This window comes from Salmo trutta, chromosome 26 (assembly GCF_901001165.1).
Source record: "Salmo trutta chromosome 26, fSalTru1.1, whole genome shotgun sequence".
Lineage (NCBI taxonomy): Eukaryota > Metazoa > Chordata > Actinopteri > Salmoniformes > Salmonidae > Salmo > Salmo trutta.
This window is the reverse complement of record NC_042982.1, coordinates 4,442,520-4,586,698: the sequence shown is the minus strand read 5'-3', so window position 1 is coordinate 4,586,698 and position 144,179 is coordinate 4,442,520. Positions and strand designations below refer to the sequence as shown.

Genomic DNA, 144,179 nt, shown 5'->3' with positions numbered 1-144,179 from the left:
CGGCGGATTGTCTGATTCCAGACTTACACTTACACTAAATCGATTCATGTTGAGATTGAGTATTTGGTAGTTTTGGCTTCAAGAGCCAATTCACCTTTAAACAGAGCATGTGATGTCCTTGGACTACAAGGAGTAACGTTAACATGATATAACCTCTCAGCCTTCTACTTGTCTATCAGACAATATTGACAAAACTTCAATATCAGTTTGGATTGATGCAGAGACCATCAGTGATGTACTGTACATTGCACCATATGTCATGTCCATAGGTGAAATCCCTATGGTTACATTCTGCCTTACTGTTTATTCAACAAAGGCAGTGTAATAAACCTAGAAGTGGAATGTCAGAACTAGCCAACCCAGCAACTGTTGGCATCTTTCACCCATAGTAGAACCAGGGTCGGCCCCAGGCATAAGTGATATAAGCGGTCGTTTAGGGCCCCCGGCCATTTATTTTATAATATGTTTTTGATGAACTCAGTTGGGGTCTCAACTTACTGTTGAGAGTAAAAATAGTAGAATTCACAAAGGGTAAGTTTGAAATGTAGTTTTGCATTAGCAGGAAATTCGCTTTAAAACTGAACAAATGTCTCTCTGCCCCATGTCAAAATGAGTACAATTGCAGAAAATGAACTTTAAAACCTTTTCTCTCCACCGTCGAGAGAGGGGGGGGGGGGGGTCTGCAACCAATTCTTACTTAGGGCCCCCAAAAGGCTAGAGCCAGCCCTGAGTAGAACTCTCACAGGGTCCCTGTATTCAAACTCCTCTGTAGTAGGCCATCAAAGCCTGGAGGGCTGAGACACACAATCAGACTCTATCTGACTGACTCTGTCTTCTTGAGCCCTGGGTAAAAGCACCCCTCTCTCTCCCTCTCATCTTCTAACGGTTCCGAAATCAAGGGAAACACTTGCTGTCAATATATAACAGAGAGTATGAGGGGCAATCTTCTGTCACACACGATATCAGAGAGAAGTCACACAGCAGGTCTCTGTCGACCAGACTATAGTTAAGTCACAGACTGGACGTGGACATGGAATCCTTTTCAAAGGCTGATATGTTGCCCAATTTTGCCAAACGAGCTGATCTGTTTGGGCAAAAGACCGATTAGTGGAAAAAGATGAGAATTAGGCTGCCTGTGTACATGCAGCTTCATACATGCAGTGTGTATGACTCTTGTGATGACAGCAAGGAAGAACTTTAGCCCAATGGTACATGGTAGAGCTAGTGTGTCCCTTTTCGGTATGGGCTGAGCGATCCAGTAATCAGTGAAATTCATATTGTGTTCAATCGCACCCCCAATGACCCACAGTTTGGGATAACCTAGAAATCTAGCGCCGTATGCACCAAGCATCTCAGAGTAGGAATGCTGATCTAGGATCAGTTTAGCCTTTTAGATCATAATGAATAAGATTACATGGGCAGGAGGGACCTGATCCTAGTTCAGCCCTCTTACTCTGAGACGCTTTATAAATACGAGCCCTGTCCTTGAAGAGTGAGGTCGTAGACATGATGATGATGATGATGATGATGACCGTGATGACCAATAGTGCCCCCTGCTGTTGAGTTTGACTTACTTCCACCACTAATTGCTGCCCAGGAGAACACAGCGATTTCACTGACAAGCTGTGAGGGAACCAAGCGAGCGAATCAATCCAGATTAACATTTTAAAAATAGACTATCAGACTTTAATTTGACACCCAGACTGATTGTTTTCCTCCACAACATTAACCAGCCCTTAAAGGACTCAACACAACCACATATGTTTAAAAATATATATTTTACATTCAAAATGAGATCCAAATAGATGCCAAATTTCAGATATTGCATTCTGTCTCAGCTGAAGTATTTTATTTCTGGAACAGTTTGTCTGCATTGAAAAACATTGATTAACACATTGTTGTATTTGGATGCTGTTAATCTTTCCATGGCGAAATTACACAACATAACTAAGAGATTTTGAACTCTTTTGGACAAAGCTGTCCATCAAACTCTTTTTAGAAATTAATTTATAGTTCCCTGTGGCTGAAGTGCTGTTTGGAGGTGTCTGTCTGGCGTATTGATTCTACAGTCAGTGTCATTAGGCAGCTGTGTCTGGACACCTGTGGGAACTCTGGGAGAGGTGGTGAGGCGCCGTGTCAAGCTGAGAAACTAGTGCTGTCTTCTGTGGCTTCGTGTTGCCATGGAAAACCAGCGGAACGTCTCTTTAATGCCTTATCATTCAGCAGCCGGTGACAGAACCCATTCGGAGGGGGGAGAGAGATTCCTTCGGTGCCTCTGTGTGGCTGGGCTGAGCTAAGATGTGTGTGGGAGTGAGCGTGGGTGAGCTGTGAGTGAGTCTTATGCTTCCTCCTTCCATATCTCAACCCTGCTCTTTTCTCATATGGAGAGAGAAGGCAACAGAAAGAACACCTCAGCCAATGAAACAACACTGACTATGAATGTAACTTTTTCGACTAAAGGAGTATCCAGATTCACTTTAAAGAACATCGCTGACACAACCTGTCATTTGTTGCTTTGAGATTGTTATGAAAAGCGCTATAGAAATGTAATCAATTATGTAATGTAATCTATTATTATTAATTATTACTATTATTTGTAAGATGATAAGATATTTGACAGCAGTCTAACAGGTGATGCACCTGTTGAAATGTGAGACACAATGAAAATGTTTTTCAGAGGAAAATAATGATATGTATTATATTCAAAGCTGCAACATGAATGGAAACTGGGGAAAGATGAGATTCTGTTCAACCAACCAAACAATCAAGCAAGTCTCCTACTTGTCATGTGATGTGAGTTATTCCTGGCGTTCCCCTACAGAGAAAGCTTTTCACGGAAGACCAGTTTACCATTTCTTTCAGTTTAGTGGTGGGAAGACTTTCCAATTAACAGCTATGCTTATGCAGCATTACGGTTCAGTGAAAAAACAACAGGTTGAGTGAAAAAAAAACTGTTCTGTCTTGAGATTGCGTTCCCTACGTTACTTTTGGAATCCATTTAACTCTTAAAGGGGAAGTTCAGATTACAATTTTTCCTGGACCATAGACTACTTTCAGGGTGAGTAACCATCTAACATCAAGTTGTAAAATCCTGAACGTTCCCTTTAAAACTAGGGTTGATGCATTCTATGAAACACCATTCAATATCGGGTGATAGATCATGTTCTGTTATAATTTGTTGTCAGCGTGTTCATGTTTACTTGAAGACTCTGCTGTTATTATTGATTCGTTCCATAATCCTAGCTCAATAACCTTGGATACAGTCATTTACGGGTCAAGCGTTAATGACTGCTTCTACATATAAATTACTCATCTTTTTCAAACACTCATCACCATATCCATGAGTGGGTAAGGATCAGGGTCAAGACTTGTTTTTGTTATGAATTATATATGGTGCTCTGAACAGCTGAAAATGATTTCCTACACAAACATTTGATATGGATTTATTGATTTACAACTGTTATTCCTTTACAATTATTTAATTCAATCTGTTCATGAAGCTGATAATCAGGGGTTGGAACCGGTTCAGGGAACAGAACCGAAAACCAGAAAATAACCCAACAATTGGAGGAACAGAATCAGAACTGTGAAAGAAAGTGATCTATACCGTTCTGGAACAGGACAGTTAATTTAAAAGCATGGTGACCGGTTAATAACGTTATTTTACATTCCAGGCATTTTTTTCAGTCCCATAAAAAAATGCAACAATGTGCCTTTGCAAAGCCCTCACTCCGTCACTCAAAAACTTATTCCAGTGTCTGCCTGCCAGCTGAAAATCTTTGCCAGTGTGTCTGCATGTGTAGGCAACCTGCCCCTCTCCCTCCAAAGCTTAGTCTACTGTAGCCTACTGACGCTAAAACAACTATAGCTTGCCCGCTCCATAGCAAGCTGCTCTATCCGCACTAATTGGTGAAGTAATTTAATGTTGAGCTAATGTAAAAAAATATATATATTTCAGAGGTTTATAAAAGAACAGAAATGAAAGTTATATACTTGTAATTTTTTGGGGTAAGAACCGGTTCAGAACTTCATTTTGCAGGTCGGAACAGTGGAATGGAAATAAAAAAAAATGATGGTTCTGTTCAGAACGAAACGATTGGAAAATAATTTGGGTTCCAACCCCTGATAATAATACCACCTGATTTAGGTCAATAGTTTAGCAATTTCTCTAAGGATAAAGCTTAACGTGAGTACTACTATCTGCAAATAAACTATAGTACATAGTACTGCATGCTTACTGTGTTGGAAGATCTGATGTGGAGAAAATGGTGACGCTGACCAATATGTGAAAGTGATTCCATTTTTCATTATGGTGCACAACACTTAAAGACTACAAATCTAAATAACAATACATTAATTATCAACTTAAATATTATGCCTTCCAATAACCAATAAGGGTCTCTACCTCCCTTTTAGCGATATTGTGTACACCAGAAATAATGAAATAGTAATTATACAAGCACCTGAAGCAACATAGAAACAAGCATTCCAGCGGTTGACGTGCGTTCATAATGCATAATTGTACACAAACTTTATATTCGACTCAAATTAGCCCTGTTTAGCATGAGAAAACAAGTATTATCAGCCTCACATATCTTCTTCTAGACTAGCACACTACCAGAAGTTTCACAAGTACATGCAGTGAGAGATGCAAATTTGGGTCAAAGACCATCCACGCAGATTGGGCCTGGAAGCAGGAGTGTTAAAGAGTTCACAAATCAGATGACACATCCCAAAATCTGGATAATACACTTCTTTTTTTGTGTTACATAGAAAGTTGCTCCCCTCGGAAAAAAAAGGTACAGCCACAGCCATGCCTCTTAATCTTCTTCTCTTCATCTTCATCGAGGTCAGAGGCTTCACTGTTCCGGCACAGATGTGTCATCTCTCTCTACTCCCTCTGATCCTCCTGATACTAAAACAGACCGAAGAAGAAGCTGATTTTAGCACTGCAGATGGAATGATGAATTCATTTAGCCATTACTCACTCGCACTCCATAATAAAGTGTCGACCCCAAACAGCAGCAAGGCTATAATGACATGCGCAAGATTGAGGCGTCTCACAAAAGGTGGTGATAAGCACAATAGTACTAAAAACATACTGCAACCATTCAATTGGTATTACCGATCCTGGTGAAACACTTCCTATGAATACCCTCCTTATAATGCATTATGCATAGCTCATGTGTTATTAATGAGTTTATAATGCATTATAAAAGACTGTATTCATTGGAAGTGTTACCAATAACCCAAGTGAAAAGCAGAGGCTACTCCAAGAGGGAGAGATTTAGCTGGCCCATGCCTCTACGACAAGGAACATTAATTCTACTGTGTCTCAGAGGTATAAGGCACCTGGTGTTAAAAATAATACTGCTACATAAAGATGCTTGGCAACCAAGATCTGGGTTGGGGGTTGGTGACGTTCAGAGAAGGCTTGAATTGGAAAGTTGTTTGTTGGTCTTTCTCAAGGACGGGGCTAAACCCAATTCAAGTACTGTAAAGGTGAAACAACTGGACCTGGAACATACTCTAACCCCTGTCCCATGTTTTCATATACTCAACACAAAAATGAACACCAACAAATAGAACAGACACATTAAACACTGTAAACGCCACAAAATGTCCTGTCCCATTTTTTGTTAAACAAAGGACGAACCAGGGAAGTGGTGGTTGCCTGTTTGCATAATATGTGCTGTTGCTGTACGATACAATGAATACGTCAAATGCATTTTGCATTTGGGATGGGTAACACACTAATATAGTATACTCTGCCCCTGGAATCAAAACTTGTGAAATAAGCTGCAATGTACACTTTTTGATTCCTGGAAGTATTCTCGAGGCTTTAAGTCACCCACCAAAAAAACGTACACTTCAGTAGCTGATATGTTTAAACAGAAACTGACCAAAAAATGTACTGGAGCTCAACTATGAAAATACTGTGGCAAACCACTTTCAACATTTATTTGTGCAAACTGTACAGTTTTGCCCTGAATATATTTTCACCACAAAACGTGTTGATTAGATAGAAAGGCATGTCATTCACTTTATATTTGAACACTATCGCAGAATATCTAGATAAGATTTGCCATGGTTCTGGGCACCGACACCCTATCACGCATCTGAGTTGTGATCAACATTTCTCATTCGAATGCATCCATCAATTTGAAAATATAACTAATGGAGTATTCATTAATAATCACCTCATAAAGACATTCATTGTAGATTTCAATCAGGCACTGCAGCCTTTATGGAGTGATTAAAGATTTGGATGGAGCGTGTCACATTGCTTACATTGAAATAACTCATTAAAGACCTTTATTAGACCTCGTTAATAATGCATGGCTTTTAAATTGGTTTCAAGCTGTGTTAAATGGTGGACCTTCACATGTGTCCCTGAATTATGCATACAATGTATGCATTTGATGTTGAAAACAGATCAATAAATGCATTTAATATTGTTATGCACACAAAATGGTCATCCTGTTACTTCGCTAATAGTGTGAAAATCGGGATGTACAAGATGTAGGGGATGTCAGGGACACAAGCATCAGATCCATAACTGGTTTGTCAGCCAATGTCTAAAGTGAAAGTTACTAGCTGAAAATACACTGCAATAATTTGTGTATAACTGTTATTGATGACATAGGCCTACACCAGACTAGTCCTGATAGTCCTGAGGGGGATATCAAGGATCAAGGCTAATACCTGTCTAAACCGGTTTGGGTCTACGTGTGTGTGTGTGTGTGTGTGTGTGTGTGTGTGTGTGTGTGTGTGTGTGTGTCAGGGGACACTAGTGTCACTGACCTGTGTCCCCCTGGTTTCCGTTGAGGGCCTCACCACTGCTGCTCACTTCCTCATCCTCCTCCTCCCCCTCAGGCTTGTCAGCAGGCTTAATCTTCTTCCTGGTCATGTGACCACGGAAGCCAGCCTGGATCTTGGCAGCTGCCTTGTTGGCCTCGGGGTCATCCAGAGGTATGTCCATGATGTCCTCCTCCTCCTGGGGTTGGCTGCATTCTTCCTATAGGAGGACAAGTATATCTGAGAAATTAGGTGATTTAGAGGGGGCTTGGTTGGGGTAATGTAGCATGAGTAGGGGCCCCAGATTAAGTTTTGCCTAGGAGCCCAAAATGACTAAATCCGCCTGAGGACAACACCAGTGGATATCAGGCTGTCTATGGTTGTCAATGATATTGAAATATCCTCCTCAATTGCATCCTCTGGGTCCTAAAGGGTCCAAGGGCTTAAGTCTAGAAGGCCCTTAAATCACACTGTAACTCTATGGACAGAAGCTCTATCTTCTCTGTTGTTTTTCCTCACACCTATTGCCTTAACTTCTGCCATTGCTAAACTGGAACAGGGTAACTGCTATGTAAACAATGTTCCCAAACTGCTTAACCTGACACACAACACTATGCACAGAAAGGAAATACGTTTCTCTGCTTCAAAGTGATCCCCAATTTCAAAAGTTGCCAGTCAGCCAGACTGTCCATCAAGAGTGAGAAGAACATAAAGGGAATTCAACTTTAGATCTCTCAGACTCTCTCTCTCTCTGACACACTCATAACACAAAGACAGCACCATTGTATACCATGTAGCTTATTACTGGCAGAATACACAAAGCTGGGTTGGTGAGTGGTGGGTGGGAGAGACAAGTCTCCTTATTCACAAGTGGTTACAGAACAGTGACATGGTTGTCAGCAATCATCCAAACGCGTCCGCTGCACCCCACCAGTTGCTCATCCCCTCTTAAAAAATGTGGTGCATAGGCAAAACAAAGAAAGCCCACTGCACTGTAAGTAGATGCATTTGAGAGTGTCCTCAGTGAAACCCCTTAGTGTGGGAGTGTGACCACCCACTATTACAGATAGCATTCATTAGTTTTAGGTCTAACGGCTGAGTAGGATGCCAACATTCGCATATCTTACAGCAGCAGAAAGACAGGAGGGTTTTTCATTCCACCGTGAGGTTTCTCTAACGCTTCAAGGGGTTAATCTACAGTATGCTCCAAATGTGTCGTCTCAATGAGCTCAAATGACAAAGAAACATACTCATACTTTTAACAACCTATACTCATTCTGGCTATCAATATCATTCTGCAATAGATATTCATAAAGTATTCATTTAAAGCATTTCAACCAATCCATATGCAAATAATATAGGACCAATTTGGCAGAAAGTTGCCTTGTGAAGAAAGCTGAAGCAGGTGCAGTGGACACCTGGTAGATCAGAGCTGGAGTTTCCAGGGCTGATAAAACAAGCAAGCCAAAAGACCATAACAAGGAAACAAATGATTTTCTGACGGTTCCTAAAATATAAAGCTCTTTCAACACATATATAAAAGCCTTCTAATAAATCCATTACCCAATTAGAATGCTATAAAAAAAGCTGTAATGCTGTTAAAAAGCTGTAACGAAGGAATAGTTTTGTATAATTACTTGTTAGATATTAGTTCAGTATATTAAGCAATACAAATCATTTCAAGCATGTACTCACAATGTGGCAGTCCATGATGAGCAATCTTCGGATGAACTGACCTAAAATGCCTTTTGCCTGTACACTCAGTGTTGACCGAGAAAGATGTATCTCGTGTCTCCACTAGAGACGTCTCGTTCCCACTAACAGACACTCCCTAGTATACGCTTGCATAGAGTGTGTGAGAGAGAGGGTGGGAGAGAGAAAGAGAGAGTGCGAAACAACCCCCTGTAAGCACACAAACCATGTGGTCTATCTTCCCAGTCTCATTAAGGTTGACAACCTGCTGTGCCCCCACAGACCTACTGTACCCCTCACTTCAAATACTTACCTGACCTCAAAGTACAGTATAGGACAAAGTCATCAACTAAGGGTCTCACACATTGCAAAAATCTTTTAAGTGATAATTCTAAGTTATGTCCACTTTAACAGATGGTGTCTGGCCATTTGGCACATGCCACATACTGTACCATTTGACACACGCCAAGTAAAGTGTAACCGGAAAACCCAAGAGAAACCACGCACACAATGTACAGACATGTACAGTACATGTAGTACTGGTTTTGTTGCTCAGTTGTACACACTTAGAGGGAGAACTAAAAACCCTTTCCATCGTTCAGATCCCAGCTGCCACCACCGCCCTCGCTCATTGCCTCTGAGACAGGGAGGAGAGCGGCAAACACATCCATTTGTCCGTGTTCCTCTCTTACATGACTGCCTCCCCTGTTTCATCCCATTATGTCAATATATTATCTTTCCAAAATCCACCTGGTCACGCTTTGTTTCAGCTTTGAGTTAAAGGTCTGAAACGTACAATCAATATATTTTCTTACGGTCTGTTCCCCTCACCAGATGTATGTTGGAAATGTACGATTCTGTTTGGTTTGGGTTGTGACGTGTGTGTGTGTGTTTGTGTGATATGCGTGTGTGTGTGTGACATGTGATGTGTATGTGTGAGTCATTAATAGTCATCTTGTTAATCTATCAAAGCCAACTTAAGGATGAGTACAGTACAGTGACTAAACTGCCCTTTGCCTACAGATAAAGATCAGTCATAATGTCCCTGAGAATATAGAAGAGCAATAAAAGTGGACAAAGTCACTGGACAAGACATGTGGTATAGGTCAGAGTAGATGGCCTACATTTAAACGTGAGAAATAGAGAAGGGATGGATATGCTGCAGAAGTTAAGTTGCAAAATACAGTGATCCTGTGAATACAAACTAACCGATCTCCCTTTTCTCAGTTTATTTTCCACAAGCCATATGCACAAATTCGCATTGTCTAGCAAACTATCTACTGGTAGTTCATCATGTGCATCTCCATCTTCCAGACCTTCCCTGATAAGACTAAGAGGGGGAAAGGATGGTGCAAGTTTCCATGGTAACATCCCTCTAAATTCTACTCTCCCTACCTCCCAGCCTAAGACCACATCGGCTTAAAGATATCAAATGGGTTATTGGTGACAACCCACTCGGAACACATAGGTTGAATCCACGTTGTTTCCATGTCATTTCAATGAAATTTCATTGAACCAAATTGGAATAGACGTTGAATTGACGTCTGTGCCAAGTGGGAATAGTCTAAATCATGCAATTCATATTAGCTCAGAAATCTTGTTTAGGGCTCATTGATCATTTAGACTGGAATAACCAAGAACAAACAGAAAATGGCACTGAAAATGCAGATCCAATATATTAGGCTATGCACAAACAAACACACGCACTAAGGTTGGACGATGTCCAACCACCGTTGGTCTATAGAAAGAAATCGCATGCTATAACTGGACGAATCATGACAAAAGGTATTGTTGAAAGTCTGGGTTGAGGCTAAGTGCATGCAAATCTTTTCTAATATTCCTTTCTGGTGAAGCTTCAGCAAGGAACAGGTTTGTGTGTGTGTCTGTGTGGCGCCCACATGACTGAGCAAAGTGACAGCTGCAACTGATGAGGAATGGGCTGTCTTCCTGTTAGGTTATAAATCATGAGCTGGATAGAAGCAAAGTCTACATTCTTCAGAACTGGATAATAATTGTTTTATTTGGCTCATCTTCCTCTCTTAATGTTGTTTGTTCAATCTGTCATAAAGCTGTGACGGAGAATTGTCTATGTCTAGGCCTATAGACTCCCACTTTCATTCTTGTTCTTTCTGAAAGTGGCAACTTTAGGACAACACCTTCTTAGGCTATTATAATATTTGGAAAATAAGCTACTGTTCATAATTTTAACTGTCATAAAGCTTTTATGATCGGCCTAGTAGGAGGATACTTTAGTGGCAATTTGTTTTTCAACCTCGTATGATGGGATTTGTCCACACCGCAAGGATAATTTCTTTCTTAATAAGCTTAAACTTGATTAAACTTGCCATTAGATGTTTCTATAGGCTAATGATATTGTTTGTTCTCTCTCATTATTAGTCGCCTGGGTACCTTATGTTTTTTTTTAGACGGAACTCCGTTAGATGAATTTGTTGTTTGATCTGGAGAAAGCCAAACATGCAACAATGATGAAAGCGTAGTCTAGCCCAAATTCATACTCATAGCCTATCAAATGGAAAGAGAAAGGAATATAGCCTGTTTTTAAAAAAAAGCTAGACACAAGATAGTTAAGGCGTGTCCGTGATATACACAGAGTGTACAAACATTAGGAACACCTACTCTTTCCAGGACATCAGCCTGGTCTCCTACACGACGTAAGATAATACATGTAAATCAGGGTAACTCAAATGAGTATGATATGTTACGTTTGGTATGGTTACATAAGACAGATGGTTACTTAAGGCAAAAACGAAAGTAGGGTGGTTGGTCGGGGTGGATGGTATAAGGCGAACGTCTAGCAACCCAAAGTTGCGGGTTCGAATCTGATCACAGACAGACATTTTAGCTAATTAACAGCTTTTCAACTACTTACTACTTTTTAGCTACTTTGCAACTACTTAGCATGTTAGCTAACCCTTCCCCTAACCGTAACCCTTTTAGCAAACCTTTCCCCTAACCCTAACCCTAATCTTAACCCTTTAACCTACCTCCTAAACTTAAACTTAACCCTAACCTTAACCTCTAACCCCTAGCCTAGCTAACGTTAGCCATATTGTACGTTTTGCAAAACATATCATACGAAATGGGTGATGGACATCCTAAATACATAGCAAACGAAATGTAACGCATCATACTAAATGGAGTGTCTCGGATTTATGTACAGAATAAAATGAAATGCTCTGAGACCAGGTTGATGACATAGACTGACCAGGTGAACCCAGGTGAAAGTTATGATCTCTTATAGATGTCACTTGTTAAATCCACTTCAATCAGTGTAGATGAAGGGGGGGGGGACAGGATAAAGAAGGATTTTTAAGCCTTGAGACAATTAGGACACGGATTGTGTATGTGTGCCATTCAGGGGGTGAATGGGCAAGACTAAAGATTTAAGTGCCTTTGAATGGTGTATGGTAGTAGGTGCCAGGCGCACCAGTTTGAGTATGTCAAGAACTGCAACGCCGCTGGGTTTTTCACACTCAACAGTTTCCCGTGTGTATCAAGAATGGTCCAGCGCCCAAAGGACATTCAGCCAACTTGACACAACTGTGGGAAGCATTGGAGTCAACATCCCTGTGGAACGCTTTTGACACCTTGTTGAGTCCATGCCCCAACACATGGAGGCTGTTCTGAGGGCAAAAGGGGGTGCAAAAAAGACTGCTACTTGAAATGTGTCTGCTTAAGGCGAATGGATGACATTCAATGTCCCTACATGTCATCATGAGGAAGCGGAACTATTTTTGGGGCATTTTCAATCACCTCTCACTGGAGACCCCGTGTGGAGAGGTACAGAGCGATGTTGTTGATCAGAGATGTCCTTGAAGGGTTCATTTTTAATACAGCTACTTAGGACAGGAATGGGAGCAGTCTGCAAAGGACACATTTCATTAGAGTCTCTGAACCAGGTGAATAGTCTGCATAAGCTGCTACTGCTAGCATACTGCCTGCCTATACTGTCTGTTAGGGAAGATGTTTCCATTAAAAGTGTGGTTACACTGCAGACCAAACTTATACGTACACTGTATAACCAAAGTGGTATATTATACAACAATAAAATGTCTGCTTGTGTCACGCTCGTCGGAAAGGACGGACCAAGGCGCAGCGTGATTGGAGTTCCACATCTTTATTTTAGTGAAACTTAAACAAACCAAGAAACAAACAACGACCGTGAAGTACCGTAGTGCTACATCCACTCACTCAAAACAATATCCCACAAAACACAGGTGGGAAAAAGGCTACCTAAATATGATCCCCATTTAGAGGCAACGATTACCAGCTGCCTCTAATTGGGGACCATACAACTCACCAACATAGAAATACAATGACTAGAACACCCCCCTAGTCATGCTCTGACCTAAACACCATGGAGAACCAAGGGCTGTCTATGGTCAGGGCGTGACAGCTTGCTACATGGATTTTCCCAACGACAATCTAGCCGTTATGACCAATCCAAACTGACCTGTGTCAATATATAAAACCTGCAATGGATAAATGAAATACTGAATGACAGTGGGTAAATGACTGTACTGTACATAAAAATTCCCCCCCAAAATCAACAAAACATTTAACTTTACCTGGTCATAAGTCTTGTCCACGCTGTCCTTTATTTGTCCTTCTGGCATGTGCATCAGCTTGGTCTGTATCCTTAGTTCAGTTTCCCTGTACTCCACTGCGTCCTCCTGTTGCTCAGTTGTGTCCCCTGTCTCGTTCTCATCGTCCTCTTGCTGCAGCTCTATAGGTCTAACCTTGTTCTCCTGACCAGCTTCTCCTTGTATCTTTGAAGGATCTTATCAATATGTGTTTAAAATGTATTTTTCATCCATTTCATCATCATTGGTGTGAGGATCATCATTCTCTTGCTTATTTTCTATCTTTGTAGAATCCTGTTGCGATATGTCTCCACTGATTTCCTTCTTATTTAGATCTTTGTTCTCATGATCAGTGTCATCCTCTTGTTTCTGCTCTATTTCAGAGGCCTGCTGATTAGGAGTGCTGACGTTCACCATACTCAGTTTCTCCTCATCCTCGTGACTTGAATCAGATTTGTTATCTTGTTCCATGTCTATATCAGCAGCCTCCTATTACATTTCCTTAATCTGAGCATCAGCCTCACAGTGACTGCCTCTGCTTCCCCTTTGATGTCAGTGTTAGATTCAACAGGGTCTTGAGTATCATCTCCAACAAGGCCTGTTTCTTCCTCAGCATCCTCAGACACAACATCTGGTCGTTTTGATTCACTTTGTGAAGCCTCGACAGAACCTTCCTCCTCTGGCTGTTGTTTATACATTTTGACCTCAAGGGTTTTAGGCAGCTCCTCAGTGCTGATCTGAACAAGACTTTCCTCCTTTTGCTCTTTATCATCACCTAAAACACTTCCATTATCTGACAAGATTCTGGAGGCATCATCAATGGAGGGTGCAACTTCATGCGTTTCCCCAGTATATGTTGTGGAAACAATTAGATTCTCTATTCCTTCCTCTTCTGGAACACCCCCTGAATTGTCAGTTGTTTCCTGCAGAATAGGGTAAGGGGATTCAGTTTGGGGTGGTGATAATCGTCCACTGAGTTCAACCTTGAGCGATATTGAACTCTCCTGAGCATCAGCAAGATCTTTGAAGACTTCACTGAGGCCATCCTCTGCAGTGCCTTGTTCCTCACACTCTTTTGTCCCTCTCAGTTCTTCAGCACATACAGTGACTTGCGAAAGTATTCACCCCCTTGGCATTTTTCCCATTTCGTTGCCTTACAACCTGAAATTAACCTCTCTAGGGGGTGTGGGACGCTACCATCCCACCTGGCCAACATCCGATGAAATTGCAGAGCACCAAATTCAAATTAAATTACTATAAATATTTAACTTTCATGAAATCACAAGTGTAATACATCAAAATAAAGTTTAACTTGTTGTTAATCCAGCCGCCGTGGCAGATTTCAAACAGGCTTTATGGCGAAAGCAAACCATACAATTATCTGACGACAGCGCTCAGCACACAAAACATTACAAACAGTTACCAGCCAAGTAGTCACGAAAGTCAGAAATAGCAATAAAATGAATCACTTACCTTTGATGATCTTCATATGGTTGCACTCACAAGACTCCCAGTTACACAATATATGTTCGCTTTGTTTGATAAAGTCCCTCTTTATATCCAAAAACCTCCATTTTGTTGGCGCGTTTTGTTCAGTAATCCAATGGCTCCCTCCCACGGCCTCCCTGTGGCTCAGTTGGTAGAGCATGGTGTTTGCAATGGTGTTTGCAACGCCAGGGTTGTGGGTTCGATTCCCACGGGGGGCCAGTACGAGAAAAAAAAAATGTATGAAATTAATTGAAATGTATGTATTCACTACTGTAAGTCGCTCTGGATAAGAGTGTCTGCTAAATGACTAAACTGTATATGTAAAAATGGCTCGAATGTGGTCACAACAGGCAGACAAAAATTCCAGATAGTACCGGTAAAGTTTGTAGAAACATGTCAAATGATGTTTATAATCAATCCTCAGGTTGTAATAAAGACTGTTCACAACTAGTGGAAGCCATAGGGAATGGAATCTGGGTCCTATCCCTTTAAATGGTGGATAGGCTTTCATTGGAAAAACAGCCATTTCAAAATAATGGCACTTCCTGGATCGATTTTCCTCAGGTTTTCGCCTGCCATTTCAGTTCTGTTATACTCACAGACATTATTTTAACAGTTTTAGAAATGTTGGAGTGTTTTCTATCCAGATCTACTAATTATATGTATATCCTAGCTTCTGGCCCTGAGTAGCAGGCAGTTTACTTTGGGCACGCTTTTCATCCGGAGGTGAAAATAGTGCCCCCTACCCTAGTGAGGTTAAAATCAATTTTTTGGGGTTTGTATCATTTGATTTAAACAACATGTTGATTTACACAACATGCCTACCACTTTGAAGATGCAAAATAGTTTTTTATAGTGAAAAAAACAAGAAATAACAAGAAATAAGACAAAACCTGAAAACTTGAGCGTGCATAACAGAGCCACCTTTTGCAGCAATTACAGCTGCAAGTCTCTTGGGGTATGTCTCTATAAGCTTGGCACATCTAGACACTAGAATTTTTGCCCATTCTTCAAGGCAAAACTGCTCCAGCTCCTTCAAGATGGATGGGTTCCGCTGTTGTACAGCAATCTTTAAGTCATACCACAGATTCTCAATCGGATTGAGGTCTGGGCTTTGACTAGGCCATTCCAAAACATTTAAATGTTTCCCCTTAAACCACTCGAGTGTTGCTTTAGCAGTATGCTTAGGGTCATTGTCCTGCTGGAAGGTGAACCTCCGTCCCAGTCTCAAATCTCTGGAAGACTGAAACAGGTTTCCATCAAGAAATCCCCTGTATTTAGCGCCAACCATCATTCCTTCATTTCTGACCAGTTTCCCAGTCCCTGCCAATGAAAACATCCCCAGAGCATGATGCTGCCACCACCATGCTTCACTGTGGGGATGGTGTTCTCGGGGCGATGAGAGGTGTTGGGTTTGCACCAGACATAGCGTTATTTGTTTATGGACAAAAATCTAAATTTAGTCTCATCTGACCAGAGTCTCCCACATGCCTTTTGGCGAACACAATGTTTGCTAATTTTTCCTTTAATAAGCAATGGCTTTTTTCTGACCACTCTTCCGTAAAGCCCAGCTCTATGGAGTGTACGGCTTAAAGTGGTCCTATGGACAGATACTCCAATCTCCGCTGTGGAGCTTTGCAGCTCCTTCAGGGTTATCTTTGGTCTCTTTGTTGCCTCTCTGATTAATGCCCTCCTTGCGTGGTCTGTGAGTTTTGGTGTGCGGCCCTCTCTTGGCAGGTTTGTTGTGAGGCCATATTCTTTCCATTTGGAAAGAATGGATTTAATGGTGCTCCGTGGGATGTTCAAAGTTTCTGATATTTTTTTTATAACCCAACCCTGATCTGTACTTCTCCACAACTTTGTCCCTGACCTGTTTGGAGAGCTCCCTGGTCTTCATGTTGCCGCTTGCTTGGTGGTGCCCCTTGCTTAGGGGTGTTGCAGACTCTGGGGTCTTTCAGAACATGTGTATATATACTGAGATCATATGACAGATCATGTGACACTTAGATTGCACACAGGTGGTCTTTATTTAACTAATTATGTGACTTCTGAAAGTAATTGGTTGCACCAGATCTAATTTAGGGGCTTCACAGCAAAGGGGATGAATACATATGCAAAACCACCTTTCCGTTTTAACTTTTTTGAAACAAGTAATTTTTTTCATTTCACTTCACCAATTTGGACTATTTTGTGTATGTCCATTACATGAAATCCAAATAAAAATCAATTTAAATTACAGGTTGTAATGCAACAAAATAGAAAAAATGCCAAGGGGGATGAAAACTTTTGCAAGGCACTGTACATCTACATTGGAACGTTCAGTGAATGAGACTTCCTGAGTAAGTTCAAATTCACTACTGTGGTTCTCTTTTTTTGAGCTTCCAAAAATTGCACCATCACCAGGGCTGATTTCCTCCTAAGTTTGTTATTCTCCCTCTTCAGTCTTTCTCAGTTCTTCAGCACTTACATCCACATTTGAAAGTCCACCGAGTGAAACCTCCTCACTGGGCTCAAATTTGTCAATTTACAGATAAAATCAGATTTGCTTACCACTTTGTCAGCTCTTTTGTCTCTTTCTTTACTTCCTCTTTCTTACTCTGTTCTTCAGTGTCTGCATCCATATCTGTGAGTTTATTGTCTAACACCTCTGAGGAGGGATCTATTTGCATCGAAATTACATCTTTATCTGTGACATTGTCCATTTAGTCTTTTCCTTGACTTTCAGTTCCCTGCACATCTTCAGAGACATCAAGGTTTGAGTTTGTGGGAGATGGAATCCCAACTGGCTCAATATTACCAGTTTCATCTTTTGTTTGAGATTCAGTCAGCTCACCCTTTTTTTTCCTGAGAATTCATAAATAATGATACAAATTATGGGTATAATAAAATAAGTATTCAAATGTACTGAATGTCAATGTTCTCTCTAATAATCTCCCTCTCGGTCCGCATACATCCTGACTACTTTGACAATGGTCTCCTCATCATCTTCTGACTCAGACTGGTGTCTTACTGCGGATGTGCACATTGTGGCTCCCTGACTCATTTAGTAGAATATCAGGGTGCTTGCCTATCTCATAAAAACCCAGACCTTTTCCAGACTTTTCCCAAAGCTAATGAATGTACCTCAACCTTTCTCATTTGCAGAAAATACTGTGGGTAGGTGACTTATGTAGTTCTTGGGAGTGATGATTTAATGTCAGTCTTTTCCTTTCAGGAATTGAGAGGCTTATTTTAGGCCTATGACATTTGTGTCGTTCCACCAATTTGGTGCCTTTTGGAGAAGTGTAACTTGGCCCCCAAAAACTTTGATTTCCCCTAAATGTAACATTCTGTCATAAAGAGAACATATTCAATATCATAAAAAACATGTTTTCCCATCTCAAGAGTTTAAATAAAAAAAGGACTATAGTAAGTGCCAATTAAGTGCCAAAAGAAGTAACAGGGTTGACCGTAACAGGGTTGACCGTAACAGGGTTGACCGTAACAGGGTTGACGATTTCATCTTAAATCAGATGAAATCCCCTTGCGACAGGGGGAAAGAAACTTGTGTGCAACAGCGACTAGCAATTGAATGCAAGCTTTACAAAAACATTTTCAATTTCAAAACATTTCTTACCTGTCGATCTGTGTTATGCTCGACCCGCTCAGTTTTGAACCACAAAACACCACAAAACGCCCCCCCAAAAAGTAGAACCAGCACACCTGCTTTTGCACTATGATTACACTCATGTTTAATGTTTCTTTCAAAAATATATTTTAAAAGGAATGATTTCACCAAGAGTTCAGTTCACATAACAGGGTTGACCTTAAAAGTAGGGACAGATGTAAACGAATCATTAATCACATGAAAGAAATAATAATCTTCAGAAATGACTGTCAAAGCAACACAATAACCTGGGATTTACAATGATGGTGACAACTTGGTAACATTTTGGGGTTAAAACTTCCTATAAGTGACACAGGGTTGACACAGTTTTCAAAGTGCTGAATTTTGCCTCTTTAGCAAGGATTTATTCATATAAAAAAAAGTGATTTATTGAATTCTCCACGTGTTCTATATTAAAGGGAACTTAATTTAATACTGTATAACAGGCTTTTAAAATTAAATATTGGTGCACAATTTCTATTTCTACTTTTGTGTGTCTTTGCTAACCAAAAGCAACGTCTGAACCTGTTCATTCATCATGAAAAACAAATGTCACTATGGCGAATACACTGGAATAATCATTCACAATGAGCAATAAAACAACACGGCAATTGAGCCACATTTATTTGGTCTCTCTTGTCCTTTTCTTTCAATTAAATAGGTGGAGAAAAAAAGCGGTCTGATGCTGTCCCTCTCCTTGGGTGTAAATAATCTACTGAGATGAGACTCACTCATCTTCAGAGATGCATCAGCTGGATTGGTGTTGACTTGATTCGGTGAGTTCTGTTTTGAGCAAAATATAGCATGATATATTGAGATTGCAAGAAAATATTTAACATTCAAGGCCCGTCAGTATCATATTTAGGTATACTTGCAACGCAAAGAACAACTCTAGATATATTACATACTCATATTATTATTTGATTGATTTAGCCTGCTCAAGAGCTTAAACGATTTAAGCTATTAACACAAAACCAACTTCCAAATATCCAGACTGCCCCAAATTGGATTGCTTGAGATAATATTTTTTTAGCACTTATACTTTTTGAACTACAACAATATTTAAATGAGCACCCAATGTATTTTAATGGCAGAATATCTGCATTACTTGCTTTGATATTACTTTTAAAATGTATTTATTTTGTCAACTTTATCCCGGCAATTACTAACTAATGTTGTGAGATTAACGTTAGCTAACGTTCTGAAGTGTAACATTGGATGCAATGCTAGCAAGAGGCTGCTGCATGGAGAAATAAAGATATCATTGAACATGACATTACCTTTAGCTAATGTTTTTGGCCGCAAACAGTTTCGCAAAACGTTTGTTTTGCATCAGCAACAGTTGATGCCACAATGTTGGTGCTTGTTGCTAGGAAACAAGGCTCTAACTACGGCAACGAAAGAGGTTCAAACTGAGTGAGATACCAAATGACACATGAAACCACATCATGACACAAAAGTATGACTTTATTGGATGATACTCACAGTTAATTGTTTTATAAAGTTATAGAAACAACTTGCTACAGTTAAAAACATGCAAACAAAACAGCCAAGTATTAATAATATGAGTACAGTGACAGTCATTTCTCACTTGCTCTCTCTTATTCCCTCTTTTATCATCTCCAGCCCCACTGGTTAAGAGTAGGTGATGACAGCGTACTCAGAGTTTGTGCTCATCTTCCTGGAGACCTCTCGGGGCTGGACATGCAGTCTATCAGCTGAGCGGGAGGCCTGCAGGTGGGACCTAGCTTCAGGGCCTGCCTCTTCTCTCCACCTCTGCAGGGGAGACATGAAACGCACAGGATTCCATTTCAGGTGAGATTCAAATAAAGTCTCAACCTGTGACTGTGGCTGCATTAGCCAATAATAGCCATTACACAACCTCCACTGACGTATTACGTTGAATATGGTGAATGTCAGTAATATGGTCACATATGGTGATGTATGGTGGTGTTGATGTAAAATAATGTGGTGTGGTGTTGTAGAAGTTATAATAATAATAATAATAGATCATATATTTTATTTGTAGAGCGCTTTCCATTTCACACAGAACTCACAAAGCGATAGTTTCCAATCCTCACCTCTCTATGGTCCCCCGGTGCCAGGTAGGAGATCTGTGTGAGTTCAGGTGTGCTGGCCCCTCGCATAGTAATCATGATGTCAGCATAAGGAACCTCATGATCACTCTGGCAATCTGGGTCAAAACAGGAAATGCAATCTTTTGTACAGTAGATTTTCTTAGAATACACCCAGCTTGGCAACTGAAATGAATGGTACATTCCATTAGCTTACCAGCTGGAGTTATTCTCAGTGCCACCCTCTCACAATTAGTTACGCATGCACCTATAAGATAAGTAAGTATCTTATATTATATTAAGTAACCTATTAGAATTATGACATTGAGTGATCTGGTTGTTTCAGAAATTTCGTAATATTAAACAAATATTTACCTGTTGTCAGCCTTCCAACACCAGATCCTTCTCTTGATGTTGTGCTGATAAAAGACCAATGAACAAATTCCACATAGGAAGTCCACATAATAATTGCCAATGAAAAGTGTGTTAAAATGCCTTAGCAAACATGCCATATTGTATGAAGAAAACATACCCTGTAAAGATAACAGCAGGTTTTCCTGAAATACACAAGAAATCGCATTAATTAAATATACTGTAGTTATTAATGAATAACAACTTTGGAAAGTAGTAATCATATTTTGCGACATTCAGATTCAGAAACTGGGCGTTCATAATTGGATTTACAACGTGTATACGCACCTTTGCAATATCGATTGCGGCTCATACATAAGTAGACAGCCACGGCTGCCAACACAGCAGCCACAATAACTGTCACTGTTGCCAACACTTTGACTACTGGGAATTCCTCTGTATTGAAGACAGCACAGAGACAATATTATTATTGAATCTCAGTTTGCAACTCATTCGTCATTGCCTCAAACAGGGGGTTACTTTTGTTGTTTGCAACACATTTAAACATGTTTCACAATTTCTTTTTAAGGAGTAGAATAGCAGCATTTTGTCTCACCATTATCTATTATTGAGTCTTCGTGGTTACTCAACGCTGTCACCGATACGTCTAAAACACAGAAAATGGTAGACATCAGGATCAAGTAAGCTAGTGAAATTTGATGGGTATATATTATTTTGTGCCTATGTCATTCAACAGCCTCAGAGCAATTCAATTAGACTATTACAGAAAATGAGATTTAGGTTGAGTCTCAAATGGCACCCTATTCCCTATATAGTGAACTTCTTTTGACCAGAGCCTTATAAAGTCTAAGTAGCAGATTCTCCAGTGAGACTTACCAGTAGTGACCGTTGTGGCCGGGGCACTACGTCGACCTGGCAAAAGAAAAGACAATATAATTTAAAACAATTATCCAGTAATTACTGATGTATAAATGTATTCACTTTTTAACAGAATTAAGATCATTCATTTGAACACAATTTGTTTTTAGAGGTAAAATGCACATGCTGTAAGAACTACAGTGTACAGTAGGTCATTTCAACCAGTTTTTGCCTACCTTGTGCCTGCAGTGATACCAAAACCTCTATCTTGCGTGAGAAATGTTTGCTTTCGTGATCTTCAGAAAAGCAGGTATAGTTGTACCGAAAATCTTCCGTGGACAGATGTGGAAAATACAATGGTAGTGTGCAGAGGTCACCATTCTTTGTGACATTTTTTGTTTCCCTTGGCCTAGGACAATGAGGACAGTCTGAGACTTTGATCCAGTGCCCACGGACAAATCCAGATGAGCAGTTGTAGGTGCAGTTCAATACTAGAGGTTCTCCAACTACTGCATAGATGACTTCATGCTGTTTCTCCAGGTCGATACAGGTAACTGAATCTGTAATGAAAAAGGCATAAATTGAGGCGACGATTCTTCAGTCAGTAGGCCTTGGATATAAATATATAGCTTGAGGACATTTGATTATCATCCTTGTACCAGAAACCGAAAACACATAAAGTAAAAAGTAGAGGAATTTATTTTACCTTGGTTTCCCAAAAGAAGCAGCAATGGCAAATGGGCTAAAATTAGCATCCTGTCCAAATTTGGCCAGATCCCCTATGTTTCAACTATATGAATAGGTTAGCTCTCGGAATTTGCTTGATTAATAAAGACACTTGCACCACTGGTGTCACATTGGGTTGTGCCATCATAGTGCAGCATGCACCAGGTAGGTACAGGAAGTGGTGTTCAACAGGATGCCTGATAAAAGTGTTCTTAACTTTCCATTCAAACATCTGCTTTTGTAGATTTGGGTAATGGAAAGATCCATAGGAAACATGAAACAAAATGGCATTTTAAAATGCATACTGAAATGCAATTGCATTCGTGTGGTGTTTGAGTATACCCATGTTTTTTACATTTATTTTAATGGTAATTCGTTGCTAGAGATCTTTTACAACTTTTTCTTGGAGTAAAGTACTTATTAATGTAATGTTAATGTATACATTCCACATTATATCCAATTACAGTTTTGTTTGGATACTTTATGTACTGTATGTAGCTGTCAACACAAATAATTAAATGTAAAGTACATGTACAAAATGGTTAAATATCTAAAGTATTTTTGTGAGCTTTAATACCACCTAAAATATGACAAAACTAGACCATTTTTTAAAATCTTTAATGTAGCCCTGTAGTACTGTGACTTACAATGTCTACTTCTTGATACTAACAAACAATAGTAGGCTTTGTGTTAACGCCTGCATTGCACAACTGCAGCTATAGATTTGCACAGCAATTCACCCTCTGCTGAGGAGTGAGAGACAAACAGGAAACATCCTACATTCATTTACCACAAGAAAAAGAAGAATGCTTCGTCACAAAAAATGTTGAATAATTATATTTTGTCAGTCTAACGTTGTCGTCTTCTGACTTAATGTTTGGTACTTTGCACATATTGTAAGTTATACAGTATACTGTAAACCTATGAGTGGTATTTAGGGTTGTTCTGTTGTACACAAACTCAACTCAAATCACCTATCAAAGGTACACCAGCATTATATCAAAAAGATCAAACCCATGCATAGAGTATTTTAACAGTGTTTTATTGAGTGTGTCAGGGACAAAATACAAAAACTCTAGACACACTACATTTGCTGCTGCATTAGGCTGATAGTAACACTCAAATGTCTGTTTACATTTTCAGCCCACAACTGAATCAATCCTTTCATTTAAGTGTTGCTGTGTAGGTTGTATTTTGGCTGTCTGTTTGTTGTGCTGTTGGAAAGTAGGGATAGTGAAAACAAGGCTTTTCGAAGCACCATAACAAATGAAACATTGTGCCCAAGTCGCCCGGCTTGGTGCATCAACTATTGATAAACCTATTGCAGTTTTGTCACTGCATTTGTTCCAAAGCCTGGTGAGGAAGAGGGTGATTGCATGTATGATTCTGACCTGCATTAATAAACAGTAATTCATTACCCACTTTTTCACCTCACCTTTACACTTAAGCTGTGGTTCATTTTTAGGAACGTCCTGGGTGTGTAGGTTACCGAGGTGTCACGGATGATATTCCACACTGTGAGAGGTGTTGTATAATATCAGAAAGAAACCTGTGCATACAGAACTTAATTTGATTGATTATTGGCATCAACTTTCTTGAAACAGCTTTTTTAGTTTTCATATACTGTCATCAGGAATCCTTGATTCCCTCCTCAAGAAGAATCGGTCCAGATCGAAAAAGAGGCCTTGACTGGCATAGCTTTCTAGATGCATTGCATTCACTTTGAAAGTGCAAGGTAACAGGAGAGCACATTGAATACCATTATATGACTGACCAGGAGGCTTCTTGGAATCAGGTTGCATCATGGTTCACATTTCACTTTCAATGACTGAGGTCTCAGTTTCATCCTTTGGATCAAACGGCCTCATACCCTTTGACTACACTGGGCAAACAGAGATACAGGTTAACGGGATAATGTGGAATTTATTTGACATTTTCTAAGAATGTATAAGTGGTATAGTGTTGGATCTCTTCTGTTCGGTCTCTCAGCATTATGGATCAATCCTCTACTGAAACAACCTGCCCTTGCTTCAGGTATTTTCTCAAGTTGTTTTATACATTGTAGTACTTTACATGAAATACTTGTGTTCACTAAAAAGCTCCCTCACTTGACACACCGAGTACTGTGCAATACATTTATTACTTAAAAATAATAATACAGTAACATAACTTTGTAAAGAGACAAACTTATGAGTGAATTATGTTTGACCTCTTTTTGTCCCTGACATTCATTCATGTAGGTCTCGTGGAAGTGAATCCTGATCTGGGCCTCAGTGTAGAGCAACACCGTAGCCCATGTCCTGAGGGAACCTACTTTTCAGCAGAATTCTGTGTGGAGTGTCCCTCAGGATATTTGTGAGTACCAGACAATCTTTATTCTTTCAGTAGCTCAATGTGTCAGCTTCAATTGTACTGTTCTGTTCATAAGACATAAGCAGATATTTATTATTTAAGTGTCAAAAAAGTCAATAAGTTAAGTAAAAGGTTAGAAAATGCTATATGATTTTCGTTATAGCTGTCTTGGAAATGTGTCTGCACCAAGGAGATGCCCGGCAGGACATTACAACCACTACACAGGAAGAAGTAGCATTGAAGACTGCAAGGTATTATATGAATTTGTGCTATTCAGCCATCATATGTAATATGCACTGTACAAATACTCATACTATATCTATGATATTTCTCTGTCTGCTGTAGACCTGTTTGCTAGGTTTAGTTAGCACAGAGGACAGAGTAGACTGCAGACTTTGTCCTGTCGGGTTCCGTTGTGATCCAGCCACTGGGACGCTAGAACCATGCCCACCAGGACAGCACTCTCCAGAGGGACTTCTTCGGTGCCTGCCCTGTCCCTTTGGGTCTGTCTGCCCCAATGGATACCCTCAAAAGGTATAGGTTGTGGTATTTTGTTTTTCACTGCAATTGAGAATCTAACCATCACTTACAGTATATATATGTGTGTGTTTTCGAAATAATTTATATATATTATAAATGAAGATATTCATAGTTTGATCAGTGTGATGCAATCTTTAATGCACAAGGATGAGTAGGGTAAAGAGAAATCTGTGATTCTGTTTTCGTACCACTTTAGTGTGGATCTGGAGAGGAGCCCAACCCAAGCCAGACGGAATGCACACACTGCCCAGCAGGATTCTTCTCCACTCTGTGCATTGCCCAGTGTCATCCGTGTCCAGCAGGCAAGTCACCAAGACTGTCCGTTATGGAAAAATAATTCAGTTATAAGTAGAAGCACAGAGTTTTCCCTGGTCAGGTCAGGAAAAACTCCTGGCCCTGTTCAAAAGTGTATACTGGTGCAATCCTCTGCCTTTCCATCAATAAAACGGTTTCAATACAGACACCAAGATTAGAGATCCAGTTATTACCTTCTGGGCTAAGTTTTTCAAAAGACTTAATCCAGATGTGGTCCCTCCTTTCTAAATGAAGGGGGAACATATTCAGATTGGGTGGAACAGGATTCAGACAACACAGGATCACTTTGATCTGGATCAACAACAAAAAATAATTAAACGGCCCCATATATTTTAATGGAAGGATTGTACAAAGCCGGATGGAACATTTTATACTAAATCAACTGAAAGTCATTTCTCCCCACTCCAGGGACCTACTGCCCACAGAAAAGGACCTCCCAACCTTTGGCCTGTCTCCTTGGACAGTACTCCATGCCTGGCCAAACACAGTGCAGGAGCTGCAATGGGACCTCTCTATGTGGAGGCACCGTGGTACCTCGCTGGAGTAGGACAGGGGCAGAGCTAACTCAGCGGTCAAGACAGCCCTGCCCTCCTGGGACACACAGGGACAGTGAGGGAGCAGCCTGCATCGTTTGTCCTTTAGGTGACGTCATTAGATTTCCGTAAAATTCTGTAATAAAATACATACATTTACATTTTAGTCATTTAGCAGACGCTCTTATCCAGAGTGACTTACAGTAGTGAATGCATACATTTCAATTCATTTCATACATTTTTTTTTTTTTTTTTTCTCGTACTGGCCCCCGTGGGAATCGAACCCACGACCCTGGCGTTGCAAACACCATCGCAAACACAATGCACTATCAACTGAGCCACATTACAGTTAGACTCCACTAATACTCTTTGATTTTAACATTTTGATTGACAGTGAACGGTATAAATGTAAATCTATGAATTGTATTCTGACAGGTCATTACTGTGTTGGAGGTGTTGCTATGCCATGCCCAGCAGGAACCTATGGACCCAAAGAGGGCCTACAGAGGGTGAGGGACTGCCCCCCTTGTCCAGCAGGTAATCAGACCATCCTCAGGTCATCTTCACAGTGGGGATTCAGTAAAGTTACGATACCAACATAAATGTATAGTTAATGAATATAAAAGTAGTACCAGAGGCTGACTTAAAAAAAATACACATGTAGAACATACAGTTGCAAAATGTATATGTTTCCTGCTTCTTGTTTGATCTGCAGATATCTGCAGCGTTTGTGGTTTATGTTATCTTATGTGATGTTATGCCAGTGGTATGGTATGTTTTGTGATGTTATGTGTGCTGTGCTCTGCTCTGCTTTGTTATGTCATGTCATCTTATGTTATTTCTATCGGTTTGAATGGATGAGTAATTGTAACACTTATAATAATACTCTTTATCAGGGTTTTACTGTCTGGAAGGCAGCTCACGGAGACCGGGCTCCCTATTCATGTGTCCACAAGGGTATTACTGTGAGGAGGGCACAGAGACACCCCACAGGTCACCTTGCCCTGCTGGCACTGCCGGAGAACAACTGGGCCAGACAAGTAGGACAGCCTGCCGGAGATGTTCAGAGGGACGATTCTGCCCTGCAGGTAAGGCACAGTACAAACACACTGCACTTAGCTACTGGAATGGACCATTAAATACAGCACCAGTCAAAGGTTTGGACACACCTAATCATTCAAGGGAACTTCGGTATTTTTAATATTTTATACATTGTAGAATAACCCTGGTTTGAATCCAGTCTGGATCACAACCGGCCGTGATTGGGAGTCCCATAGGACATTGCACAATTGGCCCAGCGTCGTCCAGGTTTGGTCGGTGTAGGCCGTCATTGTAAATAAGAATTTGTTAACTGACTTGCCTGCTTAAGTAAATTAACTAAATTAAGAAAAATAAAAAACTATATGGAATCATGTAGTAACCAAAAAAGGGTTAAACAAATCAAATATATTTAATATTTTTCAAAGTAGCCACCCTTTTCCTTGATGACAGCTTTGCACACTCTTGGCATTCTCTCAACCAGCTTCATGAGGAATGCTTTTCCAACAGTCTTGAAGGAGTCCCCACATATGCTGAGCACTTGTTGGCTGCTTTTCCTTCACTCTGCGGTCCAACTCATCCCAAAACCATCTACATTTGGTTAAGGTCGGGCAATTCTGGAGGCCATTTCATCTGATGCAACACTCCATCACTCTCCTTGGTCAAATAGCCCTTACAGGGAAAGGGAGATACCTAGTCAGTTGTACAACTGAATGCATTCAAATGAAAGTGTCTTCCGCATTTAACCTGAATCAGAGAGGTGCAGGGGGCTGCCATAATCAACATCCACTTCTTCTGCGCCCGGGGAACAGTGGGTTAACTGCTTTGCTCATGGGCAGAATGACAGATTTTTACCTTGTCAGCTCAGGGAATCGATCTAGCAAACTTTCAGTTACTGGCCCAATGCTCTAACCACTAGGCTACAGCCTAGAGGTGTGTTTTGGGCCATTGTCCAGTTGAAAAACAAATGATAGTCACTGCAAAGCACAACCCAGAGGGTATGACGTATCGCTGAAAAAGGGGGTTGTAGCCATGCAAAACCAACCCACACCATCACACCTCCTCCTCCACACATGCAGAGATCATCTGTTCACCTACTCTGCGTCTTACAAAGACAGATTAGAACCAAAAATCTCAAATTTGGATTCATCAAACCAAAGGACAGATTTCCACCGGTCTAATGTCCATTGCTCGTGTTTCTTGGCCCAAGCAAGTCTCTTATTATTATTGGTGTCCACTAGGCGTGGTTTCTTTGCAGCAATTCGACCATGAAGGCCTCCTCTGAACAGTTGAACAGTTGATGTTGAGATGTGTCTGTTACTTGAACTCTGTGAAGCATTTATTTGGGCTACAATCTGAGGTGCAGTTAACTCTAATGAACCTATCCTCTGCAGCAGAGGTAAATTTGGGTATTCCTTTCCTGTGGCTGTCCTCATGAGAGCCAGTTTCATCATAGCATTTGGTTTTTGCGACTGCAATTGAAGAAACTTTGTTCTTGAAATGTTCTGTATTGACTGACCTTCATGTCTTAAAGTAATGATGGACTGTCGTTTCTCTTCTTGCCATAATATGGACTTTGTATTTTACCAAATAGGGCTATTTTCTGTATACCACCCCTACCTTGTCAAAACACAACTGATTGGCTCAAACACATTAAGAAGGAAAGATATTCCACAAATTAACTTTTAACAAGGCACACCTGTTAATTGAATAGTAAAGAATAGTAAAGCCCCCTTTACTGACTCAAATAGCCGACCAATCAGCCTGTTACCAACCCTTAGTAAACTTCTGGAAAAAATGGTGTTTGACCAGATACAATGCTATTTTACAGTAAGAAATTGACAACAGAATTTCAGCATGCTTATAGGGAAGGACACTCTACAAGCACAGCGCTTACACAAATGACTGATGATTGGCTGAGATAAAAAATAAATGTAAAAAATTCCCCTTTATTTAACCAGGTAGGCAAGTTGAGAACAAGTTCTCATTTACAATTGTGACCTGGCCAAGATAAAGCAAAGCAGTTTGACACAAACAACAACAAAGTGTAAAACAAACAAACATACAGTCAATAATACAGTAGAAAAATAAGTTTATATACAATGTGAGCAAATGAGGTGAAATAAGGGAGGTAAAGGCAAAAAAAGGCCATGGTGGCGAAGTACATACAATATAGCAAGTAAAACACTGGAATGGTAGATTTGCAGTGGAAGAAAGTGCAAAGTAGCAATAGAAATAATGGGGTACAAAGGAGCAAAATAAATAAATAAATACAGTAGGGGAAGGGGTAGTTGTTTGGGCTAAATTAGAGATGGGCTATGTACAGGTGCAGTAATCTGTGAGCTGCTCTGACAGCTGGTGCTTAAAGCTAGTGAGGGAGATAAGTGTTTCCAGTTTCAGAGAGGAATTGGCTTTGGGGGTGACCAGTGAGATATACCTGCTGGAGCGTGTGCTACAGGTGGGTGCTGCTATGGTGACCAGCGAGCTGAGATAAGGAGGGACTTTACCTAGCAGGGTCTTGTAGATGACCTGGAGCCAGTGGGTTTGGCGACGAGTATGAAGCGAGGGCCAGCCAACGAGAGCATACATTGAAAATAGATGATAAAATGATTGTGAAGACTGTCTTGTTAAACTTCAGTGCAGCTTTTGACATAATTGATCATAGTCTGCTGCTGGACAAACGTATGTGTTATGGCTTTACACCCCCTGCTATAATGTGGATAAAGAGTTACTTGTCTCACAGAACAGAGAGTGTGCTTTAATGGAAGCCTATCAAATATAATCCAGTTAGAATCAGGAATTCCCCAGGGTAGCTGTTTAGGCCCCTTACTTTTTTCAATTTTTAATAACGACATGCCACTGACTTTGAGTAAAGCCAGAGTTTCTATGTATGCGGATGACTCAACACTATGCACGTCAGCTACTACAGCGACTGAAATGACTGCAACACTCAACAAAGAGCTGCAGTTAGTTTCAGAGTGGGTGGCAAGGAATAAGTTAGCCCTAAATACTTCTATTTGGAACAAAACACTCACTAAATCCTAAACCTCAACTAAATCTTGTAATTAATTATGTGGAAATTGAGCAATTTGAGATGACTAAACTGCTTGGAGAAACACCAGATTGTACACTGTCATGGTCAATACATATTGTTGCAGTAGTAGCTAAGATGGGGAGAAGTCTGTCTATAATAAGGGATGCTCTGCCTTCTTAACAATACTATCAACAAGGTAGGTCCTACAGGCCTTAGTTTTGTCGCAGCTTGACTACTGTTCAGTCGTGTGGTCAGGTGCCACAAAAAAGGGCTAAGGAAAATTGCAATTGGCTCAGAACTGGGCAGCACGGCTGGCACTTGGATATAAACAGAGAGCTAATATTAATAATATGCATGTCAATCTCTCCTGGCTGAAAGTGGAGGAGATATTGACTTCATCACTACTTTTATTTATGAGAGGTATTGACATGTTGAATGCACTGAGCTGTCTGTCTAAACTACTGGCACACAGCCCGGACACCCATTCATACCCCACAAGACATGCCACAAGAGGTCTCTTCACATTCCCCAAGTCCAGAACAGACTATGTGAGGCACACAGTACTACATAGAGCCATGACTACATGAAACTCTATTCCCCAACAAGTAACTGACGCAAGCAGTAAAATTAGATTTAAAAAACAGATAAAAAAACACCTTATGGAACAGCGGGGACTGTGAAGCAACACAAACATTGGCACAGACACATGCATACACACACACACACGCATACGATACATACATACTTACACTTGATTTAATACTGTAGATATTTGGTAGTGGTGGAGTAAAATATAAACTGCCTTAATTTTGCTGGACCCCAGGAAGAGTAGCTGCTGCTTTGGCAGCAGCTAATGGTGATCCATAATAAATACAAATACAAATTGAAATACATTCCAGGTGACTACCTCATGAAGCTGGAAGGCAAAGGGTGGCTACTTTGAAAAATCTAAAATATACTTTTTTGTTTACTACATGATTCCATATGTGTTATTTCATAGTGTTGATGTCTTTACTATTATTCCACAATGTAGAAAATAGTACAAATAAAGAAAAACCCTGGAATGAGTAGGTATGTCCAAACTTTTGACTGGTACTGTATATTGCAGAAATATATCTGTATCTATTACAAATATATTTGAGATGTTCAAACAAATTATAAAATGTAGTGTGCTGTACTGAAGTCTGAGAGTTGTTTTACTTAAACAGTACATAAAACTATGTTGTCGGCTGTTCTTTGAAGGGTTGTTATGATCCTTTTGTTTTGTGGCAGGCTCAGCAGGCCAAGGCTTGCCCTGTGCCCGTGGGAGGTTCTGCCCAGCTGGCACACTGGAGGAAGTGATATGCCCAAGGGGTACCTTTACTCCTCACCAAGGGGCTCTAAGTAAGGCATCACTTGCTTCATCTCTTTAACTATACTGAACAAAAAAAATGACGCACCATGTAAAGTGTTGTTCCCATGTTTCAGAAATGTTCCATTCCCACAAAAAACATATTTCTCGCAAATTTTGTGCACAAATTAGTTTACATCCCTGTTAGTGAGCATTTCTCCTTTGCCAGTATAATCCATCCACCTGACAGGTGTGGCATATCAAGAAGCTAAACAGCATGATCATTACACAGGTGCACCTTGTGCTGGGGACAATAAAAGACCACTCTAAAATGTGCAGTTTTGTCACACAACGCCACAGATTTCTCAAATTTTGAGGGAGCGTGCAATTGGCATGCTGACTGCAGGAACATCCACCAGAGCTTTTGCCAGAGAATAAAATATCATAAATATCTAAAATATCAAAATACCATAAGCCGCCTCCAACGTCGTATTAGAGAATTTGCCAGTACGTCCAACCGGCCTTACAACCGCAGACCACGTGTCACCACGTCAGCCAATTTCTGCACAAACTGTCAGTAACCGTCTCAGGGAAGCTCATCGGCATGGTCTTCGTCCTCACCAGGGTCTTGACCTGACTGCAGTTTGGCGTTGTAACCGACTTCAGTGGGCAAATGCTCACCTTCGATGGCCACTGGTACGCTGGAGAAGTGTGCTCTTCATGGATGAATCCCGCTTTCAACTGTACCAGTCAGATGGCAGACAGCTTGTATGGCATCGTGTGGGAGAGTGGTTTGTCAATGTTGTGAACTGAGTGCCCCATGGTGGCGGTGGGGTTATGGTATGGGCAAGCTTACGCTACGGACAACGAACGTTGCATTTTATCGATGGCAATTATGAATGCCAGAGATACCGAGACGAGATCCTGAGGTCAATTGTCGTGCCATTCATCCACCACCATCACCTCATGTTTCAGCATGATAATTTATGGCCCCATGTCTCAAGGATCTGTACACAATTCCTGGATGCTGAAAATGTCACAGTTCTTCCATGGCCTGCATACTCACCAGACATGTCACCCATTGAGCATGTTTGGGATGGTCTGGGTCGACGTGTACGACAGTGTGTTCCAGTTCCCGCCAATATCCAGCAACTTCGCACAGCCATTGAAGAGGAGTGGGACAACATTCCACAGGCCACAATCAACAGCCTGATCAACTCTATGAGAAGGAGATGTGTCGCCCTGCATGAGTTAAATGGTCGAGTGATTTTCTGATCCACGCCCTTACCTTTTTAAAGGTATCTGTGACCAACAGATGCATATCTGTATTCACAGTCATGTGACATCCATAGATTAGGGCAGAATTAATTTATTTCAATTGACTGATTTCCTTATGAACTGTAACTGTAACTGAAATTGTTGCATGTTGTGTTCATATTTTTGTTCAGTATATAACTACAACACAATTATAGATGATAACAGGTATTTATTATGATTCCTCAAAAAATGATGTGATGCCTTCCTCATGACAACATGATCAGGAAAAACTCAGGTCCCTAGAACAACAAGTCTTTAACATCTTTAGGTGTGAAGGACTGTTTAAGATGCCCAGCTGGCTTCTACTGCCCAGAGGGTACCCGTGACCCCATGCCTTGTCAGCCGGGCACATTTAACCCCCTGGAAGGACAGGATGAGGCTACTGACTGCAGGGAGTGCTACCCGGGAAAGGCCTGCACACAAGTAGCCCTGAAGGCTCCGGATGTAGACTGCATGCAAGGGTAACTCTTTCTGACAGACTCTTACAGGTTGAAAATGTAATGTTGTCTAGCAGCTATACTTCTGACAATACTGTACATGTGTTCTTACTTAGGTTCTGTTTGTTATCTTTTTGCAATCCTGGTAGATTTGTTTTAGGAATGTGAATCCCTTGAATTGTATAAAATAATAATATGGCTATAATATATTATAATTCTCAACATACAAGCCCAACTTACTTTTTTGTCTCTTTTAGATTTGTCTGTCCTCCTGGATCTTCCAGACCCAATGCTCTGACAAATGCCTGTCCACCTGGGACCCTTAGCAACCGCACTGACCTAACTGACCCTGCTCAGTGCCAGCGCTGCCCTGCGCGATATGCCTGTCTACGAGGTGCAACTCTATCTGCTAGTCAATTAGCTAGCTTGTTAGCTTGCATATTTATTTGCTCCAGCTTCATATATGTTATGCTAATTACAGTGCATTGACCCATGGCTACATTTGACATTACAAAATGTGTCACCAGCTGCATACTTTTGTATTGTCCTACACAGGTACAGGAGGTTCTCAGAGGCCTCCTCTCTCCTGCTTTCCCGGGCATTACTGCCCACCTGGAACCATGTTTCCTACCCAGCACAAGTGCCCAGTGGGCACGTGGAGTGAGCGCAGTGGGCTGGAGGCAGAGGGTGAGTGCCGCCCATGTCCACGTGGCTGGTACTGCCTGGCGGGGGTGTGGGGGCCGACTGGGAGGTGCAGCTCTGGACATTACTGCCCTGAAGGTAAGGACTGAAACACATCCATAGGAGAAAAGAGTAGAATTTAGTAGAATAGAAGCCCCTATTCTGAGTAGATATTTTGAATAGAAATATACAGTATATATCGATAATGAGGAAGCCATGTCTTTTATATATACTGTATATATATATACATATATACAGTACCAGTCAAAAGTTTGAACACACCTACTCTACATTGTAGAATAATAGTGAAGACATCACAACTATGTAATAGCACATGGAATAATGTAGTAACCAAAAAAGTGTTAAACAAATCAAAATATGTTTTATATTTGAGATTCTTTGCATGTTGTGTTCATATTTTTGTTCAGTATATGACTACAACACAATTATAGATGATAACAGGTATTTATTATGATTCCTCAAAAAATGATGTGATGCCATACTCATGACAACATGATCAGGAAAAACTCAGGTCCCTGATGACAGCTTTGCACACTCTTGGCATTTTCTCAACCAGCTTCAACTGGAATGCTTTTCCAACAGTCTTGAAGGACTTCCCACATATGCTGAGCACTTGTTGGCTGCTTTTCCTTTGCTCTGCGGTCTATCTTATCCCAAACCATCTCAATTGGTTTGAGGTCGGGTGATTGTGGAGGCCAGATTATCTGATGCAGCACTCCATGACTCTCTTTCTTGGTAAAATAGCCCTTACACAGCCTGGAGGTGTGTTGGGTCATTGTCCTGTTGAAAAGCAAATGATAGTCCCACTAAGCGCAAACCAGATGTGATGATGTATCGCTGCAGACTGCTGTGGTAGCCATGCTGGTTAAGTGTGCCTTGACTTCTAAATAAATCACAGACAATGTCACCAGCAAAGCACCATCACACCTCCTCCTCCATGCTTCATGGTGGGAACCACGCATGCAGAGATCATCCGTTCACCTACTCTCCGTCTCACAAAGACACAATGGCTGGAACCAAAAATCTAAAATCTGGACTCATCAGACCAAAACACAGATTTCCACCTGTCTAATGTCCATTGCTCGTGTTTCTTGGCCCAAGCAAGTCTCTTCTTCTTATTGGTGTCCTTAAGTAGTGGTTTCTTTGCAGAAATTCGACCATAAAGGCCTGATTCACACAGTCTTCTCTGAACAGCTGATGTTGAGATGTGTCTGTTACTTGAACTCTGTGAAACATTTATTTGGGCTTCAATTTCTGAGGCTGGTAACTCTAATGAGCTTATCATCTGCAGCAGAGGTAACTCTGGGTCTTCCATTCCTGTGGCGGTCCTCATGAGAGCCAGTTTCATCATAGCGCTTGATTGTTTTTGCAACTGCACTTGAAGAAACTTTCAGTTCTTGAAATGTTCTGTATTGACTGACCTTCATGTCTTAAAGTAATGATGGACTGTCGTTTCTCTTTGCTTATTTGAGCTGTTCTTGCCATAGTATGGACTTGGTCTTTTACCAAATAGGGCTATATTCTGTATTTATTTTTTAAATGTTTTATTTCACCTTTATTTAACCAGGTAGGCTAGTTGAGAACATGTTCTCATTTACAACTGCGACCTGGCCAAGATAAAGCATAGCAATTCGACACATACAACAATACAGAGTTATACATGGAATAAACAAAACATACAGTCAATAATACAGTAGAACAAAAGAAAACAAATCTATATACAGTACAGTGAGTGCAAATGAGGTAAGTTAAGGCAATAAATATGCCATGGTGGCGAAGTTATTACAATATAGCAATTAAACACTGGAATGGTAGATGTGCAGAAGATGAATGTGCAAGTAGAGATACTGGGGTGCAAAGGAACAAGATAAATAAATAAATACAGTATGGGGATGAGGTAGGTAGATAGATGGGCTGTTTACAGATGGGCTATATACAGGTGCAGTGATCTGTGAGCTGCTCTGACAGCTGGTGCTTAAAGCTAGTGAGGGAGATATGAGTCTCCAGCTTCAGAGATTTTTGCAGTTTGTTCCAGTCATTGGCAGCAGAGAACTGGAAGGAAAGGCGGCCAAAGGAGGAATTGGCTTTGGGGATGTCCAGTGAGATATACTTGCTGGAGCGCGTGCTACGGGTGGGTGCTGCTATGGTGACCAGTGAGCTGAGATAAGGCGGGGCTTTACCTCGCAGAGACTTGTAGATAACCTGTAGCCAGTGGGTTTGGCGACGAGTATGAAGCCAGGGCCAACTAACGATTGCATACAGGTCGCAATGGTGGGTAGTGTATGGTGCTTTGGTGACAAAATGGATGGCACTGTGATAGACTGCATCCAGTTTGTTGAGTAGAGTGTTGGAGGCTATTTTATAGATGTATACCACCCCTACCTTGTCATAACACAACTGATTGGCTCAATCCCATTAAGAAGGACATATATTTCACAAATTAACTTTTATTAAGAAGGCACACCTGTTAATTGAAATGCATTCCAGGTGATTACCTCATGATGCTGGTTGAGAGAATGCCAAGAGTGTGCAAAGCTGTCATCAAGGCAAAGGGTGGCTATTTGAAGAATTTGAAATATAAAATATATATTCATTTGTTTAACACTTTTTTGGTTACTACATGACTCCATATGTATTATTTCATAGTTTGATGTCTTCACTACAATGTTGGAAATAGTTCAAATAAAAAAAAGCATGAGAATGAGTAGGTGTTCTAAAACATTTGACCGGTAGTGTATATCTAAATTATTTGATGGTCTGACCGCATTCTGTTCCCTATCAACACTTTTTAAGCTTTTGGTGGCAGCGAGAATTACATAAGAATGTAGTGAAGACGACTAGCTTGATTGAGCCTCCATTCATTTATATCTCACTAGGTCAGGATTTTTTACTCTCCATATATCCACTAGTTCCAATATATCCATGATATTCGTTATTTCCTTAAGTGCATGAGGGTGATAGTTTGTAGTGTGATTTCCTTTACGGGTCATTGAATTATTTAAAACCGTATTATAATCTCCCACCATAATAGAGTCTTGTATTGCTTGTAGTCTTGACTAATTATGATATATATTTTCAAAGAAGTGTGGTATAGATTAATGATCCAAATCTGTTTATGGTCCAATAACATTTTTAAATGAATCCAGCTACCTTGTGGATCTGTTGATTAATATCATTACCCCTTTTGAGTTCCTTTTCCCACACAATTTCATCTTAAATTTTAAATGAGTTTCCTGTACACAATAGATATTATATTGATAGTCTTTTGATAGTCTTTTCTTATTATCTGGTAAGCCATTACAATTATACAATACCTTGCAAGAGTATTCATCCCCCTTGGCGTTTTTCCTATTTTGTTGCATTACAACCTGTAATTTAAATTGATTTTATTTGGATTTCATGTAATGGACATACACAAAATAGTCCAAATTGGTGAAGTGAAATGAAAAAAATTACTTGTTTCAAAAACTTCTAAAAAAAAGTTAAAACGAAAAAGTGGTGCGTGCATATTCACCCCCTTTGCTGTGAGGCCCCTAAATAAGATCTGGTGCAACCAATTACCTTCAGAAGTCACATAATTAGTTAAATAAAGTCCATCTGTGTGCAATCTAAGTGTCACATGATCTGTCATATGATCTCAGTATACATACACATGTTCTGAAAGAACACCCCTAAGCAAGGGGCACCACCAAGCAAGCGGCACCATGAAGACCAAGGAGCTCACCAAGCAGGTCAGGGACAAAGTTGCGAAGAAGTACAGATCAGGGTTGGGTTATAAAATAATATCAGAAACTTTGAACATCCCACGGAGCACCATTAAATCCATTAATAAAAAAATGGAAGGAATATGGCACCACAACAAACCTGCCAAGAGAGGGCTGCCCACCAAAACTCACAGACCAGGCAAGAGGCAACAAAGAGACCCAAGATAACCCTGAAGGAGCTGCAAAGCTCCACGGTGGAGATTGGAGTATCCGTCCATAGGACCACTTTAAGCCGTACACTCCACAGAGCTGGGCTTTACGGAAGAGTGGCCAGAAAAAAGCCATTGCTTAAATAGAAAAAAATTGCCAACACGTTTGGTGTTTGCCAAAAGGCATGTGGGAGACTCCCAAAACATATGGAAGAAGCTACTCTGGTCAGATGAGACTATAATTGAGCTTTTTGGCCATCAAGTAAAACGCTATGTCTTGCGCAAACCCAATACTTCTCATCACCCTGGGAATACAATCCCCACAGTGAAGCATGGTGGTGGCAGCATCATGCTGTGGGGATGTTTTTCATCAGCAGGAACTGGGAAACTGGTCAGAATTGAAGGAATGATGGATGGCGCTAAATACAGGGAAATTCTTGAGGGAAACCTGTTTCAGTCTTCCAGAGATTTGAGACTGGGACGGAGGTTCACCTTCCAGCAGGATAATGACCCTAAGCATACTGATAAAGCAACACTCGAGTGGTTTAAGGGGAAAACATTTACATGTCTTGGAATGGCCTTGTCAATGCCCAGACCTCAATCAAATGAGAATCTGTGGTATGACTTAAAGATTGCTGTACACCAGCGGATCCCATCCATTTTGAAGGAGCTGGAGCAGTTTTGCCTTGAAGAACGGGCAAAAATCCCAGTGGCTAAATGTGCCAAGCTTATAGAGACATACCCCAAGAGACTTGCAGCTGTATTTGCTGCCAAAGGTGGATTTACAAAGTATTGACTTTTTTTTGGGGGGGGGGGGAATGAATAGTTGTGCACGCTGAAGGGTTCTGTTCTTTTTGTCTTATTTCTTGTTTGTTTCACAATAAAACATATTTTGCGTCTTCATGTTGATTAAATGAAATGATACAAACCCCCCAAAAATCTATTTTAATTCCAGGTTGTAAGGCAAGAAAATAGGAACAATGCCAAGGGGGGGTGAAAACTTTCGCAAGCCACTGTAACTGGCTATACTTATTACACTATTTACCATAATGATATACAACATTCAATTATATTTATCATAATATACTGTATGTTTTGTAAACTTAGCATTAAAAATACCCATAATGAATGAGTGTTCATATAGCTGTACCTGTCACGACCGTGTGGATTGACGGACCAAGGCGCAGCGTGATTGGAGTTCCACATCTTTATTTTAGTGAAACTTAAAACAAACCAAGAAACAAACAACGACCGTGAGGTACTGAGGTGCTACATGCACTCACTCAAAAACAATATCCCACAAAACACAGGTGGGGAAATAGCTACCTAAATATGATCCCCAATCAGAGGCAACGATAAACAACTGCCTCTAATTGGGAACCATATTAGCACCAACATAGAATTGATAAACTAGAACACCCCCTAGTCAAGCCCTGACCTACTACACCATAGAGAACCAAGGGCTCTCTATGGTCAGGGCGTGACAGTTCCATGATATTTGCACTTACTAAGTTAACCTCCAATTGTTCTCCACTATTCCACCCGCTAAAACCTGCCCCCATCCCAAGTTGGGTTGTCGTCCAAGTGACTGGCATACCATCCCAGTCCCCCTGGATTCTAGGGCCTTTGAGAGATTGGGACCCATCCTTGAAAAAGAGCACACACAATGCCACCCACAGAACTGAAGCAGATTAACTGCCAAAAGCATTTGCATTGCCATCACCTCAATTGTGTTGTTTACATTTATTAAAAAAATATCTATATATTAAAAAATCTTGCATATCTTTATTTATTTTCACAATTAACAAATAATATGTGAATAATGTAGGCACTTCATATGAAGGATTGTTACCTATGACCAGGATTGCCATTACAAGAATTTTATTTTTGGCAAGCAATTATTATTTTGGCAAACAATTATTGTGATTCATCCTAGATTGTCCCGAACATCATTACCCCATAGCAACAGATGAATACACCCACCCACACACACACACACACACACACACACACACACACACACACACACACACACACACACACACACACACACACATTCCCCACCCTTCCCCCACAAACAACCACAAGGTCAGATGTTCAACAGTTGTTGCATCCCCAAGCCCAACTCAAGAGAAGATTTAATGTGCGAATGCATATACAGTTGTAGCTGTTTGAGAAGGCATGCAAAATTTAGCAAGAATGGTGAGATTTGATTAACCAATGTCAAGTCTTAGCTGATGGAGCTCAGATACACCCCTTTCCCCTGAAACACACACACGCTGGTCCCCCTTTGTGACAATTTTCCCAAGCATCTCTGTGCAGTCAGAACTTTTGATTATTTTGCGCCACCAGGGTCACGATAATTTGATTATCCGAGTGTGATCCCCTCCCCATGGGTTAGAGCAGCTAGCGTTGGAAGCCATGTCTTGCATCTGTACTCTTGTCCCCAGGAACAACGTATGGCACACAGTTTCCCTGCCCCCCTGGCACCTACAGCACCAAGATGGGCAACGGACAAAGAGAGGACTGCCGCTTCTGTCCTGGAGGGTCGTACTGTCCGGAGGGCACCTCCAAGCCTACACCCTGCCCACCGTAAGAGATGATGATGATGAATACATGATGGTGAAGATGAATGATTTGAAGGACAAGAAGGAAGATAATGGGGATGATGCTACAAGTCATTTACTGCTGTTTCCGGTCTCTTCTAGCTCTACATTTCGCAGTCTGAAAGGAGGGCAGAGCCTGGAGTATTGCTCTGTGTGCCCAGCAGGCTATTTTTGTCCCCTCCCAGCCACCGTCAGCCCCAGAGTGTGTGGAGCTGGCAGTTACTCTGTAAGGCCCAGTTCACAACATGACGTCCACTTTGAGTGGTGGACTGACTGCAAGACAAACAGAAATATAAATGTTTTTCAGGCTTTATCTCATAAACCACTCTGATTGCCCTATTTCAATACAAAGGTCAACATGTTCCTTTTCTAATCGCTTGGGCACCAAGTATCTTAAAAAGTAGCTCTTATCAGTAAAACAATATATTTTTACGTTTTGGTTCATTCTTAAGGGCAAGCGATATCTGATCTTTCACTTTCATTAACTCATTAAGGTTTGTGTGTGAATTCTATGATCCAAGGTTACAAAATGTGTATAACCCTAGAGTACTGTACCTACTGCCACCCAGACTCAACCCTGAATATATTTAACGTATACATTTCCCCTTTTCTTTTCTCGCTCTCTTTTCTTTCTTTTCTTTTATTCAGGACGAGGGCTCGGTGGAGTGCTTCCCCTGTCTGCAGGGCCACTACTGCAGTAACGAGACGACCAGCGAGGAGGCCATGCTGAGTGTCATGGTCTGCCCTCCAGGCTTCCTGTGTTCACAGGGCCTGGCCAGAGAGCCCCAGAGATCTGCCATCCTCTGCCCCCGAGGCTTCTACTGCCCGGGGGGAGGCATCGTGAGTCGGTCTCTGTCAGATTCAGGTTTAGAAGATCTTTATTGCCACATTAATGGGCAATTTGGTTACAACAGAATAAAAACATCTAACATAATTAAAAACAGCAAACAGAGAAAACATAACACATCAATACAGATAAAACTAAAAAAGGTGCAAAAGTGCTTAAGGCAAGTCAAAAGTGTGAGTCAATTAAAGTGTTTTTACAGGTAGAATACAGGGTCATGGTCATTCAACGGTTTGTTCAGATTTTGACGTTTGCCCTCTGTGTTATTGAAGGACCCAAACCCCATTCCGTGTCCAAACGGAACATTCAGCAGGGAGCCTGGGCTGCGTGACCTCACAGAGTGCACAGGGTGTCCCGTGGGAAGATACTGCTACACCCAGCAGCCAAAGGAGCAGCCTATAATTGAGCCAGTAAGTATTTGTTATGTCCAAATACAATTTTTTCCCTTATTAGCCCGCTCTCTCACATTGCCCATCTCTTGTTGAGACTTGTACTGTTCCCCAAGGCACCAAAAGGAAAAAGTATAAGTAATTCTTCACTTCTTCTTGATGTATTTTTTATTTTTTTATTTAATGTTTTTGTCTTTTTCCTGGTCTTTTTTGCCACCCTTTCATTGAACATGGTTGTGTTTCAGACAGGGAGCTGCCCTAACGGCCATTACTGCCCTCTGGGTACTGGGTATCCATACACGTCCCCCTGCCAGTCTGGCTTCTACAGGAACAACTCTCACGGTCACCATGGGGACGTGTGTGTACCATGTCCAGCCAGGTACTACTGTGCCAGTCCAGGAACATCCACACCCACTGTCTGCCCTCAGGTAGGACTACGACTCACTATTTTCATTCATAATTTAATCCAAACACTTTTTAGATTGACAGAACTGGCAACATTGACAGTGACACATATACTTCATTGTAAGACGTCATTGTAAAGAAGAATTTGTTCTTAACTGACTTGCCTATTTAATTAAATAAAGATTTAAAAAAAAATAATAATAATTGTACAATATGTTCTATTTCTACATTTTATATGACAAAATGTAAAATGTATATTTTGATATTTTATATTATTATAGGGTTTCTATTGTTCTGAGGGAAGCACTGTTCCAGAGCCTTGTGAAAAGGGCACGTACAGTTCCCGTCCTGCCCTCAGTGATGTGTCAGAGTGCGCTCCCTGTGGCGGGGGCCGGTACTGCACTGGAGTAGGAAGGACTGAGCCCTCAGGAGACTGTGGAGAGGGCTTCTACTGCAGGGAGAGAGCCACGTCAGCAGTAAGAAAATGTTTTCTATCATTATCGTGGCTTCACTGGCCTTACACGTAACTCGTCCTACTGTAAAGAGAAGGATCTAAAGATGAAGAAATCCTTAAAAAAAGAACATTATGAAAATATCCTTTACAGGAAATGATGCATTTAGAAGATGTAAGTTAAATGATCTTCTGTGTCTTGCTGTGTTTTCTGTCTTCCGCAGACCCCAACTGATGGGCCAACTGGAGGCTTGTGTCCGGCAGGAAGTTACTGCCCCCCAGGCTCTCCCTACGCCTCCCCCTGCCCTGCTGGCACCTTTAGCAACAGCACAGGTCTCCGCAACTCCCAGCAGTGTGTTGACTGCCCACCTGGGTAAGAACTCATAGTTAGGGACTGGAGTTTTTCCCAGTCAGGTCACATGGTCAGAAAAACTCCTAGCCCCATCTATTATCGAGATCTGATTCAGCTGTACTTTTTAATGTTGTCATATGAAATGTGTAGAAAAACACCCACTGTCTATATCACCATTAATGTGCTTCTTTGTGTTAGGTCCTATTGTTTAGGTTCAAATAACACCTCTCCAACTGGCCTGTGCTCTGCTGGTTACTACTGTACGGGTGGCTCTGCATCGCCTGCTCAGAATGAGGTTGAGGAGGGTCACTATACCCTGGAGGGGGCCGTGAGACCTGAGCCCTGTCCCCTTGGCACCTTCCAACCGGTACAGTACATATAAAACCATGTATTGCACGATGTAGGGAATGCATGCTCTTTAGGATGCCACGCAGTCTACTGACAAAGAAGGAAATGTACTATTTCGTATGTACAGTATTTCCATGTTTTTTTCTCCTTCAGGGTAGAGGCTATTCATCATGTTTGGAGTGCCAGAGAGGCAAGCTGTGTAACCAGACAGGCATGTCCCAGCCTGGACTCTGTCCCACAGGACACTACTGTCCCCCTGGATCTGCTGGGGCTCACCCCTGTCCTCCAGTGAGTAGCCTAGGACTGGACCTCTGGTGCTGCTACCATGTTGTTGTCATGTTGTGTTGCAACCATGCTGTGTTGTCATGTGTTGCTGCCTTGCTATGTTGTTGTCTCTCTTGTCGTGATGTGTGTTTTGTCCTATATTAATATATATATATATATATTAATTAATCCCAGCCCCCGTCCCCGCAGGAGGCCTTTTGGTAGGCCATAATTGTAAATAAGAATTTGTTCTTAAAACCTCAAACATCTAGATGTTCCGCTAGCGGAACACCGCTCCAATATCCAATGATAGGGCGTGGTGCGAATTGCAAATTCCTCGAAAATCCGAAAACTTCAATTTCTCAAACATATGACTATTTTACACCATTTTAAAGACAAGACTCTCCTTTATCTAACCCCACTGTCCGATTTCAAAAAGGCTTTACAACGAAAGCAAAACATTAGATTATGTCATGTCAGGAGAGTATCCAGCCAGAAATAATCAGACACCCATTTTTCAAGCTAGCATATAATGTCACAAAAACCTAAACCACAGCTAAATGCAGCACTAACCTTTGATGATCTTCATCAGATGACACTCCTAGGACATTATGTTATACAATACATGCATGTTTTGTTCAATCAAGTTCATATTTATATCAAAAAACAGCTTTTTACATTAGCATGTGACGTTCAGAACTAGCATTCCCACCGAACACTTCCGGTGAATTTACTAAATTACTCACGATAAACGTTCACAAAAAACATAACAATTATTTTAAGACTGAAAATGTAAAATGGACTCTTCATGTGCACGCGCACACCCGTCTCATTGTTCTCAGATCGACCACTATCCAAATGCGCTACTGTTTTTCAGCCAGGGACTGCAAAGTCATCATTCAACATTCTGGCGCCTTCTGAGAGCCTATGGGAGCCTTAGAAAGTGTCACGTTACAGCAGAGATCCTCTGTTTTCAATAAAGAGGCTAAATAAGGCCAAGAAATGGTCAGAGAGGGCACTTCCTGTTTGGAATCTTCTCAGGTTTTGGCCTGCCATATGAGTTCTGTTATACTCACAGACACCATTCAAACAGTTTTAGAAACTTTAGGGTGTTTTCTATCCAAATCACACAATTATATACATATTCTAGTTTCTGGGCAGGAGTAATAAACAGATTAAATCGGGTACGTTTTTTATCCGGCCGTGAAAATACTGCCCCCTATCCATAACAGGTTAACTGACTTGCCTAGTTAAATAAAGGTTTAATAAAAATAAAAATAAAAATGTTAATCCGTTTTAATAGATTTTATTTTGGTGTGTGTGTATTTGCGTATGTGTGTGTATACAATCGTGTATGTGTGGTGTGCGTGTGTGTGTAGGGCTCCTATGCAGATCAACCAGGTAGAGAGGAGGTGCAGCACTGCAGCCCCTGTGATGCAGGCTGGTTCTGCAGGAGGACTGGTCTCTCTGCCCCTCAGGGTCTCTGTGATCCTGGTTTCTACTGTACCTCAGGGGCCACCACCTCCACCCCGGTAACTAGTATACATATCTAATACACATCACCCAGTTGGATGTCGTTTGAATGTCGTCAACAGTTCAGACGGCTTTTCATAGCCAAGCATTCAGGGGTCGAGACAGCAAGTGCGGTACAGAAAGAGAGAGAGATAAGGGGGGGGGGGCACCTCTCTTAGGAACGGCATGGCGTGACGCACCCCTCCTAGGAACGGCATGGAAGAGCACTAGTAAGCAAGTGACTCAGACCCCGTAATAGGGTCAGATGCAGAGAATCGCAGTGGAGTGAGGGGAGCCGGCCAGGCAGAGACAGCGAGGGTGGTTCGTCACTTAAGTGCCTTTCCGTTCATCTTCGCACCCCTGGGCCAGACTGCACTTAATCATAGGACCTACTGATGAGATGAGTCTTCATTAAAGACTTAAAAGCCGAGACCGAGTCTGCGTCTCTCACATTGATAATCAGACCATTCCATAAAAATTGAGCTCTATAAGAGAAAGCCCTGTCTCCAGCTGTTTGCTTATAACTTCCTAGCGACAACAAGGAGGCCTGCGTCTTGTGACCGTATCGTACGTGTAGGTATGTATGGCAGGACCAAATTGGAAAGATGGGTAGGAGCAAGTCCATGTAATGCTTTGTAGGTTAGCAGTAAAACCTTGAAATCAGCCCTAGACTTAACAGGAAGCCAATGTAGGGAGGCTAGCACTGGAGTAATATGATCGAATTTGGTTCTAGTCAAGATTGTAGCAGCCGTATTTAGCACTAACTGAAGTATATTTAGTGCTTTATCCGGGTAGCCAGAGTGTAGAGCAATGCAGTAGTTTAATCTAGAAGTAACAAAAGCATGGATTAGATTTTCTGCTTTTTTTTTGGACCAAAAGTTTAACATTTTTGCAATGTTATGAAGATGGAAAAAGCTGCCCTTGAAATATTCTTGACATGTTTAGCAAAAGAGAGATCAGGGTCCAGAGTAAGGCTGAGGTCCTTCACAGTTTTATTTTAAATGACTGTACAACCATCAATATTAATTGTCAGATAAAACAACAGATCTATTTGTTTCTTGGGACCTAGAATAAGCATCTCTTTTTATCTGAGTTTAAAAGTAACATGTGCCGCCATCCACTTCCTTGTGTCTGAAACACAGGCTTCCAGGGTAGGCAATTTTGGGGCCTCACCATGTTTCATCGAAATGTATAGCAGTGACATTATGTTTCCGAATGACATCACCAAGAGGTAGAAAATATGGTGAAAACAATAGGGGTCCTAAAACGGAAGCTTGAGGAACACTATAACGTACAATTGATTTGTCAGAGGACAAATCTACAGAGAGAAACATATATTTTTCCGACAGATAACACCTAAACCAGGCAAGAACTTATCTGTGTATAACAATTGGGGTTTCCAATCTCTCCAAAAGAATGTGGTTATTGATGGTGTCAAAAGCAGCACTAAGGTCTAGGAGCATGAGAACAGATGCAGAGCCTTGGTCTGACTCCATTAAAAGGTAATTTACCATCTTCACAGGTGCAGTCTAAAACCACATTGGAGAGTTTCGTATACATAATTTGTCTTCAGGAAGGCAGTGTGTTGCTGTGCAACAGATTTAAATTTTTTGAGAGGAATGGGAGATTTGATATAGGCTGATAGTTTTTTTAATTTTCCATGTTTGGCTTTTTCAGGAGAGGCTTTATTACTGCCATTTTTGGTGAGTTTGGTACACACCCAGAGGATAGGGAGCCGTTTATTATGTTTAACATAGGAGGGCCAAGCACGGGAAGTAGCTCTTTCAGTAGTTTAGTTGGAATAGGGTCCAGTAGGCAGCTGGAAGGTTTAGAGGCCATGATTATTTTCGTGAATGTGTCGAGAGATACAGGGTTAAAATACTTGAGTGTCCTGGTAGTTCTGTTCAGACTGAGTTTTGGCGAAATAGGCAGATTCAAAAAGGAGTCCGTAAATTTGCTTTCTAATGATCTTGATCTTTTTGTCGAAGAAGTTTAAGAATTCATCACTGCTGAAGTGAAGGCCATCCTCTCTTGGGGAATGCTGCTTTTTAGTTAGCTTTACATCAGTATCATTTTGAAATTATTATTATTATCACAATATCTTTCAATAATGACAGGAATGGAGGAGGTCTTTATTCCAGTGAGATTGCTTAGGTGAACACCGACATGTTTAGTAATGCCTGACTTATATCGAGGCACTGACACTGTCTCAATGTGGGAAACTGAGCTGACTACACTGACTGTGCTATTGGCAGACTCCACTAAGCTGGCAGGCTGGCTAACAGCCTGCTGCCCGGCCTACACCCTATCTCATTGTGGAGCTGGAGGAGTTCGAGCCCTGTCTATGTTGATAGATAAGATGAGGCCACCCCTTCAGCTAGGATGGAGTCCGTCACTCCTCAGCAAGCCAGACTTGGTTTTGTTTGTGGGGGAGTTCCAGAAAGAAGGCCAGTTACTGTATCTACAAATTCCATGTTTTGGGAGGTGCAGAAAACTGTTTTTAACCAGTGATTGAGTTGTGTGAGTCTGCTGTAGAGCTCATCACTCCCCCTAACTGGGAGGGGGCCAAAAACAATTACTAGATGCCAACACATCTTTCTAGCTTGGTTACACGCTTAAGTTATGTTGCGCTTGGTGACCTCTGACAGTTTCATCCTAACATCGTTGGTGCCGACGTGGATAACAATATCTCCATACCATCTACACTCACCGGTTTTAGCCTCAGTCAGCACCATCTTCAAATTAGCCTTAACGTCGGTAGCCCTGCCCCCTGTTAAACAATGTATGATCACTGCATGATTCTTTTTAAGTCTAATATTGTGAGTAAATGAGTCGCCAATCACTAGGGTTTTCAATCTGTCAGAGCTAATGGTGGGAGGCTTCAGTTGCTCAGACCCCGTAACGGGTGGAGGAGAGACCTGAGAAGGCTCTGACTCCGACTCGTTGCTTAGTGGGGTAAACCGGTTGAAATTTTATATCGGCTGAATGAGTGACACCAGTTGAGCATGCCAAAAGCATTTCTTTCCAGAAGCCATGAGAAAATTGTCTGGCTGCGGGGACTGTGCAGGGGGATTAACACTACAACCTGTACTTACTGGTAGCACAGACGCTGTTTCATCCGTTCCTACACTAAAATTGCCCTTGCATAACGATTTCGTCTGAAGCCAAGCTTGCAACTCGGCTATCCTCACCATAAAGCGATAGTTCTCCTGTATATTAAGAGTACAGCGACTACAATGAGAAGGCATGATGTGACTTAGCATATTGTTTTAGGCCAGAGGATGTCATGCAGATCAACAGTTGAAGTCAGATGTTTACATACACTTAAGTTGGAGTCATTAAAAGTCGTTTTTTCAACCACTCCACAAATTTCTTGTTAACAAATTATAGTTTTTGCAAGTCGGTTAGGACCTCTACTTTGTGCATGCCACAAGTCATTTTTCCAACAATTGTTTACAGACAGATTATTTCACTGTATCACAATTCCAGTGGGTCAGAAGTTTACATACACTAAGTTGACTGTGCTTTTAAACAGCTTGGAAAATTCCAGAAAATGATGTCATGGCTTTAGAAGCTTCTGATTGACATCATTTGAGTCAATTGGAGGTGTACCTGTGGAGGTATTTCAAGGCCTACTTACAAACTCTGTGCCTCTTTGCTTAACATGGAAAATGAAAAGAAATCAGCCAAGACCTCAGAAAAACAATTGTACACCTCCACAAGTCTGGTTGATCCTTGGGAGCAATTTCCAAACGCCTGAAGGTACCACGCTCATCTGTACAAACAATAGTACGCAAGTATAAACACCATGGGACCACGCAGCCATCATACCGCTCAGGAAGGAGACGCGTTCTGTCTCCTAGAGATGAACGTACTTTGGTGCGAAAAGTGCAAATCAATCCCAGAACAACAGCAAAGGACCTTGTGAAGATGCTGGAGGAAACAGGTACAAAAGTATCTATATCCACAGTTAAACGAGTCCTATATCGACATAACCTGAAAGGTCCCTCAGCAAGGAAGAAGCCACTGCTCCAAAACCGCCATAAAAAAAGCCAGACTACGGTATGCAACTGCACATGGGGACAAAGATCGTACTTTTTGGAGAAATGTCCTCTGGTCTGATGAATGAAAAATAGCCATAATGACCATTGTTATGTTTGGAGGAAAAAGGGGGAGGCTTGCAAGCCGAAGAACACCATCCCAACCGTGAAGCACGGATGTCACGTTCTGACCAGTAAAAGGGGTTATTTGTTATTGTAGTTTGGTCAGGACGTGGCAGGGGTGTGTTTGTTTTGTGTTGTCGTTTTTTTGGGGTATTGTTTTATGTTTTGTATTTCTATGTTCGTATTTGTAGTATTTGTATTTCTATGTTCGTTTTGGGAACGACCTCCAATTAGAAGCAGCTGGTTGTCATTGCTTCTAATTGGAGGCCATATTTATACGGGTTTATTTTATCTTGTGTTTGTGGATGATTGTTCCATGAATAGGCAAGGTTACCTTACAGGACTGTCGTGCGTGTTCTTGTTTTGTTTCAGTGTTCACGTATGAATAAAAATATAAGTATGGACACTTACCACGCTGCGTATTGGTCTAATATTTCTTACTCTTCATCAGAAGACGAAACGTATGACAACGGAGGTGGCAGCATCATGTTGTGGGGGTGCTTTGCTGCAGGAGGGACTGGTGCACTTCACAAAATAGATTGCATCACGAGGAAGGAAAATTGCGTGGATATATTGAAGCAACAACTCAAGACATCAGTCAGGAAGTTAAAGCTTGGTTGCAAATGGGTCTTCCAAATGGACAATGACCCCAAACATACTTCCAAAGTTGTGGCAAAATGGCTTAAGGACAACAAAGTCAAGGTATTGGAGTGGCATTTACAAAGCCCTGACCTCAATCCCATAGAACATTTGTGAGCAGAATTGAAAAGGCGTGTGCGAGCAAGGAGGCCTACAAACCTGACTCAGTTACACCAGCTCTGTCAGAAGGAATGGGCCAAAATTCACCCAACTTACCAAATACTAATTGAGTGTATGTAAACTTCTGACCCACTGGGAATGTGATGAAAGAAATAAAAGCTGAAATAAATAATTCTCTCTACTATTATTCTGACATTTCACATTCTTACAATAAAGTGGTGATCCTAACTGGCCTAAGACATGGACTTTTTACTCTGATTAAATGTCAGGAATTGTGAAAAACTGAGTTTAAATGTATTTGACTAAGGTGTATGTAAACTTCCGACTTCAACTGTATGTCCAGATAAAGCATCCGGGGTGAGAACTTGGTAAACTTGTTAAATACATAGTTTGATTAAATAGTTATTAAGTGTAAAAGCAAAAAAGTTTGACAGGTAGCCAAGTAGCGCGCGCGCGCACACACACACACACACACACACACACACACACACACACACACACACACACACACACACACACACACACACACACACACACACACACACACACACACACACACACATAATTTGAAATCATAGTCTGACATAATGAATGGTTGTTATTTGAACAGATTGCGTTAGGTAAACGTGTTATGTAAATGTAAATGTTAATGTGTATTATCTGATCTCTCCAGGTGGGTGTAGACTCTGGTGATGTGTGTCCAGTGGGCTATGTCTGCCCACTAGGCACCAGGTTTCACCATGAACACCCATGTCCAGCTGGGACCTGGAGCAATGCAGTGGGGGCCCGGGACCTGTCCTCCTGCTGGCCCTGTCCTCCAGGTCTCTACTGTAACATCACAGCCCTCACTCAGCCCTCTGGGATTTGTGCTGCAGGTATATATTTTTATGATGTTATTAAATGGACATTTAGAGCAATGTCGTGGGACGTGATTTTATCGCGTCATTAGAGTACTTTAGAGGTCTGAAATATCGGACAAATGTTTATTTACAGATGAAATGTCCATTTAACCAATGTCTTAACTGCACTGTATTTAGTATGTTTATAGAATACAGTATGTTTTTAGCTATCAGTGTTCCATGAGCTATACCAATCTGTGAATTACAGGGTTTTACTGTTCAGGTGCAGCAAAATCCCCAAAGCCGATAGATGGAGTGACAGGGGACACGTGTCCTATTGGATATTACTGTCCTAAGGGCTCAACGTCCCCCTCACACTGCCCCGATGGTACATACTCAAACACTACAGGTATAGTATTTTTCACATTTCATGGCATCCCTTCCATACTGTACTCATACATGATCTTGACCCTTTTTTCTGTTTCTGTTTTAATCTGAACAATGTCTGTCACCCTACCAAACCTCCACCTTGTGATGTCAATACAGAAGACTAGTGTATTTGAGGATTTCTTCCCCTTTTGAAGGTGCTACAGAATGTCTCGAGTGCCCTCCTGGGAGATACTGCCTAGAGGGGAAAGGTGTTCAGCTCTGCCCCAAGGGTTACTACTGTCTTGGGGGCACGGTGGAGGACATAGTGCCCTGTCCACCAGGCACATACAGCCAACAACCAGGACAGAGCCAACTGGAGCAGTGCCTGCTTTGCCCAGCAGGTGAGAGCATTGTCTATTGAATTCAATGGAAACCCTTCCTCAGCTACAGTCACTATTTCTACTGCAGTTCCTCCTTCCGCTGTCACTTTCCCACTAACGGCTACTATCCCACAAACTAGTTATAATACAGTCACTACTTCTACTACTACACTAGCCTCTAAAACACTTCTAAACTTCTTCCACAACCATAAAAATTATCTCAAGGCCAATCTCGTGTCGTATGCCACTTCTCGCTTCATGTTTGTTTCTCTCCGCTACAGGAATGTACTGTGAGGACTGGGGGTTGGCTGAGCCAACTGGGCCTTGTCAGGCCGGTTACTTCTGTTTAGCAGGTAACGTACCCTACCGCTAGCACCGCTACAGTGCAAGGTATCTCTTTATTAAGGACAGCGTACCGTGTATTGTTTTAATACGTTTCAATAATACATTTAACGGTGTAACACGTTTCACTCGGTACTCATGAAAACAACGTGTCCCCAAGGTCTAAACTTCAGGAACCCAGATGGGAACATCAGTACAGGAGTGGGTGGAGCCTGTCCAAAGGGTCGTTACTGCCCAGAGGGCACCAGTCTACCTCTACCCTGCCCTCTGGGTACCTATTCTAACAGGTCATTCAAACCGTTTATTTATGAGATTTGGATAGGGACATATTGGCATATTGAGTAAACAATTACCAGATGTGTTGTACCGTAATGTTAATTGTTTATGCTAATTTCCAACATGCCTAGTTGAGCTTGAACGCTACATAAACCATTTGTATAACGATAATGAATATTAATGAATAGATAGACGTATGTGACTAGGGTTTAATCCAGCGTGTGCGCGTACGCACGTTTGTGTGTGTGTGTGTGTGTGTGTGTGTGTGTGTGTGTGTGTGTGTGTGTGTGTGTGTGTGTGTGTGTGTGTGTGTGTGTGTGTAATTGACTGAATTGAACATGGAGAACAGCTTGGAGCTTACACATTAACTCCAGCTGTCTACAGTTGATAAGCATTGCTCAGTAGAGGAGATTTAGAATTCCTCAGTAAATAGTCCATGTGTGTGTGTGTCTGTGTTTAGTCTCCATGTGACAGAGGTCTCAGGCTGCAGCCCGTGTCCTCCTGGACAGTTCTGTGGCTCTGAGGGGCTAACCCGTCCATCTGGAGCCTGCCAGGAGGGATTCTACTGCCCAGGCGGGGACCGCTTGGCCACGGGTACATTATAATCAGAGCACATTCATTATCATAGGCCATGCGATACACTAGCGTCCTATCCAGGTGGTCTACGTAGGCGTCAAGCTGCCTCACTCTACAGAATCAGGAGATAGACTCCTGCCCTATGGGCCATTCTGGTTCAGACAAGGCTGACTTGTCCTAAGGCTTACTTACTTACACTCATTATCCGGTTCATTATCATAGTATTAAGAATTCAATCGAGTCTCTTCCCACAGCCTCTGTATCTAGACCCAAAAGTTTGGCAAAGCGAGACTACAGTCTACGATATAGTCAGATCAGTTAGGGTTTTAGATGATAGTCAATTAATATATCACAATTACACATTTGTTTGATCAGTATTAGAAGCTCTAATCACTGTTTGTAATCGATATCGCTTGTGCAGGGTTTGAGGGAAGAGGAGGAAGAGAGGGAGGAGGAAGATGGGGGGGGCTCTGCCCCCCAGCCCATTACTGCTCCCCTGGCAGTGCCATCCCAGTGCCCTGCCCAGCTGGCACGTATGCCAGCCTGACAGGCCAGACACAGTGCCCCCGCTGCCACGCTGGTTACTACTGCCCTGAGAGGACCAGTAACTACACCCAGTTTCCCTGCCCCCCTGGCTTCTACTGTCCTGATGGTAGGAAACCATCCTCATGTCTTATTAAGGTTTTCCAGCACATGGTTGGTTGAAAAGGTTTGAGTCCTAAGCAATTTGACCAATGGGTGAGTCCATGTTGTTTGAAGTGACTACTGACCCAGTAACAGTACAGTACTTTCTATTTGCATGAGGGACTGACAAGCTACACTACGTGACCAAAAGTATGTGGACACCTGCTCGTCGAACATCTCATTCCAAAATCATGGGCATTAATATGGAATTGGTCCCCCCTTTACTACTATAACGGCCTCCACTCTTCTGGGAAGGTTTTCTACTAAATGTTGGAACATTGCTGCGGGGACTTGCTTCCATTCAGCCACAAGAGCATTAGTGAGGTCGGGTATTGATGTTGGGCGATTAGGCCTGGCTGGCAGTCGGTGTTCCAATGGCAATGTGATGGTCTGGGGTGCTTTGGTGGTGGTAAAGTGGGGATTTGTACAGGGTAAAAGGGATCTTGAAAAAGGAAGGCTATCACTACATTTTGCAATGCCTGTGGGCGGCGTTTAATTGGAGCCAATTTCCTCCTACAACAGGATAATGACCCAAAGCACAGCTCCGAACTATGCAAGATCTATTTAGGGAAGAAGCAGTCAGCTGGTATTCTGTCTATAATGGAGTCAGCCAGCACAGTCACCGGATCTCAACCCTATTGAGATGTTGTGGGAGCAGCTTGACCGTATGGTACGTAAGAAGTGCCCATCAAGCCAATCCAATTTGTGGGAGGTGCTTCAGGAAGCATGGGGTGAAATCTCTTCAGATTACCTCAACAAATTGACAACTAGAATGCCAAAGGTCTGCAAGGCTGTAATTGCTGCAAATGGAGGATTTTTTGACGAAAGCAAAGTTTGAAGGACACAATTATTATTTCAATTAAAAATAATTATTTATAACCTTGTCATCGTCTTGACTATATTTCCTATTCATTTTGCAACTCATTTCATGTATGTTTTCATGGAAAACAAGGACATTTCTAAGTGACCCCAAACTTTTGAACGGTAGTGGGTAGTTAGGACAGGATTAAGGTTGTGGTGCTTATTTGGGGGATTTCAATACATAACTGCAAAATCTGTCTATTCCACACAGTATGGTCATTCTCAGTGGTGTTGTGTGTTTTCCAGGCACGCGGCATGCCACACAGTTCCCCTGTCCCCGTGGCTACTACAACCCTGAGCCCATGACCCAGAGCCTGGACAGCTGTCTGCCCTGTCCCCCTGGACACTACTGTGAGAAGGAGAGACTGACCGCTGTCTCAGGGAAATGCAAAGCCGGTCAGTTGATAGGCCTCTATTATCTGAAAAACTCTCTCTAGGGCCATGAGTTCTCCCATACCATGTGATCTGACCAGGAATAACTCACAGCTATATTTGTAAATATAACTAGGGCTAAACCTGCTGGCCTTATGCCCTTCATATGAGTGATTCAGGATACTGTGTCTTGTATGGTCATAAGGAGCATTCTCTCTCTCTCTCTCTCTCTCTCTCTCTCTCTCTCTCTCTCTCTCTCTCTCTCTCTCTCTCTCCTGCCCCTTTCTCCATCTCTCCCAGGTTGGTTCTGTGTGTCTGCTGCCTGGAACTCCCAGCCCTTTGACCTGGACAACTACACTAACGCCAACTGTCTGTGTCCTGCCACCTCCACCGGGGGCCGCTGTCAAGAGGGCTTCTACTGCCCCCAAGGAAGCTCTGAGCCTCTGCCCTGCCCTCCCGGGGCCTTCTGCAACATATCTGGTACTGTGTGTGTCACACCCTATTGTGTCACCCCAATCAAGACTCCTTTTTCAGCTTGTTGCTCATTAGCGTGCAACACCACCCACAGGCCGTATGTTTGACACCCCGCGGATGGTACGAGTACATTTTATTCCGAGAGAAAAGATCTCAATCGACATTGATATTACTAAAACCAAATTGAAACTGTGTAGAAATGATAATGGACCTACATTTGTAGTCTCTTCACTGTCCAGCTTGGTAACAGTCATCAAAACGAATGCTAGAGAGTCAGTAAGCATTGAAAATTCCAAAAGCGATAGAGGACGTTTCCTTTGCTAATTTTGACAGCAGGAAATATAACAAATAGTTTGACACCGCTGGCGTAGAATTTAAAATACCGTACTGTAGCAGGGTTGGGGTCAATCTCATTTCAATTGACTGAATTGAAATGGAATTGACCCCAACCCTGGGGAGTCAATTTGGAGCTGAAACAGTAACTCAGTATACGATTCTTCAGTAAATATGGATGATTTTAATCTGAGGAAGCAAAGCTTTCAATTGCATACACGCTCATACAGTTAATTATATACTCATTCCTAAACATGTTGTCCAATAGGTCTGGCCCTGCCCATGGGACCCTGCTCCCCTGGCTTCTACTGCACAGAGGGAGCCTCTCTGGCCAAACCCACTGACGGAGAGACTGGCAACATCTGCCCTCCTGGAACCTACTGTGGTACTTGATACAGCAGCACTCACCCTGGTTCTTAATTAGTCTAAACAAATCTGGGTTCTTACTGGACACTTTAAGGTAGTAACCCCACATTTCACGTTTTCCCCCTACTGACGTGTGGTGAGCTTGATGTGTGGTGAGCTTTCTGGCACAAAATGTCTGCTATGCGTTGGCAATGGAAGAATTCTGTCTCTCTCCCAACCATATGTAACAGTATAGCTTCCGTCCCTCTCCTCGCCACAACCTGGGCTTGAACCAGGGACCCTCTGCACACATCAACAACTGTCACCCACGAAGCATCGTTACCCATCGCGCCACAAAAGCCACGGCCCTTGCAGAGCAAGGGGAACAACTACTTCAGGTCTCAGAGCGAGTGACGTCACTCAATTGAAATGCTATTAGCGTGCACCACCGCTAACTAACTAGCCATTTCACATCAGTTACACTCACCCCCTTTTGACCTCCTCCTTTTCCGCAGCAACCAGTGATCTGGGTCACGGCACCAATGTAACAGTATAGCTTCTGTCCCTCTCCTCGCCCCAACCTGGGCTTGAACCAGGGACCCTCTGCACACATCAACAACTGACACCAACGAAGCATCGTTACCCATCGCACCACAAAAGCCACTGCCCTTGCAGAGCAAGGGGAACAACTACTTCAGGTTTCAGAGCGAGTGACGTCACTCAATTGAAATGCTATTAGCATGCACCACCGCTAACTAACTAGCCATTTCACATCAGTTACACTCACCCCCCCTTTGACCTCCTCCTTTTCCGCAGCAACCAGTGATCCGGGTCACGGCACCAATGTAACAGTATAGCTTCTGTCCCTCTCCTCGCCCCAACCTGGGCTTGAACCAGGGACCCTCTGCACACATCAACAACTGACACCCACGAAGCATCGTTACCCATCGCGCCACAAAAGCCGCCCGCGGCCCTTGCAGAGCAAGGGGAACAACTACTTCAGGTCTCAGAGCGAGTGACGTCACCCGATTGAAACGCTATTAGCACGCACCACCGCTAACTAACTAGCCATTTCATATCGGTTACACATACACTGCAAAGGGCTTTGAACACCTGGAAAAGTTCTTTACAAATCAGATCTGTTATCATTTTTTCATTGCCTCAGTCCACTCCGACTGTCTCCGTCTTGATGACAACTGTGAATTGTGCTGATAGCCATTATTCGTCTTTGCTAGCAGTGGAGTAAAGTTGTCTTTTCCTCTCAGGTGAAGGCTCTGGGGAGCCAGAGCTGTGTCCCGCTGGTACTTTCTCCCCAGCCTCAGGCCTCTCCAATGTGTCTCAGTGTCAGGCTTGCACTGCAGGGTTTTACTGCGCTGCTGCAGGCCTGAGGGAAGCTACTGGGCTATGTAGCGAGGGTGAGTTCATTTTGGCTTAATCGTAAATCGCTCCAATTGCTCATTGATAGGCCAGGTGGAAGTTTAATCTCACGGCTCTCCACAAGTGCATGTGGTCTAGGGGTACATTTGGAATTGGGCCATAAACTGTACTTGTGGGTTAACTCTGTCCTCCTAGCTAGACGTGCCTTCAGGTCTCCCATCAATGTTAGAAATGCTTTCACGCTACTTCCTATTGTTACGTTATATTTTATTGATCTTTTATACCAGCTTATTCTCATGCCTTGTTGCTTAATTATTTATCCATGTGAGTTCATTGAGATGGTTACAGTATCTCTAGCCAAGAGGTAGTGTCACAATACAAAGGCGATCACTGTAACCAGAGGAAAGAGAGACTGTCGGTATTGTAACTCTGTCTCTATCGCGGTGTTCTAGGTTACTGGTGCCCTCCAGGTCAGAGGGTGGCCACAGCCCTGGCTTGCCCAGCAGCCCACTACTGTCCCCAGGGAAGTGCAGTTCCTGAGCCCTGCCCCTCTGGAACCTTACAGGACAGAGAGAAACAGGCCACCTGCCATATCTGTGAAGCGGGTAGGTACTGTAATTGTATGCTCTCTCTCTCTCTCTCTGTGTTAACAGTACACTGTTCTGTGTTCTGGATCATTCCACATACTTAGGGTATTGTAATTGTATGAGCTCTCTCGCTCTCTCTGTTAACAGTACACTGTTCTGTGTTCTGGATCATTCCACATACTTAGGGTACTGTAATTGTATGCGCTCTCTCGCTCTCTCTGTTAACTGTTCTGTGTTCTGGAACATTCCACATACTTAGGGTACTGTAATTGTATGAGATCTCTCTCTCTCTGTTAACAGTACACTGTTCTGTGTTCTGGATCATTCCACATACTTAGGGCCCAGAGTTTTTCCTTACTATGTGATCTGACCAGGAAAAACTCTGGACCCTAGTTATAACCTATACAACTCTGGACCCTAGTTATAGCCAATTACAAGGACCCACAGTCAGGTCACATGGTCAGAAATGATCCAGGACAGATATTGGCGAGCTAATTATTGATCAATGTTGTGTACTAAAATACATAAACAACACACTGTATTTTTCCTTCTAGGTTATTACTGTGACCTGAGGTTGGGCCTGGCGAATGCCTCGGTGCTTCGGCCCTGCCCTAAAGGACATTACTGCCCCCCAGGCACCGTCTTGGCCACCCAGAACCCCTGCCCCCCAGGCTCATTCAACCCCAGAGAGCGAATAGACCGCTTGACAGGCTGCATGCTCTGTCCACCAGGACAGTTCTGTCCTACCATGGGACTCGCTGAACCTGCAGGTGAGATAGATCTTCTTTCTCCTGAAGCGTGCACTCGTTCACTACTTCCCACAAATCTAAAAGCACTGGATTGGTGGAGCCATGGTCTAGTGGGAGTTTTCACTACATTTCCAATACCAGTCATTTCCTGGTATAATCAGTAAAGGGAAGTGGACATGTGCACATTTTGGGAGGAAGGAGAGATAATTGGGAAATGGGTTATTGATGTATCACCTATTTTTGTGACACTTCTCTTTTTCTCACCCAGTTTCACATCAACTATACAGTCACCCTTGATAATGATTAGCAAAAAAGACTATATAAAATAAATAATACAAATACTGAGCTATATTGTATGCTCAAAATAGAATAAAATATATCTATATTATTTTATGGGAGCTATATATACAGTATATATATATTGGAAGTTACGTTAACTCATCGTGACATAACCAGAGCTTGGTTCCTATGCTTGGTAATGCAATGCAGTGTGACAGGTACTGAACAGCAGGAAGAAGCAAACATTGATGATTTGTATGTAGGTTACTGCAACGCTGGCTTCTGGTGCAGGGAGGGGGCGTACTCCCCCAGTCCTGTGGACGGCCTCTCAGGCTTTCTGTGTCCTGCTGGACAATACTGCCCCTCAGGTAGCTCTCTGTTCCTACTCCTACTGCGTAGCTCTCAAATACTTGTTATTTTACATTAAGTAGCCTAGAGATTATGCATCATATACTCAGTATTAATACTGCATCTGACCAGTTTGATCATTACAGTACTGTTATAAACTGACTGGAGGTTTCGGGCAAGTAATCTCGCTGCGTAGTGTATACTGCTGCATCCGTCAATAGCTTTGTGTATACAGTTTATGATGTGATTCTACAACACATCAGTTGCTAGGCATTGAGATTTCTCTGGATCTGCTCTGCAGGTACCCCTGCCCCTTTGCCCTGTGCTTTGGGTACCTGGTCTAACAGTACTGGCCTGGCGAACCAGGAAGAGTGCCGACCCTGCCCTGGAGGACTCTACTGTGACTCTATCAGCCTCACCGCTCCCACTGGGTCTTGCACTGGAGGGTATACACCCAACACTGTCTCACTTATACACAGGCTGAGTTCCAATTCCCTACCCCTTTCCCCTGAAGTGGGACTTTTCTTACTCCCCCACGTGGATTTAAAAGGATAGTTCACCAAAACATAGTTATACTTTATACTATATAACTACACCAAGCATTTGATTGATGTAAGAAGGGGAGTCGTATTTCTTACACCGTCGTTAGATGGGGAGTAAACAACGGCACACTCAGGGAAAAAGGGTAGATAATCGGACAAAAGATAGACTATTAGTTTTTTTATTCAGTAGTTCAGTTAACATGTGTTCTTCCTTTTCTGTGCAGATATTATTGTCTTGAGAGAGCAGTGACACCCACTCCCACTGATGGCCCTACAGGCGGACCCTGTCTAGAGGGTCACTATTGTCCCGTAGGAACCACTCAGCCGTTGTCCTGTGATCCAGGGACGTATATGATTGTAACACATGCAACTCAATGTGAGCCCTGTACCCCTGGCTGGTATTGTGTGTCAGGCACCCTGCAACTGTGTCCTGCAGGTCAGTAAAGCAATTATTATATTTTCAAACATAAGTTGAAAAACTAATAGAAGATATCATTGATTAAAAACCCTCGACACCAGCAATTCTAGGTCTCTCAAACAACAATACGGTGTCCCTCATTACTTAATAAACCTTTTTAGGGTATCTGTACTTTAATTTACTTTTTACTCCATACATTTTCCCTGACACCCAGAAGTACTCATTTTGAACTGCTTAGCAGGACATGAAAATTGTCCAATTCATGCGCTCATCAAGAGAACATCCCTGGTCATATCTACTGCCTCTGATCTGGCGGACTCACTAAACACAAATGCTTTGTTTATAAATGATGTCTGAGTGTTGGAGTGTGTCCCTGGCCATCTGTAATTTGCAAAAACAAGAACACTGTGCAATCTGGTTTGCTTAAAGATTCACTATGCAGAAATTGCTCCTCCATTTCCTGGTTCCTAAAATACTAATAGTTCGCCTAATTTTAGTTTATGTGACAAAACAAGCAAGTATAGTGTAGAGAATCATTGTGCCATCTAAACCACTGTGAAATATATTTTCTATAACCAAAACTATTGTATTTTCAGCTATTTGAAGCTGGTGTACAAATCCGAATGTAAAAGAAGCAAAAGTGTAACTTAAGAACGGGAAGCATAGAAATAGCAGACATATAACAGCTCTACCGATTCTTAGACTTGCTTATGATGGGAATGACAGATCTATAAGACACTTTTCTATGTGAATTTGGTCAGCTTGGCCAAAAAGTTACATATTGCAGCTTTTATTATAAGGAATTTGAAATTATTTATACTTTTACATGTACTTTTGATAATCAAGTATATTTAACACCAAATACTTTTAGACTTTAACTCTAGTAGTATTTTACTTGATATCTTTCACTTTTACTTAAGTGATTTAAGGCATCTTTACTTTTACTCAAGTATGACAATTGGGTACTTTTTCCACCACTGCTCATTACGAGACTACATTGATAAGGATATGAAAATCGGCATCTATCTATACTGTATTATCACAGCACCCCACAGTGAGAAAAAGTGGAACTTTTGATTGAGTGGCACATTGGTTCGTACTCTTGCACCAAGAAAAGTCCAATCTTTTTTTTCTTCTTTGCCCTCTAGGTTTTTACTGTCCCGAGGGAACAGGATATGACTTGAGAGCTTGTCCAGAGGGCACATACAGCCCTGAGCTGGGCTTGACATCCATCAGCCAGTGCAGACAGTGTGACGGTGGCCATTACTGTCCACTTAGGAATGGCACCTCAGTCACAGGACAGTGCCTGGAGGGGTATTACTGCTCCTACGGAAACACCTCTCCACAGCCTTCCTTTCACTCTGCAGGTGATGCACCATTCATGTTGGACAGTCTCTATCTAATAATGGCTCTGGTCGCACTTTAAATTGACTACAACTTATAAAGAATTCATAGAATGTTCATAATGTCTTCATGAGAACTATATATATGCTTCGTAAATATTTTATGAGCAAAGGTCTTCACATCTGGTGATATGCCAAATGTGGCATAACCCTTTTGTCATCCATTATAATGAAATTAGCCTATGAATGGTTTCTAAAGCATCTAAGGCCTTATAAATGATCTATGAAGGGTACATAAAGATTTTAAAGTTACAGTTTGTTTAAAGTGGGACTGTGGCTCCTTGTATTACAACTCACATGCACATTGGATCTGTTTGATGAGACACTGTACTGTCTTTCCTTCAGGTGGAGGACCATGCCCTGCAGGTCACTACTGCCCTAGAGGCACCATCGATCCTCAACCTTGCCCCATTGGCACATTCAGCAACCTGACCAAACTAGTCTCCCAGGTATATTAGTTTCTCAAGGCTCAATACGCTCAATATTCCTGACATTTCCTCCCAAGACCAGAGCACAGTGACTGCAGCCTGAGCTGTTGTTGCTATGCTCGACCTTCTCCCATAGAACGGCTGCCGGCCCTGCTCCCCAGGTTATTACTGTGACGCGCCTCGGCTAACAGCGCCTACAGGGGAATGCTGGGAAGGTTTTTATTGTCGCCGTGGAGCAGTTTTCCCCAACAGCCCTATCAGAGACAGCCGAGGAGGGCCGTGTCCACGAGGTAACTCACCAATCCACACCTCCCCTGGCTTCGCAAATTTAAAGGACTCCCCAGAATACGGTCTCCATCTCTCTTCTCTTTTCTCTCTTTCTCTCTCTCTCTCCGTTTTCCTCAATCTTCTTTCTCCCCAAAGTGCTGTCTCTGTTGCCCCTATTGTCTCTGTCTCTCTCTATCTCTGTGTGTCTTTCTCTACTTCTCTCTCTCTGTTTTTCTCTCTCCACTCATTGTTACCTATTTCTCACACGCAGGTTATTTTTGCTCTAAGGGTTCGTCAGCTCCGCGAGAGTGTCCCCAGGGAGCCGTCAGTTTAGAGGAGGGTCGATCCAGCTGCAGCCCCTGTCCTCAGGGGTACGGTTACACACACACACACTGCTCCCTCAGAGCTACTTCTCTCTAATACTGCTCTAACAAAGTCACGCACACACATGCCCATAGGCTCCATGGGATTAAAGCTGTGAAGATAATATTATTGAATCATGTTGTTTTATCTTTGACTCCCGAGTGGCGCAGCAGTCTAAGGCAGTGCTAGAGGTGTCACTACAGACCCAGGTTCGATCCCGGGCTGTATCCCAATCGGCTGTGATAGGGAGTCCCATAGGGCGGCGCTCAATTGGCCCAGTGTCGTCCAAGTTAGGGAAGGGTTTGGCTGGGGGGGATTTACAACTAGGCCGTCATTTTAAATAAGAATATGTAGGACTTGCCTAGTTAAATAAAGGTTAGAGATCTATTATGTAATATCTACAGCTCCGAGCCTGTTCCTCTTTCTAAGATCTGCTTTTATGGAGTGCATAATGAAATCTGACAAATTATTATGCCCACATTTTTGATTCCCGGAGAGAACGTGACACGTGACACACACGCACGTGTGTGTCACGTGCGTGTGTGCGAGTTCTCCCTTGGGTGTGTATTATGATCAATCAGATCCCAGCTTCTTACATATAGTATTTCTTTCCTTTTCTCCAGTTATTACTGTCCTGGCAACAGCTCCCTCCATGAAACCAATGAGTGCCCTGCGGGTCATTACTGCCCAACTGGCACCTCCTCTCAGTACCAGTACCCATGCCCTGCTGGGACCAGCAACCCACACGCTAGGATGGGCAGTTCACAGGACTGCCTGCCATGCCCCCCAGGTTGTACACATATCTATCTGGTTGTTATTATCTATTTCATCTTATTTCTAATTCTTTTAATATATCAAACAGTTCTAGATGTCAAAAAGTTACTTTTCAAGATGCCTGCGCTGTGGTAATGCACATCATTAATTCCACCAACTCACCCAGGGTGAAGCCAAGCGTCAAACTCATTAGCCATAATCTAACAACATTGTTCAATAACCATTATAATGAAATACTTTCTTAAATAGGCCCCTGGCAGTGCAGTGACTTCCATTTTGAAACGTAGGTTATTTTTGCTGGACTGTATAAGTTAACCCAACTGTACATCATCTGTACAGGTATACATATAGTAACTGATAGAACTACACAGGCCTTTTATTTAAACATTTCTTAACATTTAACATGTTTGAGGTGCAAGCAGATGCCACATTCACCCATTGCCCCATTTGTATAGCTATTTTAAAAGGAGATCTATCTAGTGATCCTGGTCTGATTGAGTGCTGGTCTAGGATCAGTTTGCCTAGATGATAATGAATAAGCTTACATGTAATGGGAGGACCTGATCCAAGATCAGATGAAAACAGGCCCTGGTCTGATTGGTCCTACCTCCTTTTCTCAGGGTTTTTCTGTGGCTTTCCTGGACTGAGTGCCGTATCGGGCCAATGCATCGCTGGCTATCTTTGCCACTCTGGAGCAGTATCCCCGAAACCAGAAGACGGTGTGACCGGTGAACGGTGTCCCCAAGGTCATTACTGTCCAGAGGGCTTGGCTGCAGCGCCACGTCCCTGTCCTCTAGGATATTACAGCAACACCACCAGGAACACACAACTCTCTGACTGCCTGCCCTGCCCTGCAGGTTGGTGCTGATCAAACACATTTTATTTGAAGTACAAACCACTATTCTTTATCTTATGACGAAACACATTCTGATGGATATTTGACTGATATACTGCACATGCAGTTTCTTCCGGGAGGAAAAGCTATTTCAATTCAATCTGAATAGCGATTTATATTTGACTGGCATAAAAAAAGGACTTTTGTTGGCCTCCTTTTATATTGCGCCACAGTGAAGACTTCTCTCTCAAATGCAGGGTTCATTTGTGCCAGCAGAGGGCTCTCCCTCCCTTCTCATCTCTGCCCGGCTGGCTCCTACTGCCCATACAGACACAACTCCAGCCTCCCTGGATCTATCACCTGCTCAGCTGGGCATATGTGCCCACTTGGCAGTGCCATCCAGGTTCCCTGTGTGCCAGGGACTTACCAGGATCAACCTGGGCAGGTAGGGAGGAGGACATTCATAGCAGTATATTTCATCTTGACCACCGGTCTAGTAAAGCTGAACAGTTTGTAGGGCCAAGAGCTTTTCTTGACCATGTAATCTAACCAGGAAAAACTCAGGGCCCTAGTTGTAGGTTTTAACTGTGCTTAAAATAAATCCTGGTCTGGTCAGAAATAAACTCCAGACTACATACACTGAATGCTGCGTGTTAATTACTATGTTCTATGTCATCTCTTTCACAGGCAGAGTGTTTTACCTGTCCAGCAGGGTTTTACTGTGCAGGCTCAGTACATCCTAACACAGAACAGGGGGCGGGAACACACATGCCAACCCCTTGTCTGAAGGGACACTACTGCCCCCCAGGTAGAGCATATAGGGCACTGTACTATTTGTCTGTATTGAAATAAGTGCCACGCATACCATAGTGGCGAAGAAATTGCTGAGAATGACACTAGACTATATGGCATCTGTGTGTGATTTTTTTTTTGGTTCTCTAGGCACACGGTCTGGTGTGGAGTACCCATGCCCAGCTGGCACGTTTAGTGGGCAGACCAGCACGTCTAATAAGAGTGGGTGTGTGCCCTGCCCTCCAGGGAAGTACTGCAGCTCTGCAGGGTTGGCAGTGCCTACTGGGCAATGCTCTCCTGGGTGGGTGGCAGCGTTATTAAAAAAAAAACATGTTGAATCGTATCTCTGGTTGAGCATGTATGGTCCTTGAGATTTATGTTGTGTTGTCTCTATACTTGTGTTCCCGTTTCTTCCTCTATTTTCACTCTCTCCATCTATACCTTTCTTTCTTGTTTTTTTCTATCTCATTCTTTCTCTCTTTCTATTTTCTCTCTTATTTTCTCTCTTTCCCTCTACCTCTCTCCCTCCTTCCCTCCTCTAGGTACCTTTGTATCCAAGGTTCTGTTACTTCTCAGCCAGCTGGAGATCCTACAGGTGGAAAATGCATCGCTGGGTCCTACTGCCCACTGGGTACCAGTCACATGCTTCTCTGCCCATCTGGCACTTTCAGCTCCTTAGAAGGTGACATTTAAATTGGGGACATTTCAATATGAAGATCTTTTTTTATATATCCTCTACTTTATGTATCACATTTATGTAAGCGTGGTTGCTGTATATGGCCCTTATAAATTATAGGTTTGTCATTATCTTTTAAATAAAATGAACACATTCATATTGATTACATATGACTGAATGGATGAATTATATGAAAATTATAACAATTAATAAATGTAATATATAATATTACTATGGGAATGAACTCCATATGTTCTGGTGTGTTTGCTGTGCAGGGGCAGTATCTGTGGATGCCTGCCAGCCCTGTGTGCCTGGGCAGTACTGTGCAGACTTTGGCCTTGCCTCGCCATCTGGTCCCTGCAGCGCTGGGTTCTACTGCCCAATAGGATCCACAACCCCCATGCCAAATCATAATGCAACAAGTAATAATGCAACAAGTACTTGAATCAGGTATTCTAGTTCAGGGCTCCAACAAAGTGAAATGTCTGTGGGTCCCCAAGGAGAGGTTTGAAAACGGCAGATTCATTCAAAATGAGTAGAGACAGGAGTTTTTCCTGACTATGTGTGACCTAACCAGGAAAAACTCTGGTCTAAAGTAATGGTCTAGATCTAGCACCCTGGCTATTTCTTTGACAGGTCATGGGGTCAGGTAAAACTCCAGGCCACACTAATGATAATGACATAACATATGTTGTCCCTGTTACAGGAAATGCAACTTCTGTATATCCTCCTCGTGATGGAGAGGTCTTGGAACAGATCAATGGAGACCTGTGTCCAGGAGGCCACTACTGTCCGATTGGGACAGCTCAGCCAATACCCTGCCCACCAGGTACACTATATTATAATGCACTCGGACAAGTTCCAAGGGCAATAGAACCTAATAGGTGTAACAATAAAGCTGTCATTGAGGCAGCTCATTAGAAAATGTAATCTGTCACTGTCACTCGTGATCGATGTGGCATTGTTATGCTATTTCTATCTAGTGTGTGTGTGTGTGTGTGTGTGTGTGTGTGTGTGTGTGTGTGTGTGTGTGTGTGTGTGTGTGTGTGTGTGTGTGTGTGTGTGTGTGTGTGTGTGTGTGTGTGTGTGTGTAGTGCGTGCATGTGTGTTTGTGCCACTTTCGATAACACGTGATGTGGTCCGTTAACAAGATTAGACCATGCTAGACCAGAAATAGATATTTTCTTTGTTTGGCAGCATGATTTATGTTAAGTGTCTACGACTGTCGCTAGATTGAATAAACTGTTCATTTAGTGCTCCAAGTTGTCAGACACAAGACAGACTCTTGGCAGGCTACATTATGTCACTCGTTGGTAAAAGGATGGTCTTTCTGTGGAACAATAATCAAATTAGACGCAATTACAAGATATAGTAGAGCATTTCCGCCCTCTAAACTCTCGTGGACAGATTACGCAATATTTCACTTCCAAGTTAACCGAGATTAACCCCCCCCTCTATTTTCTCTATTCCAGGCACCTTTCTGGGTGGATATGGTGGTCAATCAGAGGCAGACTGTGAGGCTTGTCCGTCTGGATTCTACTGCCCTGTGTGGGGGCAGACCACCACAGACCTCCGCTGTCCCCAGGGTTGGTTCTGTCCAATAGGCGCTGTATCAGGGCATCAACCAGGTAAACCGGGTACAGCCAGGAAGAGAATGGCCTGGTTCCTCCCTAGGTTCCTTCCTTTTCTTTCTTAGTTTATGCTGGCCGCTGTGCTTTTCCTGCTCTTTGGGGTCTGAGCAGGGTCATTGTAAAGCACTCTGTGACATCTGCTCATGTAAAAAGGGCTTTATGAAACAAACTTGATTGTTTGCTCCATACTGCTGGCTATTATGTGCAATCTCATTCTTCTCAGAGTACTCATCAGCCAGGGAGAGAAGGAGAAAGCCAGGGATGGGTGAATCACTGTAGATGAATGGGGATAATGTCCACCCATTTTTTGCATGGCATGACAATTAACAAAAGAAAAGTTGGCTGCTGCACATACAGAATGGCTCTGTGCTTGCCAAAAGTGTTATTTTTTTTGTCTATTTCCTCCTTTGGTGAGGTGCTGATTAACGGAAAATAAACAATACAAATGAAAAAGAAAGTTGCACGCTCAAGAACAGATGTGTGTGACTTTCTTTTTCATTTGTCTATTTTCTGTGTCAAATTGAATGTGCATGAACACTCTCAATTTCATTGGATTCATTTCCTCATCAGCCAGGTTCATAAATAGCCTCCATAAATAGTATGATGCAAGTCCTCCATGCTTCCACAGTCATTACACCCACTTCTCCCTGCAGTCCACAGGGTCTCCCAGCAGGGGGAAAATAATCCAATAGCGTTGCCATGACACCTAATTGAATATTTATAACGTTCGCTTCTGTTTCCTGTTTTGTTGCACTGTGTTTAGAATGTCAGTGCCCGTCTGGTCATTCGTGCCCGTATGGAAGTGCCAAGCCTGTCATCTGTGCCCCTGGCACCTATCAGTCTTTGACTGGTCAGTCTACATGCAAGACCTGCCCACCAGGTGCCTACCATGTTTGCCTGTATGATTCAAGGACACTTTTCTAACACATAAAAGTCTTATTTTCGATGCTATTCGGCCTAAATCCTAACTTGGAAATCCACACTTTTTAGCTAGCCCGTTCAGATAGCCTGGTCTCAGATCTGTTTGTGCTGTCTTAGGGTCATTGTCACAGTGTTGGCAAGATGGCACAAACTCATCTGGACCAGGCTCGATTCCACACTACATGAAATTTGTCATCCTTTTAGCATAGCTTTTATGTCTTTGGTAAAAATGACTTTTTGATAATAAAGAACATTCTATTCCAGCCAGCTTCACTCTTTACTTTTCTGTTCCAGGTTTTTACTGTGTGGAGGGTACCTCTGTCCCAGCACCGTGCCCAGCTGGCAGTGTGAGTCAGGCTGAGGGGAGAACATCTCAGAGGGAGTGTTCTCCATGCCCTCCTGGGCTCTACTGCAATAGCAGTGCTCTAACCTCTCCCTCAGGACCCTGCTCTCCAGGTCAACACAGGATAATGTTTTAATAACGTTTTAATATCATACCATTTCAGACTGCCCATGCTCTCCAGGTTAGACACACTATACAGTAATAACATTTGAATAACATTTGAATAAGATATCGTTTCAGGCATTGCCCATCTGCTTGGGGGACTGCGTTTTTTCCCGGCAGAATTTCTCGTGACCCCACCCCAAATCTAATGACACAATCAAATCAAAATGAAAAGAAACCAATGAATACATCTTTCTCAAAAAAGTTTGCATATTGTCCCATGCAATTGACTGTTCTCGTAATTGTTTTTATTTTGGCTACCCCACTGCAGTTCCACCGTCGTGACCCTGACTTTGAATACCATTGCGTTACGTGATGGCAATCTTGGTTTCTGTTTTTATTGACTAGCTGTCCGTTGTCTTTCCTCCTGTATGTCTGAAAGGCCACTTCTGTTCCCGTGGAGCTACTATTCCTGATCCAGTCTCCCAGACCTTTGGGGATGTCTGCCCTCTAGGACACTACTGCCCTGAGGGTAGTGGGTCGCCCAGGCCCTGTTCTGTGGGTAGTTACCTTCCAGAGAGGGGTGCTTCATCCCCCTCCCGCTGCTACCCTTGTCCCCCAGGACAATACTGCCTCAACCCAGGCTCCTCACATTTCACAGGTGTGGAAAAACTCTCAACATTCATATCAACTAATGACTAAATGAAACTAGTGCCTAATCATTACGCAGATTCTGTTGCAAAACGTTTCGTATGTTGTAAAATTGTAAAACGTTTTACAACAGAAACCGTTTACTTGAAACTGAATAAGCAAACAAAAGTTTCTATTGGACAAATTGATCTATGTCCCTCCCTGTTCCGTTTGCTTTGCTTGCTTCCGTTTCGTTCTAATACGGTAAATGGTTTCCGTCAAACCAGGGCCCCGGCATTTGGTCATGTGACCAGGAAGAAAAATATGTGGATACATATCATACAATTAGGCTCATTTGCACATTTGTAATTTCATGTTTTATATCAAGTTTGTACCTTGTTTTATGTTCACGTCAATGCCACGCTCCTCTATACTGTAGGTCGTTGCTCCCCTGGTTTCTACTGTAGTGGAGGTGCAGACAGTGCTACACCCCAGGCTAACTCCTCCCAGCTCAGCTGCCTTTGTGGCATGATAAAGGTCCATCCTACTAACCACGACCTTTGTTCCTGGTTACACAACACTTCCTGCTCACCTAACAGTATAGATACAGGTAAGGGAGTGTATATTTGACCATCAGAAAATAAATGGTGGCAGACGGCCGGTACGCTAACCCAATGTTAAAGGCCCAATGCAGATGTTTTTATGTCAATATCAAATCGTTTCTGGGTAACAATTAAGAACCTTACTGTAATACTTTTTATCAATTAAAGTCTGTGTGTTTAAGCTAGAGCCTTTCAGTGTGAGACGAGTGAGGATCTTCTGAGCTGTTTCTCTCACAAAAATCAAATCAAATCAAATGTATTTATAAAGCCCTTCTTACATCAGCTGATGTCACAAAGTGCTGTACAGAAACCCAGCCTAAAACCCCAAACAGCAAGCAATGCAGTTATAGAAGCATGGTGGCTAGGAATAACTCCCTAGAAAATCTAGAACTTAGGAAAACACCTAGAGAGGAACCAGGCTAAGAGGGGTGGCCAGTCCTCTTCTGGCTGTGCCTGGTGGAGATTATAACAGTAGAAAACGTTCGCTGTCGAAACGTTGGTTATTAAACGTTCGCTTAAACGTTCGCTGTCGAAACGTTGGTTATTAAAATTTTTGCATCTGAGCTCTTAGAGTGTGCGACTTTCCTTTATTTTCTAGTCTTCTGCTCCGCTAGCCAGCACCTCGCCTTTATAGGTGTGCGTTTCTTTTTTCTAGATGGAGATTATAACAGAACATGGCCAAGATGTTCAAATGTTCATAGATGACCAGCAGGGTCAAATAATAATAATAATCACAGGGGTTGTCGAGGGTGCAACAGGTCAGCACCTCAGGAGTAAATGTCAGTTGGCTTTTCATAGCCGATCATTCAGAGTATCTCTACCGCTCCTGCTGTCTCTAGTGAGTTTAAAACAGCAGGTCTGGAACAGGTAGCACGTCCGGTGAACAGGTCAGGGTTCCATAGCCGCAGGCAGAAAAGTTGAAACTGGAGCAGCAGCACGGCCAGGTGGACTGGGGACAGCAAGGAGTCATCAGGCCAGGTAGTCCTGAGGCATGGTCCTAGGGCTCAGGTCCTCTGAGAGAAAGAAGGAAAGAATTAGAGAGAGCATACTTAAATTCACACAGGACACCGGATAAGACAGGAGAAATACTCCAGATGTAACAGACTGACCCTAGCCCTCCGACACATAAACTACTGCAGCATATATACTGGAGGCTTAGACAGGAGGGGTTGGGAAAGATCATATGGTTCTGGAAAGATCATATGGTTTGTGTTACAAACTATTTAACCTAACCCTCATTCACAAACCTAACCTTAACCATTAATTCATTTTGACCGCTATGCCTAAATTAAGTTTTTCTTTTGCTGGTTGACTATCCACTTCCGACAGGTAAACCAATGTCATGGACTCTATAGTCTCTACTAACAGACTGCCAAATAGCTGGCCAGCACACACGCAAAATTTGGTTCTGGGTTCTTCTGAGATGATGGACTGTAGAGCTTGGAGGTGAATGCAAATGAGTTACAGTTGGAGGTTATAGCCTAAACATATGTTTATTTCGTCATGTTCGTTTTTAGATGGAGATAAGAGCTGGATGGATGTCGTAACTAGGCCGTGGTCAGGTCAGGCCTTGGCCGACTCTACACCTCATCTCAGGAGCCCACTTTATAAATGTGCTAACTTCAAAGGCGATGTATGTCCCAAAGGTATGCATTGCTCGCTATGTGAACTCTTGTACTCGAATGGTTGCTTCTATTTATGCCAATAGACTTAAAAACTATGCAACATAAAAACAGATAGCTTTTTTATTTAGTAGATAGTCAGGCTTTTTTTAAAACCGTGTTGTATTAAAGTGTGTTTTCTTGTAGGGCATACTAATAATGGACTGGATTAATATATTATTTTTTCAGGTTTTCAAAGTGCTTTACATTGTATGGGTTTAAACTCACCTCATCCACTAGCAATGTATAGCATCAACCACAATATGTGTATGACTTTCCTACAGGTTTCTACTGTCCTGTAGGATCGGCCTACCCTCAGCCCTGTGACACTGGCTTCTACTGTGGTCAGACTGGTCTGGAAGCCCCCAGTGGCCTCTGTACCCCAGGCTATTTCTGCTCCAGGGGTTCCACGACCCCTCACTCCTCACTCTGCCCCCCTGGACACTACTGCCCCCAGGGCACACCTCTCCCTCTACCTTGCCCTCCTGGAACCCTGAAGGGTAAGAAACAAAAACACTAGCTTGATCCGAAATCTGTTTGTGCACAAACAGAATCTGGGACCAGGCTACAACAACACTGTTGCTTCGCTGTTTAATGGATCCCTGGTTAAAGTTTTGACTATGACGATCATTGCAGGATGTTTAGAGATTTTTGAATATCCTGCAAGGATCCTATAGGTCAGGATACTGTGAAACATTGGAGGATAGGCCACCGCTTTTTAAAAATAAGTTGCAAACGCTATCAGGAAGCTTTGTACTAATCCTCATCAGTGTTGAAGAGTCACATCCCTCTGTTGTTGTTGTCGATGCTGATGTCCTCACATACCCTGCTATCGAGCGTTTCTTATTTTACAAATTCAGACAGAACCTCCCCATTTTGGAACCGATTTCTTTATTTTCTTGCTTACTGAACCTGACCCTGATGTCCTTACGTACGCCACTGGCTGTCTCCCTGCTAGCTATTTACTGGTGCTGTGGAATATGAAAACATAGTTCATTTAAAAACATTCTCCCCATGGCTACTATGACAGAAAGGTTGGTCACAATTTAATCTGTGTTTTGGAATTAAAATCCTATATAATCAATGTTCTATAACACTCAGTCTGATGTGAGTGTTAGTCTGATGTGATTTTCTGATGCTGACTAACTGATCTGTGCCACTGTGTGTTGTTAGGTCGATCAGGCGGGTCCACAGTGGACGATTGCCAGCCTTGCCCCCCTGGTCATTACTGCGATCAGATAGGCTTGGTCGAGCCCAGCGGTCAGTGTGCTGCTGGCTACTACTGTCCAGGGGGACAGAGCACTGATAGACCGTCGCAACATGTATGTGGAGTTGGTCATTTCTGCAAGGAGGTTAGTGCAAATGTCCTCGGGGCTTGTGCAGTAATAAGTATGGCTAATTTACTATATCCATACTCTACTAGCATACCACCTAGAATGCATGTCCAGTACAATGCTTCTTGGAAAATCGTATTCCACAGATAACAGTGGTAACTTAAATCATACTAATATCATACTATGTATTATATGTCATATTACAATTGTGTGTTGCTGGTCTTTCAGGGTAGTGTGAGAGAGAGAGCCTGTGCCTCAGGCAGCTACCAGCCTAGTGAAGGTCAGCACCGATGTGAGGTGTGTCCTTCTGGCTTCTACTGTCTTGAAGAAGGTAAGCAGGTATAACTTATTCATTTTTTTTCAATACATTTTGTATTGATGTCTTGATAAAATATGAAGATAGACCCATCACATCATAGATAGTCACACACAAATATGATGTCATGATGACTTCCGATCTTTCTGTGGCACCCACTCCCATCAAAGTTGCCCATCCCTGCCTCAAACCAATCACCAGGACCGCAATCTTCTTCCAAACACTAACAGAAACACATCCAGGTCTAGAATGGGCTGGAGCAGGGGCTGGGGGACCGCTAGCATAAGCCATATATTAATGTGTGTAGACCAGGGCTCTCCAACCCTGTTCCTGGAGAGATACCCTCCTGTAGGTTTTTTGCTCCAACCCCAGTTGGAGCCAACCTGATTTAGCAAATCAACCAGCTAATTATTAGATTCAGGTGCGCTAGATTAGGGTTAGTGTCACGATCCTCGTCTTCGTCGTCAGACGATATAGCGAAATCGCTGTCGGAGAAAGTGGACCAATACGCAGCGGGTTGCGTGTTCAACATCATATTTATTAAAGGACGTTGACCACGAAAAAACAAGAAATGCATACAATACGACAGGAGACAGTTTCGCAGGCTATACCTAGCAGTGCAAAAAACAACTACCCACGAAACACAAAGACAAACACACCCTACTATATAGGACTCCCAATCAAAGGCAACTCAACACACCTGCCTTCAATTGGGAGTCCAACCCCAATTAACTAGACATAGAACCACAGACATAGACCAGTGACAAACTCCATAAACATACATCAACTCCCCTCTGCCACGTCCTGACCAAACTACAATAACCAAATATACTCTATACTGGTCAGGGCGTGACAGTTAGAGCTAAAATCTACAGGACGGTAGTTCTCCAGGAATAGGGTTGAAGATGATTGGGGTAGACCTAGTTATCTTGCTTTAGAGTTAATCAGAAGAGACTCCTCACAATAAACAAAGAGATGACAATATCAGAACTTAGGATAAGACCCAGATGCAGACAGCTAGAGTCACAGATGTTTATTGACCCAAACAGGGGGCAGGCAAAAGACAGGTCAAAGGCAGACAGATGTCCGTAATCCAGGGCAGAGTCAATAAGGTACAAAACAGCAGGCAGGCTCGGGGTCAGAACAGGCAGAGATTAGTAAATGGGTCAGAGTCAGGCAGGTACAGAATGGCAGGCAGGCTCGGGGTCTGGAAACAAGAGACAAAGGGCTGTGAGAAAACATGAAAAGTGGGATGAATACAGAAGGTACGGGGCAAAAGAAGATGAACAGCAGAGGGGCTAATGATCTTGGAGATGGGGAAAGGGACAATAAAGCGGGGGGAAAGTTTGCGGGACCTCACCCAGAGGGGCAGGTCACAAGTGGACAGCCATACCCTCTGCCCAAGACGATACCGGGGTGCTGGTGTCCGGTGGCAGTCTGCTTGTTGCTGATACCTTGAGGTGGTCTTGAGAAGAGCCAACCGGGCTCTCTTCCAGGTACGGCGACAGCGGCGGACAAACATCTGGGCTGAGGGTATGCTGACCTCTTCCTCTTGCTCTGGGAAGAGCGGGGGCTGATATCCCAGGAACACTCGAAAGGCGAGAGCCCAGTGGCAGAGCAGGGGAGGGTGTTGCGGGCATATTCAACCCACATGAGTTGCTGGCTCCAGGTGGTAGGGTTGGCAGAGAGAAGGCAGCGAAGAGTCGTCTCCAGGTCTTGATTGGCTCGCTCCGACTGGCTGTTGGACTGCGGGTGGACCCCGGAGGACAGGCTGGCCGATGACCCAATGAGCGTGCAGAATGCCTTCCAGAACCGGGATGAGAACTGAGGGCCCCGGTCTGAGACCATGTCCACCGGGAGTCCATGGATCCGGAAGACGTGCTGCACCATGAGCTGGGCCGTCTCTTTAGCAGAGGGTAGCTTGGGGAAAGGAATGAAGTGGGTAGCTTTGGAAAACCGGTCCACTACTGTCAGGATGGCGGTGTTGTCATCCTGACAGTAGTGCAGGATCCTGACGAAGTCCAGGGATATGTGAGACCAGGCACGGTGAGGGACAGGCAGTGGTTGAAGAAGACCAGCCGGAGCTTGCGAGGAGTCTTGTTCTGCGTACAGACCGTGCAGGTGGCAACGAACGCGGAGATGTCTGGGACCATGGTAGACTACCAAAAGCGTTGTCGCACAAATGCCAGGGTACGAAAGGAGCCCGGATGACATGCAAGTCTGGAGGAGTGGGCCCACTCCAGGAAAGACAAGCGGACAGAGTCAGGCACAAACATCCGGATATTTTTGCCCATCCCCTGGGTTCAGCTGGGAATGCTGCGCCTCATGGACTTGCTTCCCTATTCCCCAGCTGAGTGCCGTCGCTAGACACGAGGTGGGAGGGGATGGTCTTGGGGTACGAGGGTGTAGCCGCGGGGCTATAGCGGTGTGGCAGCTCTTCTGGCTTGATGTTCTTGGATTCTGGTCGGTAGGAGAGGGAGAAGTTAAACTGGGTGAAAATCAGGGCCCACCTAGCATGCTTGGAATTGAGACTCACGATTCCCCACATTGTAGTTCTTCTCCGTGGCATTGAAGCAATGGGAGAAGAAGGCGCAGGGATGTAACTTGAGGTCCAGGGCAGAACGCTGGGACAGGACATCTCCCACTCTGACATCCGAAGCATCGGCCTCCACCACAAACTGACGGGACGGGTCAGCATGAACCAATATGGGAGCAGTGGTGAAGCAGTGCTTGAGGTCCCGGAACGCCCGATCAGCAGCTGGGGACCATGTGAACGGTACCTTGGGAGAGGTGAGTGCAGACAGGGGGGAAGCCAGGGTGCTGTAACCCTGGATAAAGCGGCGATAGAAGTTGGCAAATCCCAAGAAGCGTTGCAGCTGCATTCTGGACGTAGGCTGGGGCCAATCCACCTCACTTTCCCGGGATCCATCTGTGCATTCCCTGCAGTGATGATATAACCAAGGAAGGAGATAGTGGAGCGTTGGAATTCACATTTCTCCGCTTTCACAAAAAGCTGGTTCTCCAGGATGCGCTGGAGGACCTGTCGGACGTGGAGCACGTGTTCTTGGGCTGAGTGGGAGAAAACGAGGATGTCATCGAGGTAGACGAATACGAACCGGTTAAAACCTCTTACATCTACACGTTCCGCTAGCGGAACGTCTGCTCCAATATCCAATGATGGGCGGGGCGCGAAATACAAACTCCTCTAAAATCCGAAAACTTCCATTTTTCAAACATATGACTATTTTACAGCTATTTAAAGACAAGACTCTCCTTTATCTAACCACACTGTCCGATTTCAAAAAGGCTTTACAGCGAAAGCAAAACATTAGATTATGTCAGCAGAGTACCCAGCCAGAAATAATCAGACACCCATTTTTCAAGCTAGCATATCATGTCACATAAACCCAAACCATAGCTAAATGCAGCACTAACCTTTTATGATCTTCATCAGATGACACACCTAGGACATTATGTTATACAATACATGCATGTCTGTTCAATCAAGTTCATATTTATATCAAAAACCAGCTTTTTACATTAGCATGTGACGTTCAGAACTAGCATTCCCACCGAACACTTCCGGTGATTTTACTAAATTACTCACGATAAACGTTCACAAAAAACATAACAATTATTTTAAGAATTATAGATACAGAACTCCTCTATGCACTCGATATGTTTGATTTTAAAATAGCTTTTCTGATGAAGCACATTTTGCAATAATCTAAGTACATAGCCCAGCCATCACGGGCTAGCTATTTAGACACCCAACCAGTTTAGCCTTCACCAAAATCACATTTCCTATAAGAAAAATGTTCTTACCTTGCTTGTTCTTCGTCAGAATGCAGTCCCAGGACTTCTACTTCAATAACAAATGTAGGTTTGGTCCCAAATAATCCATCGTTATGTTCCATCAAGACGTTTTGTTCGTGCGTTCTAGACACTATCCCAACGCTAAATCTCGGCCACGAGCATGACGCAGAATGTGACAAAAAATTTCTAAATATTCCATTACCGTACTTCGAAGCATGTCAACCGCTGTTTAAAACCAATTTTTATGCAATTTATCTCGTAGAAAAGCGATAATATTCCGACCGGGAATCTGCCTGTCTGTATACTGAGGGAAAAACCGAAAGCCGGGGGCGGGGCGGGTCGCGAGCGTAAGGCTTAGTCCACTGAGTGACCACTTAGCTTTTGCTCTCCTTTGTTTCAGCCAGGGCTTTGAATTACGTCATTCCTGTTTTTCCCGGGCTCTGAGACTCCATTGGAGACGTGGGAAGTGTCACGTAACAGCAGAGATCCTTAGTTTTTGGAAGAGATGTCAAACAAAGAAAATAAAAGGTCTGACAGGGTACTTCCTGAACAGAAGCATCTCAGGTTTTTGCCTGCCATAGGAGTTCTGTTATACTCACAGACACCATTCAAACAGTTTCAGAAACTGTGGAGTGTTTTCTCTCCAAAGCTAATAATTATATGCATGTTCTAGTTTCTGGGCAGGACTAATAATCAGATTAAATCGGGTACGTTTTTTATCCAGCCGTGAAAATACTGCCCCCTAGCAATAAGAGGTTAACCTCTTACATCTAGACGTTCCGCTAGCGGAACACCTGCTCCAATATCCAATGATGGGCGTGGCGCGAAATACAAACTCCTCTAAAATCCAAAAACTTCCATTTTTCAAACATATGACTATTTTACAGCATTTTAAAGACAAGACTCTCGTTAATCTAACCACACTGTCCGATTTCAAAAAGGCTTTACAGCGAAAGCAAAACATTAGATTATGTCAGCAGAGTACCCAGCCAGAAATAATCAGACACCCATTTTTCAAGCTAGCATATAATGTCACAAAAAACAAAACCACAGCTAAATGCAGCACTAACCTTTGATGATCTTCATCAGATGACAACCTTAGGACATAACAAAAATGTTATTACCTTTGCTGTTCTTCGTCAGAATGCACTCCCAGGACTTCTACTTCAATAACAAATGTTGGTTTGGTCCCAAATAATCCATTGTTATATCCAAACAGCGGCGTTTTGTTCGTGCGTTCAAGACACTATCCGAATGGTAAAGAAGGGTTACGAGCACGGCGCATTTCGTGACAAAAAAAATCTAAATATTCCATTACCGTACTTCGAAGCATGTCAACCGCTGTTTAAAATCTATTTTTATGCTAATTTTCTCGTAAAAAAAGCAATAATATTCCGACCAGGAGTCGTTGTATCCGTTCAAAGACGATAGAATAAAAACATGGTGTCGTCTCGTGCACGAGCATGAGTCCCATTGTCCGCTGATAGACCACTTGCCAAACGCGCAAATGTGTTTCAGCCTGGGGCTGCCTCGATATCATTCAGCTTTTTCCCGGGCTCTGAGAGCCTATGGGAGCCGTAGGAAGTGTCACGTTACAGCAAAGATCCTCAGTCTTCAAAACCTCTTATGGACAGACGTTCCGCTAGCGGAACGCCTCACCAATATCCAATGGTAGCGCCTGGCGCGAAATACGAAACACCTTGAAAATGCTATAATTTCAATTTCTCAAACATATGACTATTTTACACCATTTGAAAGATAAGACTCTCCTTTATCTAACCACAATGTCCGATTTCAAAAAGGCTTTACAGCAAAAGCAAAACATTAGATTATGTCAGGAGAGTACCCAGCCAGAAATAATCACACACCCATTTTTCAAGCTAGCATATATGTCACAAAAACCAAAACCACAGCTAAATGCAGCACTAACCTTTGATGATCTTCATCAGATGACACTCCTAGGACATTATGTTATACAACACATGCATGTTTTGTTCATATTTATATTTATATCAAAAACCAGCTTTTTACATTAGCATGTTTTGTTCAGAACTAGCATACCCATCTCAAACTTCCGGTGAATTTACTAAATTACTCACGATTAATGTTGACAAAAAACATAACAATTATTTTAAGAATTATAGATACAGAACTCCTTTATGCAATCGCGGTGTCAGATTTTAAAATAGCTTTTCGGTGAAAGCACATTTTGCAATATTCTGAATAGATAGCGCGGCCATCACGGCTAGCTAATTTGACACCCACGAAGTTTGGCCCTCACCAAACTCAGATTTACTATAAGAAAAATTGGATTACCTTTGCTGTTTTTCGTCAGAATGCACTCCCAGGACTTCTACTTCAACAACAAATGTTGTTTTGGTTCGAAATAATCCATAGTTATATCCAAATAGCTCCGTTTTGTTTGTGCGTTCAAGTCACTATCCGAAGGGTGACGCTCCGGCGCGTTTCGTAACAAGAAAATTCAAAATATTCCATTACCGTACTTCGAAGCATGTCAAACGCTGTTTAAAATAAATTTTTATACGATTTTTCTCGTAAAATAGCAATAATATTCCAACCGCGCGACGTTGTATTCGTTCAAACACTGAAAGAAAAAATGGAGTCGTCTCGTGCACACGCGCACCAGTGTCATTGTTCCCAGAAGGACCACTCACCAAAACCCCTGCTGTTTTTCACCCAGAGACTGCAGAGAAGTCATTCCACTTTCTGGCGCCTTCTGAGAGCCAATTAAAGCCTTAGAAAATGTCACGTTACAGCAGAGATGCTGTATTTTTGATAGAGATGCGCTAGAAGTAGAACAAATTGTCAGACAGGGCACTTCCTGTATAGAATCTTCTCAGGTTTTGGCCTGCCATATGAGTTCTGTTATACTCACAGACACCATTCAAACAGTTTTAGAAACTTTAGAGTGTTTTCTATCCAAATCTACTAATTATATGCATATTCTAGTTTCTGGGCAGGAGTAGTAACCAGATTAAATCGGGTACGTTTTTTATCCGGCCGTGAAAATACTGCCCCCTATCCCAAACAGGTTAATATAATCTATCAAGACTATAAATGTAGGTCCATCATCATTTCTACACAGTTTCGATTTGGTTTTAGTAATTTTATTGAGATAAGATTGAGATACATTTTCCTCCGGTTTTATTCCATGCACTTGTCATCTCCTGTTTGGACTGCTGCAACTCTCAGCTGGCTGGGCTCACTGCTTGTGCCATCAAACCGCTGAAACTCTTAAAGAATGCCTCAGCCCGCCTCGTGTTTCACTTTCCCATGTTCTTCCACATCAGCCTGCAATCTGGCTCCTAGTTGAAACTCACATCTATTTCAAGACCATGTCAGGACAGCTGAGTCCCTGCCCATTTTCCTGAAACATCTGAAAACCTTTTTTATTGCACTTGTCTGTTCTCACTAGCGTTGACTTTGCTGATAGTTGCTTTATTGAGGATAAATGTTGACTTAATATGACTGTGATATGTGGTTGTCTCTAGCTACCGTAAGGTGAATGCACTAACTGTAAGTCTCTCTGCATAAGAGAGTGCTTAATGACCTAAATGTAAAATAAGTCATGAATTTTTTTTTTTATATTGGTAATATACACAGAGAACACCTGCTCTTTCCATGACATGGACAGATCAGCTGAATCCAGGTGAAAGCTATGATCCCTTATTGATGTCACTTGCTAAATCAACTCTAAATCAACTTCAATCAGTGTAGATGAAGGGGAGGAGACAGGTTAAGAAATTATTTTTAAGCCTTGAGACAATTGATACATGGATTATACCCTGAAGAAGACAGCTTGTCTGTCGAAACGTTGAACATTCCATTTTTGCATCTGAGCTCCTACAGTGTGCGGCTCTCCTTTATTTTTCAAGTGTTCCACTCCGCTAGCCAGCACCTCGCTTAAATAGGTGTGTGTTTCTTTCGCCTTTAGATTAGTAGGTGCCAGGTGCACTGATTTGAGTCAAAAACTGCTGCTGGGTTTCCACTTAGCAGTTTTCGAGAATGGTCCACCACCCAAACGACATCCAACCAACTTGACATAACTGTGGGAGGCATTGGAGTCAACATGGGCCAGAATCCCTGTGGAATGCTTTCGACACTGTTTAGAGTCCATGTCCTGACATGTTGAGGTTGTTCTGAGGGCAGAACAGTCTCAGGGGTGTTCTGGGGGGGGGGTTCAAAGTTTCAAAGTAAATGGAAAACTAGACCTGACAATCTACTTTCTAAGAAGAACATGTACTCTGTATGTGGTGAATAAACTTTGACATTTTTTTGAACTTGCTCTTTGAAAAAAGAGCTTTATAAAATCCATTTCATTAATTGATTAATTGATTTCATCCACCCTGAATCCAGGAAGGACACACTTGGTTCCATGTGGAAGAGGATTCTATTGTCCACGTGGAACAGCCAATCAGCATCCTTGTCCATCCGGGACCTATGGAAACTTATCAGGATTGGCTGACGTATCGGAATGCTCTTTGTGTGAACCGGGGATGTACTGTAAAGGAATAGGTATATATTAGCCTCATCCCATACTGCGTCCCTAGTCTGCATCCCAAATGGCACCCTATTCCCAATGTAGTGCACTACTTTTGACCAGGGCTTTTAGGGAATACGGTTCCATTAGTGCAGGGTATAGCAGGCTATCGTTTGGTACCCAAACTTTGTGCTCTAGCCAACTCTTCTATCGTCCGTTGTCATGCCAAGCAATATCATAGGAGTTAGGCTAGAGCACATGCAGGGATGATGCTAGATACAGTATATAACACCAACAGTTCATTTGAGTTCATAATCATGTTATTTTACATTGTTTTTCTGAATATCTGTTTTTGAAGGGAGAATTTCCCCCAGTGGTCCGTGCAGTGCAGGGTTTGTGTGTTTTGGGGCCGCCTCTCAACCCTCCCCCTCAGACAACATCACAGGAGCTTCATGTCCTCCTGGATTCTACTGTCCTGTTGGGAGCTCCGTACCATCGCCCTGCCCTAAAGGCACATTCAGGTACCCACTGTGTGTGATATCTATACAAAATAAAGGCAACTATTAAGATATTGTCAGAGTATGTTTCATATTTACATTTTGTTACATTTTGATAGATTTCATATTTTCATATCATTTCCAATATTATCGTCACTAAAACATGTTTTATAATATACATGTAGTGTATAACAGTTCTAAGTATTCCGTAACAATGTGTACCCACCTGCCAATGTAGTTAGTGCCATGATGGTAAAACTTGACAGATCTGTAGCCTTGTTAGTTAATGTTCAGGGCGTACATTTTCTTGCAGTGAGCAAAGTGGACTAACGGAGCCCTCCCAGTGTCGTAGATGTGTTCCAGGGTTCTACTGTGCAGAGCCAGGCCTTAAAGCAGTCACTGGAGCCTGTCTGCCAGGTGAGAGATTAACATCTATTTAGCATGAATTATTAGTATTGTAATGACTTGTGCCATGTGCCAAATACAACAGGTGTAGACCATACAGTGAAATGCTTACTTACAAGCCCTTACCAACAGTGCAATTTTTAAGTAAAAAATAGGTATTAGGTAAACAATAGATATGTAAAGAAATAAAAAAACAGTAAAATGACAGTGAAAATAACAGTAGCGACGCTATATACAGATGGTACCGGTACAGAGTCAATGTGGAGGCTGTATACAGGTGGTACCGGTACAGAGTCAATGTGCGGGGGCACCGGTTAGTCTGGCTAATTGAGGTAATATGTACATGTAGGTATAGTTAAAGTGACTATGCATAGATGATAAACAGAGAATAGCAGGAGCATAAAATAGGGGGTTGGAGGTGGGGGGGGGGACACACACAATGCAAATAGTCCTGGTGGCCATTTGAGTACCTGTTCAGGAGTCTTATGGCTTGGGGGTAAAAGCTTTTTGGCGCTCCAGTACCGCTTGCCATGCGGTAGCAGAGAGAACAGTCTATAATTGGGGAGGCTGGGGTCTTTGACAATTTTTAGGGCCTTCCTCTGACACCGCCTGGTGTAGAGGTCCTGGATGGCAGGCAGCTTGGCCCCAGTGTTGTACTGGGCCGTACGCATTACCCTCTACCAGGCAGTGATGCAACTAGCCAGGATGCTCTCAATGTTGCAGCTGTAGAAACTTTTGAGGATCTGAGGACCCATGCCAAATCTTTTCAGTCTCCTGAGGGGGAATAGGTTTTGTCGTGCCCTCTTCATGACTGTCTTGGTGTGTTTGGACCATTCTTGTTTGTTGGTGATGTGGACACCAAGGAACTTGAAGCTCTCAACCTGCTCCTCTACAGCCCCATCGATGAGAATGGGGGTGTGCTCGGTCCTCCTTTTCCTGTAGTCCAGAATCATCTCCTTTGTCTTGATTACGTTAAGGGATAAGTTGTAATTCTGGCACCACCCGGCCAGGTCTATGAGCTCCTCCCTATAGGCTGTCTCGTCGTTGTCGGTGATCAGGCCTACCACTGTTGTGTCGTCTGCAAACTTAATGATGGTGTTGGAGTCGTGCCTGGCCATGCAGTAGTGGGTGAACATGGAGTACAGGAGGGGACTGAGCACGCACCCCTGAGGGGCTCCAGTGTTGAGGATCAGCGTGGCAGATGTGTTGCTTCCTACCCTCACCACCTGGGGACGGCCCATCAGGAAGTCCAGGATCCAGTGGCAGAGGGAGGTGTTTGGTCCCAGGAACCTTAGCTTAGTGATGAGCTTTGAGGGCACTATGGTGTTGAACGCTGAGCTGTAGTCAATGAACAGCATTCTCACATAGGTGTTGCTTTTGTCCAGGTGGGAAAGGGCAGTGTGGAGTGCAATAGAGATTGCATCATCTGTGGATCTGTTTGAGCGGTATACAAATTCGAGTGGGTCTAGGGTTTCTGGGATAATGGCGTTAATGTGAGCCATTACCAGCCTTCAAAGCACTTCATGGCTACGGATGTGAGTGTGACGGGTCTGTAGTCATTTAGGCAGGTTGCCTATGTGCTCTTGGGCACAGGGACTACGGTGGTCTGCATGTGTTATGAAGTTTTCTGTTGAAGTGTTACCATATATTTGTAGGTTTCTACTGTTTGGAAGGGTCCCAGAGTGCTGCCCCGATGTCAGGTGTATTTGGAGGTGTTTGCAACCCAGGCCACTACTGTGAGAGTGGGACCAGCGTGCCTGCATCCTGCCCTGCTGGCACCCATCACAATAACACTGGAGGGAAGAAGAGAGATGACTGCAAGCCATGTCCTGATGGTAACTTAATTAATGATCTTCGGAGAGATGTGAGCTGATGACGTTTTTTAAATTGTACGGATGCCCATTCACTCTACTACTACGATTAGTTTGTCTTGGCTGTTTAAGAAATCTGTTTCTCCTGGCTCACAGACTACTTTCAGGATAAGGAACCATCTAACATTCAGTTGTAAAATACTGAACTTATCCTTTTTGATCAGCAAATAATGACATTCGGATGTAAAGATTTCTCTGTGAAATGTCCATACATTGTATCTCATCTGTTCACAAAAACCTAACTGCATACAGTATTTGACGTTGTTTGTGACATTGTAGGTTGGTTCCAGGACTTGGAGGGCCAGAGGGAGTGTAAGCCCTGTCCCCCTGGCTCTCACTGCCTGACCTCCAACACAACTGGCAGCACCAGTGGCCCCATCACCCCTCTGCCCTGCCCAGCTGGCTATGTCTGCCCCAGAGAGAGCTCATTCAAGCAACTCTACCCCTGCCCCAAAGGCACCTACAGCCCTACTCTGGGTCTCACATCCCCTGGTGAGAAATAATAGGGTTTTTCCAGACCAAACAAGGTAGATGGTTTATGTATGGCCAGGAGTTTTTCATCACAGCCAACAACTGACCAGGAAAGACTCTTAGCCCTAGCTTTAGTCTATAACAAGCGCCCACAGGGCCTAGAGGTTTTCTTGGTCAGGTAATGCAGCAGCCAGGACAAAACTCCTGGCCGTATATGTATTTTCTACCTTATTTGAAATGGTAATCAGCCATAACCCTTTGTATTAATGAAATCTTTTTTTTTTACAAAGAAAATTGCATTTTGTTGTGTCAGAGCCAATGCACACGTTTGTTCCACTGCGGTTACAGGGGAGTGCTTGGTTTGTCCGGCGGGCCAGTTCTGTGGATCAGAGGGTCTGGTTGAGCCCACTGGACCCTGTGCTCCTGGGTTCCTCTGTGTTACCAGGGCCACAGTGCCCAACCCCACCGACAACAGGACAGGGTCACCCTGCCCCCCCGGAGCATACTGCCAACTAGGATTCAGAGCAGGTACAGTACAGAGGAACTCTCTTACTGTCTCTACACTCTGAGGGCCCATACTCAGACTTGAGGTAAGTAGACTTAACATGGACTTAAGCCAATAAAACATGGACTTACAGTAAGTCAACAAAAATTGGACCTAAGTCCATGGTAAGTCAACGTATCTCAAGTCTGAGTAGAACCCATAGGGCATTTGTCGTAAGATGTTTGCTGTTGTTACGATAAGAACAAATGTTTACCTGCTATGTGTATATTTTTTTATATGTACACTACCGTTCAAAAGTTTGGGGTCACTTAGAAATGTACTTGTTTTTGAAAGAAAAGCAATTTTTTTGTCCATTAAAATAACATCAAATTGATCATAAATACAGTGTAGACATTGTTAATGTTGTAAATGACTATTGTAGCTGGAAACGGCTGATTTTTCATGGAATATCTACATAGGCCTCAACTGGCAGGTTCTTTAAATTAGTACCCGCTAAACACCAGTCTCAACGTCAACAGTGAAGACGCGACTCCAGGATGCTGGCCTTCTAGGCAGTGTTGCAAACAAAAGCAATATCTCAGACTGGCCAATACAAATAAAAGATTAAGATGGGCAAAAGAACACAGACACTGGACAGAGATATGGCTTTTTCTTTGCAACTCTGCCTCGAAGGCCAGCATCCCAGAGTTGCCTCTTCCCTGTTGACGTTGAGACTGGTGTTTTGCGGGTACTGTTTAATGAAGCTGCCAGTTGAGGACTTGTGAGGCGTCTGTTTCTCAGACTAGACACTCTAATGTACTCGTCCTCTTGCTCAGTTGTGCACCAGGGCCTCCCACTTCTCTTTCTATTCTGGTTAGAGCCAATTTGTGCTGTTCTGTGAAGGGAGTAGTACACAGCATTGTACGATATCTTCAGTTTTTTGGTAGTTTCTTGCATGGAATAGCCTTCATTTCTTAGAACAAGAAGAGACTGACGAGTTTCAGAATAAATGTATTTGTTTCTTGCCATTTTGAGCCTGTAATCGAACCCACAAATGCTGATGCTCCAGATACTCAACTAGTCTAAAGAAGGCCAGTTGTATTGCTTCTTTAATCAGAACAACAGTTATCAGCTGTGCTAACAAAAATGATTTTCTAAGAATCAATTAGCCTTTTATAAATTTGGATTAGCTAACACAACGTGCCATTGGAACACAGGAGTGATGGTTGCTGATAATGGGCCTCTCTATGTAGATATTCCATAAAAAATCTGCCGTTTCCAGCTACAATAGTCATTTCCAACATTAACAATGTCTACACTGTATTTCTGATCAATTTGATGTTATTTTAATGGACAAAATATGTGTTTGGGGTCACATTTCTAAGTGACCCCAAACTTTTGAACGGTAGTGTATATATAAATTAGTTGGCGAGCAGTGGTGGTTCTAATTTTTTTACGATTTAAAATTAAGTCCATTTGTTTGAATGAATACCAATGAATCAAACAAGTAACTCATAGGTTATCATTGCGCAATTATCATTTTACCAAATAAAAAAACGAGTCATGTCTGTATTGCTTAAACAATGTTCGACCTCATGTTAATGGTGGGAAACCCTTGTAGGTCCTTGTTCCCCTGGGTTCTTCTGTGACTGGGGCTCCAGTAGTCCTGTGGAGGCCCTCTGTCCAGCAGGTTACTTCTGTCCAGGAGGAACTAGGACCCCCCTGGCCTGTCCTGCAGGGACACACAGCTCAGTGACAGGCAACAGTCACCAGAACAACTGTACAACATGTCCTGATGGCTACTACTGTCAGGGTGGGTGAGATGGTTGGATTTCAACTTCAGACAGGATTATCAGTGTCATTTTAAAACCTTAAGATCAGTCATTAGTTTAACATTTAATTATATCTGATGATTTATTTCATGTCAGTGAAATTATTTGGATAATAAATATATTCCATCATTCCTATAAATTGTGGTATTTCCACCAGGTTTGGGGTCATGTAATTCCAGTTGAATTCCTATATCTTGTTGGACATAGAATTTTGGTTAAAATTGACCCCAACTCTGTGGTAGAATTATCCAACCCTTCCACTTCATACATTAGCAGGATTCTGTGTAATGTTTCTCATGTCATGTGTGGAGCAGGAGAAGGGGTGGTCTACCCAGTGGTCTGTCCTCTTGGTCACTACTGTCCTCCTGGGTTGGCCGTGGGTGTGAAGTTCCCCTGTCCCCCTGGCACAGTGCAGAGCAAGCCTGGAGCCTCCAGCCTGGACCACTGTCTACCATGCCCTGCAGGTGAGGCTTACACAGATATATACATTACCACCGACTAGGGTTTTAACGTTCCGGTTTTCGCGTTTCAAATGTCATCATCTTTTCCCTATCTAGTGCACTTCTTTTGACCAGAACCAACGTAGTGCGCTATATGGGGGAATAGGGTGTCATTTGAGACGTACACTCGTATGTCCACAGGGATGTTCTGTGCCCTCCCTGGGCTCTCCCAGACGACGGGGCCTTGCCAGGCAGGATACCACTGTCCCCCAGGTGCCATCACACCCAATGCTACTGAATACGAGGTACCTTTGTAGTAATATTGAATGAGGAGGCACAAACAACAGTGGTCATCTTTTGATATGTTTACTCTTTCTGTGCGTGCCATACCCAAGTACCCTACAAGGGACATTTTACCACACTGTGATGGGGAGTTGATCAAAATCAAACGGTATACAAGGAATTCATGTTTCTTCGTTGTGTTGTTTTCCAGCAGAATTATACCAGTAATAATCAGTGCCCCCGTGGCCACTACTGTCCAGCTGGCACTGGCTACCCTCTTCCGTGCCCACCGGGCTCTCTCTCCAGCTCCCTGGGACTGAGGGGCGTAGAGGAGTGCCAGCCTTGCCCCCCTGGGCACTTCTGTGACAGGCCTGCGCTGACCGCGGACGCCGCCCCGTGTAGCGCTGGGTAATAGAAACGCATGCTGCTCGTCTCCTAATGAGGAGCCCTCAGCTAATGCCTGAGCAAGATGAAACTTAAACGGATACAATTTATGTAGCTAATCTGGCAGTTTATCTCTCTATCTCAACTGACCTGGAAACAGCGGAAAGGAAATGACTCAGAAAATGCAGTTGTTATACTCACTGAATGTATGTTCCTCTTGTGCTCATTGCTGGTAGAGAAATTAACAAAACAGACTCAAATCAGCCAATCAAGAGTTACAGATTGAGATAAGCTTTTCCTGCCCATCTATTGTATATATCTACACTATACATTTTGTGGTTGACTCTTTCTCTCCTTATCTAGGTATGTGTGTCTAGGGGGTAGCTCCAGTGCCCACCCCTCTGATGGTCTCCATGGTTACCTGTGCCCCACAGGGCATCGCTGTCCTGTTGGCACAGCTTCAGAGGTACCCTGTGAGCCTGGCACCTACAGTCCTGCCCCTGGTGCCGCCCACTGCCTCACCTGCCCTAATGGCACCATGTGTCCTTCCACTGCCACCCACGAGCCCTCTCTCTGCCCTGCTGGTGATTATAAAAAATCGAATCATAATATTAAAGAATGCAATATAACTATTACTTCTCAAGTGAAATGTAGAAATTGCGTCTTAATGTGAAGTAATGTATTTAAATACATTATAATAGAATTAAAATCATATACAACACGCTTCATTGCCAGTTATTCACTAGTATGCTGTAAGTGAATGCACTTATTCACAGCAGGCATTTTCCGCTTCTCTCCTTTTCCCACCCAGGTCATTTCTGCCCTGCCGGGTGTGTGTTACCCCTGCCCTGTCCTGTTGGGACCATCAGTGAACAGACAGGAGCCCCCTCCCCCTCTGCATGCAGGCCCTGCCCCTCTGGGCTCTACTGCAGCGTGCCCGGCTCCTCACTACCACAAGGTCTAGTCAGAGAATAGAAAAGCAAAGAATAGATCTGTAGTAACAGTACTACACTCTTAGAAAAAAAGATGCAGTCTAGAACCTAAAAGGGTTCTTCGGGCTTTCTCCATAGGAGAACCCTTTGAATAACTATTTTTTTTCCAGGTAGAATCCTTTTGGTTCCAGGTAGAACTCTTTCCACGTAGTGTCCTACATGGAACCCAAAAGGGTTCTGGCTGTAACCAAAAAGGATTCTACCTGGAACCAAAAAGGGTTCTCTATGGGGACAGCTGAAGAACAATTTTGGAACCCTTTTTTGTAAGCGTGTATATACTGCGCAGAGTTCAACTGTCCATTCACAAAAGGTGAACCTTTTGGCACTGTAATTCCATACAGATACAGTTGACAAATAATAATGTTGGTAATGTTTTTTTGTTGTTGAATAATTGGGGTCACTACATGACTACATTACATGTTTACTGTTGCCTTGTTTTATATTAAATATGAATTTCTTGCACTGATGACCATTGACTAGATGTTATGCAAGGAACCAAGCAGGAGAAGCAGATTGGATAGAGTATAAAAGCAAACAGGCAGGTGTGATTCTGTGTTTGGTTGTTGTTACCAGGCCAGTGCCAGCAGGGCTACTTCTGCCAGCGTGGAGCACCTAGTCCAGCTCCCCAGAGCTCAGCCATCTTTCCCAGGAACGGACCCTGTCCTGTGGGCCACTATTGCCTTTCTGGGACCCTCTCCCCACTGCCGTGTCCTGCAGGCAGCATCCGAAACCACACCGGTACTTAGAGATACATCAACGTGATGAGGATTCTTTTGGGATTCAAGCCAACACAGATTAATGACCTGTGTATTGCAATTGACTTCTAAATGTGACTTATGCTTGAGCTGACATCCATGGTGACACAATCTCAGAGAACATCTTGGAATTGCCTTTAAAGGTCTATCACGGTGTGCAGGTTGTTCATTTGCGTTGATTTGAATCCTGGCCTTACTTAGTGCTGTTTTTTTGGTATTTTGTACAGTCGACTCCTGATAACCGCATATTGGTTTAGTGTAAACTACAAAGTGCCCTTACAAATCAGATACACATTTTTTTGTAACTGATATCGGCATGTTGCGCTTTACTGAGTCAACAGTGCTCATGGTGGCACATTGCCTTGATTCAAAGATGTGATCTGAATAATGCTAAACTAATGTAAGAGTGTGAATGTGTTTTGTTACTGTTATCCAACAGGTGGGTTATCCATAGACAGCTGCTCCCCTTGTCCCCCTGGACACTACTGTTCCATTGAGGGCCTGGCCTCCCCCAGTGGCCTATGTGCTGCTGGCTTCTACTGCCCGTTTGACTTCTCCTCCACCACCCCCTATGCTTTCCTCTGCCCTAAGGTGAGCCCTGTCCTGCTTGTCTCACTCCTGTCCGACTGGACAACAGTAGAACCTCAAAGATTTCAACCTCCAAAATGTACGGACTGACTGGTCAAAGGAATGGTCAATATCAAACCGGGACGTGTATTAAAGATTTTCTATTGTGGTTTGATGTGATTTTTGACATTGCAGTGTTCTGAATGACCACCATTCCCGACGTGTTCGTATCTCTGAGGTCCTGTAGTAATGAACAGTAATGGTAATCGAGTACTTATTTATTACTTTTCAAAGGGATCAAATCTCTATTATTATTATTATAATTTGTAACTTTTTTTGGACAGTTCTAGAAACAGGGGTAGATGGATGGAGGAGGAGACAGTAAGAGTGATGCGCGCAGGGATCAAACCCCAGTCTCTGGGGTCGATTGCTCTACCACTCAACCACATCCTCTGCACCACATCACTTCGACAAACTCAGCTCATCCATGTACAACACCCAGCAGAGAGAGTCCCAAATTGCTCCCTAATTCTCCATTTGGCCTAACCTTTCAATGTTTATAAATCTGTAAGGAACAATATGATGATTCGCTGATTAAAACCCAGTCAAAATACACTGAGTGTACAAAACATTAGGGACTTCCCCCTAATTCGTCAGGGCATGGACTCTACAAGGTTTATAAAGCACTCCACAGGGATGCTAGCCAATGTTGACTCCAATGCTTTCCACAGTTGTGTCAAGTTGGCTGGATGTCCTTCGGGTGGTGGACCATTCTTGACACACACAAGAAACCGATGAGCGCGAAAAACCCAGCAGCATTGCAGTTCTTGACACACTCAAGCCGGTGTGCCTGGCACCTACTACCGTACCCCGTTCAAAGGAACTTAAATCTTTTGTCTTGCCCATTCACCCTCTGAATGGCACACATTCACAATCCACCTGGTCAGTCTATGTCATGGAAAGAGCAGGTGTCCCTAATGTTTTATACACTCAGTATATGTTGAATTATGCCGTTTTTGTGGTGACTTTCAATTTCAATAATTCGCAAGAGGAGCAGCATGACAACAACGTGATTTGAAGGTATGACTACGCGAGACTATACCTTTCCAGACCCTTCAGATTTGCAAACACTAAAGGGTTAGGGCCAAGAGACTGGCTCTGAGACTACTGAAATGTCTCCCTACCCAGGGTCACTACTGTCCAGAGGGCTCTCCCCTGGCCCTGCCCTGTCCTACAGGAGAGTACCAGCCCAACCCAGGCTCTGACTCCTGCATCCCCTGCCGCCCAGGCTTCTACTGTGAGGAGGCCATTGTTGGAGAGCCCTGGCCCTGCCCCCCTCACTCTTTCTGCCCTGCAGGTACACATACATTGGTTAAATGTTGGGCCAGGTGTTTTTCCTGACTATATGACCATGCCAGGAAACACTCTGGGACCTAGATATGAACCCAAGGATCTTAATTGACTTTGGCAAGGGTTCATTATTACAAGGGTTCAGTTTTTCCTGGTCAGGTTACAGGATCAGGAGAGACTCTAAGCATTAGTTATACACACCGAAATTAAGTTAATATAGACTCACCTGGCCCATATCTACCAGAATCCAAATACGAAAACGTGATTACCATGCATCAAGCGATACTAGGAATTGATCTAGGTGTGTAGGCCTACAAAGAACAAAAACATCAACATCAGCTGCAAAAATGCAACCTTATCATACTGTTTTTACCTTTGTCTTTACCAGCCACCATGGTTCCCCAGCCGTGCCCCAACGGTACGTTCACCCCTTCTGACCTGGGGGGGTTACAGGAAGAACGGGAGTGTCTGCCCTGCCTCCCAGGGAGGTTCTGCAGGTACGGTAACAGAACACTTTCTTCTCATTAACACCTCACACTACAGTTACTCACTAAACGCTCAGCTACGTACCAAATAAGAAAGGACCTCAAGCATGTGTGATTCGGTGATTATGGTTCAAGAGAGGTCCAATTATTAACATATTTGAAATTGCTTATTTTGTGTACTGTATGAATGTAGCCATTGCAATGCAGTTATATTGCACTTCTGTCCCCCCCACTCCCCCATCCTCTTCTGTAAGCTCATACCACAGAACTGTATATGTTGACTGTAGCCTAATGTATGTAACCCCATGTGTCCTTTTTATGTGTTGTGATACATTTCGGACAAGTTTCCCAGACACAGATTGAGCCTAGTCCTGGACTAAAAAGCGTTCTCAATGGACATTCTCATAGCTAGGCATAACACTAGAACAGCTGGGCCTTTCAGCCTATAAGTATTTGACTGTGTCTGGGAAAGCGGACCTTCATGTACAAGTAATGAACTGCATGTTTGACGGCAGACGCAAAGCAAATTTTCCCCAAAGGGATGCAATTGGGCTCCCGAGTGACGCAGCGGTCTAAGGCACTGCGTCTCAGTGCTAGAGGCGGCACTACGGACACCCTGATTCGAATCGAGGCTGTATCACAACCGGCTGTGATTGGGAGTCCCATAGGGTGGCGAACAATTGGCCCAGCGTCGTCCGGGTTTGGCTGGTGTAGGCTGTCATTGTTAATAAGAATTGGTTCTTAACTGACTTGCCTAGTTAAATTTAAAAAATATGTTTTTTAAATTCACTTCATTCAAAGTCATAGGTAAGATCCTCTGTGCCTGTATCCACAAAGCGTCTCAGAGTAGGAGTGCTGATCTAGGATCAGTTTTGCATTTTAGATCAAAATTAATACGATTATATGGACAGATCCTAGATCAGAATTCCTACTCTGAGATGTTTTGTGGATACGGGCCCTGATCATTAATAATGTACTGTAACTATTCTAACTGTAGGGCTGGTAAGATCAAGGGCCATTGCGCAGCAGGGTATCTGTGTATGTCTGGCAGCTCTGAGTTCACGCCACAGGGGCCTCACTCCAACTGGAGCCAGTGTGAATGGGGGATGCAGTGTGCCGGCCCCTGTCCAGCAGGTGGGTCACTTATGAGTTGTTCAAAAACAGGATAACATACAGTGTTTTATTTCAAAGTCCAAGACTACAAGGGGGTCATTTATTGGCCGTTTATTAGATATGAGAGATTTTGGCTTAAGATTTTGGAGTTCCTGTGTTTGATGTTAGTTACAGTACTTGGTCATACAGGTCTGAGTATGGATTTGAATGTGTAATGATTGGGAGTCTTTGTTGTCTCAGGATTCTACTGCCCGGAAGGTTCAGAGAAGCCTGAAGTCTGCCCTGATAACACTATCAGAGTATTACCTGGAGCAGCCAATATCCATGATTGTCTGCCTTGTCCACCACAGCACTGGTGCAAAAAAGGTAATTATAACGCCTAAAAATAATGATGCCTTATGATGCTTATTCTTTCTTCCCATTTTAATCAAAACATTGGAGTTCAAAGACATGTACTATGAGACACCAGACCTAGGTTAAAATAATATTTGAGATCTTTCAACTACTTTTGGGACATTCATATTGGTTCCATTGCAACAGGCAGCTCAATCTAGCACAGTTAAATAATTTTAAATAATTTCAAATAGTATTTGAACCCATGTCTGCGAGGCACCCTTAGTATTTTATCCATGAACCAGACATTTTTAGAATTCCATTGAACTCTTCTACAGGTGACCCTGTCCTGCACCTGTGTCCTGCTGGTCACTACTGTGATGGGGTGGTTGGTAGTGACTACGAGGGAGGGACTGAACCCAGGGAATGTCCGTTATTTACCTACAGATCCACCCCCGGGGCAGCCAGCAAGGGGGACTGCCACCCCTGTCCCCCTGGATTCTACTGTAACTCTACAGGTCAGACTGAAACACCTTAGACGTCAATATCTTACCATACTATTACTGTGCCATTACTGTAGCATTGGGGTGACAGGAAGCCTAGATGTTAGAAAAGTGGACTAGCAACCGAGGGTTGCCGGTTGGACAGGGAGAAAATGTCTGACAAGGAAAACATTTCTGTCAGGGAAAAAATGTGTCAGGGAAAATGTCTGACAGGTGATAAAATCTGGTCCTACATGCCATCTCCTACCATTTTGCCCTTGAGCAAGCCACTGAAACCCTAAACTGCTCAAAGGGCGCCATAGTGTTGCTGCCCTGCTCCAACCTCGACACAATAATACATTCTTTTTTTCATTGATTCTAAAGTTCCTTTGGGAAAGACAACATTCCTTTAAGTCTTGAATTAGGAGAGCTTAGGCGGGTAATGAGCTATAATCAGGGGAATTTAAAACACATTTTCCTGAGGCAACACAAATGACTACCCTGTGGATTTACACATAACTAAAGTAATCCATTTACTTTCCTTGACAAACCGCATACTATTAGAACTACAATTATCTTCCAACCCCATTGATTTACATTTGAATAAAGCTGTAATGTAATCATTAGGCTCAAATCACCAGCAGACTTTTACAGGGTTCGCTCTCCCTGGGTTGTTTTTTCAGGTCTTACAGATTACTCTGGCTACCCCTGTCCCCCGGGCTACTGGTGCAGTGGCACTGGCCTACCTATCCTATGCCCTGCGGGTACCATGAGGCCTCTCCCAGGGGCGGCAGTTGGCAGTCAGTGTGAGCCGTGTGCAGGGGGTACCTACTGCCCAGACCCCATGTCCACAGGGCAGCCAAACGTTGCTGGAATCTCCTGCAGAGCCTCGTTCCAGTGTCCCCCTGGTAGGTGATGATTTATGAAGGAATGGAATGTCTTAGGGCCAGGAGTTTTTCCTGACCACGTGTGACTTGACTTGGAAAAACTCCAGGCCCTAGTTAAGTTTTTTTTTTTTCTGACCAAACATCCGGACAAAGGAAAACCCCAGGCCCTAATAAGTATGAGGGCTCTGAGTTTTTCCTGATCTAGTAGTTGTGTGTGTGCACGCATGTATGTTGGTTAGGTGCGGTCTCAGAGAGGCTGTGTAAGGCTGGCTCCTACTGTGGGCCCCAGACTGCAGAGCCTGAAATCTGTCCTGAAGGCTACCTCTGTCCAGAGGGATCTCACACCTACAACACACCAAACCAAGTGTGAGTAGGCCTAACTCAAAACATGATGTAATACTTACTCCAGTTACTAGGCACATTCATTATGGTCCTTAACATTTATGCCATGATTTACTTTGAAGATAACATTGAAAATCTGATCATTGGTCATTCCACAGTTGCACTTTTCCCTACTACTGTCCTGCAAACAGCTCTGCCATGCTGTCCTGTGAGGGGGGCTCTGAGCCCCTCAACACCAGTGGCCCCAGAGCCTCCCAGGACAGCAGCTGTGGGCTCTGTGAGGCAGGGACCTACCGACCTCGGCTGTCCCCCCACCCTCAGTGCCTCACCTGCCCACCAGGGTACCACTGCCCTCCAGGTGACCTGTTTGTGCTACTTTGGTTTAGTGTGATTGCTTTATCAAGATTTAGCTATCCTTTCCACAATCTATCCAACTTTCGAACCGTCTTTTATCCATTCGTTCATTCTTCCAACCTCCATTCGTTCATCCTTCCAATGTTCACTGATCCACGCATCTGTCAAAGTTTTATCTATCCATCTATACATTCTTAGCCTCGCACGAACCATCCCCAGCTACCATGTAGCGAAACAGAATGTAAGCTTGCTTGTGAGATGAGGGTGGTTCGTACGAGACTAATACCTTCTTGCCTGCTGAAATTAATCCAACTAACCATCCTCCATCCTTCATACCATCGTCTTCCTTCCTTCCATCCACACACCTATCCATTCTTCAGCCTTAATTTTTCCAACATTTAGTTATCTGTCCATTCTTCTTTCTTCATCCATCCATCCATCCATCCCACTTTCATCTTTCTTGATTTCAAATGTTTCCTAACCGTAAAGCTGTCCGATATTTTCTGTCCATCAGGGACAGAGCACTACCACAGCAACCCCTGTCCTCTGGGCTATGTGTGTCCGCTGGGCTCATCCAGTCCTGTCCCTTGCCCCCCTGGTTCTTTTGGTAATCTCTCCAACGCTGAACATGTGGAGGACTGCTACCCATGTCCAACTGATACCTTCAACCATCTGGCTGCCCAGAGAGCCTGTTTCCCCTGCGGAAGTTCCTCTACTGCACCCCAAGGTCTGATCAAACAGGTGTACTACACTAAGGCCCGGGAGTTTTTCCTGATCACATGACCAGACCAGGAACAATTCCTGTCCCTTTGTGTGTTTGTGTGTACGTGTGCATTTTCATGTAACATAATTAGGGCCATGTGTTTTGGACTATCATGTCACATTACCTTGATGTTTTATAATAATAATGGTACCACTTTATTTTAAGGTACACATGTGAACCACTCATTTGTAGTTTATAAGTATGTATATAAGTAGCTTATAAGGCCTTTATTATGTCTTATTAGCAATATATTAGGCCTTAATTAAGTGATTTGTTATTCAAACATTAGAAGTCATGTAATACTGGCCAATCCGTAATAACCTAATTATTAGCTGTAATAAAGGCATATTTATAGTTATTAAAGAGCAACTTAAACAGGAAACAGATTCTTAGTAAGCTGTCTCAATGTGGGACTAATAAGGGCATAGTACCTCAAAATGTTTTCCCTATTTCCATATTTTTTACATACAGAATAATGTAATCAACTAAAGTTCCATATATACATATGTACTTACATATATATGAATGTGGGCTGTAAAATATTATATTGTGAATCGCAAAGGGAAAGCATATAACGTTTGCCTGAAACTGAGGATTTGTGTAGTTTGATGACATAATAAATGGTTTCTTACTGTATATACAGTGCCAGTCAAAGTTTGGACACATCTGCTCATTCAAGTGTTTTTCTTTATTTTTACTATTTTCTACAATGTAGAATAATATGAAATAACACATATGGAACCATGTAGTAACCAAAAAAGTGTTTTAAAAAATCTAAATATATGTTATATTTGAGATTCTTCAAAGTAGCTTTGCACACTCTTGGCATTCTCTCAACCAGCTTCACCTGGAATACTTTTCCAACAGTCTTGAAGGAGTTCCCACACATGCTGAGCACTTGTTGGCTGCTTTTTCTTCACTCTGCGGTTCTACTCATCCCAAACCATCTCAATTGGTTGATTATGGAAGCCAGGTCATCTGACGCTGCACTCCATCGCTCTCCTTCTTGGTCAAATAGCCCTTACACAGTCTGGAGGTGTGTTGGGTCATTGTCCTGTTGCAAAACAAATGATAGTCCCACTAAGTGCAAACCAGATGGGATGGCGTATCGCTGCAGAATGCTGTGGTAGCCATGCTGGTTAAGTGTGCCTTGTATTCTAAATAAATCCTTGACAGTGTGTCACCAGCAAATCACCCCCACACCATCACACCTCCTCCTCCATGCTTCACTGTGAGAACCACACATGCGGAGATCATCTGTTCATCTACTCTGCGTCTCACAGAGACATGGCGGTTGGAACCATAAATCTCAAATTTGGATTCATCAGACCAAAGGATAGATTTCCACCAGTCTAACATCCATTGCTCGTGTTTCTTGGCCCAAGCAAGTCTCTTCCTATTGATGTCCTTTAATAGTGGTTTCTTTGCAGCAATTCAACCATGAAGGCCCGATTCACGCAGTCTCCTCTGAACAGTTGATGTTGAGATGTGTCTGTTACTTGAACTCTAAAGCATTTATTTGGGCTGCAATTTCTGAGGCTGGTAACTCTAATGAACTCTGGGTCTTCCTTTCCTTTGGCGGTCCTCATGAGGGCCAGTTTCATCATAGCGCTTTATTGTTTTTGCAACTGCACCTGACAAAACTTTCAAAGTTCTTGAAATGTTATGAATTGACTGACATTCATGTCTTAAAGTAATGATGATCTGTCATTTATCTTTGCTTATTTGAGCTGTTCTTGCCATAATATGGACTTCGTCTTTTACCAAATAGGGCTATCTTCTGTATACCATCCCAGCTTGTCACAACACGCCTGATTGGCTCAAATGCATTAAGAAGGAAAGAAATTCCATAAATGTACTTTTAACAAGGCACACCTTTTAGTTGAAATGCATTCCAGGTGACTACCTCATGAAGCTGGTTGAGAGAATGCCAAAAGTGTGTAAAGCTGTCATCAAGGCAAAGGGTGGCTACTTTGAAGAATCTCAAATATAAAATATATTTTGATTGTTTGAAACTTTTTGTTTACTACATGATTCCATATGTGTTATTTCATAGTTTTGATGTCTTTACTATTATTTTACAATGTAGAAAATAGTCAAAATAAAGAAAAACCCTTGAATGAGTAGGTGTGTCCAAACTTTTGAATGGTACTGTATGTCTCATAGCCAACAATTGGTTTCAGGCAAACATTTGATGGTTTTATTCATGGATGTGGGGAGGTTTGCAATTCACATTATTTCATTATATGCCATACAGCCAACATTTGTATATGGAAGCATAAATTGAAGTTTAGTTGCTAATTGTTTACATAAAAGTGATTTGAATGTTGGCTGTATGGCATACAGTGGCTGTGTATTCAGACCCCTTGACTGTTTCCACATTTTGTTACAGCCTTATTCCTAAATGGATTAAATAGTTTTTTCCTCTCACCAGTCTACACACAATACCCCATAATGACAAAGCAAAAACATGTTTTTAGAATGTTTTTAAAATGTATATAAAAAAAAGAAATTGGAAGTATCACATTTACATAAGTATTCAGACCCTTTACTCAGTACTTTGGTGAAGCACCTTTGGCAGCGATTACAGCATTAAATCTTCTTGGGTATGACACTACAAGCTTGGCACACCTTTATTTAGGGACTTTCTCCCATTCTTCTCTGCAGATTCTCTCAAGCTCTGTCAGGTTGAATGGGGAATATCTCCGCACAGCTATTTTCAGGTCTTTCCAGAGATGTTTGATTGGGTTCAAGTCCGGGCTCTATCTGGGTCACTCAAGGACATTCCAATGGCGGCGAGCTTTACACCACTCTAGCCGACGCTTGGCATTGCGCATGGTGATCTTAGGCTTGTGTGCGGCTGCTCGGCCATAGAAACCCATTTAATTTGTCTCCCAACAAACAGTTCTTGTGCTGACGTTGCTTCCAGAGGCAGTTTGGAACTCTGTAGTGAGTGTTGCAACCGAAGAAAGACGGTTTTTACAGGCTACGCGCTTCGGCACTCGGCGTTCCTGTTCTGTGAACTTGTGTGGCCTACCATTTCGAGGCTGAGACGTTGTTGCTCCTAGACGTTTCCACTTCACAATAACAGCACTTACAGTTGACCATGGCAGCTCTGGCAGGGCAGAAATTTGATGAACTGACTTGTTGGAAAGGTGGCATCCTATGACGGTGCCACATTGAAAGTCACTGAGCTATTCAGTAAGGCCATTCTACTACCAGTGTTTGTCCATGGAGATTGCATGGCTGTGTATTCGCTTTTATACACGTGTCATCAACTGGTGTGGCTGAAATAGCTGAATCCACTAATTTGAAGGCGTGTCCACATACTTTTGTATATACTGTATAGTGTAATTATGCTTTTCATGTCCTCTGTTACTATTTATGAAAGGGAGGACTGGAACACCACCAGACCCAGGCCATCAGTCTCTAAAACAGTTTGCAATGTTGCTCGAAATAATCCTGGAACCCCTTCGTTAAAGGTGAATCCCGTCTCTTTTAAAAAGTGCTGTTTGCTCCCACACCAAATCAACATTTTCACCAAAGGAGATATGTCGTAACCTTTTTTTGAGCGTTTTCCAGAAATACAAAATTACACCAAAAAAATGTAAGAAATTGTCTGAGGATATTGCTGACATAAAAAGAAAAGGGGACAGTTTGATGAAGCTTTAAATAAAGATTTATGTAAAGGTCATGTGACATGATTGTCCAAAACACAGGGCCATAAATATAATATATGACTTACATTTGATGTTGCCTCATATCAGTTTGAAAGTGTGCTTCAATAAGGCTGCATTTACCCAGACAGATAAATTCTGATCTTTCTTACCACTAACTAGCCTTTTCACCAAACAATGACCAATAATTTGGCAAAATAACAGACTTGGGCTGCCTGTATAAATGCAGCCTAAGTATCACATCTTGGCTTAAATATACCACAGGGGCCCCTTCCTGCACCTGCCTTGGGAAGAACCGTGCTTTCCAGCACTCAGACGGCTCCTGTCTGTGTCGAACCGGCTTTATTTTCTACAACAATCTGGATTTCAAGAGCTCCAGCTCTGACAGTGAACTGGACTGCCAGCCTGAGGTTAGATTCAGCAATCAGTGTAGTCGGATGCATCTGTGTTTGGCTGCTCGGATACAGATGTAACCACACATGACACATTTTAAAACTGTTCCTCGTGAGTCCATGTTTGTATCCTGCTGCACTAATGGAGGGAATAAGAGTAGGAACCCTCTCTGGTCTCTGTACTGTAGGTGAACAAGCGCTGCAGTGCGGGACAGGTGCGTCTGGCTGCATCCAGGGAGTGTGTCTCACCCTCTCACCACTCCTGTAACGTTACCTGTGGATCTCAGGGAGGAAGTCTGGATGTGGAGATGGGCATGTGAGTACTCTGTCAACACAACAGTTCATGTAATAAATGCCATTTAGTAAACACTTTTATCCAAGGCATCCGGAAAAAAAGCTTGTTCCGGAGAAGACAAGGTGAGCGCCTCCATTAGTCCTGTGTCATGCCAACAGTAAAGCATCCTGAGACCATTCATGTGTGGGTTTGCTTCTCAGCCAAGGGAGTGGGCTCACTCACAATTTTGCCTAAGAACACAGCCATGAATAAAGAATGGTACCAACACATCCTCCAAGAGCAACTTCTCCCAACCATCCAGGAACAGTTTGATGACGAACAATGCCTTTTCCAGCATGATGGAGCACCTTGCCATAAGGCAAAACTGATAACTAAGTGGCTCGGGGAACAAAACATAGATATTTTGGTTCCATGGCGAGGAAACTCCCCAGACCTTAATTCCATTGAGAACATGTAGTCAATCCTCAAGAGGCGGGTGGACAAACAAAAACCCACAAATTCTGACAAGCTCCAAGCATTGCTTATGCAAGAATGGGCTGCCATCAGTCAGGATGTGGCCCAGAAGTTAATTGACAGCATGCCAGGGCGGATTGCAGAGGTCTTGAAAAAGAAGGGTCAACACTGCAAATATTGACTCTTTGCATTAACTTGATGTAATTGTCAATAAAAGCCTTTGACACTTATGAAATGCTTGTAATTATACTTCAGTATTACATAGTAACATCTGAAAAAAATATTTAAAGACACTGAGGCAGCAAACTTTGTGGAAATTAATATTTATGTCATTCTCAAAACTTTTGGCCACGACTGTAGATATTCCATAAAAAAAGCAACTGTTTCCAGCTACAATAGGGATTTACAACATTAACAATGTCTACACTGTATTTCTGATACATTTGTTGTTATTTTAATGGACAAAAAATTTGCTTTTCTTTCAAAAACAAGGACATTTCTAAGTGATCCCAAACTTTTGAACGGTACTGTAAGTCTCTTTGGAAAAAAGTGTCTGTTCAGTCGTATTTGTTTATAAGCAGATCTATATTATATTAATCTATTCCATGATGTATAGTAGCCTATATACTGTAAATCCCTCCTACTTCCAAGTCTCTCTCTCCTCATCAGCTGCCACTGTGAGCGCTACATATCAGCAGAGGAGCTGTGCAACACCTCGTGTCTGTCCAGACTGCCCCACATCTCTGCCAGGCTCTCCCCAGATGGACAGCTGCTGCTGGGGATCAAAGAGCCAGATGAAAGCCGAGTGTGGAGCAGAGTGAGCACCACCACCACCAGCCACCACCGCATTCTTACTGTACAGCCTTATGGCCCTATCGATTTTGTAACTTTCTGAGAGGTCACACACTCTGGGGACCTGACCTCCATCACATGACTGTGCCCAAGATTGCTTCAGTAGCCTCAAAACCATACTGTATGTGCTATAGCCAACTCTGGTGTCGTTGTGATGGCATGACATGTATGACACATGGTAATGTTTGAAAACTAAAGTTAGCTTCAGCACATACAGTATGGATACAGAGATAGCTGCAGTGTGATCAGGGTTGGGGAGTAACAGATTACATGTAATCTGTTACAGGTAAGAGATGACCAAAACAAACGGTAACTGTAATCCTTTACATCAACAAACATATTGTAATCAGATTACAGATACTTTAGAAAAACGACATGATTACTTCGAGGATTACTTTTGACACTTCTGTTTTCTCAATGACATTCAAATCAGCATTGAAAAAAGGTGCGAGTTTAAGTTTGTCAGAGACCACAAAGATGACACACCAAATGTGTTTGATGGATCACAGGGAAAGGAGCAGGAATAGGCTTTTGTAGGCTACAGTACAAGCTATGTCTTCCAATGGTGCGACTGCTGTTGGCATCCAAAGATTATCCAACTTGAATAAATGCTTGGAGGTAAGGATGACAGCAGTGGTGTAGTCCACGGCGATACGGATATCACTTACTATTGATATCTACATAGCGCATTGATGTGAATCACACTGCTGCTCTCACATTCAGCTATTTGCGCCTCACGGACTGTGGTTGTTGTGAATGGCTGTTCACAAATCTAAATGTGTATTTGAACCCAATATTGGTTGAATTCAAGAAGTTTAAGCTGCCTATCAATCATTGTTTTTGAAACCAATCGACAGCCACTGAAAAATGCGCTCTCACAATAGCTGTGTAGTGCGGATCCCGGCCTAAGGAATAAAAGTGGGGCTTTAATTGCTCAATCTAATTCATGCTAATAAAAATATAAATCCATAGGCTTAATGGATATATGCTCAAACTCCCATGCTTTTGATAGACTTAAAGGGGAAATCTGTAGTTGCTACATCCATTGTTGGACTTGTCAATTATATATATACAGTACCAGTCAAAAGTTTGGACACACCTACTCATTCAAGTTTTTTTTTACTATTTTCTACATTGTAGAATAATAGGGAAGACATCAAAACTATGAAATAACACATATGGAATCATGTAGCAACCGAAAAAGGGTTATACAAATTCTTCAATGTAGCCACACTTTGCCTTGATGACAGCTTTGCACACTCTTGACATTCTCTCAACCAGCTTCATGAGAAATGCTTTTCCAGCCGTCTTGAAGGAGTTCCCACATATGCAAGCACTTGTTGGCTGCTTTCCTTCACTCTGGCATCCAACTCATCCGAAACCATCTCAATTGGGTTGAAGTCGGGTGATTGTGGAGGCCAGGTCATCTGATGCAGCACTCCATCACTCTCTTTCTTGGTCAAATAGCCCTTACACAGCCTGAAGGTGTGTTTGGTCATTTTCCTGGTGAAAAACAAATGATAGTCCCACTAAGTGCAAACCAGATGGGATGGTGTATCGCTGCAGAATGCTGTGGTAGCCATGCTGGTTAGGTGTGCCTTGAATTATAAAAAAATCACTGACAGAGTCACCAGCAAAGCACCCCCACACCATCATACCTCCTCCATGCTTCTTGGTGGGAACCACACATGCTGAGATCATCCGTTCACCTACTCTGCATCTCACAAAGACACGGCGGTTGGAACAAAAAATCTCAAATTTCAGATTTCCACCGGTCTGATGTCCATTGCTCATGTTTCTTGGCCCCAAGGAAGTCTCTTCTTCTTATTGGTGTCCTTTAGTAGTGGTTTCTTTGCAGCAATTCAACCATGAAGGCCTGATTCACGCAGTCTCCTCTGAACAGTTGATGTTGAGATGTGTCTGTTACTTGAACTTTGTGAAGAATTTATTTGGGCTGCAATTTCTGAGGCTGGTATCTCTAATAAACGTATCCTCCGGAGCAGAGGTAAGTCTGGGTCTTCCTTTCCTGTGGCGGTCCTCATGAGAGCCAGTTTCATCATAGCACTTGATGGTTTTTGCGACTGCACTTCAAAGTTCTTGACACTTTTCAGATTGACTGATTGACTGACATTCATGTCTTAAAGTAAAGATGGACTTTCATGTATCTTTCCTTATTTGAGCTGTTCTTGCCATAATGTGTGCATGGTCTTTTACCAAATAGGGCTATCTTCTTTATACCAACCCTACCTTGTCACAACACAATGGATTGTCTGAAACGCATTAAGGAGGAAAGAAATTCCACAAATTAACTTTTAACAAGGCACACCTGTTAATTGAAATGCATTCCAGGTGACTACCTCATGAAGCTGGTAGAGAGAATGCCAAGAGTTTGCAAAGCTGTCATCAAGGCAAAGGGTGGCTACTTTGAAGAATCTCAAATATAAAATATATTTTGATTTGTTTAACACTTTGTTTGTTACTACATGATTCCATATGTGTTATTTCGTAGTTCTAATGTCTTCAATTATATTCTACTGTATAATGTAGAAAATAGTCAAAATAAAGAAAAACCCTTGAATGAGTAGGTGTGTCCAAACCTTTTGACTGGTACTGTATTTATATCCATTGATTCTTGAAGAATATAACTTATAAATATCTCATGAGCTTAGTTCCGTCACACTCCATGAGAACCCAACGTATAAGCTTGTTTACTCCAATGTTTGTAAACATTGTAAATTTAAACAAACATAACGTGGTTAAAAAAATAATTTTGATATCATCGATGGTCAGTCCTTAATCTGAGAGTGGTTACATTTCTCCACGCCCGTCTCTCAGCTTTTTACCAGAACAGAGGTGGGGCAACTATATTTTGTTATTGTTTCATCTGTAGATTTGCCATTTAAACAGCTGCATATTATCAAGATATTAAAGTGTCACCAACAAAAAGGTAGACAATAGGCCTATAGTAAATGCAGCATATGGCATTCATTTTTCACATGTAAATAGCACTTTTCAGGAGTGCTCAAAGCATGCCATTCCATGAGCGCAGCAATTATTTTTCAACTCGGATCAATGAGCCCAATCAGTCCTCCATGATAACAAAATCATAAACAACCGGGTAGGGCTGGATAATAAGTCCTTTGTTTTGGGGTTACGCTCAGGTAAAACAATTTGGCTAATCTATACTTCTACATTTCCAAGTCCTATTCTTGAAGATCAAGGGGTATAACATTTATTGGAACGACTGGAATTCTGATAGAATTAAGTTTTTAATGTAAACATATCATTTAATTGTATTATCATATGTAGTAGAAAGTGATGGGTTAGAAGAAGCCTACATAACCAACCCATAAAGTAAAATGTAACATCCATATATGGCCAGCTATGTAAACTTCAGCATTGATTTATCCTGCAATAGATGTTGTTCAATTGGTAACATACATTTTTGTATTCTTCTAATGCCTCTTAATAAGGGGTAAGTCATCTTAAAGTAACTGAGTGTAATCAGATTACGTTACTGAGTTTGGGTAATCCAAAGTTTACGTTACTGATTACAATTTTGGACAGATAACTAGTAACGGATTACATTTAGAAAGTAACCTACCCAACCCTGTGTTTGACGACTTGAGTCTTAAAGCTGTTGTATCCTTGGGATAGCCTTGTGGTGAAGAAACATAATATGGATCAGAGTTGGGGTCAATTCCTTTTCAATTCAGTCAATTCAGGAAGTAGACTGAAATTCCAATTCCTAATGTTTCCTCAAAGAAGAGCATTTGGGGAAAATTGGAATGGGAAATTGAATTTCAGTTTACTTCCTAAATTGACATGGAATTGAACCCAATGCTGGTATGGATTTATATGTATTATTTACACGGGAATATAGCAGACAAATACAATCATTATTATTATCCATTTACTCCAATTATCATTAGATCCTTAATGACATGTATCCTTTCTTTCCTGTAGAAAATGATGGATGTTTTGGGACCAGACGTCCATGTGAAGAACATTGGAAACATCCACTTTGTTCAATTTGATTCTGAAGGTGTATTTGGTTGGATTCTGATGGACCGAAATGTTATTGAAATGACCCTGACAGGTAATTGGGTTTGATTGAATTACGTCAGTTTCTGTTATATGTATCTTAGCCATTTCTTAAAGCAAAGCTGTATATATTCAATAGTTCATTATTTTCCTGCAGCAGAGCCAATCGAATTTATTGACAGGCGATCAAGGAAGAGGAGGGATCTAGAATCCAAGGCAGAACTTCTACACTCTGATGTCCTCCCTCGTATCCCCAACCCCATAGCATGCCTCTCCTCCAATGACATGCTCATCTTCCAGCTCACCATCAACTACAATGGTATGCCATTCTTTCAACCTGTATTTCAAACATTCCCTTGGGCTCTAACTTAAAGGGGTAGTTCACTTGTTTGAAGTTTTTGCTTATTTTTTTAGGGTGTAGTTGCTTCATCCAATCTGTTTTTGAGTTTGTTTGCTGGGTATTTAGCAAAGTCCATAATCTCCTGGCTAGCATTTTTGTATCATGTAAGAATGTTAGTGGATACGGATTGTATCATCTTGAGGTAAACTTCATAAAGTGAACTATCCCTTTAACTATTCTGTTTTACGACATTCCTATTTCATTACAATTCATTTTGAAACCAGACCGCCACCTCAGCCACTTCCCAGTGTATCAGAAAGACCATCTCTTCAATAGCAACCCTAGCTGGGACTTTGGTGCCTTCCGGCGGCTAGAGCGACTCATGAAACAGACTCAGTTCAACTCTACCAGGTATGAAGGTACCTTATGGCCTTTAGTCTTCAGTTAGGTCATATTAGATTCACATTAGCAATGTAAAGCATCTGTTCTCTAATTGTATCTGTGCCCAAAATGGCACCCTATTCCCTATATAGCCCAAAGTAGTGCACTATATAGGGAATACATAGGGAATCAGATGTTCTTAGTGACTTCTTTTACCATATGTATGCACACATGTTATCTGAGACAGGGAAGTATGTGAATGGGCTCTGGGCAAAAGTAGTGCATTATTTACAATCTTAGGAAAAAAAGTGCTATCTAGAACCTTGAAATGTTCTTTGGCTGTCCTCATAGGAGAACTGTTTGAAGAACCCCTTTGATTCCAGGTAGAACACCTTTGGTTCCAGGTAGAACACCTTTGAAGAACCCATTTTGGTTCCAGGTAGAACCCCTTTCCACAGAGGGTTCTACCTGGAACCAAAAAGGGTTCTACCTGGAACCAAAATGGGTTCTTCAATGGCGTGCTTTTCAGATTCGTCTCCTCTTTTCCCATTTAGATTTGCACACGTGTTCTCGGAGACGGGGAAGTATGTGTTCCTGGACAACGCCATTCCAGAGTGGAGTCTAGTGGTGGTGGTCAGTGAGAGAGGGACAGAGTGTGACCCCACTGCAGCCGTTTTCCAGCCCATGACCCCCGCCCAACTGGTCAAGCACGGGGTCATCAAACAACACCGGCTCAACCTGCTGCCTGACTGGGGCGCCATCGTAGGTGAGGTACACTCTGTGTGCATTTCAAATGGCACTCTATTCTCTATTTATGGTGCATTTCCTCCATGTTAAACATCTTCTCACAAAGCAACTGTTTTGATTATTCAGAGGTTGTAGACACGTCTCTTTTCAAGTCCCAAAAATCACCCTGGGTGATGAAAACACAATTCCCAAAATATCACTAGTGCTTAAAACCCAAAAGGCTGGAGTGACATCAATGGAAAAACACCATTAGTGAACTATTTTTTACCAGAGCCCTTTGGGCCCTGGTCAAAAGTAGTGCTCTCTATAGGGTGTATAGGGTGCCATTTGGGATTCAGCCACTGACCATTCACATCTGAAATGATATGTAATCAATAACAATACATAAAGAGAGAAGACAAATCATTGACTGATTCTTTGGTGGGAATCGATTTTTAACATGCATTATCAACCTCCTGTTTTTCTTTGAATCGATTGGTTAACAATTTGTTTTCCCCTCTGTGTTTAAATTCTGTGTTCCACTTCTCCATGTCATTGATAACCAATTCATTAGCAGTTTGTCATGCAGCAAGAGAGAACTACTGTAGGTACTGCTGAGCGATGCCGACCATCTCAGATTGTTCCAATTTGGGTGCAATCAAGTAGCTTAATTTCTCAGAGATCAAATTATATTTCAACAAAAAAGTGTTGCGGGAATGTTCATATGATCTTTTTTTTAACTACAGAAACCTTTAGAACAATCTGAAATAGTGGGTGTCATGGCTTGCTGAATTAACGTGGAATGACTGACTCATGAATCTCCTCGCTGTAGGTGTCCTGAGTCTCCTGCTTGTGCTGATCCTGGTGCTCACCACCACAGCTCTGGTTCTGAAGCCCAGTCAGGCCAAGCTGGTGTGCCAGAGCAAACTGAGGCCTAAGTGGCGCAGCCTGGGAGAGCCCATCCCTCCAGTGGAATACGTCTACAGTGGAGAAAGGTCAGCCAGACACAACCAAACGATCAATACTGTTTTTTTCTATTAGCTTTTATTAGCTTGGCTAATAGCTTTCAGGGAGTGGGCCAGCCATTTATCTGATATATGATCTTACCACAGTTATGATTGAGAGATGGTAGATAGCAGGGAATGGCTCTACTAACAGCTCTCTGGTCAGAATTCAATCATGGCAGATAATAGGTTCTCTGAATTGTATTTTCAGAGGTGTATTTGATTTGCACTGCAGCATGTCCCTTACAAATCAGCAGTCCTGTGGCATGACCCATTCAATTCTGATGGTGAGCATGGCTGAGAAGTCTTCAGATGCGTCATGCAGCAGGACTGTTGTTTTTACAAATCAAGTCAACTCCATCCATCTGACCAGGGACACCTTGATGTGCAAGTGAAACTCTGCTCTGAAAACCTCCTGAAAAACTATCTACAATGATTGACTTCTCTCTTTTGTTTGTGTCTCAGCCTGAATGGCCAGGGGGTGCTGGGCTGCAGGGGAGTCGGAGAGGGGGCTGAGGCTGAGGAGCCTGCAGTCTGCCGTGGAGGAGGTGACTAACTCAGATTACTCACTGCATTAATGATGATAGGTTCATAGTCATGATGGGTTAATGCCCATCTGCACTGCAATTTCAAAACCACCCATGGTACATATACGGTCACGTACAAGGTTATTTATCCCACTAGATGAATAGTTGAAATATTTGATTGTACCCAAATATCAGAGACACTGAAATACCATGGGTAAAGAGGTTGGCAGATAGCCTAGTGGTTAGAGCGTTGGGCTTCGGTTGCTGGATCAAATCCCTGAGCTGACGAGGTACAAATCTGTTGTTCTGCCCCTGAGCAAGGCAATTAACCCGCTGTTCCCCGGGTGCCGAAGACGTGGATGTTGATTAAGGCAGCCCCCCTGCACCTCTCTGATTCAGAGGTGTTGGGTTAAATGCGGAAGACACATTCGAGTTGTACAACTGACTAGGTATCCCCCTTTCCTAATGGTTTCAGGAGTGTTTTGCTCTGCCATTTCCCTTTTGGATCGATTATCCATTTTATGCCAAAATCCAACTCAAGGATGACTACAGTGTTAAACCATGATAATGTACTAGTGAAGGTATTTCTCTCTAGATCAATTAAATGTTCAGTAGTCTTGTGTTGGAATTTCATGTTATTATTATTATCCACAAATGCTACCCAAGGATACATGACTGGGAAGTTTGAGCTGGAGGAATTCAACGTGAAAACTCTCTACGACAAGCTGGAGGATCAGAACCTGCATTTGGCGTCCCAGCTGGCCAGGCACCGCAAGGACACCCAAGAGTTCTACCGAAATATCTGTCAACAAACAGATGCGCTGAGGGTATGAAAAATATGGCATAATAGGACAGGAGAACGTAGCAGACCTGCGTTCAACTACTATTTGAAATCTTTCAAATACTTTAGCCTGCCTGAAGGGCCAGGTGGGCAAGGTTAGCACTTTTGAGACTTTTCTATTGGTTCCATTGCAACAGCCATGGTCAATTAAACACAGATTAAGTATTTTAAATCATTTCAAGTAGTATTTCAACCCAGGTCGAGAAATAGTCCCCCTAGAATCTGTAAAGTGACAGAACATAAACATACATTAGACCTATCGGTCCTTTGAACGACGTAACTCGTGTTTTTTGTTGTTGTACTAGGATGTTCTGGAGAACATGGAACCCAAAAAGTTGAGTCTGTTGAAAGAGCTATTGGAACGCGATGCCTTGCAGAATGATCCATACACCAATACGGATGCAGACGGGGATGGGCATATCCAATCAGCAAAAGGTGAGACTTAATGATGTCAATCAGTGGCCAATAAGACATGTATTAACTGCTATACTGTAAAATCATCTGCCTACAGAGATAACGTCTCAGAGATAACGTAACGTATTGCTTTGCTATACTATGACCAGCATTTGATCCAACACAGATTTAACTGGCCACTGAGTATAGCTAATAAGGCACAGCGATAGACCTTTAAAGGCAATTCCCCTGACGTTTGCAGAAATCACTTTCTACTGAAAACTTTGTGGATGTCGGCTAAAGGCAACTGCCTTGAGGTATTTTTTCTGCGTTTATCTGAATCCCAACCTTTGACCTGTCATCAGAGCCGCCAGTGGTGCTGATGGGAGCTGTAGTCAGAGCTTTGGAGGCAGTCCTGTACAGACTTAGTGGAGAGAGCTGGCAGCAGCATGACATGACTGCAGCACACTGCCACACAGACACCAGGGAGTGTGAGCTGCACACAGGCTACACACAGGTAAATGGCTATCACTTCCAAAGGTTATATAGACACTCGGTCGCCAGTTTATTAGGTACACCGCCCAGTTCACGTGGCCATGGCTTCCTATATAAAGTAGGTAGGCAGGCATTCAGACATTCAGTTACTGTTCGATTGAACATTAGAATGGTCAAAACGAGTGACCTAAGCGACTTTGAGTGTGGTATGATCGTCGGTGCCAGGTGCGCCGGTCCCAGTATCTCAGAAATGGCCAGCCTCCTGGACTTTTCACTCATGAGTGTCTAGGGTTTACAGAGAATGGTGCGACAAACAAAAACAGTTTGTTGATGAGAGGTCGAAGGAGAATGGCAAGAATCGTGCAAGCTATCAGGCGGGCCACAAACAGGCAAATAACGGTGCAATACAACAGTGGTGTGAATAACGGCATCTCGGAGCGCATAACTCGTCGGTCCTTGTCACTGATGGGTTATTGCAGCAGACGACCACACCGGGTTCAGCTAAAAACAAGATGAAACGGCTCCAGTGGGCACACGATCACTAACACTGGACAATTGAGGAGTGGAAAAACATTGCCTGGTCTGACAAATCCCGGTTTCTGTTGCGTCATGCTGATGGCAGAGTCAGGATTTGGCGTAAGCAGCATGAGTCCATGGCCACATCCTGCCTGGTGTCAACGGCGGTGGTGTAATGTTGTGGGGAATGTTTTCCTGGCACATGTAAGGTCCCTTGACACCAGTTGAGCAATGTTTCCATGCCCAAAGAATTCAGTGTGTTCTGGAGGCAAAGGGGGCTCCGACCCGGTACTAATTGGGTGCACCTAATAAACTGGCCACTGAGTATAGCTAATAAGGCTTAGTATCAGACATGCCCCCCATTGTAATGCAATAATGATATATGCCATTTAGCAGACGCTTTTATCCAGAGCGTGGATACGTTTTTAATGTATGGGTGGTTCAGGGAATCGAACCAACTATCCTGTCAATGCAGGCGCCATGCTTTACCAACTGAGTTACAGAGGACCACCACCATTCACCAGCATACCTGTATTTACATCCAAAGGTTGTCTTTGACAATCTAAAGGAATATGGGATGTGGATATTGTAAATACTAGACTTACAAAGAATCTAACTCATTGACTAATAACTCATCATATTATTTCGGTTTTTAGTTTTCTTCAGCCAACATGACCAAACCTGCATCAGGCCATGAGACAGGACCACCACCTCATGATCTAGGTAGGATATAGACACTGTTCACATCTTTCCCCTCATGTACACCTGTAGTCTTATTTACCAGCTGTGAGTATCGTTCTACACAACTTCTTTTATGAATGATTAGACGAGCCGGGCATATTGCGAGAATATGTTACCTCAGTCCACTGTAAACTCAGTAGATAGTGTTAAGTTATGAAGTGAGGAGACACGGACACCGTAGTCAGGTCACATCTAGGAACAGTGGTTTTGTTTATTCAACCTGAATGACTTTAACTCGGTCAACTTTGCGTCGCCCTATGAAGTGGGACATGCAACTACTCCCACACATATAGGACTTTGCAGTGTTGTGTATTAACTTCCAACTTATCTTCTGATCTTCTGTACTAGTACACCTACAGAGCACAGCCCCCTGTCTGAGTGAGCAGGACCTGTCCAAACTAGTGGCCATGACCCCTCTGTCCAGGACCCTGCAGGAGATACAGGAGTCCCTACAGAACCTATCTGGTGTAGACAGAGGTTAGGGACAGCTTGAACCTCTCTAATGCTCTATGTTTCTCTTCTCCCGAGAGAAGAGATAATCCTCTGTAACTGTTGATTAAAATGTTGGAGATAACAACTGGGACTCGAGACGGACTAGAGTCCAAGGCAATATTGACTAGAGTGCCCATCATGGGCTATGGTCAATTGTACTGTCAATCAATAAATGATGCATGTAACTTTTATTCACAGTATACAGTACAGGTCAAAGGTTTGGACACACCTACTCATTCAAGAGTTTTTCTTCATTTTTTCTATTTTCTATATTGTAGAATATCAGTGAAGACATCAAAACAATGAAGTAACACGTATGGAATCATGTAGTAACCAAAAAAGTGTTAAATAAATCTAGATTCTTCGAAGTAGCCTTGATGACAGCTTTGCACACTCTTGACATTCTCTCAACCAGCTTCATGAGGTAGTCACCTGGAATGCATTTCAATTAACAGGGGTGCCTTGTTAAAAGTTAGTTTGTGAAATGTCTTTGGTCCAATTTGGTCCAATCAGTTGTGTTGTGACATGGTAGGGGTGGTATACAGAAGATAGCCCTATTTGGTAAAAGAGCAAGTCCATATTATGGCATGAACAGCTCAAATAAGCAAAGAGAAACGACAGTCCATCACTTTAAGACATGAAGCTCACTCAATCTGAAAAACTTAAAGAACTTTGAAAGTTTCTTCAAGTCCAGTTGCAAAAGCCATCAAGCGCTATGATGAAGCTGGCTCTCATGAGGACCACCACAGGAAAGGAAGAACCAGAGTTACCTCTGCTGCAGAGGATAAGTTCATTAGAGTTACCGGCCTCAGAAATTGCAGCCCAAATAAATGCTTCACAGTGTTCAAGTAACAGACCTATCTCAACATCAACTGTTCAGAGGAGATGGTGTGAATCAGGCCTTTGTGGTTGAATTGCTGCAAAGAAACCACTACTAAAGGACACCAATAAAAAGAAGAGACTTCCTTGGGCCAAGAAACACGAGCAATGGACATTAGAGCGGTGGAAATCTATCCTTTGGTCTGATGAGTCAAAATTGAGATTGATGGTTTCAACCGCCGTGTCTTTGAGAGACGCAGAGTAGGTGAACGGATGATCTCCACATGTGTGGTTCCCACCGTGAAGCATGGAGGAGGATGTGTGATGGTGTGGGGGTGCTTTGCTGGTGACACTGTCAGTGATTTATTTAGAATTCCAGGCAGACTTAACCAGCATGGCTACCACTGCATTCTGCAGCGATATGCCATCCCATCTGGTTTGTGTTTAGTGGGACTATCATTTGTTTTTCACCAGGACAATGACCGAACACACCTCCAGGCTGTGTAAGGGCTATTTGACCAAGATGGAGAGGGATGGAGTGCTGCATCAGATGACCTGGCCTCCAATCACCTGACCTCAACCGAATTGAGATGGTTTGGGATGATTTGGACCGCAGAGTGAAGAAAAAGCTGCCAACAAGTGCTCAGCATATGTGGGAACTCCTTCAAGACTGTTGGAAAAGCATTCCAGGTGAAGCTGGTTGAGAGAATGCCAAGAGTGTGCAAAGCTGTCAAGGCAAAGGGTGGCTACTTTGACGAATCTCAAATATAAAATATATTTTGATTTGTTTAACACTTTTTTGGTTACTACATGATTCTATATGTGTTATTTCATATTATTCTACATTGTAGAAAATAGTAAAAATAAAGAAAAACCCTTGAAGGAGTAGGTGTGTCCAAACTTTTGACTGGTACTGTATATCTGCTTAGCTGAGTAGTACAGTACACTAATGATGTCCTCTGACACTACCGTTTGTATTCCAGCCAGTACTGACAAGACCACAGAGGACCCAGCAGTGCACCTGATTCCCGTTGCCCTGGACAACCTCTCCCCACAGCACTTTGCCATCTTCCTGTTCGGCTGTCATGTTGTGAAACTGCTTTGCAACACCCAAATCTTCCCCCCTGTCATGCTGCTTCTGTCCAAAACGGTTCCTGTCTCAGCCTACGAGGGCCTGGTTTCACACTGCAATGGGGACTTTTATTTCGATACCACCAACCAGATTCTGTATCTCTGTGAGGCAAAGCTTGAGAGTGTGGGACAGTTTATTGCCACTCTCCTACAGTCTATGGCCTATATTGCTTCAGGTAAATAGATAATAATGTTGTGAAGCACGGTCACATTTTAAGCAGTATGAATGTTTTATGTTACTTCGGATGTTTTTGTACTATTTTGTTGTTGATGTTCTCCCACAGTAGGTTTATCATGTCAGATTAATGTCCTGTATTAGGTTCCAAGCCTGAAAGCTTCATGCAAGTCCTCCATCATGCCATCTCTGCTTTGAGCCTTCAGTTGTTCAACGCCTCTTTCAGATACGATGCAGACAAGGTAAGAAGCCTTGAAGTTTCTGGAACCCATTGATTCACAGATAAATATACTGTACTGTTGAGTGCAGCAAGCAGACTTGTGCCTTACTTTTACAGGCAAAGAGGGACACCTCCCTTACCTCAGACCAGTCGCCTGGGAAGTTAGTAGAGGACTTTCTCAATGTCCGTGTCCCCACTGAAAGTCAGTTCACAGACCACCTCTTGTCAGACAGGTTTGTGTTGCACTTTTGACAATGACTTCATAAAAACGTTTACAAAATGTTTACAATCCTTTACAATTTTATTTTAGACTCCAACGATGTAAGTATTTCAATGTGGAGCAAATCATGCGGGATCTTAAGCAATTTCCAGCAGAGGACACCGAAAAGGGTAACCTGTTTTGATTAATATTAGTTCTATATCATATGCATGTACTGTGAAAACAGTAAGAATGTGTTGTTCTGTTTTGAACTATATAGAAATATGTATTACAAAAATATATTTAGGTACGTGTTGTATATTGCAAAGCCCATGTAATGTCCTCAATCTATTTTTCAGGACCTTCACAACAATGTTTAAGTACACCCGTCCAAGTAAGTTTTGCAGTTCCACCATGTTTTCCTGCAGTGAATTTCCACATTGAGCCATTGTACTGTACATATTGTTTAACTTACTTCATAATCCCCTCAGGAGGATTATTGAGTTAATGGCTACTTGACCCTTCTCTCTGTTGAAGGCTCACTGTTTGGAGAAGGAGATGGACCATCTGAATGAGGTTTTCCTACAGCTCAGCGTTCAACTCCAGAAGAGAACCCAGGTGAAGACGTGGCTGAAGCAGAGACAGCAAAGCTTTGACCAAACCTCAAATGTGTCTGGTTTGCATCATTAGCCTTTATTTAATTGAACATTTGAAATTCTGATACTGTGGTGACTCTCTCTCTTTCTCTCCCGCCGTCTCTTCCAGGGTGCAACACCCGAGAAGGCCCTGAGTCGTAATGGAACAATGATGTTAGAGCTGAAGAGACAGTATGTATCCCAGAGGCTCGACGAGCTGCAAATCATATTAAATGGGATGAGCCGGCGCCAGCTAGACGGCCACAGTCCAGAGGAAGAGGAGCAGACCCAAGATCGCCCACACCCAGAGCCAGACAACTATAGATCAGACGGTCATGAGGAACACGCTCATTCTCCAGACCAGGAAGACCTAGACAGCAGGGTACCAAAGAACCATAAACTAGACAATAACCAGAGCCCGTACAATCAGGAAGTAGAAAGCCAGGGACCAAGCAGTCAGATGACAAGCATGGGTAAAACAGGCTTCAGAGAACTAGATGTATGGGAATAAGCCAGTTAGAAGCATGTGGAAATGGGATACTACTGAAGTGTGTGTTTTTGGTGTGATTTGTCTCATGATTATGTAGATTACATGTACAGTTTAGTGTATAGTGTGAACAATAGATGTATAATAGGTTCGTCACATCGGATTTAATCAAACTGACCATTTTCATTGGAGTGATATTTATTAAATATATGAATTATGCTTGTGCATCGCTTTTACCACAATGTCACCAAGTGGAAATACTTTCCAGGTCATCACCCTGCATGTCTTTAAGGCTTCAGCCACCATTGTCAAATCAAAACATCACCGTTTCATTGGATGACCAGTCTGCTCTGGCGCCTGCTTCTCTTTGTTTCAGCCCAACATCTTGGTACGAAGGGACCCAGACCAGGAAGACCTAGACAGCAGGGTACCAAAGAACCATAAACTAACCTTTCATGAGTATTTATGAATATTTTATTACGCAATATTCTTTCTTCCATTTATGGTCATTTCCCTCTCTCTCCGAGCAGCGGTAAATGTATTAGCATCGCTCCAACCCCCGGACCCGTTCCAAGCTGAGTAATCTAGACAATATAAGTGCTGCATGATAGTTCATCCACAGGGCACTCTGCTAATAGAAAGGGAGTATTCCTACAGGGGGGTGGGCTGAGACTGTGAGCAGATTGAGGAGGTCAGCTGGACCAATCTTCAGTATCAGGTCCCACGACTTGGTGCCAAGTCCCGGGTTAAAGTGGGGTGATTCCCCATAGAAAGTTCCATTGCCTGACAGCCCCTATCGCGGAGATTAGAAACAATGTCTCACTGAATATCATATCTCGCACCACCCACTATCTGACTACTTGTCATACCTCTCTCAGCTGGCACTGGCACTGTGCTCTTGGAAAAAGGGTAGCCAAAGGGTTCTTTGTGGAGGGGTAAGCCGAAGAAACCTTTATGGTTGTAGGTAGCACGTACGTCTTTCTCGTGTAAGGACTTGCAATGTTTCAATATTATTTCTGCTATAGTTGCTTAAACAAGGACTACAATGTGATTTATAGAAAGGAAAGCCCTGTGTATGTTTTTGTCCTCAGGTTGGCATAATGTTACCTTTTGCCAGCTGCTAGTGGAGCCCACAACTGTTCCTGTCCCATCACTGTCTGTCGATAACAAATGGATAGCTGCATTACACAGTGCACGATACAAACACAAAATACTTGTTCCAAATGTTATTTGAACTTGTTTGGTTATTAGTGTTTTGTTTGGAGCAGCACACATTTTGGAGGAAACGCATTTGATAAGGAAGATTTTTCAGGATCCCATGGATACAGACTCACTGTAAGTGTTGCTATTTGATTTATTTTGGGGGCGGGGGATAATGCTGTGTTACATACAATTAAAACGTTTTATTTGTTGCATTTCTAAAATCTCTAATTGTGGTATATCAATATTGAAATTGATGAGTGTATCAGTAATGCCACCAAAAAAATGCTCCATAACAGAGATCAGGCCCCTCAAAATCTAGCCTCGTCTTCAAATAGGATTGCGTAACCTCCATATGCATGTTTGTATTGAACATCTGAACTACACTACTGGGGATAAATATATTGTCTATTTTTCATTAATTCAGCACTGAGTTTCATTAATTAAAACGTTTCTATAGTTTCTGGCCAGATTTCACGGTTAAATTCCAACATTTTCCATCAGTGTCCACATGCTGTAATCATGTTGTAATCTTGAAATCCCTCCAAATCCCTGAGAATCTGTTGCCCCGGACGCCATGCAGTCGTAAACACAGGCCAATAGTTAATTTAAAGAAAATGTTTGAACATAGCGTTTTAATGTTTTTTTCAATGTTTGACTAAATATTTTTAACGTTTTTTTTAACATTTGAGGCAAAACATTTGTATTTTTAAACATTTGTAACATATTTTTATTTATTATTGGACAATTTCCTACAGTACAGTACTTTTCCTGTTTCACTCTGTTTCAAAAAACATTTTCTCCTTACCGAACACCACTCGCTAGTTTTCCATTTTCGGTCATCCCAATTCAGGTTCAAAACCTCATATTTCTGCTGAGCCTAAGTATCAGCTTACCGGTGCATCCATTTACCGGTTGGGTGTCTATATCTAATCAGTCTACTTTACTGTAAATAGGCCACCAGTGATTTGCTTGGAGTGCATTACCACCACCCTCAAAGCTTAGCGGTGTGTGTACCTTTATTGTCACGGCCGTCGTAGTGAGTAGACCAAAATGCAGCGGGTATGTGAATGCTCATAATAACTTTTATTGAACACTACACAAAAACAAGAAAACGAATGAACGACAGCTAAACAGTTTTGCAGGCTATACACAGCAGTGCAAAAACAACTACCCACAAAACCCCCATGAAAAACACCCCTACTAAATAGGACCTTCAATTAGAGGCAACGAGGTACAGCTGCCTCCAATTGAAGGTCAAAACAATAAACTAAACATAGAAATAAAATAACTAGAAAATAGAACATAGAAATACAAAACATAGAACACTACCCAAAAACCCTGACAACACAAAACAAACACACCCCTGCCACGTCCTGACCAAACTACAATAACAAATAACCCCTTATACTGGTCAGGACGTGACATTTATTAGGAAATGGATTACTTGACGTTCACCCTACACAGTACCCACTGGGCACAGACGTCAATTCACTGTCTATTCCACGTTAGTTTAATGTAATTTCATTGAAATGACGTGGAATCAACATTGATTCAACCAGTTTGTGCACAGTGGGTAGGAACACATCTATTTGTTTTGTTCTTGGAGATGAGCATGATAAACAAACCAGTTTGGTTTCTCTTTCTCAGAGCTGAGATCCTCCTGTGTTAGTCTAAGGGTTTTTCCTTTTCTCTGCCTTGTTCCCATCATCCGGTCCTTCTGCATCACTGTTACCATGGTTCCCTTATTTGTGGGGTGTGGCGGTGGCAGCCACCAGGCCTGCCATATTTACTCTGTGTCTGAGACTCACCCAGCTTGCTGGCAACATCACACTGCTTCTGTTCCACTGCCATTTTCATTGTTATTTATGTGTTTTCATTAGAAATAATATGCCGTGTAATTAGTCACTCAAATTATGATTGCTGCGTACTTGCTTGATGGCATGGATATAATGATTTGGGTTAATCAGCCATGTGCTCCGATATATAAACATTGAAAAACTGTCACTTACAACATCCATATATATAGAATGACAACATACTCCAAATTAAATTTGCAATCAATGGTAGGAAACCTAAATCCTTCAACCTACAGTATCCTTTGAGGTAAACCTTTCTTATTCCTCCATACACATACTGTACATTGGCCACTAGATTAAACACTGTGATCTCATTGTTAGATTACACTGAATCTTCAAATCTGAGCACTACATGTACACTGTATCTGCTTTATGAAGCTGAATGACGCTTTAAGATGCCTTCACTGGATAAACCTTTGGATTATTTCCAGATTAGGAACATTGAAGAACATTCGAGAGTTTAAGAGGTTGAAGTACCACAGAGAAATACAAGTAAGAATATTTTGGAATGCGTATCAATGTCACAATATCTTTGCTTTAGATGCTGGTTTAGAATGTACTGTATTTCTGCAACGTATGGAACACACACAGTACCATCCATTACAGTAAAAATCTGAGTGATCATGTTCCATATGTCAATGCCTCACAATTCATTAAACAGCTTAGTCTTTCCCTGAATGAATGTACCAGGAAAGCGAACATAATTCTTACTCAATGTGACTCATAATGGGTATATTTGATATCATGCCAATCCTTGATCAGTACTTTAGGGCTGCGTCTCAAAAGGTGCGATATTGCCTATATAGGGTGACATTTGAGATGCAGCCCGGGCTTCCTTCACACTGGTGAGTGGTTGATGGGGTGGATAATGACTGCTCTCAGAGGTAATATCAGAGAGAAGCAGTGAAACACAATGGAATAAAATGGCATCGAAGACTTTATGGCTTTGTGTCAAATGCAGATGATGTTTTATGTAGATGAAAGATCATTGCGTCATCCTGCTATAAGCACCAAATATTAGAGAGAGTCATGGAGATTTGAAGGTTGCATTAGAAGCTCTGTAGGCTTATGGCTTTTCTTGGTGTGCTCAGAATGACAATGCCCTAGTTTAATGCCTTACACATACCCCCAACACATACTGCACACAACGAGGTCAGAGTATGCAGTGCATTCGGAAAGTATTCAGACTCCATGACTTTTTCCACATTTTTCTACATGACAGCCTTACTCTAAAATGGATTAAATAGTTTTTTTCCCCTCATCAATCTACACACAATACCCAACCCTGAGGGGTTGAAGAAACAAATATGTGCTTCACTGATCTGTATTAAATTAGTGGCTATGAGTAAGCGCTCTCCTTACAGATGCTAAACAACCTTATGTAACATTTGTGTGGTTGTGGTGGTACATTGGATGTCTGTTGTCAATGACCTTGTCCATTTTTGTTCATAAATGTCTTACATTCTTTGTAAGAGAGGACCTTGCACTTGCATCTCATATCATCTCATATCTCATATCATCAATCGCTCTTTATAGAAATTCCATAATGTAATTTTTTTGGTGGTAAAAAAGTTATAATTGGATGTGTTTATAAGCCACACGATACTGACATTGGTAGTTTTAATGATGTCATTGCATCAAGCATGGATTTGATTAAAAATTAAGATAATTTTCTATTGGGTGACTACAACATTCATTTATTTAAAAGTGAGAACCACTTACTGACATCTGACTTTTTGAATACGTTATACTCGAGCTGTCTACTGAATATCCCCTCATCTACAAGCCCACAAAAGTGACCGGTTCATCAATCATCCTTATTGATCAAATTTTTACTGATTCATTGAATAATGTGTCAAAAACAGGTACACTTAATACTGGCCTTTATGAACACTGAAATATTTCACTTTTCTTTGTCAGCTGGAAAAGAACAGGTGGGAATTGAAAGTAGCATTAAATGTAGAACATTTAACAACAGTAATACCGAGCACAAATATTTATAATCATGTCGATGTGAAGTCTGCTTACCAGACTTTTCTCACATCCTTCAATTCTCTTGTTAAGACCTCTTAAGAGAGCAGAAAATGGTTATGGGAACCATGGTTTGCAGCTGGTCTCTAAAAATCCAATTTTTCTCTCAAAAATCACTCCCCGCTTGAATTCTGCCAATTACAAATATACTGAACAAAAATATAAACGCAACATGTAAAGTGTTGGTCCCATGTTTAATGAGCTGAAATAAAACCTCACAGGAATGTTCATACGCACAAAAAGCAAAACATCCCCGTTAGTGAGCATATCTCCTTTGCTAAGATAATCCATACATCTGACAGGTGTGGCATGTCAAGAAGCTGATTAAACAGGATGATCATTACACAGGTACACCTTGTCCTGGGGACAACAAAAGGCCACTCTAAAATGTGCGGTTTTGTCACACAACACAACGCCACAGATGTCTCAAGTTTTGAGGGAGCGTGCAATTGGCATGCTGACTGCAGGAATGTCCACCAGAGCTGTTGCCAGATAATTGAATGTAAATGTTTCTACCATAAGCCGCCTCCAATGCTGTTTTAGATCATTTGGCAGTACGTACAACCGATCTCACAACCGTAGACCAGGTGTAACCACTCCAGCCCAGGACCTCCACATCTGGCTTCTTCACCTGTCGGGATCGTCTAAGACCAGCCACCCGGACAGCTGATGAAACTGAGGAGTATTTCTGTCTGTAATAAAGCCCTTTTTAGGGAAAAACTCATTCTAATTGGCTGTGCCTGGCTCCCCAGTGGGTGGGCCTGGCTCCTAAGTGGTAAAGCCTATGCCCTCCCAGGCCCACCCAATGCACAACCCCTGCCCAGTCATGTGAAATCCATAGATTAGGGCCTAATGAATTTATTTCAACTGACTGATTTCTTTATATGAACTGTAACTCAGTTAATTAAATCGTCGAAATCGGTGCATGTTGCTTTATATTTGTGTTCCGTATAGTATAAGAACACATTTACTCATCTACTTCGGATATCCCAAAAAATATACTTTACTAGCATTACAAGAATCTTCAAACAATATAAAGTCAACTTGGAAAATCATCAATCATCTGTTGAGCAAGAAAAATACTTCTACAGCTCTCCCGTCTCAATTCAATGTTGGAAGTAAGACCTATAGATAACCTTTTTTTTCATGGGAATGTAACTTTTTTTGTGAGCTGCACAGTAGCCTAACTCTCACACTTTCACGCACACACACACACAAACAAACACGTTTTTTTTGTACACTAAATCTATCATGTTCAATTGTTATTAGCATACTTTGTATAATTGATTGAACAAACTGTATTGTACACACACACATACATACATATATACACACACACACACACACACACACACACACACACACACACACACACACACACACACACACACACACACACACACACACACACACACACACACACACATATATATAGTTTTTTTTTTTAATGTAGTTTTCATATAAGCCCTCTTGGGTTTAAAAACTCATCTGCACACTTTTTTTTACCTTGTTTTATCTGCACTGTTTTGCTTTTCACTTGTCTTCCTTTGTGCGAATAAATATAACTAAAATGAACTTTAAAGAAATGTCGGAAAATCTCTTTGTATTACATAAAAAACAGTCCTCCGTCTTTGTTAGATGGCTTCTCTTTTTTGTAGCCCAGTTCTGTGTGAACTAAAGAGCAGTGATATTAGTATTGTATTCATTCAAATTCCATTACTTAGGCTAACAAGGTATTGGATTACTTGTTGGAATACTTTAAAATATAAAAACATCACAGTACCAGTCAAAAGTTTGGACACAGCTACCCATTCCAGAGTTTTTCTTTGTTTTTACTATTTACTACATTGTAGAAATAACACATATGGAATCATGTAGTAACCAAAAAAGTGTTAAAGAAATCAAAATATATTTTAGATTTTTCAAAGTAGTCACCCTTTGCCTTGATGACAGCTTTGTGGACTCGTGGTACTCTCTCAACCAGTTTCATGAGGCAGTTACCTGCAATGCATTTCAATTAACAGGTGTGCCTTGTTAAAAGTTCATTTGTGGAATTTCTTTCCTTCTTAATACGTTTGAGCCAATCAATTGTGTAGTGACAAGGTAGGGGTTGTATACAGAAATAGCCCTATTTGGTAAAAGACGAAGTCCATATTATGGCAAGAACAGCTCAAATAAGCAAAGAGAAACGAAAGTCCATCATTACTTTAAGACATTAAGTTCAGTCAATGCGGAAAGAAATTTGAACGTTTCTTCACGTGCAGTCACAAAAACCATCAAGCGCTATGATGAAAATGGCTCTCATGAGGACCGCCACAGGAAAGGAAGAACCAAAGTTACCTCTGCTGCAGAGGATAAGTTCATTAGAGTTACCAGCCTCAGATTGCAGCCCAAATACATGCTTCACAGAGTTCAAGTAACAGACACATTTCAACATGAACTGTTCAGAGGAGACTGTGTGAATCAGGCCTTCATGGTCGAATTGCTGCAAAGAAACAACTACTAAAGGACACCAATAAAAATAAGAGACTTGCTTGGGCCAAGAAACACGAGCAATGGACATTAGACAGGTGGAAATTTGTCCTTGGTCTTATGAGTCATGTTTGATTCCAACTGGCATGTCTTTATGAGACACAGAGTAGGTGAACGGATGATCTCCGCATGTGTGGTTCCCACCGTGAAGCATGGAGGAGGTGGTGGTGATGGTGTGGGGGTGCTTTGCTGGTGACACTGTCAGTGATTTATTTAGAATTGAAGGCACACTTAACCAGCATGGCTACCATAGCATTCTGCAGCGATACACCATCCCATCTGGTTTGCACTTAGTGGGACTATCATCTGTTATTCAGCAGGACAATGACCCAAAACATACCTCCAGGCTGTGTAAGGGCTATTTGACCAAGGAGAGCGATGGAGTGCTGCATTAGATGACTTGGCCTCCACAATCACCCAATCTCAACCCAATTGAGATGGGTTGGGATGAGTTGAACCACATAGTGAAGAAAAAGCAGGCAACAAGTGCTCAGCATATGTGGAAACTCCTTCAAGAATGTTGGAAGCTGGTTGAGAGAATGCCAAGAATGTGCAAAGCTGTCATCAAGGCAAAGGGTGGCTACTTTGAAGAATCTAAAACCTAAAGCATATTTTTATTTGTTTAACACTTTTTTGGTTACTAAATGATTTCATATGTGTTATTTCATAGTTTTATTCTACAATGTAGAACAAACTAAAAATAAAGAAAAACCCTCCAATGAGTAGGTGTCCAAACCTTTGACTGTTACTGTATATACATTTGAAGATAATTATAATAGCCTGCAAGTATAATTGATCAGAGTGCACAATTTAAGGGTACTAATGTTTCATGTAAATAGCCATTTTGAAATGTGTTATTTATTTAGAGTGAAAGGTCAAATGGTTAAAAATAGGAAAGCAAATAGTTTAGTGGTAGGAGTTCAGGCAGGCCTTTGCACTTCAGCAAACAAAGGAAAAGGAGGGGTGCTCAACAACAATGACATAAAATCACAAGAATGGCTTACCACGAAAAACGGAAAAACTTCCAAAGGGACTAATTTGAGGTAAAAAGGAATTGGAGCACTAGTCCTTTTGTAATTGTTTTTCTTGGTAAACCATTCTCATGGTTTAATGGTCGATTCTACTTGTTGTTGTCTATGTGCTTGGGAACAAGAAGGGCCTACTGTAAATGGGGAGTGACCTTTACGCATGCGCATCAAGGAAAATATTGTCGGAGCGCTAAGTGGTCGCTTATTGTGAAAAACAAAGGCAGCGGACAGCGGAAGAAGAAACGTCATTTTCGGATTGCTCCTCCTTTTATGAAGAATCTGACAAAGGAGTAGCCTTTTTTTTCTTCATCGAACCAATTTATTATTCGCTTTTCATATTAAACTTTTTACAATCCATTGTCATTGTATGATTGAGGATTTCTAGACGCTCACCCACATCCCACAATAGAAAGTGGCCTAACCGGAGTGTGGAATCTACAGGTCTCTTCTGGGTTTTATTCATGCCGGAACTGCGAGGAATATCGAGTGAATGACTGAGTGTGTGAGTTATTTTATTTACTCACCACAAAGTTACTACTACTGGAAAATGTGGGAGTAGTTTACAAACAGATAAATGATGAATCTTAGGCAACATGCCAGTCAATTATACTATTTAATTAATGTTATCTTCAGACACTGGCAAATAACCAACCGTTGCCTTTTGTGTAACCTGTTCGACATTATAACTTTACGCAAAATTGATAGACCAGCATATAGCCAAAAAGGGATATTTTTCTCAGACTTTGTGAAATCTCTACGGAGAATATGTTAGAATTATCGAAGAATGATCTCCTGAGTAGCGGTGCGCTGTCCATCGTCCTGAAATTACGCTCCTCAAATGGCCTAATCAAACTAGGGCAATCTGCCACCACGCCATAGAAATACTGTAGATGAAATATGAGATCATTCGAAGTTTAAAGTGTGTTTTCTTTCTTTGATTGTGAACAGGGAGAGAGTGCCCAAGACAGCTATCCCAGAGAACACCGAATATGAGAACTCGAATCAGGGTTATATTGCATTCTCTATTACTTTTGATTTTAGTAGGTAAGTGTTTGCACTTACATTATGTATTTCTAATGGTTGAAAATCACACCTATCTTATACTTGCGATGCGACGGTTATTGACATAAATTGGCACATCACGATCAAACACTTAGCTAAGCATTTATGTTCCATCATCATTTACGTGACTTTTTTTGAGGACGTGGGGGGGGATTCAACTGACCACTTTGAGAGGTCTGACAAAGGCTAGGGTGGCATGATTTGACAGGGTCAAGTGACATACGAAGCCTATAGTAACATTCACTTGACTTTTGTATAAAGTAAAATGAAGGTGTAAACATATTATCGTCACATGTAGAAGCCTACAGACAGGACATGATTTTGGTAATCACTCCCTAAAGTAAAACAAAATACAATTTGGCAACATTTTTATATAAAATATTCTAAATACATTACATGACCAAAGTATGTGGACACCTGCTTGTCGAACATCTCATTCCAAAATCATGGGCATTAATATGGAGTTGGTCCCCCCTTTGCTGCAATAACAGCCTCCACTCTTCTGGGAAGGCTTTCCACTATGTTGGAACATTTCTGCGGGGACTTGCTTCCATTCAGCCACAACAGCATTAGTGAGGTTGGGCACTGATGTTGGGCGATTAGGCCTGGCTCGCAGTCGGCGTTCCAATTCATTCCATAGTAGTTTGATGAGGTTGAGGTCAGGGTTCTGTGCAGGCCAGTCAAGTTTTCCCACACCAATCTCTACAAAACATTTCTGTATGGACTTCCCTTTGTGGACGGGAGCATTGTCATGCTGAAACAGGAAAGGGTCATCCCCAACTGTTACCACAAAGTTGGAAGCACAGAATCGTCTAGAATGTCAATGTATGCTGTAGGTTTAAGATTTCCCTTCAGTGGAACTAAGATGCCTAGCCCAAACCATGAAAAACAGCCCCAGACCGTTATTCCTCCTCCACCAAACTTTACAGTTGGCGCTATGCATTGGGGTAGGTAGCGTTCTCCTGGCATCTGCTAAACCCAGAAACCCATTTCATGAAGCTTCCGATGAACAGTTCTTGTGCTGACGTTGCTTTCAGAGGCAGTTTGAAACTCGGTAATGAGTGTTGCAACCGAGGAAAGACAAGTTTTAGGTGCTTCAGCACTCCGCGGTCCCGTTCTGTGAGCTTGTGTTGTCTACCACTTTGCGGCTGAGTCGTTGTTGCTCCTAGATGTTTCCATTTCACATTAACGGCACTTACAGTTGACCGGGGCAGCTCTAGCAGGGCAGAAATTTGACGAACTGACTTGTTGGAAAGGTGGCATTCTATGTAAATAAGGCCATTCTAGTGCCAATGTTTCTCTATGGAGATTGCATGGCGGTGTGCTCGATTTTATACACCTGTCAGCAATGGGTATGGCTGAATAGCCAAATCCACTAAGGGTTCCACTTTTGTATATATACAGTAGTGTATTATTCCAACATTTACAAACATGAACAAACTAATAGAGGGACTTAAATAGAGATCATAATGAAGATCCTCTTCTCACTTCTCAGTGAGTTAAAGCCTCAGATGAGGTCTGTCTGTGCTGCCCTTCAGAAATAAGAAATAAATGAATTCATACATAACATTAGGCTACTGACACATTTTGTATCATTTAGAGTAGGTTTCTACTTGGTCCTCTTTCCCAGTATGTTTCTGGGTCACTTTCACTACTGTGACTGTCCCGGTTTCCATGTGCCTGCATGTATGGCCCTTCAAAATGAGCTGGAGATTTGATCGATGTTGACAGACAGCCTGTGGCTCTGGGTTACATAATACTAACCCTGTGTTTCATCAGTCAGTCACACAAAGACGCCATGCAGAAAACCACATATTTTCATCCCTCAATCAATATAGCAGCCTGGCTGGGTTTGACTGGGTTTACCTGTGTCCCAAATGGCACCCTATTCCCTATATATGGTGCACTACTTTTGACCTGGGCCCCGGTCAAAAGTAGTGCACCATATATGAAATATGGTGCTGTTTGGGATTCAGCCCTTGTGTAGCGGGGTGGATGATGTTACGCTCGCTGCATGTGTCCACAGTTGTCAGTCTAGTGTGACATTTATTTTGGTCCAGGGTGTGAGGGTGTATTATGTGGTGAGTGAGTTGCGATTTGAGAACAGTGGTATTTATGGTACTGCATTGTGCCAGTCTGACTGGCACAACAGGGAGCTCATCCAAGGCTGGCACAAAATGAGTTCACAGGGTTATCAGAGAGAACACCACGCTCAGACAACAGACCATGGGGGGGATGGGCGGAGGGTGTGATTGAATAGAATAATCCGTTTGTGTTTTTGTTGTCTTTTGTTCCCTGCCAGCTCTCACACGTAGGTTGACGTTTAATGCCATGAGTCTTGTCTTGGAGGTAGAACTGAATGATTTTCCCTTAGGCCAGCTGCAAAGTCAAAAGGGGCTATATTGTAAAAATTAATAAAAAATGTTTTGCTTTTCGGTATTACTTTAAGGTTAGGGTTCAGCGTTAAGTTTAGCAGTGTTGTTAAGGTCAGGGTTAAGGTTAGGGTTGGGTTTGTATGACTTTGTGGCTGTGCCAACTAGTGACCACTCTGCAGAGATGCCCCCAGAACAATATTCATGACAAAAAAACAGTAACCTGCCTCTCTCACACAAAAACACACACACGATTATGTATCTCTGGGTGATGTGTACTGTACATGCTACAGTGTGGTGCTCGTGTGATGCCGCTCTGTTTGTTACGACCTCCAGTGCAGGTGAGCAGGCCAGTATGTGTGGATGTGCCCTCGGAAACAGAGGCAGTCGTTGGGAACCCAATGAAACTGACCTGCATCTCCTGTATGAAGAGAGAGGAGGTCAGTGCAGAGACACGCGTTGACTGGTACTACATCCCACCTGATGAAGGACCCATCCCTGTAGGTCTCCTCCATCCGTCTCCTCCATTCGCACAAACACCAACTTCTTCAATTTCATTACAATTATTTCACCTGATGAAAGGACCAGCCATTTTTCCTGACCATGTGACCTGACCGGGAATGATTGCCCATAACTAGGGCATGGAGGTTTTTCCTGGTCAGGCTGTATGGTCTACAAGTACTTTGAACTATGAGGCAAAGTTAGCTATCAACGATTATTGTGTGTGTGTGTGTATGTGTGCGCCTGCATGCCTGCTATGTCGCCCTCAGATCTACCTGTTTGATGGTCACCCCAGGGAGCTGGAGGGGCCTTGGCGGGGTCGCCTGGTGTGGAATGGAAGTAAAGACTTGCAGGAACTCTCCATCAGTATCCTCAACGTCACAATGAACGACACAGGCACCTACAATTGTGTGGTGTTCCGACAGTTTGAGTTTGACTCCTACTCGCACTCGGTTACCAAAACCCTGGTAATCAACCTGGTGGTCAGAGAGGAAGGTAAGAGCACTTCCTGTTTCTTCCTATTTTGTAATTGTACTTCCTGTGCTTTCAAGCTCCTTGCTGGAGGCTTAACTATCTGTGGTTGGCGATGTGTGATTTGCATATTTACATGTGCTTCTCCTTGGTTGTTGCCATGTGTTTTGACAAAACTTAAAAGTATAATGTATTATTTTTCTTAGACGCTATTAGGTATGTTAATTGTATTTACAATTTGCATAAAACGACATTCATCATTTTATTGTATGAGTAATTGTGTGTTTTTGTTCTGTTTTTATTATTATCAAAGCTCAATTGAAGCCTTCTTATAGTAAGAGAGGGTTTGTTCTAACCAACTACTTTACTATCTATTATAAGGGATAATGTACATCATTTGGTTTCTATTTACCGGATGGTTCCTGGATGCTCACCTTACTCAAATATACTATTTAATAGATATAGTTGTATGTAATTATTCCTACATTCACTTTACAATACCTCTCTCTGCCTACTTATTGTGAACTACTGGGGTTCATAGACAGACTTAGTTGTGTCTTAAGTGGCTGGTTCATATCTGCATACATCTACATTTGAAAATAGTCATTACCAACTATATTTTAGTTTGCCCTTGTGTACATTAAACATTACATCAAACATACAACTTTTCTTTTGCATCTCATACCATGGTAGTGTCCATTTGAAAAAAGCTGTGGACCAGTGAGCAATGTTTCATTCCAATATAAGAAGGGATTACGATAATTATATCTTTCTGCAGCGATTTGGGAGTTTCACACAGAAAGGGCTGTGCCTCAAGCTTCTCGGAGTTTGGCACCAATTCATTGACACAGTGGTTCTCAACAGATCGAACTCTCACATGTAGAGAGGAAGAATGTCTTATTTAAATATAAGGGACATCTTTCCACTTATAAACTGTTTTAAAAAACGTATAAATCTAACCTGCACTATTAATGTGATAATATTGTACCAATATCTTGTAGTATAGTGGACTTCCTTATTGGCACAGTCATTTTTTAAATCTTCAGTAATAACATCTAAAACGGACAAAGACACAAAAAGAACATTGAGAACTGCGATTATCATTCATGTTTTTGATGATTTATTCCTCTATGTATTGTAGCAAGAAGTTTTGATTTCGCATGGTTTACACTTGTATGTTACACGCTCCAGTTTAATGCTGGTAGTAGTACTGGGAGGACAATGGGCCAATTAAATGCATAGTTCATTTAAGACCGTGTGTGTGTGGAAGAAAACAAGGGGAAGAGATAGCATGATCGTTGGGTTTGTAGCGGGTTTGCAGTGTTGCAAGACAGTATGACCATTTTTTAACTGGGGGGGGGGAACTTGACCAATCAATATGTGCTACATACAATATCTAACGGTTTTTGCATAGAGCTACACTAACTATCTCGTCAGCTGGCAACAAATTGCCTGGACAAGAGTGGTAGAGAATGTACTATGCATGTAGGAAAACACTAAAGCATCATGAGAGGACTTGTTGGTTATTCACAATGAGGTTACGTGAAACACTACACTGTATACTTTACAAATTTGATAATACTAGCAATAATTGGATCTTACCATTTTTATCATTGAAGCATGCTTAACTGCCTCCTATAGGACTGTTTTGTAGTTTTGATGATGAGTGAATGGATGAATCAGAAATGCTACATACTGAAGTCATTTCAATTAGAATTGTCATTTCATTTCTAGTGGCGACAGGGCAGTTATTTATTATGGCTGGTATGCTGGGTCTGTTCACTGGTCCATTCAAACAAATTGGCCTACCCAGTTATCTTATTAACAAATAGTTATCTTTACTACTCTATGCCTTAATTCGCAAATTACATACTGGTAGAACAGTCTGTGCAAGATTTACAGCAAGTCCCTATCAAACCAATGCAGTTGAAATACATTGTCTATTTTTGTCGTCTTGCCGTGTTCTATCCATTCAGATGCGGTGTGGGTTTTGTCATAGAGATGGAAAGAGAGCATACCTATCTTTGCGAATCATCCCTTCTGTGACAGCATGGGCAGAACCATTGAGGGCTATATCAATTTCAAAGTAGTCAGTGTCTCCTTCTTCTACTTCTATGAGTTTATTGGTGGTTTGTAATCAAACTTAAAAGGTGTATACCTCCAGCTACTGTGTTAGAGTGTGTATAGTCTGAACGGGCATAAAGCTAAAGTTAATGATTTAACTGCCCCCTGTGGTGCTTGAATCTTTGCTCAGAAGTATTTGGCTGATCCCTTCTGCTGACTTGGATGGAATGCTGTTATCCTTCCTTAACCCATAGGTAGTCCCACCCAGCTGACTACTTTAAAATGGTGAAAGCCGTTGATGGCGCTGCCAATGCTAATACCGACTTTGCAAGTGTGCCCTGTATCCACCTCTATGGGTTGTGTGTGTCTGTCTGGCAGCCAGTGACGACACCACTGCCCTGTACTCAGAGATCATGATGTACGTCCTGCTGGTCTTCCTCACCTGCTGGCTCCTGGTAGAGATGGTATATTGCTACAGGAAGATCTCCAAGTCAGACGAGCAGGCCCAGGACACCGCGTGAGTAGCTCTTAGCCATGTGTCTTCTAGATTTTTATCTCATAGGCTTGTCTTTTACCTTGCAGCTTTGTATCTCTTAGCATTAGATGTTACAGCCTCGTATCTTGTAATCGGGTCTCGTAACTCGTAGCGTTGGAACTCGTAGCCTCGTATCTTGTAGCCTTGTGTCTCGTAGCCTCGTATATCATAGCCTCGTGTCCATACTGTATGTACTAAGGCCAACTCTAGTCTTCTATCGTTGCTTTGAACCATGTATCTAGATGGTTGGTGCAGGGAAATGATAGACGACTAGAGTTGGCATCAGCACATACAGTATGGATACGATGCTAAGTATCTCATACTATATGTGGAGTTTGGGCCTTACCCACTGTAAGCGTTACTGACAATGTGGCGTAACATTACCCCTGCTGATTTTATGAGCCCTTCAATAAATTGGGGTTGGTGAATAGTTTACATTTACTCTTAGGCCATGCAGTATCCAATGTATAGGTTGTGCGGTCTGTGAAAGAGTATAATGGAGGTGTAATGGTCTGAGGGCTCCTGCGGTCAGTAGTTGGTCAATAGTAGTCGGTCAGCTGTTTCAGTACTGTAAGTCGTCTTTCTGCTGAGGTCCCTGGATTGTTTGGAGCGCTCTGCTGACTCCTGTTCCACCATTTTCAAACAGACAATTTAGTGCTCTGTGGATTTGCAGCCAGATCCGAAATTGACTTGTTCTATGGCCAAGGCTTAAATATATTCCTGTGGTGTCAGCTCCCAATGATTGGTGATGGTGCTGGGCGGTAGATGGAAGTCGATACAGTGGATTGTGGCCATCAAATTTTGACCTTACAATACGATATTGGGTAATATACAGTGCATGTTTGAATCCAATGACACTATTTCCTGTACCTTACACTAAAAGTACCAATAGTGCAAGACAGATGTACTCAGAACTTACTTGGGAAATTGAAAGAATGCCTGAAGGAATCAATTGAGAAATGGGTTAAAATAATGCACTTCTGAACAGATGAAGAGAGTATACTGTACGCTGCTATATTACATGGGTCGTGACAGTTGTTTCACAAATAGACAACACTTTGCACTTTGCACTCAGTCTAGAGGCAACGCCTAATGACCCAATGCCCAGGAATATCACATTGAGTTTAACCACCGGTGGTGTGTTGCGAGGTGTGACCTCCATCCGTTCTAGTGCCAACAGGACTTAGGGCTGATAGGGCTCTGGTCAGAAATAGTACACTACATAGGGAATAGGGTGCCATTTGGGACGCAGCCATTGGTATTGAGCTGTTTGAGCAGATAAACTACAATAGAGGCACACTGATGGCAGCCGGCCATAATATGTGACCGGCTGTTCAACAGTACCGGATAATGCAGCCATTTAAAAGGATCTGTAGTATACATTTAGTGATCCTAAATCCCATCAATCATGGACTGTTGGCTAGGAGACAGGATTTCCTACTGTTTTCCCACTTTCATTTGACATGGTCCTCTTACTTGTATACATTTTTCTTATAGAATAATGGCTAAGAAATAGGCTAACTCATGGGTTGTGGGAATCCTAAAGTTGAAAGAAATCGCCGTCATAGTTTCTAAGTCAGTATCCAGGCTTATGTTCGATATTGCTGTTGGCATATTGTCACGAATAAACTGGAACATTTCCCGACGCTAATGTATCCCAATTGTCTCAATATTTTTTTTGCATTGACAGAGTTCAATAAGAAAGGCCCAATGAAATGTACACAGTATTGTGCTCCATGGATGCACCACAGGGTCTCAGATATGCCTCTCTTTCCGCCCATCTACAGGACAAACTACCTAGCCATTCCCTCAGAAAATAAAGGCAACCTGGGTGTTCCAGTTACAGAATAAAAGTGATTGTCTCACACCAATACGGTATTTTGAACGTGCCTCTCAATCTGAGCTCGATCAGAAAATCACTCTCCCCTTCAACTCGTTGTATGTAACTAACCCGAGTCTCTTTCTGCTGCACCTGCATCTGCCATTTTCTTCCACAAGACATGACTCCCTCACGTCATAGTAATAACGTTCCCTTAATCAACCGCTCATCTCTCTGCTTTATCCTGATTTACCATCAGCTCTTTCTCACTCATAGCACTAATATTAAAAGTCTACCTAATAGTGAAATTCATGAGGCGAAAGCAATAGTTTTATATAAGAAATCTACACTCCGCATGGGATTCTGTGGTACTTGATTTAAGTGTCGTTTTCAAAGGGAGAGTGGCCCGATCGCAACAGCGAAAGAAATGAGGCCTTTGAACACTCTGAACATACCACCTGCTGAGTTCTCAGAAAAGTGGACAAAGACACCTTTTCTTAATATTGCTATGGGGCTGTGTGAGGCTCAGTACATGTTTTTAGAGTGCTACTTTCTGTTTTTCAAATGGAAGAAAGTTTGTCGTAAGTTATTGTTTTACATTTCTGAATCATCGTTAGAATATGTTTCGTTGTTGTGCCTAACCGGTATAGCTTGAAATGTGTGCATTTTTTTTTCTCAACACAATCAAGCAACTTGGTCTGTCCTCTGTTTCAGGTACTGACCAACTGTGCACCAAGCAGTGCACCAAGCAATCCATGGTCACCTGACGATACAGACTGACGTCCTCAAAGGGAACATTCAGTGAAGATGTCACAACACCTCTCAGCAACTTTGTCTCGGTCTTGTGGTGTGAGCTAGCTCAAATGCACCAGTACACTCTCCTTTGTTATTTCACTCTGTACCGCTCTGTGCCAGACAGCGGTGATTTGATGAGTAATACGTTGTTTATGCTATTTGAACGTCACCCACAGAAAGAAAACAGAACCTAGTGTTGAGGAGGACCAAGGAATTACTTCAAAGTAAATTACTCACACTTTCAAACGCGTGAAATGCTGTTCAATTGCTAATAATTATGCTCCGCTGCACATAACTGGGTGCCCATAAAAACTTCTGGTACATTATTTTTACTTCATTTTTACCCTACTGATAGAATATGACGAGATTATGGGTCAAGGTTTTTCTCTTATTTCTCTTTTTACAGAAATTGGAGTGCATACCTTTTCAAGTTTACTTCACTTAAGTTATTTGGTGAAATAAAATATTTAGTGCACAGTATGACTGTGGTTTATGGTATGAACACAGAGTCCTCTCGCTGGTTCTTATTGTGACTCAAAGGCCAACTATGTCAGAAGCTCCTCTTTCAGTTCAATTCTCTTCCACAGAAAGAGCCTGGTATGAGCGGATGTTGTGTATTTGGATCTTAGAGAGTGACTAGGCTATTTTACAAAAGATGAAGAAAAAACGTTGGCACATAGTAATTGGTCCCAGAGGTTCCTCCATCTTTTACTCACACCGTCAATATGGCATTTTTTTTACTCAGCTTTTTTGTAAGCTATAAAGTTTATTCAATGGCATCTTAAGATGTTCAAAACAAGGATGCTGCAGAATACAACTACTGTACGCCCCAATAGCCAAAAACTTGATCGTGCTAAACCATATGCTGGTTGTTGAGGTTGCTGTTTTTTCATCTACAGTAACATTGCTATTGAGACTCAAACGTGTGCCTACTTCTATAGTTACAATTAGTGTATATACTGTATTGTGTACTATCATACTATATATGTCACTGTATATCTTATACACTGTATCTCTGTATTGAGCTATTAAAGGACAATGCATTCCAAATGTATCCTAACCCTTCTCTATACTCATCTGATTAGTAAAGTCTTTCTACATTGATCTTGAAAATCTATATAATTACGCAGATAACACGGAAACGAGACAAGCAGATCGCGTTTCGTTGAAATGCTAAAAATAAATCAACAGTCGATAAGATTTGTGCAAAGCTGTCTGTCAGCCTCCTCACTGATTGTCTGACGAATAACAGAGGAAGGCATTGCAACGGTTTTTAAATATCTAAAAAAGATAACAGATAACTATTTTGTTATTGCCTGAATAGCGAATACCACAGGGAAAGGGAGCATCATCCCATTTGCAATAAATGCATTGTGACTTGTCCACCCACAAGGTTTTGATGACATGTCTTGACTGGGGACCGGGGGTGGTGACGGACTGGGGGTGGTTGCACCAAGCTGATTAAGACTGAGAAGGTAGAGTGTGAATGAATTAGGCCACGTCTAGGTAGGTTTAGCCATCCATCTATACCATCCATCCATCTGTACCATCCATCCATCTGTACCATCCATCCATCCACCTCCACAATGCACAGCTGGTGTAAAACACCTTCGGATGGGGGGGCAGTCCTCGGAGAGCAATCTCACCGCCTCCACGTTCTTGTTCTGTGGCTGCCGGGTGACAGATATAGCATCTGTCGTTATAGCAACCCATGCAAGCACCGGGCAGGGAGCAGATTGGTTGGCTTCGACGTAACCATGCCATGACGCAACATTTGTGCGGGTCATGCACTAGCGAGATATGAAGATAATGACTACACAGTACAGGGCATAAGGATTATCACAACCCTAGCTAGTAATGCACCCTAAAGCATAGGCCTGCAACATTGATACGAAAGTTAAACATTTCATTATCTGTGTGCTGCTACTGATTCAGTCAGTAATGCATTCTCCTGCTCTTCTGTATTGCCAGCGTATCTATGGAGTATGGTACAGTGTCCTATCTCCCAAAGGGTACAACCCACTATTGTGACCCACATTCAGTACTTTATAATTATACCAGGCTGTTACTGCTCTGAAATAAGTTCATTTATCACAGAAATTAATTCAGCAATGCCTGATGTTCTATTGGAGCTGGAATATTGCCAATCCCTCACAGCAATTCATTAACATTTTACACAACAACAACAACATATTAATTCTCTACCTATCCCAGTATGTTGTCCCCACTTGCTTCAAGATGTCCACAATTGTTCCTATTGCCCAAGAAGGTGAAGATATCTGAACTAAATGACTATTGCCCCGTGGCACTCACTTCTGTCATCATGAAGTGTTTTGAGAGGCTAGTTAAGGGATCATAACATCTCCACATTACCCGACACCCTAGACCCACTATAATTTGCATACCGCCCCAACTGCCCTTTCCCACCTGGACAAAAGGAACACTTACGTGAGAATGCTGTTTACTGACTACAGCTCAGTGTTCAACACCATAGTGCCTTCCAGGCTCATCACTAAGCTAAGGACCCTGGGACCGAACACCTCCCTCTACAACTGGATCCTAGACTTCCTGATGGGCCGCATTCACCCCTGAGGGTAGGCAACAACACATACGCCATGCTATCCCTCAACACAGGGGCCCCTCAAGGGTGCATGCTCAGTCCCCTCCTGTACTTCCTGTTCACCCACTACCTCGCACAACTCCAACACCTTTATTAAGTTTGCTGACAACATGACGGTGGTAGGCCTGATTACCAACAATGATGAGACAGCCTATACGGAGGAGATGAGAGACCTGGAAGTGTGGTGCCAGGACAACAACCTCTCCCTCAATGTGATCAAGACATCAGCTGTCAGAGCAGCTTACCGATTGCCGCAGCTGTATACAGCCCATCTGTAAATAGCCCATCCAACCAACTACCTGCCTCATCCCCATATTTTTTTTCCTGCTCTTTTGCACACCAGTATTTCTACTGGCACATCCTCATCTGCACATCTATCACTCCAGTGTTAATTGCTAAATTGTAATTACTTCGCCACTATGGCCTATTTATTGCCTTACCTCCTTACTTCATTTGCACACACTGTATACAGATGTTTCTATTGTGTTATTTTCTGTACGTTTGTTTATCCCATGTGTAACTCTGTGTTGTTGTTTTTGTCGGACTGCTTTGCTTTATCTTGGCCAGGTCGCAGTTGTAAATGAGAACTTGTTCTCAACTAGCTTACCTGGTTAAATAAAGGTGAAAAAAAGGAGCTGATTGTGAACTACAGGAAACGGAAGGCCGAGCATGCCCCCATTCACATCGACGGGGCTGTAGTCGAGCGGATCGAGAGCTTCAAGTTCCTCGGTGTCCACATCATGAAGGAGCTGTCATGGTCCAAACACCAACACAGTCGTGAAGAGGGCACAACAATGCCTCTTTGAGGCTGAAAACGTTTGTCATGGGCCGTCAGATCTTCAAAAAGTTCTACACCTGCACCATTGAGCGCATCTTAACTGACTGTATCTCCGCTTGGTATGGCAACTGTTCATCGTCCGACCGCAAGGCACTACAGAGGGTAGTGCGTATGGCTCAGTACATCACCTGGGCTGAGCTCCCAGCCATCCAGGACCTCTATACCAGGCGGTGTCAGAGGAAGGCCCTAAAAATTGTCAAAGACTCCAGCCACCCTAGTCATAGACTGTTCTCTCTGCTAGCGCACGGCGACAGAGCCTGGACTCAAACCAGGATCTCTAGTGGCACAGCTAGCACTGCGATGCAGTGCCTTAGACCACTGCGCCTGCCCCCAATTTTTTTTGGGGGGGGATTTGAAGGTGGAGCAAGTACAGGTACATCAAAGGGACCGAGACACTGAACAGCTTCTATCTCCAGGCCATCAGATTGTTAAATAGTCATCACTAGTTGGCATAGTACCCTGCCCTGAACTTTAGAGACTGCTGCCCTATGTACTGTACACAGTCATTGAACACTGGTCACTTTAATAATGTTTCATACTGTTTTACCCACTTTATATGTATATACCGTATTCCAGTCGGGGCTCATCCTATATCAGTACTGATGTACACACCTTTTCTACTCATATACTGTCCATAATGTCTATACACACCATATACATAGATATCTATATTCCGGACTCTGACATTGCTCGTTCTAATATTTTTACATTTCTTAATTCCTTTATTTAAATGTTTTGGGATTTGCGTGTAGTGTTTTATATTGTTAGGTATTACTGTCCTGTTGGAGCTAGAATCATAAGCATTTTGCTACAACCACAATAATGTTAGCCAAATATGTGCAAGTGACCAACACAATATGTATTATGTCATGTTTCATGTGGACCCCAGGAAGAGTAGCTGATGCTTTTGCAGCAGCTTATGGGGATCCTAATAAATACAAAATACCACATTTTATTTGATAACAACAACAAAAGAACTTAACAAATATGTCATCATGTGCTCTGCCAATCATACTTCCTATCACTTTTCCTCTCAATTTACTATCACTTTACTCTGAATTTAGTTACAATGGGACATAACATCTAAGAAAACAGGATGAGGTGTTGTCAATTATAACATCTACAAAGGCTCTTTGTCTCCCTCTAGTGTAATACAAATATATATATATATATATATATATATATATATATATATAGCTCTATAACAACAGCTCCACTTACCCTTTTTAATTTTTTGATTGTCCATAAATAGTATTTTATAAGACCCCCCAACTACATATCAGGTTGAATAACTGAAAAAGGGTAAGTGGAGCTGTTGTTATAGAGCTGTTGTTATAGTTAGTCTTATCACTATTGTAGTAGCCTACTTGAATAAAACGATTTATTTCGTCCGATTTCTACGAGAATATAAAGTAGCCTATTTCACGCTGGATTAAGTTGTTAAGTCCCTTAATGAGCCAAACTTCACACAACTGCTAACATCTGACCCAGCTCAGAGACTGTAGGGACAATCCCCCTTTCCCTCTCCCCAAAATGCAATTATTGATCTATATTCAAAAGCACCTCCGTGGCTCTGAAAGATCCCTTTTGGAGAAAAAAAGTATTGATGGATCATCGACAAAAACCCGGAAGACCGAATAATATATTTTGCCCCAGGTGTAGAATATTTGAGTGCATTAGTTCTGTCTGAGTGGATGTTAGTTATTGGATGAGACAGTGCAATATGGTTCTAGGGCCGTAAGAGGGCAGTGTACCTGTTTAATGAAGGAGCTGTGATTTTGTATGGGTGGCATGGTGAGAGAAGATAACTGGTTTAAACCTTACCCGACCTTATTATCTCTTTATTGTGTTTACTAATTTGATGTTTTTGATTAGAGTACACACCCCACCCAGTGTGTGAATGTGTGTGTGTGTGTGTGTGAGTGTATCCATATACAACCCACACACTGTACCTCTATCTAAGCCAAAGTGTGATAATGGCTAAACAATGATACTCTGCTTAAAGGTTTGATAAAAATCTACCTATTGGAAATATACAGTACCGGTCAAAAGTTTGGACACACCAACTGATTCAAGGGTTTTTCTTTATTTTATTTATATATATATACTTTTTTACCCCCGTTTTCTCCCCAATTTCGTGGTATCCAATTGGTAGTTACAGTCTTGTCTCATCGCTGCAACTCCTGTACGGACTCGGGAGAGGCGAAGGTCGAGAGCCGTGCGTCTTCCGAAACACAACCCAACCAAGCCACACTGCTTCTTGACACAATGCCCACTTAACCCAGAAGACCAACCGCACCAATGTGTCGAAGGAAACACCATGCACCTGGCCAGTGTCAGCGTACACTGCGCCCAACTCGCCACAGGAGTCGCTAGTGTGCGATGGGACAAGGACATCCCTGCCGGCCAAACCCTTCCCTAACCCGGATGACGCTGGGCCAATTGTACAATGGATCTCACGGTCGCGGCCGGCTGCGACAGAGCCTGGACTCGAAGAAAGAGCCTGACTCTAAGGATTTTTTTTTTATTTTGACAATTTTCTACATTGTAGAATAATAGTGAAGACATCAAAACTATGAAATAACACATATGGAATCATGTAGTAACCAAAAAAAGTGTTAAACAAATCAAAATATATTTCAGATTTGAGATATTTCAAAGTAACCACCCTTTGCCATGATGACAGCTTTGCACACGCTTGGCATTCTCTCAACCAACTTCATGAGGAACACTTTTACAACAGACTTGAAGGAGTTTCCACATATGCTGAGCACTTGTTGACTGCTTTTCCTTCACTCTGCGGTCCAACTCTTCCCAAACCATCTCAGTTGAGTTGAGGTCGGGTGATTGTCGAGGCCAGGTCATCTGATGCAGCACTCCATCACTCTCCTTCTTGGTCAAATAGCCCTTACACAGCTTGGAGATGTGTTTATGTCATTGTCCTCTTGAAAAACAAATGATAGGCCCACTAAGCGCAAACCAGATGGTTAAGTGTGCTTTGAATTCTAAATAAATCACTGACAGTGTCACCAGCAAAGCACCCCCACACCATCACACCTCCTCCTCCATGCTTCACGGTGGGAACCGCACATGCAGAGATCATCCATTCACTTACTCTGCAACTCACAGAGACATGGTGGTTGGAACCATAAATCTGGACTCATCAGACAGATTTCCACCAGTCTAATGTCCATTGCAAGTGTTTTTTGGCCTAAGCAAGTCTCTTCTTATTATTAATGTCCTTCAGTAGTGGTTTCTTTGCAGCAATTTGACCATGAAGGCCTGATGCACACAGTTTTTTTATTTTTCCTTTCTTTAACTAGTCAGCAAAGAACAAATTCTTATTTTCAATGACAGCCTTCAAACAGTGGGTTAACTGTCTTGTTCAGGGACAGTTTCTTACCTTGTCAGCTCAAGAATTTGATCTTGCAACCTTTCGGTTTCTAGTCCAATACTCTAACCACTAGGCTACCTGTCACAATCTCCTCTGAACAGTCGATGTTGAGATGTGTTTGTTACTTGAACTCTGTGAAGCATTTATTTGGGCTGCAATTTCTGAGGTGCGGTTAACTCTAATTAACTTATCCTCTGCAGCAGAGGTATCTCTGGGTCATTCTTTCCTGTGGCAGTCCTCATGAGAGCCAGTTTCATCATAGCGCTTGATGGTTTTTGCGACTGCACTTGAAGAAACTTTCAAAGTTCTTGAAATTTTCTGGATTGACTGATTGGATCAAACGCATTATGAAGGAAATCAATTCCACAAATTAACTTTTAACAACCTGTTAATTGAAATGCATTCCAGGTGACTACCTCATGAAGCTGGTTGAGAGAATGCCAAGAGTGTGCAAAGCTGTCATCAAGGAAAAGGCGGGCTACTTTGAAGAATCTCAAATATAAAATATATTTTGATTTGTTCAAAAATAAAATGGTTACTACATCATTTCATAAGTGTTATTTCATAGGTTGATGTCTTCACTATTATTCTACAATGTAGAAAATAGTACAAAAATTAAGAAAAACCCTTGAATGAGTAGGCGTGTCCAAACGTTTGTCTGGTACTGTATGTGAAGTGAATTTCAAGCCTAGTGAGAACTAGAATTACATCTGAGTGCAAGAGATCAGCAGTAATCGATTCACATTTTACCCATTGCGCAGCAGAATGCTAAGAGTTAATTAACTGTTACCTGAAGTTGGGAGGAAACTTTTGTAAAATATGGAAGCAAACGGAAATTTTAGCCTAGTGAGAATTTGCAGCCTGTCATGTCATGGTGACATTAGTTTTTAAGTCTCTCTTTTACATCCTGCTTCAGTAAATAACAAATCACTTTCCTCCCTCAAATCATCTCAACAGATGTGGACTTTCAACTAGGAATGCTTTCAAATGGAAAATGTTTTCATGAATCTCCTTGACTCTCCCAGACCGCCAGTACTCCATCTCCCCTGGCCTGGACATCGTCATAGTGTCAGCGTGAGAAAGAAACCCACAGGCAAAATGGCAGCATGTTCAAGTAAGTACTTTCTGCAGCGCAACACTAAATTATGCTTAAGTAGTCAACAGAGCACCCGCAGAAGCTCTTCTCAAACCCACACAAAGTTCATCTGACTTGAAAGAATGCAAATGATTGCATTTTCAGAGGTAGGTCACGTGAGGGCTTAAGTTAATTTGATCAAACTTGACATTGCCGTAATTTGATGAAACTTGTCATTGCCATGGACTGACTACTAAGTCACAAGGGTGTCTTAAGCAGTTCTGAGTGTGAGGGCGTCCATGGTTATGACAGGTGAAGTATGAAGTAAATAAATTAGGTCTGGGACACCTTTTGAATATCCCGGATTCATTATGAATTTATTATGAGTCAAAGCCACAGTGTAATATAATCTACAAGTACTGTATAAGCAAACGTGAGGGAAAATTTGTAAAAATGAGCAAAAACACAAATGAAGACCAAGTGCCGAAACCCATTTTTTACTTTTAAAGGACGAGTGCAGTCAAAAACGTGTTTTGTATATATTTCCACACTGTGAGATTGGAATAATACTGTGAAATTGTGAAAATTATGATAATGCCCTTTTAGTGTAAGAGCTGTTTGAAAAGACTGATTTGGTTTGATGGAGTTTTGGCCTGCCTTGTGACATCACCAGTTATTTAATAGATCAATATAAAGGCAGCCCCCCGCACCTCTCTGATTCAGAGAGGTGCAGCCCCCTTTCCCCGATAACAGCTAGTTTTCAGTTTCTCCTCCCCACTCAGACCACTCAGTCCTAGCAAAATAATTGCTTGAGAATTGCTCTTTGCTAAGAAGCTTTTTTTACAGTAAGGTACTTAATTGTTACCCAGAAATGAATTGATATTGAGATAAAAAAGGCTGCATTGGAAAATAATGAAGCAGTTTTAGCAAAGACAGGAGAAATAAAGATTCCTGGTCAAAGAACAAGATTGAGTATGAAATGAAAGTTGAAAGTTTAAAATTTACTCCATTCTGATATTTTGACTGATTCATTCCAACAAGATATAATCAAAAGAGGGATGGATATCTTCCTATCATTTAAAAATCTGTTTTGCCTCTTAGGGCCACCGTACTATGCCGACTTTCAATCATCTCTCCCCATACAACATTTGGAGATATGAATTAACCAAAAGGCTGTCCACCCATATTTACTTTCTACTAGCCCCCTCTCCCTCCCCACCATTTGATTCACCTGCACTTCAAACACAAGACATCTTTGATTATGCGCACAAAGGGATGCCTTAAATAAAAAGAGCATTAACAAGTCAGGATCCACAGTGAATCAATGGCTGGGGCTGCTTTATCATGCGTGATTAGAGAACCGAGCTGGCGTCGGCTCTGAGTGACGTAGTAGCTCCATTGTTAGTGAAATGAACACCTGGCTGTTAGCGACTTGCTAAATCACTGGGATATGTTTAGCCCCACCTGGATACCACATTCTTGAATTACACTAACTGTAACTGTGCTCAATCTGCTGGTGCTTTCCTGTAGGCCTTCTGATTATTTATTTAATGTACATAGATAAAATGTTAATTTGTCATGAACCAATTACTTAAAATATGCAATGAATCAAATTGCCCAAATCATTCTTTCCAGACATATACAGTAATT

General features: G+C 42.3%; 5 protein-coding genes across 8 annotated transcripts; 3 read left to right on the top strand and 2 right to left on the bottom strand.

The window, feature by feature from the left end:
* Positions 1–3,427: 3,427 nt before the first annotated feature.
* nrgnb (neurogranin (protein kinase C substrate, RC3) b) lies at positions 3,428–8,659 on the bottom strand. Its single transcript, XM_029714452.1, has 3 exons — positions 8,494–8,659; positions 6,805–7,018; positions 3,428–4,915 (listed from the first exon to the last, which is right to left on the bottom strand). The coding sequence occupies exons 1-3, from the start codon at positions 8,506–8,508 to the stop codon at positions 4,860–4,862; spliced, it is 285 nt and encodes a 94-aa protein (XP_029570312.1). The 5' UTR covers positions 8,509–8,659; the 3' UTR covers positions 3,428–4,859.
* Positions 8,660–19,674: 11,015 nt separating this feature from the next.
* Positions 19,675–22,526, bottom strand: LOC115162929 (uncharacterized). The gene is made up of 10 exons (XM_029714451.1): positions 22,240–22,526; positions 21,770–22,093; positions 21,552–21,587; positions 21,271–21,321; positions 21,003–21,110; positions 20,836–20,860; positions 20,679–20,722; positions 20,521–20,571; positions 20,310–20,422; positions 19,675–20,004 (listed from the first exon to the last, which is right to left on the bottom strand). Exons 1-10 carry the CDS (start codon positions 22,286–22,288, stop codon positions 19,864–19,866), a joined length of 942 nt encoding a protein of 313 aa, XP_029570311.1. The 5' UTR covers positions 22,289–22,526; the 3' UTR covers positions 19,675–19,863.
* A 3,460-nt stretch (positions 22,527–25,986) lies between these two features.
* Positions 25,987–33,235, top strand: LOC115163954 (tumor necrosis factor receptor superfamily member 21-like). The gene is made up of 5 exons (XM_029716137.1): positions 25,987–26,108; positions 26,435–26,536; positions 26,896–27,087; positions 31,344–31,454; positions 32,987–33,235. Exons 2-5 carry the CDS (start codon positions 26,461–26,463, stop codon positions 33,181–33,183), a joined length of 576 nt encoding a protein of 191 aa, XP_029571997.1. The 5' UTR covers positions 25,987–26,108; positions 26,435–26,460; the 3' UTR covers positions 33,184–33,235.
* Positions 33,236–63,229: 29,994 nt separating this feature from the next.
* LOC115162776 (zonadhesin) lies at positions 63,230–116,357 on the top strand. The gene is made up of 57 exons (XM_029714204.1): positions 63,230–63,265; positions 63,870–64,106; positions 64,342–64,529; positions 64,772–64,892; positions 65,027–65,177; positions 65,419–65,558; positions 65,828–65,974; positions 66,259–66,381; positions 67,025–67,138; positions 71,299–71,427; positions 71,727–71,942; positions 72,616–72,794; positions 73,005–73,107; positions 81,286–81,444; positions 81,768–81,930; positions 82,220–82,323; positions 83,967–84,146; positions 84,462–84,674; positions 85,002–85,181; positions 86,759–86,950; positions 87,284–87,433; positions 87,611–87,714; positions 87,903–88,099; positions 88,439–88,659; positions 88,887–89,033; positions 89,641–89,805; positions 90,262–90,413; positions 91,578–91,746; positions 92,128–92,236; positions 93,222–93,358; positions 93,578–93,703; positions 94,009–94,188; positions 94,836–95,060; positions 95,279–95,405; positions 95,540–95,739; positions 96,250–96,462; positions 100,440–100,585; positions 100,756–100,883; positions 101,985–102,132; positions 106,134–106,266; positions 106,369–106,530; positions 106,836–106,962; positions 107,487–107,698; positions 108,491–108,653; positions 109,128–109,210; positions 109,856–110,016; positions 110,336–110,465; positions 110,789–110,940; positions 112,091–112,157; positions 112,524–112,652; positions 114,470–114,793; positions 114,937–115,034; positions 115,130–115,245; positions 115,323–115,402; positions 115,571–115,605; positions 115,749–115,829; positions 115,977–116,357. The coding sequence occupies exons 3-57, from the start codon at positions 64,461–64,463 to the stop codon at positions 116,355–116,357; spliced, it is 8,361 nt and encodes a 2,786-aa protein (XP_029570064.1). The 5' UTR covers positions 63,230–63,265; positions 63,870–64,106; positions 64,342–64,460.
* Positions 116,358–125,059: 8,702 nt separating this feature from the next.
* scn3b (sodium channel, voltage-gated, type III, beta) lies at positions 125,060–135,654 on the top strand. Of its 4 annotated transcripts, none has more exons than XM_029714447.1 (7): positions 125,066–125,483; positions 125,932–126,027; positions 128,754–128,917; positions 129,188–129,413; positions 131,832–131,970; positions 133,776–133,841; positions 134,522–135,654. In XM_029714447.1, the coding sequence occupies exons 1-6, from the start codon at positions 125,474–125,476 to the stop codon at positions 133,837–133,839; spliced, it is 699 nt and encodes a 232-aa protein (XP_029570307.1). In that variant the 5' UTR covers positions 125,066–125,473; the 3' UTR covers positions 133,840–133,841; positions 134,522–135,654. The 4 variants fall into 4 exon arrangements, with proteins under 4 accessions (XP_029570310.1, XP_029570307.1, XP_029570309.1 ...); XM_029714448.1 differs by having other exon boundaries at positions 125,069–125,485; positions 133,776–133,863; XM_029714449.1 differs by lacking the exon at positions 133,776–133,841 and having other exon boundaries at positions 125,067–125,483.
* The last annotated feature ends 8,525 nt before the right edge of the window (positions 135,655–144,179 follow it).

Excerpts from the sequence above, each read along its gene's own strand:
- LOC115162929 (XM_029714451.1), bottom strand. The coding sequence starts at position 22,288 with ATGCTAATTTTAGCCCATTTGCCATTGCTGCTTCTTTTGGGAAACCAA. Across the intron at positions 21,322-21,551 it reads GGCCACAACGGTCACTACTG|ACGTATCGGTGACAGCGTTG; the intron begins GTAAGTCTCACT and ends TCTGTGTTTTAG. Across the intron at positions 20,423-20,520 it reads ACTGAGAATAACTCCAGCTG|ATTGCCAGAGTGATCATGAG; the intron begins GTAAGCTAATGG and ends GTTTTGACCCAG.
- scn3b (XM_029714447.1), top strand. Across the intron at positions 126,028-128,753 it reads ATTACTTTTGATTTTAGTAG|TGCAGGTGAGCAGGCCAGTA; the intron begins GTAAGTGTTTGC and ends TACGACCTCCAG. Across the intron at positions 129,414-131,831 it reads CCTGGTGGTCAGAGAGGAAG|CCAGTGACGACACCACTGCC; the intron begins GTAAGAGCACTT and ends TCTGTCTGGCAG.
- LOC115162776 (XM_029714204.1), top strand. The coding sequence starts at position 64,461 with ATGTGCCCACTTGGCAGTGCCATCCAGGTTCCCTGTGTGCCAGGGACT. Across the intron at positions 65,559-65,827 it reads CACTTTCAGCTCCTTAGAAG|GGGCAGTATCTGTGGATGCC; the intron begins GTGACATTTAAA and ends TTTGCTGTGCAG. Across the intron at positions 115,606-115,748 it reads GTTTAAGTACACCCGTCCAA|GCTCACTGTTTGGAGAAGGA; the intron begins GTAAGTTTTGCA and ends TCTCTGTTGAAG.
- nrgnb (XM_029714452.1), bottom strand. Across the intron at positions 4,916-6,804 it reads CGGAAACCAGGGGGACACAG|TATCAGGAGGATCAGAGGGA; the intron begins GTCAGTGACACT and ends GGTCTGTTTTAG.
- LOC115163954 (XM_029716137.1), top strand. The coding sequence starts at position 26,461 with ATGCCATGCCCAGCAGGAACCTATGGACCCAAAGAGGGCCTACAGAGG. Across the intron at positions 27,088-31,343 it reads GGGACGATTCTGCCCTGCAG|GCTCAGCAGGCCAAGGCTTG; the intron begins GTAAGGCACAGT and ends GTTTTGTGGCAG. Across the intron at positions 31,455-32,986 it reads TCCTCACCAAGGGGCTCTAA|GTGTGAAGGACTGTTTAAGA; the intron begins GTAAGGCATCAC and ends TAACATCTTTAG.